This window comes from Haemaphysalis longicornis, unplaced genomic scaffold (assembly GCF_048455015.1).
Source record: "Haemaphysalis longicornis isolate Haplotype H1 unplaced genomic scaffold, Haemaphysalis longicornis Haplotype H1 scaffold_3, whole genome shotgun sequence".
NCBI classification, from domain to species: domain Eukaryota; kingdom Metazoa; phylum Arthropoda; class Arachnida; order Ixodida; family Ixodidae; genus Haemaphysalis; species Haemaphysalis longicornis.
Window position 1 is genome coordinate 18,562,984 of NW_027526335.1, and position 143,084 is coordinate 18,706,067.

The window sequence follows — 143,084 nt, forward strand, 5'->3', positions numbered from 1 at the left end:
AATTGACTGTCTATTTGAGCCATGCTTGACTGCTGTTTGCCAAGGTTGTTGGCACAAAATGTTTCTTGTGTGTGTTGAGATCTGGCAAAAGAAAAAAAGCTCTTGTAGTACTGTTGTTCTTCAGAAAATGCAGACCTAGCTACTCGGGCAGTTATTTTTTATGGATATCAAAGAAGAATTGCCTTCATGTAATTTAGCCTATTACCCACCTGATTTCTTTTCTATAATTATTTTCGTGGCAAATTATCCTCTGCTAAACAGTGCAACGTCTGACCTCGAACCGTATTCATCCCCACCGTAAAGGATGCTACAGTTAGGCCTATCATTAGTTCCACCTCTCCCGACATCAACCAAAAGTGTTATGGCTCCTGCTGCTGGTGGAGTGCTGAAGCCATCATGGAAATTTGCTATCAAAAATGTTCTCTCTGCAGCAAGCAGTGGTCTTGCTTGTTGGTGGGTTACGTTGCTGGCTCATGAAATTGCGCTCTTGGTCTTGCCATTTGTAATGCAGGGCCCACGCCGGGAAGCAAGCGACTCCGAAAGACTAGTGCGTGTGAAGATGAGGACAGCCGTTGTAAGTACTGGGGCAAGTCTAACCGAGTTATTGGAATGGTTAACGTGTGTTTCCAGGTGCATGATAAAGATGTGGCCATTTAGGGATTTCATAAACATCTGAGGTGTGGTGTATTGGAGTGATGCAGAATAACTTAGACCACCTGGGGTTCCTAATGTTTGTGTCTACGTTGGTGGGCTTGTGAAGTCTGGCATTGAACTAGTAGAGCAGTACACAGTCTTTTGCTGATATTGTTAAAGGAGTACTGACACAAAATTTTCGGGATGTGTTTTTTTCGCTGCTATGGGTGCCTACGAGCCCACTAATCATAGAATGGCACATTATGCAGTTGATCGCTGCGTAAACAATCATTTACGGCATCATTTATTTGTGTCAGTTTCGGTTTCGACAAAACGAACGCCGAGCGGCCGCCATGATAGGAGGGCGCCCGTGACATCACCATTCTTGTCACACCGCTGCTGGTCTGGATGTGCACCCAGACCGGCCGAAGTTTTCACCATGGCCACGCGCCCAGCCAGCGTGGCGCCAGTCCCAAAATCATGGCGTGTACACACGGCGTCGCAGTGCGCGCCAACCGCAGCCAGCACGTCAGCTGCGTCACAGGAGCCCCGACGTTGGCAGTTTGGGGCAAGGAGCAGATGATGTCATGCTGGCCCACTCTCAGCTTTTTCGTGTGGGGAAAGATTTAAATGGATTTAAAATATGTTATACTGAACGGTTACTGTTGAAACTTGCTGGGAGATATTTCCTGATTAAAAGGAAGCATTTTACATAGTTATCTAAGTTTTGAAATTTCGTGTCACTACTTTAAAATACATGCAGTCCCAAAATGCCTCGAATTGAAGTACCCTCACGAACAAAGTGGCATTTGCAGCCTCTGCGGAAGGCAAAGGTCCTTGTTCCCGCTGTATCTCCTATCAGCATGTGGGCGAATTGCTGCTGGAAAGTCACTGTGGTTGGCATTATAAATGCTCTAGTGCTTTAGTTCTCTAGACAATGGCTTGCTTGAACAGTATGTCGCCTTGAACAGGGACAGCTGAGTCTGGTGTGGTTTTGTTGTGTTTGTTTTTACTGTCACGTGTAGAGATGTCAGCTGTTGGTCGTCGTGTTACTTCTTTCAGTGTCGTCATCGAAGGCGGGGCTGCCCCTGTTGCCCCTGCCGCCCATGTCCAAGATCTACAACAGCTCTTACAAGAACAACAAGCCGGCTGAGGTGAGAAGGCAGCTTTGTCCGGCATGAGCCAGTCACTGCATTGGCGGCCAACACATTGGGAGGACATGTGAGGGGACCGTAAACTTGTGCCCCAAGGGAGAATAGAGAACGGCTGTTGCCATTTGGGTTTCAGTCTCAACTGCTGTGGGGCCAGGAAGAAAAAAGTACAGGCTTGGGAAAAGATATGTGGGGGCATCAGAGTTGTGGATAGGTATAAGCCACACAAAGGCTGTTTGCCGGATGGCCATTCGCTAGAACTATCGGTATTTCAGCTAACAAAAAATATGGTAGGTACTGAGCTTGGCAGTAATGCGCACAGAGGCTGCGTGTGGATAACGGGCTGTGCGAGCAGCACATCATCATGTCCTGCCATCTGAACTGGAGCAGTGCAATGGCTGGTGCCCTCCCACGGTTTTCTTGGATGAGCCGGATGCTGACAGCATTCACGTGCATTTGCATTGAGCCAACTGCTGCTAGCCATAGCTTCCTTTGGTATGTTCTGTCCCCTACGTTTCTGCTGTTGCTTGCAAGATGAGGCACGTAGCATAGATGCCAGGGGCACGGTGGAGGGATGTGGAGGAAGATCTCTCCCCCCTTTCTGGTGTGCCTTGCAGCTGTTCCGCAAGGACCTGATCAGCGCCATGAAGCTGGCAGACAGCGAGCCCCTGGAGCCGGACAACTACTGGCTCATCTCGGACGGCTGGAAACAGGAGTGGGAGCGCGGGGTGCAGGTGCCCGTCAACCCCGACCACCTGCCCCTGCCCCTGGCCAGGTGAGCCAGACAATTCGTGCATTAGGTGGTATCCGATCCAGGAATGGTGCTATCTCTTTGCCTTCCTCTCCACGGCAGGGCCAGGCTGGCGGTTTTAGTGCAGTTGTGGGACCTGTGCCATTTATGTGCAGCAAGCTGATAACAATTTCATTTGCTGTGCACCGTGAACATATAACAATCGAATGGGAAGAATTGGGTTCCGGCTAAGTAGTGTTACACACAGAAAAACAAAATGAATCGGGGCCTTTTGGGTTATAAACAGTTCCGTCTACTTCAACCCCACTGCTGGTTCCTGTAGTAAGCCAGCAGAACACTCGTGCAGGCTTTCAGTGAGCAGAATTGAAAAGTTTGGCTCAGAGATGGTGCATTTAACTCCAATGCATTCTGCAGGCTGGCTTGCTGGCCTTTGTGGTGAAAGGCCTTTTCTCACCAGATGCTGTGAGCAAGTCCAAAATGATTCATTGGGCAACACATTTCAAACGGAAAATCAAATTAATCCGGTCAGGATAGAGTAAAATGAAATGACAGGCTTTGTTGATACCCGCTCATTTCCTTGCCCTTCTAACAGCTGTGTTTTCTACCCCAGCTGTTTCTTGGTTTTACGTTATTGTAACATGACTGAAAAAGAGGAAAATGCTTAGTGTACTCTGGAGCATGGGCTCAGCAGGGTGACGAACTACTAATTATTGTGGCATAAAGTTTGACGATGGAAGCCTGAAAGTTTGCAAGTAGCTTGTAGTCTGTCAGCTGCAACTTTTGAACACTTATGGATGTGAAGTGTGGGGACAACAAAATTATTGTTTTCATACTTTCACATGTTTTGTGCAGAGCCATCAAGAAGAGGAGCAAATCAAATGACTTCAAACTGTGAGTTTCTCTTGCAGCAATCTTGACAGCTTTCGACGATTGCACTGAGAGCTGAGCTCGAGTGGTGACATGGTTTTAACTTCCTTGGCAGACCTCCGAACAAGTTCCTGCGGTGTTCACATGACGAGTTCTTCTCCAACGAACTCCACATCCTCACTAATGTGAGTGCCCTGTCTGAGAAGACCTGTCGCTATGACCTGGACTCCTTGGACCAGCACTGGCTCAAGGTCTTCAACGAGGACCGCAAGTCTTACGGTCAGTGCCCCTTCCACTGCTTAAGCAAATTGAATTAGTATGAGCAGCCAGTTGAATATCTTCCCACGCTTTATTTGGGTTCCTGCAGTTAGGTATTTGCCTATTGGAACATTAACTGTCAGACTAAATTCAGCTGAAGCCCAGCAGTGGTCTTTATATTATTTTTTATTTTGCCTAGGAGTAATGCTGGCATTGATTGCACAATATAATGAAGCATATTGGGGTGGGTGTAATGCCTTTGATGTTGTGTGTCGTATGCCTTTGTTGTTGTATCAGAGTCCGTCAATGCTTTTCTGGTCATGAAACTCCCGGCCGAGTTTTGTTTGAGGACAAAGGCTCCCGCGAGAGGCGCCGCCGCAGATCGGAGGGCTAGAGTACCTGCATCGACGCGCGTCCGCCGTACAGAGTGGAGACACGTATGCGTTGCGCCGCCATTTTGGTTCGCTCGTTCGCCACCGCAGCAAGTCATTGTAACAAAACCGCACCGTAATTATCTTCACAGCGCGGTTTACTGGTGAAGTTTGAACCATCGTATCTGTATCGCGTTGCTACGTCTTGTGGGAAACGAAAAGAACCGCGCGTTGAGCACTTCGACCCAATAGGGGCGGCACGGGATCGTTCAAAGGGTGTCTCCACCCTGTACAGCGGTCTGTTCTCGAGGTTACCTACGGAGGGCATCGGGCCGCTGCCACTGCAGCGCGAGTTCAGCCGTGCGCGGAAGAACTTGCGTACGTGTTTGGCGGCACTTTTGTGGAAAGAAACGGAATGTTGGTAGTTGTGCCTTCAATTGTGGCTACAAAACGAAGCCGTCAGGATTGCAGCCCTTGCAGGGAAGCCGTATGCGGCAGAACGCACGCTGAAAACTGCCGACTGCTATCTGTGCTTGATTTTTTAGAAGTCCCCACGAGCCCTGCTAACACCGCAAGTAGCGTCTGCTACGCGCCGCACTCCCCCCGACCGCTTCGCCGGCTGTCCTCCGATCAACGCCAGCACCGCGGCGCGGCCTCCCTGAGCAGCGTACGAAGCTCTCCCATAGCGTGACGGCGAAGTTTCACGACCAGAAAAGCACTGGCGGACTCTGGTTGTATGTTGTATGGATGTCCAAGTTTCCTTTCCACGTGCAGCTGTAACACGAGTGTCAGTTGCGTATTAGTGCTAAGACTATACTAGCCTAGCAAATTGAATTTCACAATTGTCTGTCAAGTCCAGGGTGTCAGAACGAGACGAAAAACCGGAAACAAAAAACTAAATGAACGATGTTTTTGGCCAAAACAAAAACGAAATGATATTTATTATTTTGTTTAAGTGCGAAACTGAAAAAATTTCGTTTCGGTTTTCAGTTTGAGTGGCTATTTCAGATATTTCATGATTCATTTTCATTTCCGCATAGCAAGGTGGGAGATTGCCGCAGATTTGGTGGTATGAAATTGTCTTTTGCCTTGTGGCACCCTCTCTTCTTCCGCAGGCTTGCTGCCTGCTTTTATACTCTCTCCGACTGGTTGTGTCGATAAGCATAGTGCTAAGCTGCCTGCGTCATTGCCACGTGCATCTGAGTGCGATGCAGACATTGCGGCTTTGTTTTTATTTATTTATTTTGTTTGTCTGTCTTTTTTATTTATTTTTGTTTAGCACAATATCCATTCTTCTAACAACGCTAAGACGATGGAGACTAGGAAAGACCGACAAACACAGGCGCTGTGTTGTTAGAAGAATGCAACCACACCAACTAGCTCGGCTTTCTCATTACTGGTACAATACCCACATTAGTGCTACAGCATTGTCTAGGAGGTGGGGTACATGAATAAATACGAATATTCTAAAATACGATATAAGACCAAGGAAGAGAAAATACCATCTTTAACAGCAGCATACTGACAGGGTGCGCACAGGTCCTTGAAAACCTTGAATACCCTTGAATTCCAGAAGTCTGTTTTCAAGGCCCTTGAAAACCTTGAATTTTTTACAAGTCCTTGAAAAGTCTTGAATTTCTTGAATTCTAGATTTAATTTAGTAATTGTCATCAAGAAAACGGACTTTGTTGCTGAACTTTTGTTCTTGTTTAATCATTCTGAACCGCAGTCAAGAAAACACCGGTTTTTATACCTCTGTAGCCGATTCTGTTAGGCAGCTGGCAACACTGAAGACAACGAGCCGTTTCCATCCCCATCGCTATCGCATCGCTACCTCGCCATCACTCGCTGAGTCATACGGCCGCGTCCGTGCGCTAGTATTCGTCTAATCGTGATTTCAGCGCTTTTTGAACGTGGCTTCTTCGGTTCAGTGAAAGTGATGTGTTGATATGTGAGACAATGCCCGGGAAAAGCAAGTTTCAGACTACGTGGCTCCACCATGACGACTACAAGCAGTGGATTGCACCGGACACAACAAGTCCGCATCGGGCTAAGTGCAAGCTTTGCTGCAAAACCTTTGATGTGACTGCCATGGGTGAATCGGCTTTGAAAAGCCACATGAAAAGTGCGAAGCATATTGCTGCAGTGAATATAACGCAAGGTCGCGTGTTGGACAGCCATCTCACTGCTGTCGCGAGAGAGACAGGGCAGTCCGCTACCACGGCTCCGTTGCCGTCACCAAGCCTAAACGACGCTTGCAAAACGCACGAGCTTGTTACTGACGCTGAAATTATTTGGACTCTGAAAGTCGTCACATCCCACATGTCGTACCGGATGTCATCGCAAGCAGGGGAGTTATTTCAGCGCATGTTCCCGGACAGTGAAGTGGCAAAGGCGTTTTCGTGTGGTGAAAAGAAATGCGCCTATGTGACATGTCATGGTCTGAGGCCTTTCTTTCTCTCAGCTTTGCAGCGAGAGATAGAACAGTGTGAAGTTTTTGTGGTACTTTTCGATGAGTCGGCAAATGACTGTCTCCAAAGCAAGCAAATGGATGTGCACGTGAGGTGTTGGGACTCCGCTCAGAAAGTGACGACGAGGTATTATACCTCCGTTTTTCTGGGGCATTCTACAGCTGATGACATCCAGGAGAAGTTGCTGAGTGCCCTTGAGCCATTGCCCCTTGCAAAAGTTCTTCAGATATCTATGGATGGTCCAAATGTTAATCTGAAGTTCTTTAGGCACATCCAAGTGCACTTGCAACAAAATTACCAGGTTCAATGTGTGGACTTAGGCACTTGCGGGCTTCACACAGTGCACAACGCTTACAGGGCAGGAGTTTCAGCAACTAAATGGGGACTTGATTGCCTGTTGTCTAGTCTGAATGCACTTTTTGAAGATGCCCCAGCACGGAGAGAGGACTTTTCTGCAGTCACCGGCCAGCACACTTTTCCTCTCAAGTTTGTCGCCCACTGGTGGTTAGAGAATGTCCCTGTAATTGAGCGAGCGTTGTTGGTGTGGTCTGACATCAACAAGTACATTGAGGCTGCTAGAAAAAAAGCTGTCAACCTGCCTAAATGTGCCTCGTTTAACAACTTGTTGGAGTTCAGCTGTGATGCTTTGCTCCCAGCAAAGTTGAATTTTGCATTGTGTGTGGCAAATGCACTGAAGCCTTTTTTGGTAGAGTACCAGACAGACAAAGCAATGGCCTTTTTCCTCGCAAGGGATTTAGAGACTGTTCTAAGGAAGCTGTTCACAAAGTTTCTGAAATGTTCAGTCCTGTCTGCCAAAGGAATCGTGGGCCTGCTGAAGGTCGACCTTGAGAATGCTGAGAACCATATTCCACTAGAAAAGGTGGATATAGGCTACAAGGCAGAGCAAATCATCAAGAATTCTCATGCAAGCGCAAAGGATGTGTTTCAGTTCCGGATGGAATGTAAACAGTTCTTGATCTATGCCACAAAGAAGGTTCTAGAGAGAAGCCCCCTGAAGTTTGCATTTGTTAGGGGCCTTTCTTCACTGGACCCAAGACAGATGTGTACAAAGCCAGACGAATGCCTTCCTCTTTTCAGAAAAGTGTTGGATACCCTCATCACTGTGGGTAGAATGGCTGACCACGTTCGAGACACAGTGTTGGCTGAGTACACGGAGCTCCTGCATGAGCAAAAACATAAACTTAGACAATTTGACCAGGGCACTGATAGGCTGGATGAATTCTATGCTGACCTCTTGAAGTTCAATTCAACCTACTCGGAGTTGTGGAGCATTGTGAAACTTCTGCTTGTCCTCAGTCACGGCCAAGCAACAGTTGAACGTGGATTCAGTGTGAACCGGCAGGTGTGCGTAGAGAACTTGAAGGAGCTTTCATACGTGTCGCAACGGGTTGTGTGTGATGCGGTTGAGAAGGCAGGTGGTGTCCTACAAATTCCAATCACTAAGGAACTGAGGATTGCTGTGTCGGCAGCTAGGCAGAGGTACGGAGCATACCTGGAAGCCCAGAAAAAGCAGGACCTTGATGCTTCAAAGCAGAGGAAAAAGCACTGCATAGAGGAAGAGCTTGACGCAATGAAAAGAAAGAAACAAAAGCTGGAAGCCACAATTGATGACCTCGTGGCTTCTGCAGATGCCTATGCGGAAAAAGCAGAGGCAGAAAATGATGTGACACACATTGTCAAGTCAAATAGCCTCAGGAAGACGGCAAAGGACAAGACAGCTGAGCTTCACTCGATCAAGGTCCAAATTCAGCAAAAGCGACTGGAGCTCCCCTGAAGAGGGTGGCTAGGAGGAGCTGCTTAATTTTTTTTTGCTTTGTGCAGTTAATGCTATTTGGGGCAATAGAACAATTTTCTATTGTGTGTGACATGAACAAATCTGCATTGTGATATATGATAAACCTATTCTTATTTTTTCTGTTCAGTGCAAGCAAATTTGCATTGTGAGATTTTTTTCTTTGTGCAATAAATATGTCGGGCCTTTTGAAAGCCTTGTCTGCAGATCTTTGATGTAAAAAAATCACAATAACCTCGCGCAGAGGGCCTTGAAAAATCCTCCCACAGGGGCTTGAAAGTCCTTGAAAACCCTTGAATTTTTCTCTTCGAAACCTGTACGAACCCTGCATACACGACTAGCAGCGCAAACACCAGACTACAGCCGCACACTCAACACAAACAGCTACAAGTCATGTTGCACTTGTACGCGAGTGCTGCCAGAGTGCAGCGGATGAGCAGAAGCAACAGTGTCGGGCAGGGCATTCCTGTCTACAATAGTTTTTAGAAAAAAGACGTTTCCGATGTGGATGTGCGCCATGAATGTTAACCAATCTTCATGCTGTTATCCCTTCATTTAGATTATACGCTGGGGGCTGAGGAGTTTTACAGTGTTTCATGAGACAGACCATTTTAAGATTTCAATGATAACATCACAACTAAACGAACTACACTAAACGAAATAAACGAAACTAGCCGACCGTCTTTTTTTGAACTCCAAAAATTCGGACTTGTGGGATATTTTGCACTTTCCCGAGGAACCGCCAGTTGTCCCATAGGAGTAATGAGTCACAAATTTTTTGGACTGCTCTTTTATTCGGACTATTTTTGTTCCCCTCCAGGTCTGAAAAATCGTTCAGGTACTGTATTAAAGGGGTACTGACATAACTTCGGAGATAGATTGGTGTGAACGCACATACATCATCTGCAAAATATCAGCAGCGAATACAGCCTAGAACATATTTAAAATAAATTTTAAGGTGTGCGAAACGCTACCGAGCAGCCAGCAGAGGACCACGCGCAATCGACATCCCGTGGATATTTTGTAAATAAACAACATCCAAACACGTCACTAGTTTGTGTTTGCCGCTTCCGCCCTGCTGGCGCTTTTCGCCGGCTCGCCCGGCTCGCCGCTCAAATCGGAGGGCCGGAGGGCGGAGCTTCTGCTCTCGAGAACGAACGACCCGATCGTTGGCGGCGGAGGCGCCGTGATTTCGTCAGCTCATCGGGCAGCTGGCCACGACCAAAGTTCTACAGCGATTCCAGGCACTCTGTTTTTATTACTTTTTATTTACATTGGATGCGAAAACGCGCCGGAGACACGAAAAGTGCACTGAGTGAGCCGCACGGTCGCTGTGCAGGCGGCGGCGGCGGCCGCCGCGAAGTGGCGCAGACCGGCGCAGGTAACTCGAGTGATAGCTTGTTACCGCTGCACAAAATTGTACCGGAGTCCCAACCATGGCAGCAAGGAGTTAATGATGCGATGGCGGGTTTCATTAAAAATTGTCATCCGCACCGCTTACGAGAGCGGCAATCGAATATCCGCCGCAGTGCTAAGCTGAACACATCTGTGGGCGGACCTGTAGGCAGACCGGCCGGCTGCTCCCAGCGCGCGTCTTGCCACCCACGGTCTCGAGCGTTGCGCGTCGTTCTTTAGCCGCGGTAGCATTTGCACTCGCAGTGCCTGCGTCACGTCCACGGTCGCCTTTTAATTAAGCGGCTCACGAGATCAGTGTGTGGGGGCATTCGCAGAAACTGCCGGCGATGCGGATTCGACAGTGCTACGGCAGCTCTGCTCTGTGATATCCCTCCGACGGTTACGTGGTCAGCTTTGTTCACACAAAATCCATCGTTTCGCGGCACCCACTGAGACCGAAACTGCGACTGGCCGCATTGAAAATGCCTCTAATTAAACAACCGTTGCACGCTGAAGCAAATGAGGTTTCTACAGGTGATAAGTAGGTCACTAGCTACTTATCGCAACAAAAAAAAAACAAGATGGAAAAGTTTTGTGTCAGTGCCCCTTTAAGCCCTGCCGGATTCTGAATTGCCTCAAAATTATTCAAAGAATTTTAGTTTTCAAGTTCCAGACCAAGGTGGCAAACTCAAGAATTGAGTGTACGCACGCAGCACGGTGCTTTTCTAGAAGCTTGTGGTGTTCACACCTAAAAATTGTATAATTCTCCCGGATGAGGCACCCCAAAACAAGAAGTGCTTGAGGATTTTTTATGACAGCCTTTCAATGAAACTTCGTGGCAGGTTGGGGACTGCCGGCATGTAGTTTTTGGGGGCCAGGGTGGAAAGTTGGAGCGTCATTAATAAGTATTCACTTCATCGTTTTTAACTAATAATATTTTTTAACAATTTCATAAATCTCAATTTTTCTTAAGTGCAAACGTGAACTGTAATGAATCGTTATGAACCATTTTTTTTTTTATTCCGGAGCTGAAACGGAACAGAACTTTTATTTCTGGAATGAAATAGAAACATTTCGTTCCGTCTCCCTGATCAAACCTACCATGCCTTCCAGTTTATGGGTCGCTTGCTGAAATGGGGTGCGCAGTCGAACTGCTGGCCCAGTACCAGGGACAAGGGATGTTATGCGACAGCCAGCCATTAGGGCTTTTAAATCAAATGTCATCAACTGGTGCAGTTAGCTTGATGTATTATGAGTTCAACGTTTCTTGGTATGTGCACAGTGGATGGATGCGACAGCCCGACACTAGGCGTCATGTCACGCTGTGAGGTGCAAGGTCAACCGGAGGCTGCAGTTTGACATTGCTTGGCATGTCACAAGGCTCAAGGTTTAGGCTGCCTTGCATAAGGCCTGAACATAGGCCTGCCAGACAGGGCTGATTGCCCAAGGCCACTAGTCATAGAAACAAAGAGGGGAAAGTAGAGACAGAAGGGTGATGAAAAGGGAGAAATACGCAGCGGCATAACTCGTTGAAAAGTGGTGCTTTTGCATTTTCACGAACACCTAGCATGTTACACACTGACAGAGTAGCACATACAGTAGCCGACCGATTTTTCGGACCTGGAGGGGAACGAAAAATAGTCCGAATAAAATAGCAGTCCAAAGAATCCGTGAGTCATTACTCCTCTAGGACAACTGGCGGTTCCTAGGGAAAGTCCGAAATATCCAGCAAGTATGAATTTACGGAGTCAAAAAAAAAAAAAACAACGGTCGGATACTATACCCGTAAAGGCGCATTGGACAACACTTCAGGACCAGGAACTTATGCTGCTTTTGCACGGTATTTCATAGTTGGAACAACCAAACTGTCCGTAATTTTTGAGTGAGTGCATACATAGAAAGGCGTGTGTCCCAGAGCAACAACAACTTTGGTTTGTGGTGTTACATCTCTGCTGCCTTTTCTCACTTGCATTTTTCCCAGGTCTGGAGCCCCTGCCGGAGTTAACCATGGAAATTATCCTGGAAGATTTTGAGAACCAGGTAGGGATCAGGGTTGGCCACTCCTGTAGGCACTTGCTTAGCAAATAATTGCTATTTTCTAAGCAGAATGAATGTGACTTGTCGCATGAAATCGCAGTGCTAGCCAAACGCATGTTTTATGGGTGCGTTACTTGGCAGTTCCCGCAAAAACACCTGACCTGTTCGAAACTGAAGAAAATTTAGATGTAATTATGGTGGCTTGCTCCATTGGGAGGCTCAGAGGTGCTTGTTACTGTAAGAAACACTCCTGCCTTCCTGCAGTGCTGTCTCACTGATGGTGTCTGGCATTCTTGTTTGCAGTGCTTCGAGAAGCTCCAGAGGGAAATCCAGGCTGAGCAGGGGCTGGGCATTGAGTACGATGAAGATGTGGTGTGCGACGTCTGCCGTTCGGTGGGTTGATCATCACTTCAATTCACATTAGGCTACTGCAAAGTAACATGGTTGGTGATATTTGTAGAGGCTGAACCTTTTTTCGATGATCGATTGCAGCGTGCTTGTGTATTGAAATATGTGGGTTCAGAAAGGAATACGAGGATGGAAATATACAAGTTTGAACAGTGGCCTTCTTTGCCACTGTGTTTTTTGTGATTGTCATCAAGCCCTGACCAAGCCTCTGGGGTGGCCTGTTTGATTCAAAACTTCATTTGTTGTAACTAGTGCGAGGAATCAACCCAAGAGATCTGTATTTATGCGTTAGACAGCGTACAGCAGTTCTGAATATCTTGTTAGGGAGTGCCACGGTGACCTGGTTTCTCAGTATGCTGCTTAACCTGACTTCTGCTGACATTTTGTTTATTATGACGCGGGCACTAGCTTAGTGCCCCTCTCCCAGGAAGTGTGAGTGATAACTAGAGTGCCTGGGAGCCATTTCTGGGGTGAAGGCGGGCGAACAAGCGTTGTTGCTGCTCGCTTCCTCTTCCCTTTCCAGCCGGACTCCGAGGAAGGCAACGAGATGGTGTTCTGTGACCAGTGCAACCTGTGCGTGCACCAGGCCTGCTACGGCATCCAGCGTATCCCCACGGGCTCGTGGGTGTGCCGCACCTGTGCCCTCGGCATCCGGCCCCCCTGCGTCCTCTGCCCCGCACGGGGGGGCGCCATGAAAAGCACTCGGTAAGCACGTCACGGGGGCCTTAGGGCAGGCTGGCAAGCACTGAAGCATGAATTGTCACTAAGCAAAAGATCAACTGCACATTTACCTGCCTGCTGCGGGGCCTGCGATTGGGACACTTGACTGAGTCAGATTAGGACTGTCATCATCATCACCACCAGCCTATCTACGCCCACTGCAGGGCAAAGGCGTCTCCCATTAATCTCCAATTACCCCGGTCCTGTGCTAACTGCGACCAATTTAGCCCCGCAAACTTCTTGATCTCATCTGCCCATCTAACTTTCTGCCGCCCCCTGCCACGCTTGCCTTCTCTAGGGATCCACTCTGTTACCCTTAGTGACCAACGGTTATCTTGCCTTCGCATTACATGCCCTGCCCGCATCCTTTTTCTTCTTCTTAATTTCTACTAATATGTCCTTAACACGCGTTTGTTCCCTGACCCACTCCGCCCTCTTCCTGTCCCTTAATGTTACGCCTATCATCTTCCGTTCCATTGCTCGCTGAGTCGTCCTCTTAGTGAGCCTCCGAATTTCTGCTCCGTAGGTGAGTACCGGTAAGATGCAGCTGTCGTACACTTTCTTCTTCAGGGACAATGGTAGGCTGCCATTCATTATCTGGGAATGCCTGCCGAATGCACTCCACCCCATTCTTATCCTTCTAGTTATCTCTGCCTCATGGTTGGGATCCGGGGTCACAACTTGGCCTAAGTAGGCATATTCACTTACCACTTCCACTGCCTCGCCACCTATCTCAAACTGCTGGGCTGTCCCGAGGTTATTGATCATTACTTTGTGGATTACTTAGGACTGTGGGTGGAAGCATATTACATCCAGAGACGGGGCAATGATTGTGTAAGCGATACGTCGGTGGCACCCATTCGGTTGATGACGTAAAGCATAGATTGTTTTACTTGTTACTGAGTATGCTTGGCTTTTGTTATACATTCAAAAATGCAGTACTGAAGTGAAGGCAATGGAAGTCATGCGAGTACCATCTGTCATCTTTGGCGTGTACTGTTTGCTTCGTGCTAACTCATTGTTTTATTAACAAACCAACAGGCCCAGCAGAAGTTTAGTTACACCGTCCTGATAACTGGCTTATGTGCTGCTGTTTTCCCTGTAGGAGCGGCCAAAAGTGGACCCATGTGAGTTGCGCCCTGTGGGTCCCCGAAGTGAGCATTGGCTGCGTCGAAAAAATGGAGCCCATCACCAAGATCTCCCAGATTCCGGTGGGTGCAAGTGCGCCGACTGGTTAAGTTTTTTTTTTTTTTAAGTGCTGCCAGTGTGTGACTGTGGCCGTTTTGTTTCCTCAGCCTAGTCGCTGGGCCCTGACCTGCTGCCTTTGTCGAGAGCGGATGGGCGCCTGCATTCAGTGTTCCGTAAGTACAGTTTCCCGGAGCTGCTCGCAGGTGGTGTACAAATGGGGGCCATTTGTACAGGGGTGAGACAGCTGCGCATATTGCGCAGATTTGATACAAATTTGTTTTCCTGCGCCAGGCTGCTCCAAAAGCTTGAAAATCGCAAAAATTGCGCCAAACTGCTCCAAAACAGTCTGAGAGCCAAGGATTTTAACGCTGCCGTCAGTTCCAGTGCAGAAAAATGCTTACTGACGGCATAATTTTCCAGGAACTCCAAGGTCATGCTGTTTGTAAAGGTTTAATTGATTGATCATTCCATAAAACAAACCTGCTTAAAATTGTCCCCGAGGTAGTTTTTTTCGAAAGTCACAATGTCGGGTTGCACATGTTTAATTCTGTGCGTTTTTTAAATTTTCCGATTAAAAACCATTGCAAAGTCCTGCAGAAAAAATGCTTAGGTGTACTGAGGCGTCAAACCGCTTGTGCAAGTTGATGAAAAAACGGCAATTTTTGAAGCGCCGTATCTCCGGAACGACATTACTGGGCATCGCCACCTTGGTGTGATGAAGATATGAAAACATGCCCGCCGGGCGAAGCAGTTCCTTGTGGTTCAGGCTAGAGCACTCTTCGCCAATTTCTACCTTGGTTTTAGTTACGGGGGTGGCTGGGTTTACATTTAGTCGTTTGATCGGGGCCTGGAAGGGGCGCGACTCAAAAGACGGGAGCTCATCAAAAACAACATGGCGCTCGCGAATTCGCCGTGTTTCGGCCTTGAGTATGAGGCCGGTACGTGCTTGAAGTGAAATTTCGGACTCATTGCGGTGTTATAAACACTGAGTTATTGATGCCTTTCCCAGCGGACTTGCGAGCGACGGGAATGGGACGATCGACGCTGCAGAAGTGGCGGCGCAGGCTACATCGCCGCGAAATGTTCAAGCAGTCTTCGATAGCGGGACGGGCTATTATTGCACGCTAGTAATAATTGTTCATTTATCTGAAGTGAAATTTATTGCCAAAAGAAGGGAGGTGGATAAACATACCAACGTTACACAGATTACGATCGTAGTGAACATGCACCTTGGGGATTGAAGTGGGAGGGCTGGTGGGGTGCGACGACTGTGACCTCGCTTTGGCCGTGCTCTACACTTGTGCGTAAAGACGAGTCTGCGTGGGATTGCAAAAATAACAATTTTGGCATTCACATGATAATAAAAATGCCTTACAGCCGCTTAGTTTTTCAATTCGATATTATCTATGGAACTCCACCCTATGCATAGAGCCTAAGAATTCAAAAATGGCTAGTAAAAAGGTAGTGCAGTTCGTACCTTGTGATACTCTGGTAGAAAAAAACTTTATTGAAAGGCTGTTTCAGTGTTATGTACGTTCAAAACCAATTAAATAGTGCACTTTTCACTCGTGAGTGGCCAAAATTTTGATTTTTTGGCTCCTAAGGTGATATAATAAATGTCGTTCTTCTGCTCCAAATCAAGGTTCTTCTGCTCCAAAATCGATATTTCGCTGCTCCGAAAACTGCTCCCAAATCTGATTCAGCTGTCTCACCCCTGTTTGTACAGCAGGGCTGCATTATGGCCACACTTTGGCTTTCTTTGCCGAAAGCTTTCCACTTGACAGGCTCTGTCTGACCTTTGCCGAGTATCTCGAGATCTGAAAGCCTGACTGCTTGCTGTGGATGATGCTCAGAGCTACAAGGTGGCTTTCGAAAGCAAGCGGGACTGTGTGAAAAACAACTGCTTGCTGTGGGTGACGTTTAGAGCTATGTGGTTACCTTCGAAGGCAAGTGTGACTAGACTACGCGTTAAAAACAAAGGGGTGAATTCCTCTCTCAGCAGTTGGCCATACCTGCTGATTTGCAGTCCTGTTCCAGGGTGCGAGTGGTAGTAATGTAAATAAACAACAAGTTCTCACTAAGCACAGTCTGTGTGCGGTCAGTCATAAATGCAATTAAACTCGAGTTGTAGTTCAGACGTCTTTCACTGAGTTTTCAGGCAAGGTTGGATTGCTATATTTTTGTAGATATTCTGCACCTAATATTATTATTATTATTATTATTATTATTATTATTATTATTATTATTATTATTATTATTATTATTAGAAGTGGGTTTATGTGAAAGTTCAGGTCTTTAGAGTGCAAACTTCGGTGACACCAGGTTTGTTGCGAGTGGGCAGTACACCCCCTCCCCCTCCCCCCGTTGCAGGTGAAGGCTTGCAAGCGGGCTTACCACGTGACCTGTGCGTTTGAGAACAGCCTCGAGATGAAGGCGATCATCGACGAGAGCCCCAAGGAGGAAGAGGTGAAGCTCAAGTCGTACTGCCCCAAGCACAGCAAGAAGCGAGAGGTGCACCGAAAGGAGGTGTCGTCGGACGACTCGGACAAGAAGGCCAGCTCGGTGGGCCCTTCCCGGGAGGGGGGGCCCCCCCACCACCAGCGCGAGGTGCAGATGACCAGCGAGGAGAGGGACGGCGCTCGGGCGGCCAAGTACGCTCCCTCCACTTCCTTGCCCTCCTCAGAGGAGGGCGTTTAGTGTCGGCACTGGCGAGTGTATGCGCTCGTGTCACCTGCCCGACACTGATGAGACTGCCACAGTGTGCAAGAGGGAATGGCAGAGAGCTGAATACGTGGGGCTTGCTGCCCAGTTCAGGAACCCTATACGCCTCGAGCTTCGCGATCGCTGCGCCGCCTGCCGCCGCTTCTCCGCGGCGTTGACGGGATTTGCGCTGCGTGGCTGATAGGGGCTCGTGCAGTGTGCTGGTTCTGTTTCGCTTCTTTTCGCCTTTCCGCGCCCTAAAAGAACTTGTGATGGTGACGTCTATAGGGAAAGAGTACGTTTAGGTCACTTAAAAATCAGCTGCGCCTTCGTAGAGTACGCGATCGCCTGCAAGAGCTACCCGGGGACGCGGTTCTGCGCGCATCGTCGCTGCTCTTCCGGGCGTCGGCGACGGCAGCAACATATCACCCATGTCACCTCCAAACATCAGGCACAAATGAATTCTACTGTCGCCTCGTTTAGACCTGATACTGGCACAATGAGAGGTTGGCTTCATTTTGCAGCGTGGACAACGAACGCGGCTTCGTTTCGAATATGTACGTCGCAGAAAAATGTGTTTCGGGGATGTGATTACCCAATCCCGGACAATAACTAATGCCTGTTATAATATAAACTGTGCGAAAATGTTAAGTAAATTCCAAGCCTGTGCGTCGTTAAATATGTGCCCACACACGCCATATAGCAAGAATCAAGGCAAGTTAATGAAACCACGGGAAAAAAATGCTGTGCAAGAAACATAATAGCTCTAACAGAAATAAAAAAAAACAGTGCAGCTTCTGACATGCTAAAGACGTTCGTCGAAACTTAAGCCAGGTAGGGTTCACTATAGACCAACATATATACGCGAAATGCACTGCTTTTTCTCGAGACATCGGTGGGGGGTAGGGGAGGGGGACGCTGTGTACAAATTCGGAGCGGAATCAAGCAATGAACGGTTTAGTAATCACGCACACAAATCTCGCTTTCACTTTCCTTTTGTTTTCCTACTTCAACGAAGAGCTGATCGTACTGCGGACGCATTTTTGGAAGTATACAGGGTAGGCTGTTCAACAATTAGAAGCGATGATACGAAAGGTGTCATTGGAAGAATGTGGTATGTGATAAGGCCCTCTGATTTCGGTTTCTGCTTTAGTGTGCAGGCTCCCTGTACCATATGACGATATTTCGAAGAAGCATTTAGTCGCGAACTCGGATTATATTCTAAGCCCGTCTCCGCGCTGCTCGCAGAGGATATATGTAGCAGATTAATGTTTGCGGGCGCTCACCTCACGACAAGCAGACTCTGTCGTGTGCTGATCCCCGAGTATAATTATGCATTGTCCGTCGTACTTTCGTTGAATATTCCCGAAATTAACACAGACTGGCTTGTAAATGGTGGTGATCAATATCTGAGGTATAATATTGGCAAACGTAACTGGCGTGCTGTCAGGTATGAGTGCTCCGCTGATTACGTAAGCGCACAAAACCGATTCAAATCGTAGTGTATAGCCGTAGCATGAACATCTGAGGAACCGGTGGTTACGGAGACACGGCTAGTAAATTCAGGCCAGTGTAACTACAATCCGCTCCATCATACGCCGGTTCCGCGACGCTGGCCTGTGGTACACACCTGGCGCTTATACAGACCGAATATACCACACTAAGATCGCGTCAGAAACATTTACACTCTCGTAAACACACCCAATTTGCGAACAGAGTGACTGCTCCACATAAACATGGATTTAAAACGCCTGCAAACGGTAAATCTCAGTCGTGAAGGGGCCGCAAAAGCAGCGGCGGCACTGGGAAGCGGGGCGCGGGCTCCCGCGGCTGCTTTCGAAACGGGCCGCTAGGGGGATTTCAGTGGCGCCCCTACAGGCCGCGCTCGAGGCGTATACTATACGGTCCATGTGATGCCTAAAGAGAGTGCATGGCGCAGCCAAGTCAGCGTTACCAAGTGCCGTCTTTTGGTGGCAGAGGTGTGCATTAGCCACCTAGAAGGCATGCTTTCGCCATGGCAAAACTTGTTGGATGGTTGGGATTTTTTATAGGGGAGGAAAGCCAGTAAACTACGCAGTGAGGCATGCAGCGACACACGGGACACTTGTGAAAGGTCAGTGCATCGTCAAGCCAGTGGAAGCGTGGTGTCATTTGCTTTTACAATTAAGGCATCCAGCCATATTTATTTCATTTCACGTGGCCATTCTGTCAGTGTTAGTACCACTGCTTGAAACAAGAACTGCCCGTCTGACCTTGGAAATTGGCCCTAAAGGGACCATTAACCCTTTGAGGGTCGAATTTTTTTTGCCAAATGCGACCCCCCAGGGTTTATTTTTTTTATTGCTGATTTAAATTCTTCCGATGAATCTATTTCGAGAAAAAATTATTGTAATTTTTTTAGGGTGACCATAAAGTGACAAAAAAATTGTTTTTGTTGTTACATATATTTGGTTTATTCATGAGTAACACAAGAAAAATTCTAATAAAAACAAGAGTAATAAGCCGGCACCTTTTCAGTGAATCAAAATCAGATAGACATCAGTTTAAAAAGCGGAAAGCGCCCGGAGGACGATTCCGAAACCAGCCACTACGCGTGCGCGGCCGAATGCGGGAGTGATAGACGGCACACCGCCAATAAATTACAAAAAAAAAAAGGAGAAAAGATCAGCCGGATGCAGGAGTGATAGACGGCACACCGCCAATAAAATACAAAAAAAAAAGGAGAAAAGAGCCTCATCAGTTTTGCAGGCAACCTTGGTCTGTGGCACGTGCAAGAATTGAGAGGCGTCCGGGCGCCCAGTGGGCGATACCCAGCGCACCCCCTCGTTAGCGGATGCGCAAGTGATAGCCGGCGCGCCGCTGAAGTAAATCATAAAAAATAAAGAGAAGAGCCATCGGCGCAAGAAAAAAATTTGATGTATTTCCGAAGTGTGGCAGCACAATCCAAGCAAGAGAAGTTGGTGAAAAAAGCGCGCTTTTTAAAAATACAAGCAATGCCGTACATGTACGTCATTGAACATTTTGAAAGTGTTTGTCGATGCCGTAACTGTGTGGCCGTGACCCTGTTGGTTTCTGCATCCCTCATACTTGTTAAACCAGCACTTGCTGACTATGTAAAGAAAGCATGCACTTGTGTTCTGCTGAAGCTGGCTAACAAATCATGAGTGCAAATAAACTCAATATATATTCACGAGGTAAAATGCTCTGTGCAGCATTACTTCTTAAAAGAAGTGGCTACTCTATGTTTCATGATACTGTAACTGCCACGTGTACAGTGCACGGAAAAGAAAATGGTAACAGCATTTGTTGGTGTTAGTTGCTGTATTTGTTCAGGCGCATGCACTGGAGCAGTGTTTGCTCCTCTGTTTAATGCCCTGCCCACTGGTAAAACAAAACACACCAGGACAGGTGACAAGTGCTGTGGTCAGGTGCTTTTTGCCTTTTAGAAAATAATTGGCGGTGTTGGCCTCTGTGGAGCTTGCTGTTACAATCCTACCAAATAAATAAATAAATACAGTGGCTGCTGCAAGCGATGAAAAAACACAATGAATTGGAAAAATTCATGGTGCTGATATAGTGAAGTTGAAGAGGATAAATCACAAAAAAGGTCCAGCGGGGTTAGAACAAGATTAGAGGTTAGCGCAGTAAGGTTCAGCATAGAAGCAATGGTTACAAAGGTTCCTTATTGTCCACAATCTCTGTGCACCCTAATGATAGACCTCAAGGCTCCTTTATTTGTTATTTTAATGCCATAAATGAATGCTTCACACCCTTAGGTTTCATGTGCCAAGTCCTGTCAGCATGATGATGCGTCCGAGCAATGCAATGCTTTTATGCCACGCTAGGCCCCGATGGTCTCTGTCCTATGTTCTCTTGTAATTTGTCAATAAGGATGGAAAGCAGCAAAGAAACTGTTGGGCTCTCGGGGCTTCCGGCACCATTGGAACAATCGCTGGAGCAGACGACATGGAGAGTAGAACTGATAGTCCATCGAGCAGCAAGAGCAGGCGCCGCTCACAAAGACATGTTGGCTCACTTCTCAATCTTCCTCCATGGTTGTAAGCAGTAACGTGGTCAGGCAGCATTGCAATAAGCCATGTAGTATTTTGCCGCAGGAGCATATGATAGAGCTGTGGTGCCAAGAATGTAAGGTGCTGTACCGAATGTTCTGTAACCATTGGTATGAGTGGATTTGGTGTGTTTCATGCTCCTGCTTTAGTTTGGCTGTGAAAGCATAACCGCCCGTGTGCACAAGATTTCGGAGCACGTTAAAGATCCCCAGGTGGTCAAAATTAATCTGGAGCCGTCCACTACAGCGCGCCTCATCGCCTACGTTGCATTGGCGCATTAAACCCTACAATCAATCAATCAACATTGCTTTTGTGGTTATGTTGAAAAATCAGTCAATCAACATTGCTTTTGTAGTTATGTTGAAAAAGTATTCTTTTCTTTTTTAACCCGTGTTTATGGGGATTTGCGGCATGTTCGTACTGATCACACCTAGTAGTTTGGATGACTATTTAGGAGATCTTTTCTCGAGTATAAAAGCTGTGCTGAATGTCACTTTGGAAGTAATGGGGCAGCACTTGCGTGTCACATTTTAGCTGCAGAGTCTTTTCTGGGCCCCTGGAGTCACAGCTTTGTTCTTGTTTCCAGAATCCAGGCCATTGAGTCCGAGTTCTACAAACACGTGAGCGTCAAGGAGACGGCAGAGGCGGTGCCGGCAGACCCAGTCATTGTGGACTTTGTCTTCAACTACTGGACGTTAAAGCGCAAGGTGCGTGTCCTTGGTGCTCCGCTTTCCTCCAAGGCCTAGTGATTGTTTGAGTTACCAGGGGCCATAGCATACAGCTCTGCTTCATTTGGCGGAGTGAGTCTGCATTGTCCCTTAACTGTCCACTTGCTATCGGGAAACAATGCTGCCACGGAAGAAAAATTTAGGCGTCGAGGGGCACATTTCAAACCACCAGCTCCCTTTTCCACAATTTGTGACGTACTCGGCATTGTCACCACATCGTTGCCTTTGCTCAAGTTTTACGAAGCAGCTTTTAATTGCCTTCTCGATGGCAAAAAATACCTATTTTGAATTTTGGCTACGGTTCATTCATTTTGAAAGCCCACAGTCCTTTAATTTAATTTGCAATTGCTTGTAATGGTGTCAGGCACTGTGTGCATTGCTATGGGAAGTGCCAGAAAGTACCCAGAACATTGCCATTCCATTTTCTGTTTTCCAAATTATTTTAATTCAGTTCAGTATGCACCGAAGTTTGCATTTTGTCATTCTGACGTGATGAGCTGTTAGTCCTATAAGAGCTTTGTTTTTGTCTTTATGGTCCATGTAAGTTTGCTGTGTTAGTCTTAAATAACGTCTGTGGGTTCAATTTATTCTAAATTAAAATTTGTATCTGCCTGTTAACAAAAAAAAGGGCACTTGGCTTACTAGGTCTTGTGCACAGACAAAGGGCTGTTAGATTAGAGTAGGTTTCGCACTCTCATGCTGTCCAAGATGCAAACAGATAGATCTTCCAGTAAAATGACCAGCACAAAAGGCAAGTACAACAGAGATGAGAGGGCACAACGTAGGTGCTGTCGTGTCTTGTCCGGTGCCCTCTCATGTCCTTGTCTTTTACGCTATGCATTTTAGTCAAAGATGAGTCACCAACAAGCCCAGTCTTCCACTGTATAAGTGCGTTTACATGAATGCGACAGCAGTGTCGGTTTGTCGAATCGGGCAAATGCGACGCGTTTGCGTTTACATGCATGCACATTGGAGACTAGCGCCGCCCTGTGTCATATGTGGGATTTGGGGGGGTCGCATTTCCGGCGTTACCAGTTTTCCGTAGCCGGCAAGTTGCTCGTGTTCGTTTTGGCGTCTATCACGGCTGAAGCGAAACTGCGGCGCGTTCCCCGATCCACCCGACCAATTACGACGAACGCTGAGCTAAATTTGTACATTCCGCGCGTTGTTCGCAAGAAATGGATACAGCAGAAAATCATGAAGCGTTTATTGCCCTCAGAAACGGTCCGCGCGCATGCCAGCCGCGACTGCCCGCACGGCCCACAAAGCCGCTCGAACTGGCGCAGAACACGACAGCAACAGCTAGTCGCCACTCTTCCAAATCAATCTGATCGCGAAAAAGAAGTTCTACATGCGAGAAAGTAGATGCTTGTGTGGTGAAAAAGTGTGCTATAGATTGTTATCAGCGCTGAATTTAAGGGGGGACGTGGCTTTCAAAATCAACTTTTTTATTTCTTAGTGGATTTTGATGAAAATTGGCCCAGCAACTGGAAATGCTTCCGTGATAGCACCACGAAAATTTCAAAGTAATATTTTGAAAACTTTTTTTTTATTAAATTTTCCTTCTGTTCCTCTTGTACCAAGCTTGAGCTGCTCATAAAACATGAAAGTGCTTTGCATTCCCAAATGAATGGACGAGGTCGTGACAGTTTTAGAATTTTTTTTACTACACAGTGTTCTTTTTTTAGTTTTCATTTTTTTAGAGGTTAATGTGCAACAGGCATGTTGACTGTGAGTTACTACAGTGTAGACCATTTATAACGTAACCGCTTATAGTGCGGGATTGGATATAACGCGGGTTTTTGTGACCACCGGTTTGCCTCCCATAGAACTCAATGCATAAGCGTACCACTTAAGGTGGGACGTGGCTTTCAAAATCAACTTTTTTATTTCTTTGTGGATTTTGATGAAAATTGGCACAGCAACTGGACATGCTTCTGTGATAACACAATAAAAATTTCAAGATAATATTTTGATAACTTTTTTATTTATTAAATTTTCTTTCTGTTCCGCTTGTACCGAGCTTGAGCGACTTATAAAACACGATAGAAAACTTGTTCGAAGTGCTTTACATTCCCAAATGAATGGGCGAGGTCGTGACAGTTTCAGAATTTTTTTTTTACAAAACAATATTTTTTAGTTTTCATTTTTTTAGAGGTTAATGTGCAACAGGCATGTCGACTGTGAACGACTATTTGAATAAAAAAGTCACAAAAAACAAATCTGGAAAACCAAAAGTGTCACGACCTGAACTGTTCATCAAGGAATGTAATGCAAGAAACGGAATCAAAATAGACCCAGTGGTCACGAAGAAATCCCTGGTACAAGCGACATAGGTGGCATAAAAAACTGTTTTGAGAAAACGGCTTCCGAAGTTGCAACTTAGGTTTCACTTATCAAAAGTCGCCACGGTTGCAGCCTTTCATGTCCTTTTGAACATGGGGCTTCTGGAAGGCCTTGCCTTGAAATTGGAGTGCCTTTTACAGCCTTTCTCTTTCCAGAAAACATCATTTTCAGCTCCTCCGTGAAGAGTACATACCCCCTTTGCAAACCAAACGGAGGGGAAGATGTGTTTCAATGGGCTTTCAATGCAAAGTAGGTTAGCTGGTTGGCTGTATCGCACTGGACAACCTCCTTTTGCAGTGTTGTCACCATGGCAACAAGTTAAGCATTTTTTTTTACTTAAATTTGAACATTTTTGGCTTTTTTTGTGTTTTATCTTGCCTGGCACAGCAACTTAGTACTCATACGTGCAGGTGTTCATTGCCAAAAGTTTGCATACCACAAGGATGAAAATGAGCTACTTTGAAGCTTGGTAGAGTATTCTGCATAACTCCCAACTTCAATGCAAGAGCATATTTTTTTACTACTTTTGACATTCAAGGCATCCAATATTTCTCGAAACACAGCCAGTATGCCCTAAGCAATGGTATCAATAATTTCCCTAAAAAAATCACTGTTAAATGCTGCCACAGTAACGTACATTTTTAACGCAGAGAGCATATTTTTATTCTTATATTACTAACTCAAACCTGTTTGCATGAAAATTACAAGTGCACGGGAAACGAAGCGCAAGAAAGGCGATACGGCTCGCGCGCATCGCAGCGCACGCTTACCGCGACATATCGAACTTTGATTATACCTGATATGGCTGGTCAGGTCGCTTTTAAGATTAAATCTAACGTCGCAGGCGTTAATTACAACTACTGGCGTTCAATCGTAACCGGTTGCCCAGTCATGTGATGCTCCAATGCACGTCGGCTATGCCGTGCGCGCCGCAGCGTTTGACGCGTCGACCGTTCCTTTCTCAAGGCTAGCGAGCCCACAGTCAAAACACAGCAATAACTAAGCGTGTAAACATCGCAAATCTGACTAAAAGTTCACTTCACGAACCGCTATCGCAAGCGCGCACACCGCGTCACCCTCCAAGGTCTGGCGACGGTAGAGTCACGCGCACCACGAAGCGTTCGATGACCTCCGCCTTTCGAGCCACACAACTTCCCGTAATCTGGCTCGTTATCTCTGGCATTCCCATCGCGATAACGTGCGTGTTGAATACCACAGATTGAACAGAAACTCGGCCGAGCGAAGCGGCGAAACTGAACTCAATCCGCTCGCTACGCAGCTCAGTCGGCCGCCATCTTGCGTTGCGCGCGCGACATCCAATCAGGAGGGTCGTTGTTCTGCGCCCGACCGGAGGACCAATAGCGCTTCAGCATCTATTTCTAGCTTCGTTTGTACGTCGTTTCTTTTCTGCCGTTTGTGCGTTTGTGAATGAACGAAGATACAAGAGACGAGCGGAACCGGAAAGACGATTGCTCGGCCGATCTAACCATATCAAAATGGCCGCGCCCGGTGGCACCGTTGCGGAGATAGAGCGCTCCGAAAATTGCCGTTTTTTCGCCCTTTTGCGCTGATAGTTTGTCACCGCGCCTGACAAAAGTATTTTTTTATGCCACTTTGCGACGCTTTTCAGCGTAAAAACTTTGTTGACGCACAGAATAGGAAACATAGAAGCCGAATATGTGGCTTTCAAAAAAACGATGTTTTGGTCATTTTTCCAAAGTTTAAAGCCGCGTCCCCCCTTAAAGGGACACTGAAGGGATTTGTAAACAATGCGGGATTACGAGCGCAAATTGTAGTCTGGAGTCCCTAGGCCCTGCTTCGACCACTCTGAGCGCGTTTACGCGAATTTATTTAGTAGAAAAATCAATTCGAAAATGCTGTCCTCCTCTCTGCACTCTCGCCCATTTTCTTTGGCGTTTTCGTGTGACGTCAGCAGGAGAGGAGCTGGAAAATTGGCTGCGCTACTGCACGGCTCGCCGACCTTCCGCGACTGAGGCCCAACGTTTAGTCCGCCGGCCGTCGACGGGTCATGCAATTCACTCGATCAGTTGAAACTAAGCCACAACACGTTTGTGAATGGAAGAATGTGCCTTTCTTTACTTCGTTAGTTTGTACTCTGTATCTAGCTCCAAGTCAAGGTCGCTTCCCACAAGCGCTGCACAAGCGCACATGCGACGCTTCGCTGACTGGTACGCCAGTAGGAAAATATAAGGCCTCTTGAAGGAGTAGAAGAGTCAGCGAAGTCAATATAGGTACTAAGGAAATACAATCAACTGATATTTTTACCGTAAAGCGTAAACTAGGGTGCGGGATGCACTTTTTTGCGCTGGGCGAACAAGCACAGCGGTCAGCAGCACGACTACGCATCTGCGAACGCTTTTCCGTCTAAGAAATGCAATTGCTAGACGTGAGCTATTGTGGAAACTCGGGGGACGCTTACTGCACGAGCGCAATACAAGAAATAGTCACCTAAGCTGCTTGAAATACTAAAACTAAATAAAAGTGTAAACTGGTCATACATTATATACCTTATATTTCCGGCGTCGGCAGCGCTCTCGTCCGTGGCCGTGTGGTGTGGAGCGCTAAGTATATCATCGCAAGTGTTTTGCCCGTCACAAGTTCGAATCCCCGAGCTTTTTATATATATATATATATATATATATATATTTATTTATATATATATATATTTATAAGGTAACTTTTTTGTTTTTCGCCGATGTTTTCGTTCACCTTTTTTCGGGCCGCAACGTTCACTGCTCCACGAACTAGTCCGCAGAACTCGCGCAGCCTGGCACTGGCGCGCTAGCGAGTTCTCGTTGGCGTGCTGTTGCCATAAGCACTGACTGCTTGCAGGCAGTGGGCACAGGCCAGAATCAACAGACCCTTGGCCTGGTGCGAACACGCTTTTTACGATACAGGCATGAGTGAGGCAAGCTCCAAATATGGGGAAAAAGCGCATGCATTTGTGCGTCTGCGGGGACGCGGAGGGCGTGCATGCACTGCGTAGGCCTCGGCTAGTGAATGCTACGATTCCAAGCTGCCTGGGAGGCTTATCTTATGCATCTTACAGCCGACAACATGGCAGAAGCGCGGTACCACGATTACTGGGATATTGAGAATGCCCATCCAACAACGCCATCGGATGTTGTGGGCTAACGTACGGGATAGCAGAGGACCCCGGCTAGCTGCGGAATCCGAAGACTCACGCACGGGTTCGAGTACTCATGCGGTAGACAGGCTCCGGCAATCCAAAACGAGGCTTTATTGCCTGGCAGATACAGTGCATACACCAGACAACACGACTATCGCTCGCGGGGAGACAGTGGCTCCTGTCGCTCGCTCAAGCCGCTGGGCTCAGACCTCGGTATCCGTCATCACGGCCGCGGGAGCAGGGAAGGCATCCCGAGGCGACCGATCAGGGCAGAATCTCTCGGCAGAGTCCCTGCGGCACGCTCTCGCGGGCCGCTCATCAGCTTGGGTGGAGGAGAGGAGGTCTCCTCCGGCGATCGAGAAGAGGGCAGTGAGGGAGAAGGCGACGAACCGGTCGTCCCTCCCCCTCGCCCCCCGCACACGTTCGCGGCGAGCCGGTTCGGCGCGTGGCGCGGAGTCGTGAAGAGAGCACGACCTACGTGACGCGCCGGCTACCCAAAATGGCGGCTACCAGCTCGCCCCAACACGTGTGCGGACAAGGCATGGGGGCACATGGATCCCCACAATGTCAAACATGTTGTTTTACAGAACCGAAACCGAAACTTGTTTGATTGCTAACCTTGGGCATCGTCCAATCACGGTGCCCCCTCCTCCCAACGTCACAGCTTAGTTGGTGCGGCCGCCACAAACCGTGCATGGTAGTTTTTCTTCTTTCGCGCTTTGTAAAATAATTACCCATTTGTCAACCGGATAAACGATGAAAGGTGTGCTAATTTGAGCCAGTCTACGCAGTGCAAGCAAAAACGGGAGCTTGACAAATTCACTTCAGTGTCCCTTTAAGTTGTGTGTTCAACCCCAAACTTGTAGGTCTGAATGACTTGGTGCTTTCTGGTGGGGAAAAAAGAAAACTCACCTGTGGTGGTGTGGTTTTTTTTTTGGGTGCTTGGCAGGCGAACCACGACAAGCCCCTGCTGACGCCCCTGAAGGAGGAGACTGATCGGCTGGACAAGCTGGAGGAGAACAGCCTGTACTCGCGCGTCAAGATGTTTGTGCACCTCAGGCAGGACCTGGAACGGGTACTGCGACCATTCTTTGTTTGCCCGCCCTCTTGGCATGGTTGCCTCGCACCTTGGCCTGCCCTGTCTCCCCTGTCACTTCCCTGCCCCGTGCTCGGTTCCAGGTGTAGGCAGGGCCCGTTGTAGTGGTTGTTTTCGCTTCTGCCTCCTTTTGGCTCTCTTGCTCTGCCACACGGTTGCTGCTGCTGCTGCAGTGGCTGCGCTCATGCTCCCCCCCGCACTCGCCTGGTAGGTGGCATGCGGCTTGGCTTCTTCTGCATGCCTTCTTTGGAATTGTTTCTGCCACATGCTCCGCTGTCTCTTCCTTGTTGGAACCATATGATTGGCCAGTGTACTGCCTTGTCCATTTGCAGACGGGGAAAGTGCTGCTGTAATCTGAGAGTTTTGCAGCTTAAGTGCCATCATTCTATAGCATAGCTACTTTTTCTTTGTTTGTCACACATGTAAATTTCTGTAGTTGTCACTTTGGCTGCTGGATTTAGACTTTGCTATAATAAGCAAGCATGTAAACAGTACTTGTTTTGAAAAAAGTGCTAAGTGTGACAAAAGCATGTTTTCAGCAGTCTAGGCGAGGCGAAGTGTTGGTGGTAAACTTGCCCCATCTGTTTCTCAGGTGCGCAACCTCTGCTACATGGTGTCACGGCGAGAGAAGATTGCCAAGTCCTTCATCAAGGTCAAGGAGGACATCTTCGAACACCAGGTGGCAATGCTGAAGCCCGGAGCTCCCCGCCTAAGTGACCGAGACCGGGAAGCGGTGATCCTTGCGGGCCAGAGCGAGCACATCTACGACCGGCTGGCCTCGCACGACCCCACGGGCCCCAAGCCCTGCCTGCGGCTGCTGCTGGAGGCACTCGAGGGCCGGGAAGTGGCCAACCTGTATGGCTTAATCAAGAAGCCACCCAGCACACCCACCAGGCTCCCAAACCCTTACGCCAAGCAGTACGTGAACGGGCTGCGCTCACGCAGGCTCTCCCTCATGGGCGGGGAGTCCGAGGGCTCGCTTGCGCCGGACGACGACAGCCAGGGCACTGCCGAGTCGACCAACGCTGTGCGTGGTACGCCGCTGGAGACGCTCTGCGAAGAGCCGGCCGAGGACGGGCCAGCGGTAGGACAGGCACCGTTGGGCAGTGGGCAGCCTGCACAGGAGGGCTCGTTGAGAGCAGGCCAGCAGTTCGAACCTGCGGAGAATGCCAGTTCACCCAAGCAGGAAGCCAGAAAGGATGACCACGGCAGTGGTGAGGGCAGGATATCCACTCGGAGTAGAAAGCACGAAGTTGCCACCGATGCGATCAAAGGTGCATCCAGTGAGGGTGCGAGACGACAGGGGCTGGATGACGCCGAACGTAAAGCACAGACCAGAAGTCGAAGGCTTGGATCAGTCGAGTCGTTGAAAGGCACCTGCAGAGGGGAGGCAAGAAAGGACGATGTGGGCGACGCAAGTAGCAGGACACCGACACGGAGCCGAAGGTCGGAAGCGGATGAATTCGTAAAAAGCCCATCACTGGGTGAGAGGAAAAGCGAACTTGTGGATGCTGGGAATGGCACGTCATTCGCCAGCCAGGGGCTGGACACTGCAGAGCCTATGCAAAACAGTGAAGCGAAGAAAAGTGAACAGAAGGAACCGGGGAGAGAGACTCCGACACGCAATCGGAAGTGCGATACAACCAATAGTCCCTGCGGGTCTAGGAAAGCTGAGCCTCAACGAGAGCAAGTCGAAAGAGAAAGCAAAGCCTTGTACAGAAGCCGAAGGCACGAGTGCAAAGTGGAGGATCCTGAAGAGCAAGTCAAAGCTGTGCTTAGGTGGGAAGCCAAGCGAGAAGCTTCTAGAGAGCCAGAGAGCAGGAGCTCCAGCAGGAGCCGGAGGTTGGACACAAAGTCTGAGCCACCGGGGGAAGCAGTGAAGACACCTAGGTCCAAAGCAGGGTCTGATGAGATTGTGGATATGGAATACAAGCCATTGTCTGCTAGAGGCCGGCAGATGGATCTTGGGGCAGAGGTGGCAGAGGAAGAAGTGAAAAGCCCTTCCAGGAATGACGCCCGAAAAGCTCAATCTCTGGAAACAGAGTGTAGGATGAGCAGTCGTAGTCGGCGGGCTGAAGCAAGGATGGACGGGAGCAACGATCGAAGTGGGAGCGAAACGAGCAAAGAAGTGAGAAAAAATTCGGAGCTGGAAAATCGGATTCGCACTACGCGCCAGTCCGAAGCAAGAAGCGATGTCCTGCAGGCAGTGAAAGAGGGCTCTGAGAATCGGAATGCAGCAGGCGAGGCTGAGGATGAGAGTGGCCGAAGTCGGCGGCTGCGCAATCGCAGGGCCGGTTCCATCGAGCGGAGGGAGGTTGTTGGGCAGTCGAACGCCTTGGCTGCCACCTGCGAGATTCCTGAAGAACTCAGTGATGTGGCCCGCTGCACGCGAAGCAGCACCATGCAGAGGCAGGAGGATGGCAGGGGCCTCGGGGACAGCGCGCCGCAGGGGCCCGCGGAAGGCTGGCCCGCGGGCGAGAGCAAGCGCTCGTCGGACGAGAACGTGCCCCACAGGTCGGAGCGGCGGGAGCGGCGCGACAGCGTCCCGTGCGTGGCCATGCTCCCCGAGGCCCTGTCGCCTCCGCGCGCCTCCTCGCTGAGTGGCTACAGGATTCCCAAGAGAGCCAAGGCGCCCAACGGGCTGCTGGATGACTGCCGGGGGAGCTCCCCAGTGTCGCCTCTGCACGAGGTGCCCAGCCACTGCTACTCGGACGGCTACACTAGGGGGCGCTCACACGTGGCCAACCTCCGCCGGTCCGCCAGTTACGTGGAGCGGTGGAAGCATGACCTGGACTTTGCCACTGCGGCCAGCTCGGAGGTCAAGGAGAACGGGAGCCGTTACTCGATGCGGTACAGGCCCAAGTGCGGCGTGGACAGTTAGCCGCTGCCACCAGTCACGGCTGCGTGTAGCCCTGTACGCGCTGCACATGTACGATAACATTTTCGTCTTGTGTACATACTCATTCCTCATACGTTGTGCACACACGCATTTTAGCCCCCGGTCTTCGTTTTGCATCAGGGAACTGTTAACCTCCGGGTTGGCCCTTGTTTTGGCTCCCTGCCATGTCCCCGGCTCCTACCCACTGAGGAGACAAGGATGTGGGGAGCCTATCTGGTTATTTTAACACAGACTTTTTCAAACATTTGGCACTTCAAGCAGTTTTGCCGTTCGAAATTTGGCAGCCACAGCTTTAAAGGAAACGGAAGGCTAAATGGTTGTACAGTTTTACCTCCCAGTGATGGATTTTAAGCATCTGTAAATATGCCAGTTGTACAGTGTTTTAGTGTTGTTTATAATAAATTGGCCATGTGCTGACAAGTAGCGTCTTGCGTTGTGAATCTTTTTACGCATGACTGGAACGCAGCATGGGCTGTCTCAAATGAGTTACCACAGATGGGGGTGGGGCTCGCAAAGCCTTTACAGTATCCACTAGTGACTTTGCGATAAGATAGTTGGCGATGGTAAGTGAAAGGAGGCACTCAGTGTCATCCTAGCGCTTTACATTCAACAACTGTGAATAGTTAGTTCAGTGTAAGGGGCCTGCCTGCAAAACAATTCAAGGCCATTCCACCTTGTAAAGGTGGAGGAGCAGCAAAAATAGCTCCTTGGGGGGGGGGGGGGTGTACATATCTATTTGTGCAGAGCAGTTTAGTTACGCATCCTGGAACATCCAGCACACTTTTAACATTACCACCACAGCATTTTCATAACAGGTAGACAGCAACACGTGTGTTGAGCATTCAAGCTTTGCGGCTTCTTGAACATTACTGATCACCATCAAATCGTTCTCAAACCAGTTTGTCGCACACTGCACAACTGAATCGGGAGTGGTCTGAAATTTCTTGTGCGCACCCCTGTGCACATCTAATACACTAGTGTAGTACGTGTGCTGCTTCGCCACATGATTCACTTTGTGGCACACGTCCTCCTGTCGAGCCTGCCACTTAACAGGCGGCCTCTCGGGCATCAACTTGGCCACTACCCGCTGTCCACTGATACCGATTGCATTCTCATTTACGGTTTTAGCTTCATAAGCGGCGTCTTTCTCTGAAGCAGCTGAAGGTATGATAGTACAAAGCACGGAACCCTACGCAATATGCGTGGTTTCCTAGCGTAACTCTAGCTATGCCATGAGTCAGCACAATGCCCTACTCGTTTGCTTTTCTGCCTCGTTGGGGGCGCTCGGAAGTTATTGGACACAGACGAAAACTTCACGGAAAGCTCCGGTGTATTATCGTCAATACAGAGCGTGTGCATGTTTCTGATGGTCATTGTTGCTGGTTGCACCGCGCGGCTGCAAGAGGTTCACCTAGGGAATACCAACATATGCATTTGGGGAGATAAGGGTTCCGTCTGGTTTACGTAAGGCGTGAGCATCGGCAAGATTTTGTCTTGAGGGGGGCAAACCCATATGCATCGTGGGGGGAGAGGGAGAGGCCGGGAGAAAAAGGGCAAGTGCTGGTTTGGCTTGCGGGTTTGCACCCACCTGCGGATGTCCCTGCCTATACAGGCATAACCAACCTAGTCTCCCATCTAGCTCTCATTCAGTGTGCGAACCCAAATTTAAAAGGCTTCGCTAAAAAACGTTTTGGGCCCTGAAAAGGCCCTGGATTTCTGAAAGTGGGTGTAAGGGACTCTCTTCCTAGCTTTTCCATTTCACCGGTATGGTGGTTACAGTGTGCTGCAAAAATTAATATTGCTGTTGCCCCTCTGCAATTTATCCGCTCCGACCTCTGCCAGAAGGTTCAAGCATATTTTGTGCATAAACGAGTGTGTTGCACAAAATAAGAAGCAGTAAAGGTGATCCATCTTCACTTGGTGAAGGTGAATGACAATCGAGCTGTATAAAGTACACGTAGCGCACGTGGCTAGAAAATGTACATGTATTTATTTTTCTGGTAGTGTAATAATGGCCATGCCAATGGCTTTGTGATTACTTAACAGAACTTGGAAGGGCTGGAGTTTTATCCTAGCAGATGAATGGGGGCTGTCCGTTCCCTCCCATACGAGTCACGATTGGCACCAGACAAGAATTCTGTAATATTTGCATTTTCACTGTGGTCTAATTGTGGCAAGGAAATAAAACTCAGCATAGCGAGAAGTCGTCCTAGCAGCCAACTGTCGTGTAATTGCTCAAAGAAAACTTCTGATGAAGCAATAGTTGGTTTTATTCTGCTGAGTGTTCACTATAACGTTGGCATGCTGCGGGGCATTCTCGCCTGCGCACAGGAAAATGCACGGAACCCTAGCCACATGGAGCTTCGCATGAAAAGAAAGCATCACCTGTTTTTCCCACAGGCACTGTGACGTCTTTGCAAATTCTAACTATAGCTACGACGGGAGGCATGCAAAGGCCAACTTCAGCAGTTAAATGCCTGGTGCTGCCTTTGTTGTGTAAAGTGGTAAATACTAATAGCAAGCATCTTTTTACACCTGCTCGCGACAGTGCTTGAGTGGCCATCAAAACATGGTACACCCGTGTTTTATTTGAAAGAACTAGCCTCACTCAATGCCACTTGGGCCTCGAAAGATGTTTTAAACAAAAATAATGACTAGATTTTAAATTCCCTGCTGCACATCAGCAGTTGCTACCGGTGCAGTATCGAAATGCTAGCAGTCAAGTGGCCTGATCATACGAAACATGAGGCGCTATTACAAATGCCCAATGTTTATTTATTTTCATTTGGAGCTGCTAACAGCACAAACTTCATTCCACAAGCTGCATGCAGACTGTAGATGCTGTACGGCTCTCAAAATTGTCCCCCTGACTGTGCTGGTGGAACTGCCACATACCTTCAGCCAATGCCTCCTAAAAGCCCTGTGGCACCACCTTGTGAAATAGACTATAGTTCTTGTGACATCACAGGAGCAGTACGACGAAGTGGCTGACGACTCGACTCTCCTCTCTCGGGCCTCATCCAAATATCTGCCTTGAATGCTTGAATTTCACATTGGGATTGGCACGACTTATTCTGATGTGGCAGTCATTGAAGGGAACCAAGGTTGTATTTTGTATGCATAGTCATTCTAACATGCTGAAATCGTGTCTATGCTCACATTTTACAGAAGGAAAACAGGACCTCTAAATGTGTGGAAGCAGAAGAAATAAATCCGAGTTCTCTAGATTTCAGGGGCACTGCTTCCTTGCATGAAAGCATTCAAGGGGACAGCTAAAAAAAAATAGATGGCTTGGCTGCACCATTCAGAGAATATCGTGCATAAAGAGTTTGCCATTCCGCCCATGCAGGTATGTGCTACTCGGTAATGTTCGCTTCGCTAGAGAGAGTGAGCGAGTGAGCACAATTTTTTTGTGCCCGAGGCGGGGGTGTGGAAAGGAGTGAGGTGGGAGTCCCCTTTCATTCTCCCCCCCCCCCCCCCCAGAAAAGCATTTATTGGGAATGAGTGGTTGAAATTTGGCTCCTGGTGGATCCCTCCGTACAGGGCCCCAGGCACTGCTCCTCTCTAGGCTCGAAGAACCAAGCTCCCCCTGACCCTTGGGGGGGGGGGGACCTGAGGTTCAGGGGGACTTGAAACCTCAGCTGGTCAGAGCTGTCTCCCATAGCTCGAGTGTTTGTGGTGTTGGGCGCTGACGGCCATTTGACGGGGCAGCCCCAGGTTGCTTGGAACAAGGTCAATGGTTTTCCGCACTTACTGCATTTCTTGTTGCATTTTCATGGAAATATCGGGGCCAGCCTAGTTTTGCTAGGGAAGGTATAACAGCTGTCTCTTTGGCTTCGAGCTCTTATGACATCAAGCGGTACCTGAAACTTGATGTACAATAAGTGTTCTTTTTAGTGAATGCTACAATGTTGGTGGTGGGTGCATTTCTCAAGTTGAGCCTGACAGCGTGCCAAACAATGTCATAGTCATTGTACAATGATCTGCTGTGGTGGTTGATGACTTTCATCAGGCTGTCGCATGCCTGCATGACTCTTTCCCTTTACTACACATTAAACTTGGCACAAGTGTAGAGTGACCATATTATTCCTCTGGCCCCAAAGCAAGGGGGGGGGGGTGTAAGGAAGAACGTGGCACATAGCTTGAACGGACACTAATGCGTTTGACAAGCAACAATTCGTTATTTGCTGAATAAGTAATTTAAGTACTGAAGCACGTCCACCCACCGTTCGTCAAATGCAGAAGGGTGTACTGAACGGCTTGTTGGTGCACTGCAACTTCAAGGAAACAGCTCAGACATTAGGACTAAGCAAGAAACGCACAACAGTTTCTTGCTTAGTACTGCAGTGTGCGCTCTCTTCTTGAAGTTCCTCAAACAGTTTCTTTTGGCTCTTTCATTCCTCCAGCTTTTCGTTAGTGACACTGGGCTTGATACCGGTTTTCCATATTTCCGGCCGAAGGCGGGACAAAACACTGTCCCACAAGCACGCTGTGGGACAGCAAGACCACAGCCGCAAAACCCACCTAAATCGGGATGTCTGGTCACTTTACATAATAGACTAGCAAAAAGCTTCATTGAAGAGGCTTCACGAATTTCCTGCAGAACTTGCCGAGATAGGATAATGGTGGTTTTGCACGATATCGGATTTAGTAAACAGCTTGGATTACAGTAGTGAGCTACTGATCCCCTCTCAAAATTGTATCAGCAGAGTTTGATGTCTTTGTTTGAGCAACCACGTCATCTGGAAAGCAGACAGACTTCCAGCATCCCGTCCAACATCCCTGGTGTGTGGAAATTTTAATGGGCTGGTGGGAGGTAGTGGGATGAACTCGGAGCCATGGGGCATTCTCGATGTGTGCGTGTTGTTCAGCAGCTGCTGCAGACTTGGCAGTGGGGTGTGGCTCCGAGGTTGCAGATGTAGTGGTTTATCACCTTACTAAGGGGCCTGCCTGATGAATGTGCAGCTTGCCTGGTGAAGCGTAAGGGAAGGACAGGAAGAAAAGTTGCATCAACATTGCCGCTTCCTTTGCAGCGACGTTCCACCAGGCGGCGAAATTGGCGACGTGGGAGGCTAACCAGGCTCGGCGGGCGGCAGCTGGCTTGGCTGAAGGGCTAGTGGCCCCACCTGCACTGGAGTGCAATACTTGCACTTGCAGCAAATGTGCGACACACTTCTGGATGTTACCTTGAAGTCTGTAAGAGCACCGACACCTCGTAGCCAGTGCAGCGTGGAGGAAATAAAGATTTAGGGGGCAGCGTTTGGCTCCATTTGGAACACTTGGTTCCATTTTGTTTGGTACTAAAGAACCGCACTTAGTTGTGGGGTGGAATTGTAGCTTACGCTCGTGGCACTAGTTGGCTGAAGATGGGTGACACGGTCTCCAAATGTGGTGTGTATAAAATGCATCGGAGGTGCCGCATCTAACCACCACGTCACAACTTTCAGTGGACGCTTTTGATACGCACACAACTTGGAATGCAACTTTTCTTGGAATGCAGCTCCTGGTGAACGCTGGACCTGAAAAAGCAATTGGGCTAAATCACGCTGAAAGGAAGACCAACCAGCAGTAAATGTCAGGCCCAATATGGCACCACAAGTGCTTTCGCTTCTTGGCCAAGGAGCCGTTTCATCTGCATCAGTAACCTGGAGGTCAAAGACAGAGAGAGAGGTCCGTACCACTGTCTATGAAAAGCAGTTGCAAACAATTTCATCATAAAGTGGACAGAGAAGTTTACGCTGTGAGTGGCGCAACACATTGACAGTTTAACAGCTGCCTCCTGCAGAGTGCGCTTAAGTTGAGGTTGAAACCTTGTCCGATTCTTTGCCTGTTTTTGTATGTTCTAGTAAAGCAGCAGCACTCACTGAAAGCTGACAACTTAAAATACACCGATTAATTTTTTATAGATGCGCAAGGAGCAGACGGGCACAGTATTCTGTAAAGATAAGGCAAGCCTCACTTTTATTTTGAAAATTGCATAATTGACTGTAAAGGCTACGCGCATGTCTTCAAGATTTGGCAACAACTTTTTTTCTTCCGATGTATAAAACAAAAACACAGGTATATAGATATATTGATATACACATTATATATATAAGTATACTACAATAAAACCCACTATTTACAGGCAGTTGTGCAGTGCTGAACAGAAGCACTGGTGGAATAAAACTCTGGGTGCAGCTCATCTGTCAGAGCCGTTCACCATTGCTCAATACAAGGCAAACCATGCCTTCCAGTAAAACACTGTGCGGTTACTTTTAGAAGGTTCAGAGTATGTGGAATGAGTAATTATTGGAGTTTTAAAAAAATCCAAAATGTGCAGTGTATAAAAATGTGAGGCAACGTTCATGAGACCGGCATGCACACTTCTCACTTCCCCCCCAGCACGTCGTCGAGTATTCCAAAGTTAGAGTTCACGGGGTCAAAGTTCAGCAGGTCGGAGTCGCTATTCTCGATGCTCTCCAGAAACTCTAGGTTAAAGTCCGAGATGCTCGATGTGAATGAAGGGGAGAAGGTGCTCGCTTGTGGAGCTGTGCTGCGTGCCGGAATCTGCAGCTGAGGCAGTGGTGGCAAGGTGGATGGCATGGGGGCTGGTTGCAAGCTCTGCTGCGGCAGCTGGAATGGTGGTGGCCGGGGTGTCGAGCCAGGCGGGTTGAAGTTCAACCGGCTCTGCAGTTGCGACGCCTGTGGCTGGAAGCAGACCTGCTGCTGCTGCTGCTGCTGCTGCTGCATGGCCTTTGCCTGGCCCATCGCACGCTGCCAGTCGCGCTGCTGCTGCGCCGCTGCAAAGTCGGCCGGGCGCTGCGGCCGCATGGTGGCGTTGGTGTACAGCAGCTTCTGCGGCGCCGTCCCCGATGCCACCGAGATGGCGTGCCTGATGGGCCCAGGCATCTGCTGCGAAGAGGTCACCCTGACGGGCATTCTCGAGGCACTTATGCCCAGCTGGCCAGCATTGGGGAACTGGGCAGGGCTGGCGCCGACCGGCTGCATGGGTGCCATGCGGTGCACGAATTGTGCCGTGTGAGGAGCCAGCTGACCAGCCACGGCTTGCATTGCCGGCCGAGTAGCCCTCGTTTGTCCTGGCGATGGCAGACCTTGCAAGGTCATTGGGCTCTGGGTGGTGTAATGCTGCAGGTGGCGCGTTGGCGCCACCGAGCTGTTGCTTTGACTGTAGTGAAGCTGGTGGCTCTTGACGTCCGATGGCGATGAAGACGGTGGCCGCGCCAGTGGTGAACTGGACTCCATGAACGGAGGGAAGCCGGCCTTGTTATCCCGGACCATCTGCGCCTGCTGCGCTTGAAAGTGGGCGGGCGGTCCTCCGACGTTGCTCCGGTTCATGCTCCGCATGTTCCCGCTTGAAAATGCCAGGGCTTCGGCATAGGATGGGTTCGATGATATGTTCAGTGGCGAGATTTCCTTGCCATCTTTCACGACCTGCTGCTGCTGCATGTGATTTGCCTGCAGGAAAAAACAACACATTAGCAAACCTTAGTTCGCAGCCATATTTCCAAAGCTGTGGTCGAACCACAAAAAGGAAACTTACCTGCGCTGTGCTGTGATTAGATGGTCCCATCATCATGGGCGTTTGAGAGTTCATGGGAGATGATATTCGCTTAGGGAACTGAGAAGGGCTTTTCACCAGAGGTGGAGATGGTGCACCACTCATTTCGTTGAACTGGGCCAGGCTTGCCTTGAAGTTATTCACAAATGCAGTTTTTTCATCCGTGCTCGCACTGGCATACTGCACACTTTTAGGTGTGCCCTTCTGCTGTTCTTGTAACCGCAGAGACATCTGGGACACGGCCTGACACCTGGCAACATCGACGGTATTGCTCTGGACCACGTAGGAGCCTGGGGCCCCATTAGGTTTGCCAAACTGAACTCCGGGCAAGGAATTCCCTGGCCGCGCAGCACCATCAGTTCGGAAATTGGACTGTATCGTTGTCGTCAGGGCTTGACCTCCAAACGTCACGCTGGGGTACATGGCTGATGTCTGCATCACCTTGGAAGGGTTGAGGGAGTTGTCCGCTGTGCTGAAAATGGCATTTCGAGAATGCCCCAGTGAGACATCGAAGTTGTCACTGGAAGGGAATCCAGCCCGGGCCACACCCAACCCCATGGAGTGCTTGTCGTGGCCCTGCTTGTGCTGTTGGTGCTGCTCGGCCATCTGCTTCAGCGTCTGGGCAGCAGGACTTGGCTCAGAGAGCTTGAAGTCCAGGTTGCCAATGTTTGATGCCGGAAACTGGCCAGAACGGGGGTTGCTTGGGGAGAAGCCCTGCCGCGTTAGGCACTGTGTATTTGCGGTCAGGCTGTCCATGGGAACCGCAGGTCGCTGTTCGAATGCGGACACAAGCATCTGCTGCTGAGATGCTTGACTCGTAACCACAAAAGGCTCGTTTCCACCAAAAGCTGCCTGTTGCCTGTTTTTCCTTTCGTTCAGGGAAAGGCCTTCATTTTTCTGTGCTTCCAAGCTGTCAGTGTCCTTCAAATTTTCCATGCCATAACTAAAGTTGAAGTCTGTCATTAGGTCAGACGGGTTGGTTATGTCATCGATGAGATGGCGCAAAATCTCGGGATTGTCCACCCACACCTCGGAGGAATCCTCTGGCAGGCCCAGGTTTGGAAACACGTCGAGGAACTTCTCTCCCAGGTCGGCGTTCTCATTCTGAGACACTGCAGCCGTACTGATGCCTTCCTGGGAGCGAGCACAGTCGTTGCTTGCTTGGCTGCAAAACCCGAGGCCATCGTTCTCTTTTTTTACAATGCATAGCAAAGTTGGGACTTGGTTATGGCTAGCACCGGATGATGCTGGAGACTTGGGAGTCATGTTGGAACTGGCTGAGGACTGTTTGATGCACTCAAAGCCAGGGATGTTTTGAATTTGCTGCGCCTCGAGGCCCATCTGTTGCTGACGTGTCTGGTTATCTGGCGCAGTGCTGCTGTTGCGGGGCACCTTGCACGGCCGGTGGTCCTTGTCGTCCGACTGCCCAGCATCCGCACTGGGGTCATGGGATGCATCGATATTTCCTGCCGTCCTTTTGTTCGCCTTCTGGAAAGCATGAAATGGAAACTGCATTATTTAGCATACTAAACGGAGCGTGCGCGAATTCACACCTTCGTGTTAATAAACGAACTTCTCTTATTACTACGCGTTAATAAGCGAACTTCGCTTATAACTACTGCGCTCGGAGGACCACTGATTGAGGGTGAAGTGCCCCGTGTTTCGGTGGTGTGGCCGCAAACCATAGTGGTTTTATCTGCCGCGGTAAAGGGTACGGTTTACGCACTGTTAACATTTAATGAAAACTGCATCTACCAAAAGAGTTTACCTGGAGAAGATTCTTGTGCGTTTCCGCAGACGATGTGGCTGCCCCACCGGATGTGTCCTTCAGCGTCTTGTGTTCGCTTCTTTTGGCTTTCTTCGCCTTTGATTCCAGGTATCGCTGTTTAAGCAACAGCGTTTCTTGTCGCTGGTTCTCGCACACGGCGCTGGCGGTTTGTTCGTAGCGCGGGAGTGTGGCGTTGTGATGTCGGCGGTAGAGTTCGATTCGCCTCCGCAAACGGTCGACCACAGCTTGCCGCTTGGGCGGCAGCACATCGCCCCTCATGTTCGCTTCGCACCCGCTGAGCACACTCACACAAGGCTGTCGTCTGAGCACATCGGCAGCAAGGCTGCCATCGTCTGCTAACCACCTCACACCACGCTGCTCCACACTGAGAATGCTGGCGAGTCACGCACCGGATGTTCTCCACAAGCGCAGCCTGTTCACCGCTTCCCTCACTGTAAAAGGCTCGGAAACAAAGCTTTCGCTCCAGAGGCTTCCAAAGCGGAAATCGCCGCCCCACTTGGTCCCGCACACAAGTTGAACAAGGAGGGACGGCACCCGTTGCGAACGTTGGTCTGCCTCAGCTTGCGTTCCTCACTACGGCGGCTCTGTTTTTGCAGCATTCTTGCACATATTCGACCGCAACGGTTCGCATCACCAAAAAGACCGCCAAGATCGAAACCCTGGCTCATTCCGCGGCCAGAGCTTGTTCAAGTCAGTCCGCGTCGGCCCAGATCACAAAGGAACATCTTCGCTCTGACCTCCTCGGCACCTCCGCCAACGGGACGGCACGGCCATCTTTTACTTGCTTTTGTTTTTGACGGCGCACAGACAAACGCGCACTGAGCTGCTGCGCTGATGCTCTCTGTCACGCCGCCGGATAGTAGAACGGACAGCGCGAGCGACTCGACCGCTGCTGATATGTCGTCGCCTTCTCACAGAGCGCGAACCTTTCGACGAGGAACTTTGCGGAAATGATGGCCCCGTTCGTGTTTCGCAAACAGGCTGGACCTACAGAGCAAAACTTGAAATCCGCCCGTCGGAACGAAAAGAAAACGAGTTCAAATGCTTCGTCACGCACCTACCAGAGGGCAGGCTCGTAATGGCGTTTCTTTTTACGAGCGTACGGCAGATGGCAGGACACACCATTTAGTGGATTCGGAACATGCACTCGTTGCACTCATTCAGATAGTGCAGCGCCCGCCTTGGCACCCGCCTTCGATTTTCGAGTGCAGCGCGCAGCGCCTGAACATTTACCGACGGTTCAGAGAGTGCAGGATGAATTCACGGCTTTCCCTGCAGTTCCCAAGGAGGAGGTGCTGAAGCAGACGACAAAAGTGCAGCACCGGTTGTGCAGTGGCGGCGCCTGCGCTGAATGGCTGAACTAATTCCGAACTGTACGGCTCGGAACCCGCACCCGGCGCTGGTCCTGGGGATCGTCTGCTGCTACTCCGTGTTGAATAGCGCACACGAGCCAGTTTTGCGAGTGCGAAGCCCTTAAAGCAGATTCACAAGAGGTAGTTGGATACTAACAACTAGTAAAAACAAAAGCCGTCATAGTGCCTGCGAATTGAGAATTTGTTTGCATCCAGTAGGGCTCATTACTCGGTTAATCGCACAGATTTCGAGACGAGGTGCGTGTTTTGTGTTTAGGTCAGGTCACAAATTACGTTAGAAGTGCAATGTGAATTATGAAGGGCGCAAAGACGCCTTGCTTTCACGTACGTAAGAAGCTTTTTTACTGCTCGGGTAACTCTACCTACGTATTTACTCGAAGGGCCTTCATAACGATCCCTAGAGAAGGCCTCCCTAGAGAAGGCAGCGTGGCAGGGGGCGGCAGAAAGTTAGATGGGCAGATGAGATCAAGAAGTTTGCTGGGATAAATTGGTCGCAGTTAGCACAGGACCGGGGTAATTGGAGATTAATGGGGGAGGCCTTTGCCCTGGTTGGTGATGATGACTCAAAGGATGCCTCGCATATGCAGTTAAATTTGCTTGGCTTTGAAATAAAATGTTCTCAATAAGTGCAGCAAAATGACGTAAGATAGGCAAGGCATTAATCGTTATGTTTTTTTCATTGAAGTCACTTCACAACTATACATTAAATTCGCCTCGATGACGGCCATTTGATGCAACACCTCACTCTTCGAAGACATATATAAGCAGCCTCGAGAACTTTTGTTCGCATTCATGGGAAACGTACACAACCCTAGCCATATAGGTGGTATTCACTGAAAAGTTTAGCTTTCAATTTCTTCGCTTGGCAACACTGAAACGGCGTGCACCAGCATGCCGAAAAATAATAAAAAAGCACCGGCGTGTGTCGCCTGCTTCGTTTCAACTCTATTCTCAAGGGTGGTGTAAACGGAAATGTTATTTATCGCACTGACATTGGAGTTGAGGCATTACTTTGCGTTCGGTGGGGCAGAGTTTGGAATGTCGAACAAAGATCATGTGCTTAGAATGGACAAGTACCAACATCCCGCGGATCCCGACCTAACCAGTAACGGCACACTCACATGGTTGCCTGCATGCGTGCCTCACCTGTGAATACACTACAAGCGCTGCATGAAAATTTGGGGCACTATCCTTGCAGAAACTGAATGGTGCTTCCATCAGGACGTGCTCGTGGCAAGTGACGAGGTCCACCTATTCATGGTGTAAACCTACCTCTAGTGCATGGGATGCAAGCAGGAGGTTGCGTGTCACAATTGGTTTGCCTGCACTCAACCCTGAAACAGTGTTTACACGCCACTCGTTTGACAGCGTGGCACATGTCCCTGTTAGAACTTGTTCCAAGACAGGACAGCTCAGAATAGTGTCTCCAGAAATTTGAACTAAGGTGTCAATTTGCAGGTGTAGCCACATGTAGTTCGCCCATGCAGTTAAAGAAACAAGCAGTCCAAATTCGAACAAAAAAAAATCTTTATTCATAAAAAAGGGAAAAAAAATAGAACAAGTATGTATATGACACATATATACATACGTACACATACACCACTACTATTTTACAGGGAATCGAACCCATTTCTTCATACCACTTGCCAAAAGAAAACTGCGTTTTGGAGGAAAAATGACTCAACTTCCAAAACAGCTGCATCAACAGATGCATTTGCTAATGCAGGACAATACATTCCTCTATGACGTTTCCACTTACAGCTGGGTTAAACATACATGCGCTCACCAGATCACAGTACTACAGATGTATTTACACAGAAAACCGGTTACAGTCAAAATGTAGACATCTATTTCCGTAAGCATGTGTGCGACTGGTGCCACACTTTAGTTTGGTGCAACACGGTGGCACGTATTCTCGGCACTGTCGCAGCACCCATGACGGCAGATAGCGCGGGGTGGGTGGGGGCCACCAGGTCGATTACACAGCAGACATAAGTAGAGGCCCCTCGCTCGCTAACAGGTTTTTTTTTAGCGCACAACAATTTCGCTGCGATCCACAGTGCGAGAAGGTGGCAGTTGGCGTCGAGAAAACCCTATACATGCAAATGGGAATGCCCACAGTGACCAAGCACACATCGAGAATCTGCAAGACCTGTAATTCAAGTGTCATTGTAGGGCTTATTATGGCATGCAGGCAACGAGGCAACACCCAGCAGGCTTCTTGGCCTTTTGCCCACACAAGCACGTTTTTACAGTCCCTGTGCTTAGCTAGGCCTGCTGTTGGGAGTTCATGGATGAATAGAAGAGCCTGCAATTTGCTCACATGCAACGTGTATTCACAAAAGCACTGCTGCCGTTTTGTTTTAATTTAACACACCTTCAGCTATTTGTGCCTGCTGCAGCCAAAAATTTGTGCAAATTGAAGACCTGGGTTTGGAATTCTCGAATTGCAGGCTGTTCTGGCAAATCCATTTTGGCAAGCCGGATTGCCTAAGCATGCCATGGCTTTTTTTTACTAAGGTCGCCCAACAAAGGCTGAGCTATCTACAACATTTAGTGAAACAGGGCCACCCAAGGTAAGGCTGCTGGGTACTGTCGCTGCCAGCGTGTGGAGATTGTTCCGTAAAATAGCAATAAAAGAGTCAACAACAAAGCCAACTACAAGCAACATTGGTAACTCTTGCAGAAAGAAAAGAATTTGCAGATCAAGATAGCCGGGATAGCCCTCTTTGGAATGTCCACACCTCGCAGCTGGCTACAGCCGATGATTGCCACAAGAAAAAAGCAGCTACAACGCAGATAAGCCTGCAGAAAATGACTGGCCAGTGCAATCTTCGAAGTTTATTTCGATTTGCCACAACCGTACAGCCAGTGCAAGCCAAGAGGCCTAGCAGAACAGCACTGACAGATGAAATAGGCTTCGCGCCGTGGGAAATTTTTAGGAACAGAACGAACGGTACCATGCACGTGCAGGAAGCATTCGATATATAAAAACGGGTGCCTGTAAAGGACTAAACAAGATAGACATCTGTAAACTTCAATAAATATAGCAACGAGCGCAACCTGCAGTACACCGCGAGGGGCAAAGGTGTGGAAGAAGAAACATGGTGGGGACATTCAAACAGTGGCTCGTGGGTCGCTAGAAGGCGGTCGGAAGAAAACAATCGGGGGCCCTTTTCCTCAGCCAAGGGGCGGGGGCATCCTTCACGATGTGGGGGTGGGGACAGAGGAGCGGGATCGGGGGAGGAGGAACAATGGGGTGGAGTGGGTAGGAGCGGCAGCGCTCAACCGCGGGAGTACATGATGAGAGCCACAATGAGACCATACAACCCAAGCACTTCGGCAAAAATGAGGATCAGGATCATGCCGACAAAAAGTCGCGGTTGCTGCGCCGTACCACGAACGCCGGCGTCCCCCACGATGCCGATGGCAAAGCCGGCGGCCAATCCACTCAGTCCTACGCTCAGCCCAGCTCCCAGGTGCAGGAATGCCCTGCAGCAAGACAGTTGCAGCAGTCACTACAGTATTCGCAGTGGTAAGCACGTGAGCAGAATCAGTGGTTAGCCAACATCTGCAAGTCGACCTCCAAAACAATTTTCGTCCACTGGAAGCAGCAATAGAAAAATTATATTTACTGAGCTGGCATGATTCCTTAGCACACATGTAAAACAAATACAGTTGCCACCTGCACTGTTTTTGATCAGCCCCAACAGGTGTATTAGACAGCAGGCCGGTTGCCAGTCCGTACCTGAAACCGGCCATCACTGGCCGGTTTTTTGGACATTGTGCCACGATTATTATTTTTTTTTTTGCGCTTTATAAGCATCAATTCAGCAAACAAGACTATAAATATATGTCGACAAGCTGCGCGAAAACATACGAGTAGAGAAAATACGTGGGCGAGCCACTCTCCCCCGTGATGGAGGGGAACCAAGGGGAGGAACAAAACAAAATGCCGCCGCCAAGGTCAGCTAGTGCCACCACCGCAGCCAGGTGGCACCATGTGTTCACTCAGAAAATACTGATATCCCTGTTTGAAATGCCAGTGCACAAGGTTTGGTCTCGAAAGGCAGCACCATGCAGAGCGATGCTAGGCTTTGTACAGATGCGTTCCCGGCGTAAATCACCAAATCTTTTGCGGTATTTGTCAAGCACTATCTTGTGCCCAATAAAATGCTGCAGAAATGAGCTGCAACCTGCGAGAATCGATGCCAGGACACATTCACCAACGAGCTGCCACGCAACAAAAATGCCTCCGTATAAAAAACGGTGGCATTATGAACAGATTTGAAGCGCTCACATAGTCTGCATGGATGTCAGAGTAAGTGATTTTTTGACATGCACCTGGAGGTCTCATCACAAATCAGGTGCGGACATCGGGTAATCATGAGCGGCATGCTTTTTTTTTTTTTTTGCGCGTGTGACAAAGGCACTGAATATAAACCGTGCAGTGCATAAACAAAAAGGAAACTAGTAAACGCTTTGCAAAAGGCCTTTATAGAATTTAGGACTGCAATGGGACCTCCAAAAACTCAATCACAATAATACTAAATTAGTCTGCAGCATCCCTGCATAAGGTCCATTTTTTCTTCTGGTGAGAGACACGGTTACTAGGTGAATTATTTGGCTGCTTAACCGCAGAGAAAAGAGAACAGCCACCCTGGATAGGCATACCTGCCAACCTGGTGACATAGCAATTCGGAATATCTGCGGACTGGGGGAAGTGGCGCGCAGCACACTAATTTTTAAGTCTAAAAGGATTCATGTTTTCTGACACGCGTTCTCACGTTTTTCGACCCATTTGTGAAAACCGTCAGGGTTGAAGAGTAATGAGCAGCAACTCCATTGGGAAGGGCAGAAAATTCAAATATGTACGATTTCGAGAACACTTGGTAGTGCTTTTGCGGCTTCGAGCCCGCCATTGCACAGCAAAGCAACTACCGTGGTCGTACCACGGGTCTTACTGCACATGACGCAGCAGTCATACAAAGAGCGCCATGAACACTGAATTCGTAACCGACCCATGAACAACATGCTAGAAGCAGGCTTGCAAAGGCAGCAGCGAGTTCTGGATATGGATGCGTAGCCCACCCCGAGAAGACAGAAATCGCAGCTTCGCAGATGGTGATAACAACACTACATATTGCTTTCTCGTGGCGGCGCAGGTACCACAGTGTCGTTTAAATAGATGGTCCCATTTTTTTTCAAAAATTCGTATAATTTCAGGCACGATTCGTAAAATCGTCAGTAGTGTCAAAATTCGTACATTTTACGGAAAATTCGGAAGAGTTGGTAGGTATGGGATAGGCAACAAAAACTGAACTAATCCACTATCACCTTCAGACGAATTTGGCAACCTTCATGGCTGCCAGTGCGAAAACTTTACAGATATTGGAGACAAGCTAATGAAGTAAGCCACCAAGCCTTAGTTAAACATACGGCTGAAGGTAGTTTGTGCAGAACAGTTACAAGTGCTTATAAAAACATGGGTTGGACAGCACTAATGTGAAAATCTAGCCTGGCGCAAGTCCACTCACTTTTGCCTTGCAAGGGTTGAAATGCTGACAATGTGCTGTAATGCAATACGGCTGCCTCTGCAGTGCAAAATTTGGGCGACAAGTAACTGCCACACCAGCCCTTTTCTCTGAAGAGGTGCAGGCGCAATTGCGAGAGAAAGCAAATGCGGGGTGTAACACGAACTGAGCTAAGCTGCCCTTGCCATGGGACAAAGCATATAGCAGCGGGCTGTGAATATCACGCCGTTTGGGGTCTGTTTGAAGCCCTGCGAAACCTTGCACAGGTGGTGGATTTTCCTTTTCATCAGATAAACAGCTGCTGTTGCCAGTAACCAGGGCTGCAATATCCAGTGCAGGAACAATGTCTCAGCCACTCCGCCATTGTTGGGGGCGCTATCGAGCGAGAGTTTTGAAGTTGTACAAAAGCACGATCCTGTTGCAAAACAGCTAACGAGCGACTGATTGTAGGGTTTAGCGCGCCAACGCAACGCAGTTGATGAGGCGCACCGTAGCGGAGGGCTCCGGATTAATTTTGACCACCTGGAGATGTTTAACGTGCGCAAAAATCTCGAACACACTGTATTTTTTGCTTTTCGCCTCCATCAGAAAAGCTGCCGCCGCGGCCAGGAATCGAACCCAGGACCTCGTGGCCAGCAGCACGCCTTAGCCACCGAGCCACTGTGGTGGGTAACAGCTAACGAGTGAGAGTGGTGTGCAACATCAGTGTTCCACGGCACAAGCAAACAACATAGTGCACAGTGTAGGCAGGATGGTTCCCTTGCACAAAGACACGAATTTAGTAAGGTAATATATTTTTTCTTTTTTACAAAGTGGTTCAAAGAAGCCTCAACAAAATGTAAGAACGGTCCATAACTATTACTGCTGGCAAAGTTTCTCAGCTGCTACAAACATGGATATTCCACAGCCATTGCCTTTTTACTGCTTCTGCTGGAAAGTTTTTAGAGCAATTTTAGGAGCTGATTAAGGATTTGGATAGATGTGTGCACTTTAACCCTTTCACTAGATTTTTTTTCCTGACTGTTGCTCACTCCCTGCGAAGGTTTTATTTGTTCATATTTTGTGGACCGTGAAAATTCTAGGCTACTAATGCACTGCAATATTCTCAAGGACATCTGAACATTTTTATACAGGAATATCTCACTCAGTAAAGAAGCTGTATTGATGAATTAGCAGCTAATTAGGAGGTCCAGGGGGGGGGGGGGGGGATTCTACTGGGGGCTGGAAAACTTCCGGTGCATTCGATTTCTTGTGCGGTCTCGGGTGACTGGCAGCCCAGGTTTTTCCCGACGCTTTTGGGCTCGCAGCCAATCATGCAAGACCGCACGAGAAACCGAACGCACCGCAAGTTTTCCAGCACCCAGTAGAATTTGTCCCAGGTGTTTTAAAGACATTTTAGCAAGTTTCCTTCTCAATAAAACTGTACAAAGAGTGGCAGGTGGCTGCTCAAACACAGATAGCGAAATTTCTTTCACTGATAGCATCTGACTCAGCACTGTTGCACTGCTGAAGTGAACACAAAATACCACGAAAGAAGAAACTTGCGTCCCCATCTCTAGTCCAAAATTTTAGCCTACAAGTTCTACGTGTTCATGCGGCTTCTCCACAAATGGCGCAAAATGCCCACAATATTTTTTTACACGAGTAGTCTCACGAGTGAAATAAGAAAGCAACACTAGTACACTTGGAAGTGGCAGGGTGTGCATGCATTCTCCTAACTTACCTCGGGAGTGGCAGTGAAAGGGTTACGCGTGAAGTTTATAAAAATGGCATCGTAGAGCAACATTAAAAATTCTTTGCACGGTAATGCTGGAATGCAAACAATGAGAAGCACCTTACCAGCTTTAAGCCACTAATAAGCTGAGACAACTTGTTTTAGTAACTCTGACATACTTAACAGCCTCGAGATTGCCAAGTAAACAAACTTATTCGGGGCAGTGCTGGATTGGAGTGCTCATGCCCACCAAAAAAAAAAAAAGCTGATGTGCACTACTCTACTTTTTGGCATCTGGCTTTGTAGTGTGAAATACTCAAACTGCACAACACACAATACAAGAAAATAAGAGGGGAGGGTGTTACCAATGGCCCCCAAGAAAGTGCTGCTTGCATTTTACAAAAAAAAGAAATAGAATGCAGCAAACTTTTTGTGGCCAGCAGCAGCAGCAAGGAACTCACGTGAATAGTTTGTAGTCTGGCTTGATGGTGCTGGAGATAAGTACTGCCACGACAAGACCATAGATGGCAATGATACCCGCCATGACCACGGGAATGATGGACTTCATGATAAGCTCCGGCCGCATCACCGACATGGCCGCGATTCCTGTGCCGGACTTGGCTGTGCCATAGGCCGCTCCCAGCGCTGCAAGTGGCAAAGTCCCATATCAGGCACAGCACACAGCTTTGACATTAGCACCTTTAGGCAACACCAATAAGCTGACAGGTTTCTAAGAATCTGATAACAAAAGTTTGCAATTGTGAATTATGACCGCAACTAAGCACTCTACTTACCCAATGTGTTCTGAGGGCTGACCTAGTTACTCAGCACCCAAAAGTGCATCAATACAAGGTCACAGAGCCGAACTTAAGGTTAGAAGTGAATGAGACGCTGTGAGAGGTAGCATAACTAAACCTAAAAATGCCAAACAGTTTAGTGTCAAAGTCACACTTTCTGTAGTTCTGTACGCCGTAGAACAAGGCCAGTCAAAACTTTCCAATTAAGTGCAACTCAAGACACTATGAATAAGGTTGTGGTCTATGCGATTGTCATTGTGGACAACTGCTCTGGAGCAGATCAGTGTTATATATATATATTACAATTCCTATCACGAGAGCAGTGAGGACTGTCCACAAACTGCTCAGAACTTTTCTGGTCAGGCAAATATAATGGGCCATCACATGGTCGCTGCAAAGGGGCCTTAATAATAATGAAAATTTATTCACTTGGAAAAACTCAGCCCTGGAGATTCAGTACGACTTTGATTTTTGTGTTTATATTGGTATTAATAGTCGTACAGTAGGTTCATGCACCATCAAACCAAACACCACGGACATACGAAGATCCACACAGGCAACAAAACGCAGGGTTAGTAAAAAGGCGGCAAACTAAACTACCCTTGAAGCGCCTACCACACTTAACGATGCACGTGTACTGGGTGCCTTTTCTTCGCTTTCTTAATGCAATCTGTACGCAAGGTGATTCATCAGCCAAAATTCCCGACTGAACTCGAACGTAACCCTAGACACCTGAACTTTCGCAGGCGATATTTCCAGTTATCCGGAATTCACGCAGAAAACCACTCAAGATAAGCGGGTAACAATACATAGGCGATCGGTTTGGCACTTCAAAGAGTGCACAAAGTTCGGGTAAACGAAGCTGCAGTTTTCAGGCAATAGCTGGAACTTCCAAAGCGACGCAGAGGGGATGGGTTGTGCCGGTGCCTGCTCCTCACGTGACTGACTGACTGAACGAGTAACTCGGGCTCGGAGCGGGCAGCCCGTTTCCAGGCCACGTTTCATACGCAGCTGCACCGATACCTGCCGCACGGCAGCTAAGCACTGCATCACAATCTGCCGGTTACTATTATCCGACAGGAAACGCCGGCCAAGCGTGAAGCATCGACGCACAACGCAGCTTTCCATGGGCAAGCGCGTGACTTCAAAATCGGTTACGCCCCCCTTCCCAGTTGAACAACGGCGTTTAGAGCTCACGGGGCTGACACTGCGGCACGAAACGACGACCCCAAGCATCCTGTTAATACTATCACTCGTCCCATCAAGCGAGCCAAGACGCCGGATCCAAGTACAGTTACATGGTTTTACGGCGCCCCGTTATCGGCTCGCCACGGAATCACGGCATGCGCAGTCACATGACTGCTGCCGAGAACCGCTCCTGGCCGTCGCCCCCACCGCGGTCGGCGACGGGAAGCGAGAAAAATACAGTTCACCACCAATTTTAGGTGCCGCGCAGAGCAGCCACTTCACACGGATGACGGGGCTACACTCCAGTTCCGAAAAAGCCACTCCCTCAAAACGATTAGTTCGGGGAACGGGCCAGTCATTCAGACCGTTGCTGCCGTGAAGCGCCCATCACTGCCGACTGGATGTAAGCGCGAGCTCCGCATCGGTGAAACTTGGCTCGTTTCGCAGATAAGTGTACAAAGGCTGAGAGTACTCCACGTCTTAAAGCTAAAAAAATCGGGAAAGGATTATTAAAGCTCGGCTGCTCTTTTCATCCCCGCAACAATACGAGCAACGTCAAATGCCACAGCGGAGGGTCGTTCTCAACCGGCGGAGACTATCGGCGAGAGAAAATAAGGGCCATATGGGGGCATCGGCCACCCCGAAACTGAAACAAGGGTGATAAAAGGCGTTCGGGAAATGCGGCAAGTGCTTCCCGGCCGGCAAAAGAGCCGCACTTCATTGACTTAGGCCTAGGGGCACTGGCCGCGGCTGCGAATCGACTGCAGCGGGAGCAGCTAGAAATGCAAGGCTGTGCTCACCGCTAAACGCCATGGCTGCAACGGCTCCCATGACGCCGAAGAAGGGGGTGTACAGAGGTTCCTTGTCGGCCATTGTGATCTTCCTGAAAAATTTTTGAGCGAGAGCCCGCTAGCTGTACAAATCTTGATCGTTCACCGACAACTGCCAGCTGCGAGTTTACGTCTCGCCGAAATATGGCCGATAGCGCTCCCTTGTGTCACGTGACCAAGGGCCCCTTGCCGGAACAGGAAGTGGGTGCCGGCTCCGGCTCCCTGGTTCGTGGCTGTGCGCTTGACGCGTCGGTGACGTAATGATAATGGTACGCGCGATCGTGCCACACAGCACAGCAGCTCAAAAACGAAACTGGAACTTCGACCGCATACCCGCGAAAGTTTGGATGCCAAGCAGGGCGAGAATAAACACTTTTCGCTTAAAACGGGTAAGTTTTCACCATTATTTCTCGCCCTACAGTGCGCCACCACGTGCCAATTTGTTTTGTGTGTAAATAAATCAATGGGCTCACATAATTATAGGAACAAGCTTTTTCGGCAAACGCGTTGCGTCTTCGGCAATTTACACGGCCAAGTCGCTAGCTATGAAACTACCTTGTACCGGAGTTTGGCGCCCCAACTTTTGACTGCCCTATGTGGCAAGTAATTGCCGGAGCAGTGAATGAGCATTTAAAATTATCGACTCCTTATCTTCACCGGCGGATCCGTTTTCCGAGATTACGGATCGACGGCAATGGAGCACTCTGCGTGCCGGATGGCGCTTCTAAACGCGTCCCCGGGGTGAGCTCCGTAGGTGCAATTTCGTCCAACTGTAGCGCATTATGTGTCACGTAAGATTTTAGAGAACTGAAGCTGTCGACTGCGCCTGTTCAAAGCTCTTTTAGATGAAGAGCAGCTGACTCACTCGCCTTGTCCCTCCGGCGTCGTCGTCGTCGGCGGCGGCGGCGTTGTCCACCCCTTCCCCATTCTCGCCGCGCCAGCTGCGCTCTCCGCCGCTCACCCCCTCTCCTCTCCGATAGCGAACACTCTCTCGCGAGGAGCATGGGATTGCATTCGATTAGATTGGCTTGGATTGGATTGGATTGGCTTGGATTTGATTAAAGTGGATTGTGTTGGATTGTGTTGCGTCATAGCCGTGGCACGTTGCGTCATAGCCGCGGCAGACGCGCTGGGGCCGGCGCATATGCAGTACTCTCTCTTCCGCGGTTTCCTCTCCTTCGGGCGCGCTGCGCATATAACCGGTGTGCCGTTCTCCGGCGAAGCAACATCCACGCTTGGCTCAAACACCTAGAGTCCACGCCGCTTTACAAGTACGCCAACGTCGTCATCGACTGGGACCGGCTTACGCAGTCCCCTCAACGTTAACGCGGTCCCTTCGCCGCTCCGCCTATGCGTCGCATCTACGCAGGGGTTCCCGCGAGGGGAGGTGGGAGTTTTTTGTTTTCTAAAAATATGATTTTAAAAAATTACTTCTATGGTCGTAATTACTAAGGCATTCTTTTAGATAAAAATGAGCTTTTCACTGAGTCAGTGTAACAGCAGGAATTTCTATGAGTAAGACCACGCTATGGTAAAACGATGCGGGACGTTTAGAGAAGCATAATTGTCTCTGCGAAAATTCATCTTATGCAGGACATTTCCCACGCTTTGAATAAAATGTGGCAAATTCAAATAACCAGCCGGATCATTCAAGCATTGCGCGCACGCCCATTACCCATGGGCAGTCACAGTTAACCTTTAGAAGTGTACAAACTAGCGGCTCCAGTTTCACGCGTATTCGACCCGTATTCGCAAATTTCCTTTCTAGAAAAATTCAAGGCATCTTTCCAGAGTTATTACTGTTTTCCGCCTTTCTCGGCACTCTGCAAGTTCGTAATTAGATGGAAAGCACCATCTAACATCTTTTTGTAAAATGATTTATTTGACGCCATAAACAGGCTGTAATATAAAATACGCAATGTGCTACAAATCACCATAAACGGACGTAAATATCTTTGAGCAAATGAAAATTCTAGATTTCTGAAGTTTGGTTCTGCTTAGTTGAGACACACTGTACACGTACTAAGTAAAATAATGTCGCTTTAAAGCTAGAGACCGTTCCCCCAATGGTTCAACGGGGGGATCGGGGTTGTCCGCTGGGGCTTAAATTTCTAGTAAATATACTGGCCGGCGGAGTGCTCGCACGTGGAAAAGCAGATTTCTTGTGATACGCAGTCACGTATGTTTTGTTTCTTCTGTAAAGAGTAAACAACAAATCTTTACGTTCTTTTAAGGCGAAAGTTTGGTGATGTTTCACTGCTGCATCACATTTGAGTCCCTTTCTTCGCTTTCGTTTCTTTGTCTTCAAGCTCGAATTATTTCAACCGGCTATCTTTTCTGCTACACCGTGTTTGCGTCCCTTTCTGGCAGGCTGGCACACGCCACAACTTCCCTAGTGTCATGGATTAGTGCAGGAATGTGGTGGGGCTAGTCATCGGGACTCGCGTTGCAGTAACAAGAGACAGGCGCTTGAGGAGTACGTACACATGCATTGTTTGGCGAGTGAGGAGGAGGAGGAGAAATAAACGTTTATTTATTCCTATAAAAGGAAAATTGAGCGCTGGATGATCTTCAGTGTAGTAGAGTTGACCATCCAGGGTGGGTGGCGTCCTTAGTCCAGGATGCCATCGCCCTCAGCTGCTTGTCTGGCCCGAATCACCAGACCGCGCTGGTCATCCAGGACCTCGCTGGACAGCAGGGCCTCCCACCACTCCCACTGCTCCGTCGATGGCGCAAGGACTTCTGGGAGTTCCTTCACACCCTTGCACTCCCACACCATGTGGTAGAGAGTGTTGGGGGTGCCGCAGAACTGGCAGTCATAACTGTACAGACTGGACGAAAAAAACAGTCCTCAAGCCACTGCAGGCTGATAGGTGCGAGTTTCGAATAAGACGTCTCACGTGCTACAGCTGTAGTCGACGCGCAGGTGTTGGTCAGGCTTGTAGTCGGTGGTTTGCAGCTTGCTCGGCATGTAGAGCACCACGTCGACCAGTCGAGGTCGGCGATGCAATGGACGACCACTGAGCAGCGAGCTGGTGGACACGGCTGGCACTGCAGCCTGGCCAGGCTTCTGGGCGTCCTCACGACAGCCACGGGAGACCGCGGATATATACGCCATAGCGGGTGCCCTGCAGGCAGCCTTCAGAATCCTGTTTCTTTCGTCTCGTCCCTGCTTCTGGTTGGTTTGTTGTTGGTGGTGGTCGTGACCCGAAAAATGGCGCATACCCACTTAGGGGGATTGGCCAAGAAGAGTTCTTTTTCCATTGCAATCAATCATGCGATGCAAAATAATGGAGCAGAAGAAAGAATTAGTCTAAGTTCAAGAGAGAGAGAGAAAAAGCACGAACAAACAACAGAGCGAAGTGTAGGAAAACTAGGTAAAAGTCAGCCTAATCGGAATATTTCTAACACTACAAACGAGCTGTCTCCGAAATAAAGGAGTGGATGGCGTTGCACACATCCCTATGGCACCGGCCCAGCCTAGTGCTCCCAAACGACAAAAGCCCCGGTATAGTCGAAGGCAGTCCAAGACGTCGCAGGGGAATCCCCAGCAGCCTTCTCCGATGGTTCGAAAATCGGCGGCAAAAAATGAAGAAATGTTCTTCGGATTCGATTTCTTGGCAAAAGTGGCACAAGGGGGGGGGGGGGGTGGGGGTCAGATTTGCCCTATATGGATACCGATTAAGTGGAGGCATATCACAGCGAAAAGAAGTCAGCGATAGTTCGCACAAGCGAGTTTGGCAGATACTTCTTTTCCAGCGGAATTTGAGATGTTCAAGTTCAGGAGAAGTGTTCAGACCGTGATCAGAGGCATCTTGATTCAACAGGTATTGGCGATAACGTGCCAGAAACACGCAAGAAAACGGCGGAAGGACCTTTACAATCGGTAAAGCCAAAGCTGTTTTAGCTAATATGTCAGCGGTTTCATTGAGGGTTAACCCACAGTGGCCGGGCAGCCAAAGTTGGTTGCCTCAGACTATGGCCCATACCCACGCGGGGGATTGGCCAAGAAGCTTTGTACCTAATCAGGATGTAACCTATATAACTTTAGATCTCAAAATTTATAAAAGGAAATACAGAACAGATTTTTTTATATATATGTATAATATGAAAGTAGAGTCAGGAAGAAAAATTAAATAAATGTGAATGCCTAGCTCGCTAGCAGGAATGCAGGCCTGTCGCCGTAACATAAGAGTGAAGGGCGGATACAACATCCCTGTGGCAGACTCCTAGGGTGGAATCGCGTAGTGACAGAGCCTCGGAAATACAGAGCGGAAGGTACAGGCGCCTAAAGATTGACTGCAGATGCGTGCGTCGCATTGGGGAGAAGCTATTTTCCAGTTCGTCACAGAAAGGGCATTGCGGAGGTGGAGCCAGACCAGATTTATAAATATAAAAATTTAATGGGGGAATTTTGCACAGAAGTTAAGTGATTGCGACGTCGCATACCCTTGATTCACAGAACATCGGCTTCCATGCATGACGAAGGTGGCTGTAACCTCTAGAAGAGAGAAGGGCGTCTTGCCGAAAAGCCTGGAGTAATTGTAAACGTCTAAATCTCGCCCCCAATAGAAAGCTATCATTTGGACATTGCACTACCACAGGGCCACCAAGAGACATACTGGCTAATTGATCAGCCACTTCATTGTATGAGATTCATGCATGTCCTGGAACCCACACTAGCCTAACCTCACAAAGCTCATGAGGAACAAATGACCGGAATGTGCGGATAATTGAAGAATCTTTTACGGATGTTAATGCGGAACACACAGAAAGGGAGTCAGAAAGAATAACAACATGCGAAAACCTATGCTGAAGTTTTTGAAGAGCCAAAATCATTGCCAATAATTCCGCCTGGAAAATAGGAGTGTAATCAGGTAATTTAATTGAAAAGGACCAATCGAGGGACTGGGAGAATATCCCAACTCTAGCCTTCTCATCACTTTGCGAGGCATCGGTAGCAATGACGATATGGGAATGAAGGGTTGACAAATGATCCTCCAGCAATCCATTGAGGATTCCGGCCGGTCCGGCCGGGAAAATCTTTGCATTCGGGGGGAAGATATTGTTAAAGTTTATTTCCACAGATGACAAACTAGTACAAGAAGGGTGAGTCGAGAAAGGTCTGAGTGAAGTGGCTGAAGCCATTACTGTACTAGATCCATCTGAGGGCTCTGGAACCATGGCCACTGAATGCCTTGAAAAATATCATGCCTCAGACGGTAAATGAACTGTGCGTCGTGCAGGGGGGAGTCAAACAATTTAGTAAAGGTTAATACGGTCAATAATTGAAATCTGTAGTTCAATGGAGGAAATCGTGCTTCGAAGTGTAAAATAGGGTTAGCGACATATTTTGACAATCCCAAGCATAGTCGCAAAGCCTTTCTCTCAACGATAAATAGGGGATGTAATTTATACGCCGTACAACCGCAAAATAGAACGCAGCCAAACTTTAATACCGGGCGAACTTAACTCCTATATATCATTAACAGTGTGTCTCTACGCAACCCGAATTTGTAGTTACGTAGCCTGCCGAGTACGCCTGCAGCCCTTTCTCCTTTAGCAGTAACATGTTTAATATGAGGACGGCTTGTAAGCTTGGCATCATATAATATACCGATATACTTCATTTCTGTAACTTGAGGGATGGATTGCTGTCGGTACAATAGGCATAATGATATCAAGATGGTAACCAGAAATACTAAAACAGCACATTTTTTCACATCAAGCGATAAATGTAGCCTGATATATGAGCCAATTATCTAGGGCGACCAGATAGCTTTGTAATCGTTGACACAAGTCATGAATGTCTCTGCCCGATGAGTAAAAAGCAATATCATCGGCATGAGCGTAAGTTGATATACCATCCATAATCGGAATTGATCTGAGAAGAATATCAAAAAGAACCGGAAAAAGGACTAAACCCTCAGGAACCCCACGAAACTGCTGATATTGCGAAGATGATATGTCATCTTTGGAACAAAAGAATGTCCTTCCAGTTAAAAACGCACCAATCCAGGACCGAATGTATAGTGGAATTTCGCTACTCTCTAGATGTGAAATTAATGTAGTATATTCTACACTGTCGTAGGCCTTTGTTATATCCAGAGTAACAAGTGCGCCTACGTGTTTTAGGCTAATGGATAGTTTAACGCGGCTCTCAATGTCAACATAAGCGTTCCAAATAGGATTTTCGGGTTTGAAGCCAATTTAGGTGGGGCTTAAGATCCTTTTGCTTTCGAGAAACCGCATAAGGCGACCATGTAGCATCCTCTCGACGAGCTTCACCAAGTTGCTAGTTAAGGAAATCGGCCTGATGTTATCTGGGACATTAACGAAACATTCGTGTTTTAGCAATGGCACTATCTAACAGAGTTTCCATTCTGGAGGTATCCAGCTACTTTTCAGTGACGTACTATGTTCAGTAAATCCTTAGGGGAATAAAAACTGTAACATTGGCACAGTAATGCCATCTGGCTCCGGAGCAGCCATCCACAGACAGCTGTGAAACAACTTCAGCCAATTCCGACATTGTCACAGGGTTGAAACCAACATTAGAAAGTTGACTGATGAAAGGAACGGAAAAAATAGAAGAAAAACGGGATTGACGTTCTTGTGCAATTTGTTCGAGGGCTTCAATGGACTCCTGTGTTGACAGAACCACTGAATTTTCATTGTAATGCTCTTGTAGCACCTTTCTCAAGCGAAGACACTTATATAGCAATCGCCTATTCTTTGCCTTTGAGAAAGCGGCAAACTTCTGAGTTTTATGGACTTCTTTCGCTTTAGACACTGTCCGTTTGAATATGGCAGCCGCAAGTTTGTAGTTTGTCCAGTTAGACGGGCATTGGTTCCAAAGAACTACCTTCCAAGCCGCCTGCCTTTGAATATACGCCAGCGCGCAATCTTCATTCCACCACGGGCTTCTGCCATCTTTTTTGGAAGAGATAATGAATTGAGAAGTCTTAAAGCACCCGAAATGATGGATGTAACTTGAACTGCTTTGCGTTCCTCGTTACAGGGTGGAATACATTGAACTGCTACCTTTACTTTGTTTTGCATACGGTGCAAATCGGTATGCCGAATCATACGAGTACGTGGGGACCTATAAGGGCACACTATCTCTAATACAATAAAAACGTGGTCACTACCTCACGTTCCGATCCACTTATTCTTCTGGCGTCATTTTAATGCTTCGGACTATTTTGCCGGTTCTCATGTGGTATATTTTATTTTCATTTCATTTTTATTTTAGCATTTTTTAACAAAGAACACGAATGCGAGGGCAAGAACAAAAGGCTGCCCTGTCGCAGCTTGACAAAGGTCCCTGCCCCTGAGTTTGGCAACGGTCACACACACAAGAAAAGAATCCGGAAATTTCTAATTACACAACTAGCAACTAAATACACAGGAATACAAATTTCTACGTAAACAATGGTGCCAGGAAATACAAGCATAAGATAAATTTCACATCAAATTTAACAAACAGAAGTACACAAACTCTAACGATTGGTAGCAAACAAAATTAATGTTTTAACATCACTTAGAACGCAATGTGCAATAAATTAGAGGATCGTTAGCCAAATACTGTCGAAAAGTGGTTATACCTTACAAAAATATTTTCTCAACTCTTTAAGGTTGTAATTTGTTACATGTTTATATTCATTAAGAATGTATAGCAAGTTGTGCTGCAGTGACTGTAACTTATAATTATTGCAAAATTTAGGTACGGGCAAGATATCACTATTTCGCGTGCACAACGTGTTTGTTCTATGCTTAAGGGAACCCGTGGCCGTCGAAAAATGTTTAACAAAATTTGAACTAAAATAAAATGCACTGATGAATATATTATATAATAATGATAAAATAAAATATACTGATAATGACTCTTCTTGAGGGTCCATCTTCAGACATTTCGTCACACTAGAATCGCGGTTTTCCGCGACAGATGTGCACCATTTCCACTCACGTGCAGGTGTCACGCGGCACGCACTATTCTGCAACGTTTACGTTTCCCACTCATAGTTTAGTGAATTTTGTGAAGCGGGCCCGTTAGCCTCTTTAAGCCCCGACTCTTGGCCAATCACCCAAGTGCGCATGTTCACGAACAAAGGAGCAACAATAACAACTTTTGTTGTGCCGTTTCCAACGTGTTGAGATAGCGCCGTGGTAGCTGAATGGGATGCTACTTCAGAGACCCGGGTTCAAATCTCTTCACATCAAATGTATTTTTATTTGCACCAGACAGTGGCGGCCATTTTCTCGACCGCACAACAACAATTGCTTCCACTAGAACAAAAACTAAGTATTATTGAAGGATTTAAGACCTTCGCCTTAAAAGTATTTTAGTTAACGTTAAAATTGAACCCGGTATCCAGAGTAGCAGCCGAGTGCGTTAACCACAGAGGTATCTCAGCAGGTGCAGCAGTGCAAAAAGGGTTCGCCATGCGTCGCTGACGTCTCATCTCTTAAACGGAAAACGTAAGTGCACGTGACGAAAACAGGTCGAAATAAGCTGCGGAGATTCTGAGTTTGAATAAGCTGCGGCGGGAAGTGTCGCCACTACGTCTTTCGAAATTTATTCGCACTATGGGGAACTTACAGCTTTTGACATACTCCACAACCATGCAAGTTAGATCGGCAGTGAAAACAAACGTATATCGCATGGACATTGGGATACTCCACCACTCTGCAAGCGAGCTCGGAAGTGAAAACAAGGGTATATCGCGGGGACATTGTGATACTCCACCACAGCAAAAGCAAGCTCGGCGGTGAAAACAAATGGATACCACGCGTAACTATAATACATCACCACAGTGCAAGCAAGCTCGGCAGTGAAAACAAACGTATATTGCGCAGTGATTATGGTATTTCACCATTGTGCAAGCGAGTTCGGCAGTGAAACAAGCATGTATCGCGCGGAGATTTAGATAATTACTGTGCAAGCGAATTCGGCACCGAAAAGAAGCGTATATCGCGCTCAGAGTATGACACTCCGTCATTGTTCAAGTGAGCTCGGAAGTGAAAACAAGCGTACAGCCCTCGCGCGGACATTTTGATACTCAATTACTGGTCGAGCGAGTTCGGCACTAAGAGCAAGCGTATATAGCGCGCAGAGCATCAGACTTCACCACCGTGCAAGCGAGTTCGGCAATGAAAACAAACGTTATATCGCGGGAATGTTATGGTACTTCACCACTGTGCAAGCAAGGCCGGCAGTGAAAACAAACGTATATCGCGAGGAGATTTTGATCCTACTTTACCACATAGCAGGCAAGCTCGGCAGGGAAAACAAACGCATATCGCGCGGTGACTATGATATTCCACCATTGTTCAAGCGAGTTCGACAGTGCGAACAAGCGTGTATCGCGCGGAGATTTTGATACACAATTACATGGCGAGCGAATTCGGCAGTAAAAGCAAGAGTATATCGCGCGCAGAGTATTATGCTCCACCACTGTGTATATCGCGGTAATATTATGATACTTCACCACTGTGCAAGCAAGCTCGGCAGTAACAACAAGCGTATATCGCGCGGGGTTTTTGATACTCCACCATACAACAAGAAAGCTCGGCAGTGCAACAACAAGCGTATATCACACGGAGTGTTTGATACTCCAGCACACAGCAAGCAAGTTCGGCAGTAACAACAAGCGTATATCGCGCGGGGTTTTTTATACTCCACCACACAGCAAGAAAGCTCGGCAGTGCAACAAAAAGCGTATATCACACGGAGTGTTTGATACTCTAGCACACAGCAAGCAAGCTCGGCAGTGAAACAATAAGCGTATATGGCACGGAGGTTGATACTCCATGACACAGCAAACAAGATCGGCAGTGAAACAACAAGCGTGTATGACACGCAGTGTTTGATACTCTAGCACACAGCAAGCAAACTCGGCAGTGAAACAACAAGCGTATATGGCACGGAGTTTGGTACTCCACTACACAGCAAGCAAGCTCGGCAGTGAAACAACAAGCGTATATGACACGGAGGTTGATACTCCACGACCACTACAGAACAAGCGTATATCGCCCGGAGTTGTTGATACTCCACCACACAGCAAGCAAGCTCGGCAGTGATAACAAACGTATATTGTCCGGTGATTGTGATACCCCACCATTGCGCAAGAGAGTTTGTCAGTGAGAACAAGGGTGTACCGCGCGGATATTTTTATACTCAATAGCTGTGCAAGCGGGTTCGTCACTAAAAACAGGCGTACATCGCGCGCATAGTATGAGACCCCACACTGTGCGAGCGAGTTCGGCAATGAAAACAAACATATATCGCGGGAATGTTGTGATACTTTACCACTGTGCGAGCAAGCTCGGCAGTAACAATAAACTGATATCGCGCAGAGATGATGATAGTTTGCCACGCAGCAACCAAGCTCGGCAGTGAAAACAAATGCATATCGCGCGGTAATTATGTTACTCCACCATTGTTGGAGTTCGGCGGGAAGAACAAGCGTGTATCGCGCAGAGATTTTGATGCTCAATTACTGTGCAAGTGAGCTGGGCTGTGAAAACAAGCGCATATCTAGCGTAAGTATTATATTCCGCCACTGTGCAAGCGAGCTTGGCAGTGGACACGAGCGTTATCGAGCGTATAGTACACCACCACTCAGAAAGCGCGTTCAGCAGTGAAAACAAGTGTATATCGCGGGAAGATGTGGATACTCCACCATAGCACAAGCAAGCTCGAGAGTGGAAACAAATGTATATCGCGCGTAAGTATTGCACTCCACTACTGTGCAAGCGAGTTCGACAGTGAGAACAAGCGTGTATCGTGCGGAGATTTTTATTCTCAATTTCTGTGTTAACGAGTTCGGCACCGAAAGCAAGCGTATATCGCGCACAGGGTACGAGACTCCTCCATTGTGCCACTAATCTCGGCAGTGAAAATAAGCGCATATCACGCGGAATATTACTATACTCCGTTGGCTTATATTGGGCGGAGATTACAACAATCCACAACTGTACAAGTAATTTTCTGTCGTGAGAAAAAGTGTAGAAAGCGTGCACGGTATTGCGCTCCATGACTGTGCAGGCGAGTTCGGCAGCGCACATTGGAAATGAGGCACTAGAGAAAGTTTACCAGGCTAGGTGGTCGCCCAGCTGAGTAAGCATGGCTGGACCCAGCGGGATGCGAACTTTGTAAGGGGGCTAGTCGGGGATTCGGTGTAATGGCCGGAAATTTCCACAGGATATGAATGTCGTTCGGGTACCCAGCAAGTGGAAGGAGGCTATGATGAGTTCGAATTGAGGACATGAGCTTTTGCAGGTATCAACAAGGTATTTGTCTGCGGTTGGCGAGTAGCTTGTTCTCTCTTAAGAGCGGTATTTGGAGAGAGATTTCCTGGCGGTTCAGCCGCAGCTGTGTCAGATGTTTGGTAACAGGGGAGCCATCGTACTAGGAGTATGTGTTACTCGGAGTCGTACCGCATGAGCAAGCGTATTCGCTCCCACATTCCCAGACATTCCGACGTGCCAGATGGGGTTCAAAAAACGTAGTAGTGCTGGCTATGTCAACTGAGTACATCAGCTGTCATTGCATAGGTTGCTGACGAGAATTTGGCCAGAGGCCTCTTGAGAATCGGGGAATTCGAGAGCATGGGGCAGGGGACCTGTAGGGAACCTTAGTCTTGATAATGTATTGCATTATCTATTACCTGGACGTGTGCGGCGTTGCTGCTTTTGTATCCACCAATGCTCGCATTCACATAAAAATTGCCTCTTAGGAGGAGCCTTGGGGATCGGTTCGTAAAGGAAGTTTGCGCATTGACGTCTGCCAACGTCCTTACCCGGGCCCGTGGGGCGGGCAACGAAGCTATTCGAAGGTGTTCCTGGGATGCAGCGGCGAGATGTGATACTACGGTGACAGTAAAATCCGGCGGTGAATGCGTTGGAAGCCGGGCCTTTCAGCGTATGGCGAGAAGTAAAAGGCGCAAAGGAAAAATGATGTGGCGATGAAAATTTAAGGACACGTAATTTCAGCATTCTCCACACCAAGGATAAAACTTTCGCCGCTGCCTCACCTATCGGCGCAACAATCACAAGCGAACCAAAGCTCTCTGCGTAGCGCACCGCAGCACTCTCTGCCCACGCTGCGGCCACTTCTGCTTCTCTGCGCGTCGATAAACGTGGCGGCGCCCATAACGCCGGCATATCCCTAAGGGTATACGCAGAAATATTTCTGCATCTTCTGCTTGACCGATAAAAATTTCAGAGAGGCACTTCTACTTACCCGTGGGAATGCGAAAACATTTTGTTTTATTTCAAGCTATGTCAGCGTCTATGTCGAAGGTTATAAGTGTGTCGTGATTGTGGCTTCTTTTGTTGTGGCAATGTCTTCGTCGTAATCAGCACGCCATGTGTCTCTTGTGTAATCACCACGTCGTTACGGTTGCGGTGGTCGACTGGTGGTGGTTTCGGCTGTAGCAAGCGCCCGCCTCTTTGCTCGCCGTCCGGGTTCCCTTGCATTTACTTCTGAGGCGTACTTTCTTTGGCTGCCACGTTGCACAGTTGGGTAGACTCTTTAGAGTCTCAGTAAGTTGAAACTTGGGTTGGTTGTTATATAATTTTGAAAACAAAAATCAGCGACAGCGCATCAGACGGGGTGGGAAGACAAGGAAAAGTGCGCGTGTTTGTCCACTTCTCTTCCCTCACAGTCTGACGCGCTGTCGCTTTCATTCAATAGCTGCAGAGAGAGCATCGACAGCAGGAAATCATTCAGTGTTGCTATTGTGTCCCTATATTACCATGGTCAAGATCATTTTCACTTTGCCTCGTGTTGTCCTTCTCCTCGTTACTGCGACTGAGAGGCTCGGGCAATCGCCCTTAACTTGTTAGCCGTATACACACACGCGCTTTGCTGCGTCTGCAATTAGCACATCCATGCCGCTCCTCTGGGTCTAGGTACGTGTCTAGAAACACGCGTCTAGAAACACGCGTCTAGAAACACACGTATGTTTCTAAGTCGAAGGCCATAACGCAACCACTGCGTCCACCTTCAGACAGCTGGAGCCAACTATAGGCCGTGTTGTATAAACAGGCTTTTTGTTGAGCGCGCAGACTCAGCATGACGGCCAATCATTCCAGCTCGCCATAGACTGCGATGGCCAATTAAAAAAAAGAGACCATAGGGAACACTTGCCACTGTGAGAAATCGAATGCTCACAGAATGAAGGCCAAATTTTTTTCACTGTGTACTTTGCAACACATCCCAGAAAAACACAGCATCCCAGCAATAAATAAAGCAGTGCTCTATTGTTTTAGGCTTCTTGCATGTACTGCAGTTAGTGTCCCAAGGTGCGAAAATGCCCTTTTCTTTTTGCCATATTGTCACAAGAAGAGTTCAAGTAGGCAGTTTAAAGAAAAAAAAAATTTGTGGAGGAGATTGTCCAAGCACGCAGCGTCTCTGAACATTCAAGCGATGCTTCGGATTGGTTTCAGTCTTTTGGTCGCTGTTTGTCACTGCCTAACTTTTAATGTGAGGTACTGTGATGTTACGACTTTTGTTGTACCTGCAAGGGGTTTTGTTGTAATATGTTTGTTTTTTTTTTCTTGTCGCGTTTAACGTGCGACTATAGTTCGGCTCTCTTTTGCTTGGGTTTCTCGAGTGGCACTTGCTTCCACGAAATAAAAAAAAAATCACGCATTTTCATGAAGGGAATCATGACGAGTGGGCGAAGCACTGGGAATCGTTCTTACCGTAAATCACCCGTGGCGTTTCCCACTCGCGCATGTAAATGAGTAACAACGGGTGTGTACAGTATATACAATTCCAATCCGATCAAATCTGATACAATTCAATTTAATCCAATCCAATGCAATCCAATCCAATCCCATGCTCCTCGCGCATGCGCAACATTATGTACACGGACGCCAAGAGACAAGCCACGGACAAAGCGAAGTCCTAAGGTGCTTCTCCCCTAAGAAAGACCGGCCCTGGTGTAGCGGATGCGTGCTATAGCCCCGCAATCCGTAAGCCACATGTAAGCCACATGTCAATCCGTAAGCCAAATGTAAGCCACATGTAATCCGCAAACCCAAGCTTATTCAATTTTATTTATTTCTATTCTCTTTGCGCCGTCGGGCATTTTTAGAGCCACCGCTCGGCCAAGCCCCCGCCGCTCGATTGATTTCCGCGTGAAGGTGCGCTTGATGCTTTCCCATTAAATTCTCGCTGTTACCAGTACTCAGGGTACCGGTTTGCCGCTGAAACCTGCCTGCGCTGTTCCATTTCTCGGAACTGCAGAAATATTCGTGCCATTCAACGGGTGCATTTTGAATTTTAATAAACACAAGCCAAAACAACTCGGGAAAGGTTTCCGTTTAAGAGTACACCGAGTTTCGTTGCGGGTACGTGCGTTTTTATCTGCACAGGTATCGCTTGCCTTGATAAGTTGGTGTGATTTCCATTTTTTCCATCAGCCAGAGAAGAGGCAAAATCACACCGATCAGCAACTGTCACGTTCTAACTCGTGTCAGCGAGGGGACTTGAGATGCCATAGTCACCGCCAGCATAAACATCGCGTGATTCCACGGTCCAAACGCAGCTATAGCTCTAAGCAAAGCCGCGCGTCAAGGGTTCGAAGATAGACGGAGAGTTGAAAACAGAAGCATTTATTGTTTCTACAATCCAGAAATAGTTACGCGGTCACATTTAACAAATTTAACAAAATGGCGGTAAAGAATGTGCTTTCATCATATATGAGCCGCCGAAGCTAGGTAGACTCGCGTTCGCAGTGCACACGCCATTGGTCAACAAGCACCATTCACAGAGTTGTCACTGTCTAGACTCCTTCGGCGTCTTGAAGGCGCAATAGAAGACGATAAGTGAATCCTGAAAAACTTATTGTCAACAACACCTTGAAAAAACGTGGCGGTCGGAGTGAGGTAACGCTTATTTACCTGTGTAACTGTTTACACTCCATTGTGTTTGTCTTAAGCTCCACCTTGACGGACACTACTACAAATTTATACTGAGCAGGTGACAAGACAAACAGGAAATAAATGTACGCAACACGAAATGAACATTGTCGCCAGCGCTGTATAGCCAACTATAAACGATGGGCTGATCTTAAAAAAAAACAACGCGCCAAGCCTGTAGATGCAATGCCGAAGCTGTATTTTCGCACTAGGGCACCCATGCTTTCTGAGAAAAAAGAAGAAAGAGAAAAGGGACGTTTTAATAGAAGTGCAAATGTAGAGTTCCACACAACAGCTGGTGTTGCCCCTTCCAGCTTTGATACCGAGACATTCGAGATATTGTTGTCTCCATACATAAGCAGACATGGTTTTTTTAAAGGATCGGAATGAACATCCCCGGTAACATTACTGGCTCTTATTCTTTGCTTTTGTCAATACAACTCGCATGCTGTTTGCTTTTGCTCTGAAACACTATTTAAATGTCTTCGATCTCTAAATTTTCGCCCAGAAATGCCAGAAGACAAGTATAAGCTTTGTTAAGTTACAGTCGATAAGAATGATTTATTGCTTTAATAACTCTCCTTCTCATTCTCTGAGCTTGTCGAGAAATCACTGAGTATGATTTTCTCCCCTCGGTACGGGAGAAAACTTAAATCCCTTTCTCATTTTCTGAGTTGAATACCCACTCGGGGGAAGGGGTAGTTGACGTAGAACGGGGGCACGTAATCAGCGTGGGAAATTTGACGAAATGGGGGAAGGCATTTGTTAATAGGGTCCCAACATGAACGGAAGAAATCAGCCCGGCTTTTGAACCAGGCCGCCGCAGTGGTGCGCAATCCTGGTCCGTACAGTCGAGAGACAGGCGGCGCGCCCTTCTCTGTTCCTCCCGGGGTGCTCTTTCTTCCTAGAGGAACTTCTCGCTTAAGTGCGGGTCGCCGATGGCCTCGTCGTCAGCTCGCTCGGAGTCGCGTATGCTCAGATGGCGGCTCATGCTGCTCGTCAGCTTGGGGATGCACGATCGGGGAATGAGGAACGTGGACATGTTGAACAGGTCCAGGAACACCTTGTACCGGTCACTGCGTCGTTCGCGCAAAGGGAAACGAAAACGACATGTTTTAAGCGAAACTTCCTAACGGGCTCGAACTGTTACCGTAAATCACTGGGAACTTTAGCGGGACTTTTTTTTCCTCGCAGTTACACGCACTAAGGTCTTTGAGCTGTTCACAAAGATTGCGCCTTTTGCTGCGCTTTACGCGTTGCTCCCGAGCCATGAAACCACCAGAACACGGGGAGGTATACGGGTCTCGCAATTCGCTATACGGCAGGTCGGTTCGCTATTCGCCATACCGTTACTGTCTTTTTCCTTGCTCGAACCCTTGCGAATTTTCAGGATCGTGACTAGACATTAAGTTGCGTGTCACTAAACCAGTGCAAAGGTAAGAACGGGAAAGAATTGTCCACAAAACTTCACAACTAGACGACTGTCTATGGTCATTGCTTTTCGTTTGTCACACAATGGAACCTGCACCAGGCTGCAGCGAAGTCTCCCACCTCAACTTTGTTTCCCTTGGTGGCACGGCACAGACGACGCCAAAAAGCATGACAGTCTGTTTCTCTAAATTTCACTCGCGCGCACGTTCACTATGAATTTCGCTGATTCGGCTTGAACACCGTTGTTGTTGAGGGGTATATTTATCATATATTGTTTACTTCAATCCCGTAAAAAGAAAAAGATGCCATATGTACGTACATTACGAATCCCCCGCCTCCAGTTTTCACCCGCTTTATGCGTAGCGGCCACGCCGTTTATTTTGTTGCCGTCTTTTTTTTCTTTTCGCGCACCTAAGTTTCAAGACTTGAAACGTCATGAATACCTCAGGGTAGAGCGAAGGTACTGGTAGCCTGATGAGCCACCGGTCCCGATCTGCTGCGAGCCGATCATTCGCTGAACCATTTGCACGTGGTTGTCTGAAAGGGGAAACAAAATGAGCAATCTTCGCGACAGCGCCCTACTGAACTCCAAGTTAGAGCAGTGACCGCTACAACTCACATAATGGAGTTGCGTTTTTGATAGGAAGCGGTGCGGCAGTGCGTTCGAAGTTACTAAAATAGGGGCAGTGTGTCGCTCAGTCGATGGAATAAGGTTTTATCAGTCACGTAATCGGAACAAGTGTAAGCAGTCTATTCATTAGGATATGGGATATAGTTTGAACACAGTGCGACTAAAAAAATATGTCCACACGCGTGCGCGCACACACGCACACACACGCACACACACGTACGCACACTCACAAAGCGTGCGTGCGAATATATATTATTCTATTTATGTTGTTAGTATGTGCGCCTAAGAAGAAAGTCACTATCCACAAGTATGTATATAGCTTAATGTAGATCTGACATTTTCAACGCATTCACATCAAACTGGACAAGGAGACAGACTGAGTGCACGGGGGAATGCTGGCACGGGAACGAACACGTTCGCCACTACCACTTCTTTCCGTCTATGTACTCTGCTGCCGACGAGGACGACAACAGTTACGGTTTTCGCACTTGGTCAACAAGAAGTGCCTGACTAGACAAGTTTTTGCGCGTGCGTTCGTATCCGACCCACGAGAAAAAGCACCCCGGGCGCAAAGGCGCAGCAGTTTAGAAGTACGGTCGACGCAGTACGCACAGCGCCACTTGGTGAGCAGCGAGTCGACGTCCATGAGCAGCGTAAGCAGGTAGTAGGGCTGGTGGAAGCGCGGCTGGTCCCGGTACAGGTAGATCATCATGGCGCCCTTCATGGCCTGGTGGCTCAGCCGGCGCTCCCCTGCGACAGAGTACGTCAGTCAGCCGCATTCACCTGAAATTTTGTTTCGCAGACATCACAGCTGCGCAGTGGAAATCTGCTGGCGTTTCAAAAGACTGCTTCGACAGCACCGCGAACACGCGTACGCGTATAACCTATAGCTACTTCAGACGGGTGGCAAACAGGGTTGTTGCGGCATCGTTGCCTCGCAGGTTTAATTCACGAGCAAGTAGGCGCCAAGCAAATAGCGTGACTACCTTTCGAAGCAGTTCTGCGTATGCGTAGTAATGTCAACATCGTGAAACTACGGTCCCGTCAAGGTAAAGCACCATAGTGCGCGGAACACACCTGAGACGCGGATATTACGTATGGAGCGTATATCCAGTGTAGTATACGCCCTCGTATACCGTTGATCAAGTTCGCATACTCTGCGGCCGCGGTATTTTAATTTCTTTTCACCCGGTCTGCCCGTGTTGACACCGTCCGCAGATACGTCGATCTGAAAGTCAAAGGTTCTGGCCGATTACCTCTCGATAGCAGGGCATTGTGCTTGTTGACGTCGAAGAGGCTGTCGAAGGTTTCCTGCAGAAAGGCGAATGAAAGAGGCGTCCCGGCATTAGATCGAACTTGAAAGGAAGACAAGTCATCGCTCTGTCTACATTGGGAATACTTTCAGCGATGTAAAATATTTTAGGTGCGGGAAAATCGAGCCTTCTTTTGATTCCAAATAGGGCGGTTTTAAGTCTTGAACGGTGTCAGGTGGATTAAACGGGAATGTAATGACAAAAGTCCGGCAGTTGGCACGCCCCATAGTACGTATAAATTTTACATTATTCGGCGTTGTACAATTTTTATGATTGCGGGGTCTGCTGCTGAATATTGTGGCGTAGACGCATTAAAACCTGTTCACGCTGATGAAAGTGCGTAGTTTTGACGCTATCGAGCAACATTCACCGCTTAAAGGGGACATGAAGACAATATACAACTTTTTGTCATTTGAAAGAACGAGGCCTGAGTTCGTTCCTCCGCTCCATTCCAGTAATAAACGTCGCGTTTTAATAAAAAAACAAAAAAAAAACGCAAGGGCTATTGAAAAGCTTTCAAGTTTCGCGCTACAGTGACGTGTTATAGACAGTGGTGACGTCATATGGGCCAGCAATAAAAACATTTTTCAGGGTGTTGACTGCACATCAGCATTCAAGTGATGCGATGAAACGGAGCTATAGAGGCCCCACTAAAATCATCTAATCACGTGTGTTAGCAAGGGTTTAGGTTGGAGGAGGCCGCCAGTGGCACAAACAAGAAAGTGTGACGTCATATAAAAGTTGCCGAAAAGGGGCTATGGAGTCGCCACTGCTTCACGTGTTTTCTTTAACCCTTTCAGCCCGGATTTTTTTTATTTCAAGCAAAACAATGTTTTTTGTGTGTTTTCCTCAATTTAGGGTCCCATAAGCCCACAAACAAAAAATGGAGCTGGAAGTGAAAATATTACCAGATTTATTAAGGAGGCAAGGAATTAGGACAACTGGCAATTAAAAGATTTATGCTGAACAGAGGCATCACTTTTGCGTATTTTTCTAAACGTTATAACTACATGAACCTACAAACAAAAAATGAGCTTAGTGCACGTATTTATAGATTTACAAGCTTGGGAATAAAACTCAGACCGCCATTTTTTTTTCAGCTTCAATGTCGCAATTTCTTCTTCACCGGAGCTTCTTCTTTGTAGCGTCCAGCTCCACTGAAATAAAACAGTAATATCTATCGCAATAGGCATCATTGAAGAACAATTCCCAGTTTTGGTTTCGTTCTCTTTGCGCTAGAGAAACGTTTAGGCAATGGTGTCATTGACACCACCAGAGACGAAAGGGTTAATATCGCCATTATTGTTTCGACATTTGCGATAGAATTTGTATCATTGTTATTGGGAGAAAGGGGTCTTTCCAATGAACCAAACTTGTGTATTTTGTCTTGATGGCCCCTTCAAGCATTGGCAACCTTTTCACCTTACCCGTTTTTTGGCCACACTGCTGAGAACAGCCTCGTTGTTTTCAGCCTGGAAAAGGGGAAAATGATAAAAAAGGACAAGTAACGCAGAACTGGAGCCCAAACAAACTGGCTAAAAGCAAAAAAAAAAAAAAAAACACACACACACACTTGGGTGGAGTACCGGATGAAAATTTAATACTTGTTTTGAGTTGAGGCAACTGGTGGTGGTTTGTTCGAGCTGTGTATGACCTGCAGCGTGCACACAATCTCTCCATTAATGTTTCTTGTGGTTAAAATTTCCGTTAAATGTTACAATGATAGAAGGGCTGTATACTACTCGAAGGGAGAGTTACGCAAACAACTTAAATTGCAAAGAATTTTGTCTTAGCTCCTAAAACTAGCGAATATCGCGGTATAGGGAAGCGCCAGCAATTATTCGGGCCAACCACCTGCCGTTCATTAGCGTGCGCCATACGCTGAAGCGCGGGCCTATTATACAAATGCTATGGTGCCGGCCAGGAATTAAACACCACTAGTTTCTAATTTCGGTTCATAAAGACAAATTACTTGTCTTTTAGAACACTCATAGTACATGATCGCAACTGACTTGTCATTACTGATGAGCCATCTCACAATTTACTGTTCTGGAACATAAATTTTGAGTATATGAATTAGATTAACACTGTGTTATTTGTGTTTGTTTCTATATGTCATGATTCGAATTGGACATCAGGGAAGGCTTTTGGAACGTTCGCTACTGCCCTTCAGAGTTTCGCCGCATGGGCGACCTTCGATGTTGTGCGCGTTTTAGCGACATGTGTGTACCGAGGGAAGCGGTAAACGAAAAACAGAGACCAAGGATGCCGGGCCGCGGCAATATTACGTGCAGTCTCCAATATCGCAGCGTGAAGAGCGTTTCTCTGCGGACGCAATATCAATTTAATGGGGGACCGTATTCCGCCGGGAGCTCGCTCGCTAGATTAACTGGCCGAAGAAGATTGCGTTTTGGCGGCGAAGCTAGCCGCGGTTGCTTCAAGTCGCCCTCTTGATGAACGACCAGCCTTTCTCGCGCTTTTTAGGTTCGAGGTCATGCGGGTACAGTTTTTAACTATACATCTCAATTTCTAGCTGTAGCATTATTAATCAGAAGCAGAAAAGACATTAGCGTTAACTACACATTTGTAAGCCCCCCCCCCCCCCGTCCACTTCCGTCCCTTTCCGCAACCTGGTTGAGTGGCCATCCTTCGACTTATATTTTATATTTTCTATTCATTCATCCGTGTCACAGGTCACCATAGCAGGTATTTACGTATAGCGCACTCTCTCACTGGCGTCTAACTTTTACGTCTGTAATGGTACCGTACCTACGTGCTGTACTGGTGGACAACGAAACCTTTGTCCAATCGTTGTCGTCACGCCTGCAACGCGTGTCGTGCGTGCAAATTCACTTGACGACTTGGTAAAGGGCGCAGTATAATTAAATTATGCTGTCGACTAAGTTGCGCCATTGGCTCAAACGAGTAAACGGTGTCTTACGGGAGGCCGCTGCAAGATATACGACAGTGGGCATCGAAAATTTTTTTGTCACGGTATGCGATGTATCCTCTGCTTCAGGCGAGAAAGTGTCCGCGCATCACGACAAATGGGTATACTAGTACGCGTGCGTGCGCACGCGTGTGGGTTAATCATGCACTTTCACATTCTGTCAAATGCCTGCGAGCAGGAATTAACCCTAGAGTTCGGTCATTGTTTGCCGCAGCCGTCTGCAGTGTTCTACAACGCCAACTCCCTTGTCATACGGCCTAGATCTTCGCTATGCTCACTCAATGTGATTGAAATTTCGACGTCGCATTGCAGCCTCGAGAGCTGCGGAGCCTCGGCGTTCACCTATCGGCTACAGAGAGGGCCGAGCTACTGGGGAGGGGCGATGCTAGCCGATTAAAGGAGCGCGCAGAGCACCGGTGACCTTGCGGGCGTCACCACCGGGTTGAAAGTAGGCCTTAGGTCGGCGCCATCCACCGAAAGCACGATGGCGGCCTTTCCAGTGACCAAATATAAGTAGTGGTAGCAGAGGAACTGAGCACTGCCAATTCGCTTCACGAGGAAAACACGGCGGAGTAGGGCCTCTGGCATGCAGCCACGTTTTCCAGCGGTGACGGCGTGAGCGACATATCGCCGTCGTTCATCGCGGACACGTTCTCCAGTTTCGCAAGAGGCGATGCCGGGTGATGTCCAGTTTATTTTTCCTCGTAGATGCGCTCGCTCGATCGCTCATACAAGCTTAGGCGCCGGCACTGCACCCCGGGCACTTTTCCCGTGCCCTCGAGGGACGGGATGCAAGAGGTTGCTACCGCTTTTGAGATGCCCGATAGCGCATTCCGGCTGGTGACGATATGCCCCTGCTTGCCGCAGCGGTGGCTGGGTGGCGGCTAAGGTGCTGGACACGAGGGTGCGGGTTCGACGCCGACCGCAAAAGGCCAAGTTTCTGATGAAAGCGAGGAAGGAAAACGCCGCTGCGTCGACATTTCGGCGCACGCCAAAGACGTCCACATAGTCTAAATTAGTCTAAACTATTACGCAGCCATTCACATACGGCGCAACTCATAGCCCAGGTGTAGTTTGTGCGCGAAAAACCCAATTTGAGCTTTGATGTTCCACCGCTAACGGGTTTCCCGCAGCCGGCCATCATGCAACATGAAGGTCTACGAAACCACGTTTATGCTCACAAGTTCTTGCATAGAGTGCAGGACTGTGTCGTGCCTCGTTGTGTATGCCGCCACACTTCACGAGATGGGAGCCTCGCAACGGCAGATTTCTTCGTAAGCTTTGCGTACGCTTGAACCGAATAGGCCACAGTCTGTGTGATTTGCTATGGCATATCGTCCTAGAACCCTGTTGTAGCCTAGGAATTATGACAATTTTTTAGGGGCGAAGCCCCTTAGGGGCTGCGGTTGTTTGCGTCTCCTGTCGTCGTCGTAATCGTCGTCTTATAGAGTCACGGTACTAAAACACCGAAAAACTTGTTTACGCCTCGCGCTATAACGTAACGCGTACTAAAAAACACCGGGACACTCGTTTACGCCTCGTGCTAGAGAGCTTCGTGCTTCAAAGACAAGAGACTTTTACAGCAAAGCTGTATACCTCTACCTCCCAATAGTTTCATATCCGTTGACAAAAACGCCAGAGCGCCAAGAATACACTTATACAGTGCATGCTTCGCCCCTCCCCAGGTCTCACGTTAGTGGAGATGGCCCGGGATATTTTTGTACAACTTTTTAGTGCTGCCATGACAAAAAGTAAAAAGGAAACGCTACAATCGTAAAGGAACAAGTTTAACTGCCACAAAAGCATTAAAATTTGATAGCTTTCCGGGTAGCAAAAGAGTTCAGCGTGTCGCAGTATATGGCACGTGCGTCAGGGCGTACTAAAAAAAAGGTTCGGAAATGAGCAGATAATGTGGTTAGTGCCCATACGAAAACATATTTACCGCTGCCTGATAAGCTTTTTCACCTCGGAAATGAACGGCAGGGTTGACCCTGAAAAGTGTAGGATCGATTACCTGCTCATAAGTGCACTATTAATTGGGGCTGCAGGTGTTTCTTACAGCAGCGTGACTTCATTCTAGCCTTCAGCCTTATCCGATCCACGTGCGACCGCCGATACTTTGTCGGCGGTGATAACAGGGTGATGCCACATAGCGCTCATAACGTTCTGCTCTTATCACATACGCATCTGGTACATAGTAAGCTCTTAAGAGATAAGGCCTCATAGGAATTCGCCTGTGATGTGCCGTGGACTCTGTATTCAGTAGCGCAAGAGCGGGTGCCGCAGAAATGTGCAAGATAATATTATTAACAATCGCCTGATTAAGCGCAGACTACGGGATTCATAGAAACGCAGTTCATTGGAAGCGCCTGAATGGATGGCAATTCTAAGGTTTTCAATTATGTATCAGTTTTTCGGTGCCCTTGCAAACACGATGACCGGTGCTTGGAGAGGTATCCACCTTAAAAGGACCTGCAACACTTTTCACCTTTTTAATTTGAAATCTTAAATGCTTGCAGAAGTTAGTCACCCAACACACCCAGTACTTAGATTAGGGGGTTGCAAAATACCTCAGCAAAAAATTTCTGCTCTATGCCCGTTAGATAACTTGTAAACTCGCTTAAAAGATTTTTCTCTCTTTCCCGGTCTCTTCGACGGCTCGAATTACGTCACTGAGGTCATGTAGCGGCTGTTGGCCGGTTTTCCTTGAGTTGCAGCAATGAACGCTTTTCGACAGCAACTTTAAAAAACGCCACAAAAACAAAGCAGAAATGGAAGGCGTATCTGGCGCGACGAGCAAATCACGCAGCCGCTCTGTGCTGGCGATAGCTATAGCTTTCGTAGTGGTTCCAAATGCGAAGGAAAGAGTGAAAGCGCATATCGAAAGTGTTGCAGGGTCCCTTTAACTAGAAATTGGTGGCGTATAATTACGGATAATAATAAATCATTGGTATCAAGTGATGTGAGTGGAAACTTTAGTCACGATTGAAGGGTATACGCATACAACTAAGACCAACGAATTTACGTATCACTTCTACTCGGAATAAATTTTTCGCTGCTTCTGTTATCAGTAGATTACCTTAGCGTCGGCTTCCATCTGGTCGAGCATCCTTTGCACGACGTCTTGGTACTTGTTCCAAAAGTCAAAGCCGTCTGGTTCCAGGCCCGGTGTCCTCTCGAGCCACCTCTGTGATTTCAAGCGTTATAGATAAAGCGTGATTAAGGCGCCACGTTGTTGCATTCATGTCTGGGCTATCATTAAAGTTAGGCGGCCTTAGATAACGCTTTTTTATATATCTTGAAATACCTTCGAAAGACCTTCGGTGCTTCCGAAATTCCAAGGGAGCGTTGTCTGTGCCCTGTAATATAATACTGACCAAAGCTGCGAAGCTTCCTTTCCTGCCACCACGATTGCACTGTGCTGAGGCGGATATATTGAAGCTCTCGCGTTTTAAGGCATCGTCTGCAGAGGTACAGTTGAAAACGCCACCTCGTTCTAGTTAGATTAATCACGTATGCCTACTGAATAGCTGTTTTCTTGCTTGTTGACTGTGGCGCCTTGTGAAGATGTAAGCAAGACAGGAAGAGAAGAGCGCCAACCTCGACGAGTTGCAGCAGCGTGAGCTCCTTTTCGGACTCCTGTATCAAATGGATGGCGCTGGGGTCTTCGAAAACCTTCTGGTAGTGCTGCTTGCCGTAGTTGACCCGAAGTTCCTGCGCGTGAAATTGATTCAGCTCTTTTCTGCGGTGCTCGCGTATAGTGTTCAATGTTTAACAGTAACAAAAGGTTCGAGTAGATGATGCGAGCAGTGGAACGCGGCAAGATCGAACTGACTTCAGCAAACCTCCACCAGGCTGGAGGGGAAAAGTGTGAGAGGTGGGCGGGGGGAGAGAAGAGAGACATTCACGTGGCAGAAGCGGCGGAAGACCATCGTCTTTCAACGACATTTGCAGCGAAGTGAGCAGATATACGCGACCCATGTTTTTTTCACAGTAAGCACCGGAGTAGCAGCATTCTACCCCTGAGTAGAAAAAACTGTGGTTTATTACTCTGTCATAGGAATCGGTAAAACACGAAAGCGAAATGTGCAGTGAAATCTGCAGTGAAATAAGCATGATTTGAGGGTCGGCTGCTGTCTTGTTGGTGTGCTTGGAGAGCGACGTCGTGTTGGCGGGTCGCTTCGGCAAAGGTGTACTGGCATCATTTCCGTGACGGATATGCCGTCAGTGAAATCTTGGTGTATCCCAGCATAAAACACTTTCGTGTAAAATATAAAACCCGAAAACGAACAACCCTAAGTATGACGTACTCTTCAGTACTAAAGGTTGCTTCCCCGCAAGAAGACCCTGTGTGCAGGAGTGCACCCTTTACAGGCCGCTTGCTTCTTTGAACTAGCGTCACTTCCGTGACGGATATGACGTCAGCGAAATCTTAGTGTATGCAAGCATAAAACACTTTCATGTGAAAATGTCGATGACATATTCATCCCGAAGCCGGGAACACCACTGTCACTCAACAAACTGAGGCCCACATCCCTTACCCGGTGTGTACAAAAACCTTTTCTGGCTCGGGCGCTCCCTTCGCTCTAGATTGTCCCCTCCCTTGAGGATATCATTTTTTATGGACACCCATTTTATGTGCAGACCATACCTGTCCACGCAGGACGTGTTGCTCTAGTTAAAAGAGGATGTTGGTAATGACCACAGTGCAGCCAAAAGACCAGAGCTGTTCTCGTATGTCCGTGGACCTCAAGTGGGCCTTTGGGAATGTCAGAGCGTCTCCCACGACCTTATATTTGGTAACTTCTCCTTATAGCGGTACCGAACTCGCATATATCATTACTAAAGGGCCTTCCTGTCGGACTGCGTGGCCGCCATTGGCCTGGGCAAGCTCCGGTCGTATACGCCCTGCACCTCACGAGCAGGGGCACGCCTCAGGAGTTCGTAATCTTCCCCACCCTTTTTAACACAGCCATGGCCAAAGTACGCCACTGCGCCCCGATCAGATTTCCGACACAGGGCATGCTCTTTATGCAGACTACGTTACCATGGGTTACTAGGAGTAGGAAAGAGAAATACAAACCGCCCTGGGGGTTGTCGTGATCCCGGGTCTCATCATTCACCTCCTACATCAGCAAGCATCCCAGTTCGCGCGCATTATCCATCGCGCCACTAAACGTCACAGCGGCCCTGATAAAAAAAATGCGTTCGGCGCTATGTTCCGGCCCTTATTATCAGTCGCCTCACCTGCCGTCTGTACCTTACCACAACCTCTACGTTTCCTTCACCACCCAGATGGATACCCTGCTAAGGATGGCGGTCATGGCGGCCTTTGGGCTCTCACAACATGCATGCATCACGCATCCACCCAGAGTCTACTTCAGTTAGGCGAGGCCGAGCCCGTGTTTGTGATTTCTGTTAACAATAAACCAACCCAACGTTAACTTTCAGCTAAAATAACGCTGTTATCATCATCTATGCACATATATTCTGTCTGAAATATGAACAAGATTACTTTCGCTTAACCATCTTATGAGGCATGCCGCCAGTTTTCGCCGTTTGGAAAGATGTTGCCCATGGGTAGTAATTTCTGCTCAAGCTGTTTATAACGGCTTTTGGTACTGACATTGAAAACGGCTTTGAAGAAAAACGATGACGCTAAAAAAGGTTAGGCTGAAAAGGGCACCAGCGAAAGAGCGAGACAGAAAGATTGCCGGGATTAACCGAGATCAGGTTTGCAGGGATAAAAAAGACGGAAATGTGCGCGAATAGATGACCCTTACGTTCTTCACTCCGAGTTTGTTCTCGATAAGGCGAAACTGCAGGCTCTGGAATCCAGATGCAGGCGCCAGGTATCCCCTGCACACAGGGAACGACACGGAGCGGTCATATATTCAAAGGCCTAGTCCTTGGAGGGTTGGCCCCACTAACTGAGTTTGGCTGGCTGCTACTATACGGATCTTGGATGAAAAGAAATCTGGAGAAATTCAGAGAATTGTCAACTAATGCGTAGTTGCTTAGTTTGTCTTGCGTGTGGATTCCTTGCGGCCAAATATGGCTATGAGTAGCGAGAAATGTTGATTTATTTTATTCTCTTCAAGTTTTTATTTGTGTCTTTCCGTCAACGATATAGATTTATACCATTATAGCGATGAAGGGCCTTTACTTCACTAATAATGTTTTTTTTTTCCAGAAGATGCAAGGGGCAGTGCAGGGTTGGTACGTTTTCTCTATTTCTTATTCGTATTTTCAACGTTCCTTTGCGGACTTTTTTGTTTATTGTTCGGTTTTTTTGGTGAGATGTATAAGATGCATATTTTAGATTTTGTCAGATGATTTTTGTGAACTTTTTTTCTATTCTTTATTTTTTGGTTTTTAAAAATCGGTCCGACCAATTATCTCTATTCACGCAACTTTGACGATTAAAGGTGTTGCCTCCACCAAATCTGCATTTTTGTGGAAATGCAGGGCGTTACACGGTTCGCTCATTTTCACTATTTTTTATTGGTATTTCGAATGTTGCTCAGCGAACTTTTTTCGTTTATTGTTAGGTTTGGGGGGAGATGTGCATACGACACATATTTTTGATTTTGTCGGGTAAGTTTTGGTAATTTTTTTCTCATTTTCTGGTTTTTCAGATTTCTGTCGGACCAATTATCTTCATCTACGCTATCACAACGACTAAAGGTGCTGCATTTTTGTGGGACTGCAGGGCGTTACATGGTCCCGGGCGTTACACGGTGGGAGGGGGAAAAGAACGGCAATACGAGCACTGGACTCGCCGATCTTTCTACTCGTGTCCCAAGTTGCGCTGTTTTGTCGATCAAGAAGGCTGGCACATTGCTCGTAGCACAAGTTTCCTAACCACCGTATGTTCAAGTAACCAGAAAGGTTATTGGTAACTTCCGCCAGTTAAACGCCGAGTTCTTACTTATCTTTGGACATTGTCCGTTTGTTTCTGAAGAAAAAATAGGGGCTATGGCTGCGGCGCCTTGAAACAAGGCGTCACGTGCAGTACTGTTACGATTTATGCACGGCTTAACGCACTTGATTTGTGTAGGTCTCTTTATCACTCTTTTACAGCTTTTGTTCACTGTGTCTGCTCCACTATCACAAGGCTTGCCTTTGAAGGTTGCTGCGGAGCAAGCGCGCCGGTGAAATACACACCTCTGGGCTCTAAATTCTCCGGTATAAGTTTTGTTTAGCGCATGCTGCCAGAGGGCTTACCTGAATTCCATGAAGTCCAGGGGCGTCATGGTCTCAAGGATCTCAACTTGTTCTTGGAGCAGCTATCAGAAACGAAAGCATGTGTCCTCAAATAAAGTATTGCACTGGACGAGGTTTTAAATAAGAACGCCGGTGCGTAATTGGTGCATGCACGACAACCTCAGTACTGCGAGCCAACGAGAATAAACGCTTTGGACGTACGCCTGCTCTTACGCGTACTTGCTCACTATCGCTGTAGCATTGCGCCAAATGGCTGCAGAAAGTCTGCTGTGCGTTCTATCGTTGCACTACCTATACGGACGACGCATACTGTGCTACCGCCGCTTTTGCTACGAGAGGGCAGCAGGGCTGGGCGGTTTCTTTAGGTCGAATTTCCGGCCGTGTTGAAGCTAAAACAGCTGGAATCTCATATTTGCTCCTGCCCTGGTGGCGTGCTCTGTACGCCTGGGGAAGACCCTTGGGATGAGGAGGCACGCCACTGCAACACGTCTCCCTTCTGTCTCCCTAATCCTCTGCCTCAACTGGTCACGACCATGCTTTGAGGACTTTGTGGCTTACCTTGAGGATGAGGACAACTCGGTTCATTCGCGACGTGATTTGGAACATGTTGGACTCGTCCATTTCCTGCGAGGGTGGAAGATGGGGAAAGTGGGCTCATTTCACGCGAGAAGCGAGCTTTCCTCAACACAAGTGAACTCATTAAAAAAAAATCAGCTAATAGTTCATGGGTTCCTCCTCTACCGCATGATGAAAGTATTTTTGTTAGAATGTAAGAAAACATTTGTCGCCTGCATGTGCGCCTCCGTCCCACATTACTGGCTGAATCTGAATACCGAAACTGACGTCAACGCTAATGCACGTGTGAACTGAGATGAAATTCTCTCTCTCTCTCTCTCTCTCTCTCTCTCTCTCTCTCTCTCTCTCTCTCTCTCTCTCTCTCTTCTCTCTCTCGCGCGCGCGCGCCACCAGAACACCTTGTCATGTTCCCAGAATTACGCAGCCGTGTGGGTCAGAGGAATGCAAAAACCTCAATTGCTCTTTTTAAAACAATGATTGGCGTGCAGCGAATAACAGCCAAACACTTTCAGAACACCTAGAACTTCGTTACCGATACCGCTTTGATGCTGGCCTCGTGTTTCCCCTGAACAGCTCTCCGTAGTCAACTAGTATAACTAAAATGACATCTCGCCTCTGTCGAGTGGCACTCGAGTTCCAAAGTGGTTGTCATCCGCGAGAGCAATGCACAAGGAATTTACACCTTGATAGCGTACCCGAAGAGGACGATTCAGGGCGTAAGCTTTGGGCTTTTTAAAAGTACACCTGTAGAACATTTCAAGTCGCTGAAAAACCGTTTTCCGTATATGCCCCAAGGAGTGCATCTAAAATTTTGATCGGTGGACTTTCGACGCTCAAAATATAAAGCAAATGCCAAATGTATAATCTAAAAATTGTACCTTTCCTAATAAATATACTAAGCTTGGTTGCTGTTTTTTTTTTCTTTTTTGCAGGAGGCGTTGTAGGAACTGCCTGTTATTCTTTGGCAATGCATCCGTGCATTGCAGACGATACCTTAAATTTCCTATGTTCTCGAACACCTTTGGTAGCAATGTACACTCGTTTGCTGCCAACAACACAACTTCACTGTAAAAATACACTGAAAAGAAGTTTCCATAGCTACAATCTTTTGGACACGTATACGCTACACTTTCCCGGTGAGCCGAAGCTCCTGGTCACAAAAAACGTTCTTACCCCTTTGAACTGAGTGTTGTAACCAAAACAATACTACACTAGAAAAATGGCACTGAAAGTGAGAATGTAAGCTGGCGTAGAATAACTTACCTTTGAATCCAGTAGAGGCTTTATAGAGTCGAGCTCAAAGATGATCTGTTTGAACCACAGTTCATACGCTGCACGGAAAAAAAAAGGAGGGGGGGGGGATTGCAAGATTTTAAATAGAGAAAGAAACAACCTGTGCACATGAGATGCTCAAGCGTAGCAGCTTCGAGGGGACTCACTTTGGTGCGTGATGATGAAGAGGTGCTCGTCGTGGACCCTCTCCGTACAGTGGTGTTCCGTGACCATTTCCTGGCAGTCCAGAAGCTTGTCTAGCTACCAAGAACAAAACAGCATGTCAACGTCTAACTTATAAAGTATGCGTGGATTAGTCGCAGCCTTGATGAAACACGTGTCGGTTTAATCAAGGATACACCAAGTGAAGACCTGAGTGTCAATTTTGCTTTTATTGAAATTTTTATTCATTCTCTGAAAAGTATGTGGGACTGTTGTCTGTTTCCTGCAGTAGCTGACCTATTTTAGTCAAAGCCGGAGGCCAAGTAGGAGCCCTACTGGACTTATCTGTGAAGTCGGAGCTCAGCACAAAGTCGTCGGTGATTTTTGTTTAGCCCGGTAATTTGGCCTTGGCTCTAATACCCTGCTGGAGAGTTGAAAAATACGGAGGACAGCGGCTGATGGGCTACTAAGGTTTGAGCTGATCGGAGCAACTTCCTCCCTTCCCGCTTCACGGCTGCTGCTTTTTGTCGTGGATACACTACACTCGTACTCAGCGCAAAAAAATTATCACATTGATTCAATGACTGCCACATAACAAGAATTTTCCACGCTTGGGGAAGTTGCGGTTGGCGCTTCGCCAATTAACACGAGATTCGGCGTCGTGCGACATGAAATTTCCTTGTTTACGTTTATACACACACGTCTGCTTTGCTCTTCACGGGTATCTAAAGCGGATAGCCGATGCACGACCGCTCTTCTCAAACGTGAAATCACCAGTATTTGCGTGCTAAACAACCACAGTAGTAAATACAGAAAGATAAATTCGTAAAAAATAAAAGCAAAGCACACGATGTGAATACTGGGCACTACAAAAGCATAAGCGAGAAAACCAAAAGCGCGAACGCGCGCTTTGGCGACCGAGCTGCCATAGTTTAGTACAGGACTAAAAATGAATTTTATCTAAAGCAAGAAAAAATGGTGATTGGGGGGTGGGGGCACACGGAGATAACAACACGCAAGTGGAGAGCTTGTATGTACGTGTTCTCTCTCGTGCCTCCTCTCTCTTTACATTTGCCGCTCACTGTTTAGTACGAAGTACAATGCTTGTCTAGAGCTAACTGATTTGACGTGAACCTTAACCTAGAGTGCTTGATTTAAGCCTTTTTTCTGTCTATGCTTCTTTTCGTTGCCTCAGGAAAAAAAATGCACACCACGCACAACTAATATCATAACGGGAGTGTTAACACAGCCCTAAGAATAAGAGTGAACGGATTTGGAAGTACACTGAGAGCCCGAGCTATACCCACCTTCAGGTAGTCCCCGTACAGCAACTTCTCACATTCAGGTGCACCGTGCTTTGTGGCGCCATTGCTGGTACTGAAAAAGAAACAAGCAAACAAATAAAAACAGAGTAGCACATTCAGACGACGGGAGTGACGACCGCACGTTAGGTACCCAAAAGATACGTATTTTACGAACACTGTTTAGCGTAAGTTCGGCTTCACTGCGGGCGAGTGGGAGGAAGGAGGCGGGAGGGGGACGGGAAGGAAAGTGAATGCTTATTTCAGACAACCGACAAAAAAGAATTAAAAGGTGATGTTACTGAAGTATATATAGTAATCAACACAGATAACAAAGATCACAGAAGCGGTTGTTTTCGGGGGATGTCGAAAAGGCAAACGAATTATCTGAAAAAGCGACATCCCCCATCCCCCTGTTTTTAACACCCAACTCAGCCGCAACGTGACAAAGTACAAAAATTTTATGCGCCGAAAACAGTACAGAAAACATAAATTCTATTTGATACAAACTTTAGGTAACACAAGTATAGATGGAATTTGTATTACTTAAGAATTTACACTGCAAGTATACACAGGAACACGAAGTGGAAACACAGAGCGATATTCAACAGTAATATTGGAGCATATATGCACCTTAAACAGCTTGTTCATTGTAGCTCCAGCGAATACACATCAGTTGTCTTTTTGAAAGATTGTACATAAAGAGAAGACTGCATCAATGTAACAATAACAGGGTGTTTGTTAAAAAAGTCGGGAATTATGTAGGTTGTCTTTTGCGACCCATAGTTTGTGCGGATTATTTCTTTGTTGTAGCTCGCATGTCGCAGATTGTATTTGTGGTTCCCAGATGCGTACTGGGCCATGAAGGCATCAGAATTATTCTTGAACTGTTGATAAATGAGCAAAGCCATCTTTTGTTTATGTTGTTTTGAAAAGTCAGTATGCTATACTTCCGAAAGCGTGACTCGTGAGGCAGCATGGATTACAGGTGATACATTTTATACCAAGCGTATTACTTTCTTTTGAAGTACTAGTAGATTATCTAGATTGACTTTGCCAGTTTTTCCCCGTATACAAGAGAACAATAACTGAGGCGAGAGGGTATTAACGCGTAATCCTTTTTCAACCACGCCGGCAGAAGGTGCTTCAGTTTATAGACGACTCCAGTAAACCGTGATACATCGGTTCGAATTCTATTTATATAAGGTGACCAACTGAAATTTTTGTTGAGCGTGACACCAGGAAATCGGTGTGAAGTGACTTGCTTGATGGTCGCGCCACGAAATGTGATAGAAATGTGTTGGCTTAAATCCTTATTCTTAGGGCGAAAAACGAAAAACATAGTTTTATTTGTGTTCAATGAAAGCTGGTTCGCTTCTAGCCATATCGATTATTTTTCAAGCCAGACATTTGTTAGCGTCTCGAGTGGAGCAAGATCACTGCCGGAAAGAAAATATGTTTGTGTCGTCGGCGTATAAGATTAAACCTGCATGGTGTGGAGGGAATATGTGCGATCTCGTTTATGTATAACAAGAATAAGAGCGCGCCGAGTATGGATCCCTGTGGTACTGAAACGTTGAGGTTTCTAGTTTTGATCTTGCGTGCTCGATTTCTGTGTATTGAGAACGATTACATAGGTAACTTTTTTTACTAGATCCGAGCAAATACCCATAATTCCAACCCTACTTATTTTTACAGTTAAATGTAGTCCTTTGTGGAGTCAAGCGCTTTCTTAAAATCAATGAAGACACCTATTGTATATTGTTTCTGTTCAATGTGGTCAAATATTTCATCTTTAATATTCAACAGTGCTAACAAAGTTGACTTTCCTTTTTGGAAACCGTACTGTTGCTCTGGTATGACATTGTTTGTCTTACAAAAATTATAACGAATAAAGACGCAAGATGAGTTATTTGCCTGCCTAATATGTGTGCGTAAAGGCAGTAATGGGGCACATAGACGTTTGGAACTGTAACAAGATGGCCGAAGTCGCGACACAAACACTGCCTGAAAACAATGGCGGTACTTTTGAAAAAAAAAAAAAAGTGTTTTTACGGTTTGCAACTGAGACAGAAAGCTAGATGGAGAGAGCGGAAGACATTGAGACAGATATGGTGATAAATTTGTTTCAACGGACGACGGTTTACGCGGTAATGATCAGTAAACAAGTTTTGCGAGAAAAGTACAGTACGAAAACGCAGGAAGAAAGTGCAAGAGTTATATTATAAAAGTGCAAATGTGGCTGCACCGCCTCGAGGCCATTGAATGCAAGGCTTAAGATAGCAGTTAACACAATAAAATTTTAATGATTTTACGCGAAGTTAAATGAAAAAAAAAAAAAAAAACTGGCGAAGTTTGCACTAGGTCACGCAAGGCTTCAACCGTAGCGAAGCTGCAGGATATCCTTCAACGTGAGCACTGAAGGACACATCACCATGCATTTGTACAAGCTTGGAATAGTTTATTTACGTTCCGTCGCCGCTTTACACTGTGCTAGTAGCAGTCACCGCCATATGCATCGATATGCCATATGCATCTTTACTCATGCCAAGCATTGCATGCGTGGTAGCACTTGACAACAGGTGGGGCGCAGCGGCGGCGCGTACGTGCACAACGCATGTGCGGCGTTCCTGCAGTGTCAAGGTTCCATGGAGCAGTTGTTGCGCCACCTGTGGCGTTGTTGGTTGCTAGGCAACGCGAGGTGCTGCTCAGCGTTTTCGCTTTTTTTTTTTTTTTTGCTACAGCCACTGCGCGAGCGGGGGACGCTCGGCGGTCGCCGCAAGGCACGCGCACACGAGCGCTCGGCATTTTTTTGCTCATCGGGGTTTTTGCCTGTTTTCTTTTCTTTTTTTGCTAAAGCCACTGCGTGTGCAGGGGGCGCTCGCCGGTGGCCGCGACGCACGCGCTCACGAACGCTCGGCATTTTGTTGGTATTTTTAACGCGTTACACTCCATACATTACGGACAGCCACGACAGCTCCGGTGTTAATATTTGGTTACAATGGTACGGCAAGCTTCTGTTACGTCTTACCCTGGGCTGGTCACATGAACACGCTCCCCACCGGAGCCCGAAGGCTCCGATCTTTCCGTTAAGGGGGACTCGCCTGATCACATTCCTACGAGACTCACTGATTCATGACCCGTGGGCTTCAAAGGCATCGTTCGCCCACAAAAAAAAGTTTTATAAATCCATTAAAATGCTCCCAACAGCCTAGTTTACTTCTTTTAGAAATATTGCACATATATGCTGCAATAAAAAATAAACAAGAAATGCATTTTAGTTTATCTAGTCTTCGTTAGATGACGCTAGCGGTCTTCCATGCGAGAGTTTTATTTTTTTTTTATTTCAGCACAGAAGTGACGTATTTCTGAAATAAGGAAATCAAGCCGTTTGGAGCATTTTCATGGACCTGCAAAACTTTTCGTGTTGGTGCACGATTGTTTTTAGTGCAGAACACTTTAGGGGCTCGCCTTGTCGCCGTAGCTCGCTCGCTGGACCCAGTAGAGCCACACGGCGTTCCGTCGTAGCGACTGTCGTCACGGCGTAACCCGTAGGCTCATAGGCGTGCGCAGGGTTCTCGATTAGGGGGGGGGGGCGAAGGCTTAACTGAGCGCCCCCCCCCCCCCCCCCCCCCCCATGGAACTCCCGACCTTCTACCACTGAAGGCCTAATGGCCAGAACGCAGTGGAAAGACGAAGAATTGTTATAAAATTTGTATTTCAATGAAATGGTATTGCAACACCTACAAAATATTTCCGGGCAGAAGTTTTTACTTTCATGTGTAACATCGGCAAAGGGAGCAGGTCCCAGGGCGGATGCGGCATCAATTTCACAACGCGCTGCCGGAAGAACTTCCATTCTCCCTAAAGCGCAGAAACATATGGCATGTGCACATCTGTCTTTTGCAAACTGCAACGTGGTTCCCGTGGGTACCGCTCAAACGCTAGCTTTTGAAATTCGTAAGAATTTAAGAAGGTAATATTGTCTGCTCTGAAACTCTTTTTACGCGGCTATTTTGCTCAGTACTAGGCACATCATTTGCGAGGAAAAGTAGGAGGAGGACAAGCTCCGCAGTAGCTGCACATATGAAAATTAGGTTTTAACGTGTTTCTCACAGCGACCTGCATTTGGTACCCGCACTTCCGGGGCCGAAAGCAAACAGCCTTTGGAAGGCAACATGAGGCTTCATCGGCTGCCATGATCGTGAAAACACACGCGTGGTCGTAACCCTACGGGACATGTTCGATTGAGTTAAGGCGTGGGGAAAATTTGGCGCCCCCCTCCATATTATTAGAAGGGGGTTGCGGCCCCCCCTTCCCCCCCTGTCCGCCCGCCTATGCGTAGGCTTCGAAAGCCGAGCGGTTTATATCTCGCGAACCGCTGGTGCTAATCCCCGTTGTTTAGCGCAAAGTAAACTGTGTGTACATTTGAGGCAAAATGTACGTAATTAACCGGCAGCGCCCGCGTTCATTTAGTTAGGAATGCTCGTTGGGTTGGTTTTTACTATAGTAAGCGAAAAAAAAAAGTGTCAGTGCAACGCCGGCACGTGCAAAAGCAAGCACAAAAAGAACAGAACTCCCGCTGGCGCAGTTTCAGGCAGGAGGCGCGCGAGCACTGCGAGGGCGGGAAATTGGAATTATATTGGGTGGTAGCCGTGAGCGGATAGCGGCGCTGCAGCCCATTATGGCGAATCACTGCTTTGCACTTCCGACAGCTTTCACATTGAGTGGAACGGCTGTAATTTTTTATTAAGCCCGCGCGTCATGAAGTAGTCAGTCCCAAAAGAATGTTAACAGGTGAGTCCCCCTTAAGCAAACAAAGCTGGATTAATATACTCGCCATTCACTTCCGCGAATTCTCCGGTAGAGGAACGTCTTCATTTTAGTGCAGTCAAGGAGCTGCTCATTGGGGAATAATTGTGCAGGAGGATGCGGAGGAGCGGGTACCATGACGGCGACCCACTGACGTCGATTCGGTTAGATTTAAAACAACATAGGGCAAACGGGATCAGAGTGGATTTGAGGACGCCGCACTGCGCTAAGCAACAGGTACGTGGCAGGGCACAGATGATCCGAATCAGCGACCCGGTTACACGGGGGATTTGTGTCTGCCGTGTTTTACTTGTCACTCGGAACAAAGCTTGTATCCTATGAAGGTTATTTGCCGGGTACTTCCGTACAGGGTTGAGACAGCATATTTGTTAGGTTGCACGCGCTCGTGGCACATGTTCCCACGAAAAGTAAAGCGATAAAATAGAGTACACGGCGAAACAAAAGGACAAAAAAAGTGAGGCAATACAGATGGTAAAAAATTCGAAAGTGTTTTTTTTTTTAAGGCATCCTGGTAGTATCTGATCGTTGTCAAAGCTTTTCGTGTTTTGTTCATAGGTGAAAGCCCGGGAAGCTACGGTCTCGCTAACGCGTAGCTGCGTTCTTTTTTAACCTTTATTTTGCTTTCGCGGTGTTCCTCTTTGCACTGCTGGTTGAAACAAATACCTGCACCGGAAAAGGAGCCTGCTAATAACAGCTGTTTCCCTTGCGCCGCAGATATCGCACAGCAAGACCGTAAAGGTGGCGGTGTAAAGTAGAGGCAACAAGCGAAAAAAAGCTATCCTTTGAGCCGGCCTACAAGTTGTCAGCGTATATAGAAGCGGTAATATTTGCAGGATGGTTTGTAACTGCGCAAATTGGTTTATTGCATGGATTGAACAGCGCTGAGACGGAACAAAATGAAGAGCAACGAACAAGTTACTCTTCACTTTCTGTTCAATCCATGTGAGGTAATGTTTCTCTCTGGTGGTTGCGATGATGCAGCCTAATTGCTGGCCACACGTATTTCCCATACTGAGAGGACTGCACGCGTTGAGCTACCCTAAGCTAAGCAGAGCGTACCGGAGGCGTACAGCTTCTGCTCCTCAATTTGCGGCGCCAAGGAACATGATAGTGAGCTCATAATTAAGGCATTTGCGGCCACGAGCTGCGGCCACGAGCTGCACATGTCAAATTCCGCAACTTTCTATTGTAGATTATCCTCTGTTACGGCTTCCTGCTTTTCGCTGATTGCCTCCTGGTCATCGCGAACAGCGCCTCGTGGCCCGCACCTTATCAAGAATATTGGCGACAGCAAAGAAGTTCCTGACGTCTGCCTGACGTCAGACCCAACCCTAGCGCCACCAAAACCAACTTAAAGCTTGGACATCCTCGGACATCTGGGATTTGCGGCCACGAGCTGCACATGCTAAATTCCGAAACTTTCTGTTGTAGGTAGGTCTTGTGCTTTTTATCTGCTTTGTGCTTTGTGCTTTTTATATGTGCTTTGTGCTTTTTATCGTCACTTGCCAGCAAGTCCCCACGTTGGTCTTTCGAGTTTTAGTCTTTTTGTCATGGGTATAGACGTGTGCTTGTACCGTGCGCGTAGATTTGCAGCGTAAACCTCAGAGCCGCCATAAAGAGAGATTTAGCGCAGGATCAACGCTCATCTGTGTGATTTCTAGCAGGCCCTCAGTTTTGGTACTGTCAACATGTCTTGCGTTGCTCCTGCTCTGCGCGGTCGATGTGCTAAATCCCGGAGCGAAGATTGACGACGTCCTCTCACTGATGAAAGAGTTTCACGAGCAAACAACTAGTTCGCTCAACGAGATAAAACAGGACATTGCGAACTTAAAAGAACAAATGAGTTCAATTGGTCTGAGCATCGGCGGCGTACCCCTTATCAAAGACAAATTTGACGCTGCCAACGAATCTGTGAAAGAAGTGAAAATGAGTATTGTCAAAACCACCGAGGACCTTGCAGACGTCGTTGACGACATGAATAATTGCATGCGACGAAATAACGTGATTGTAAAAGGCCTCCCCGAAAGGTCGAAAGAGGACTATGCCAAATCAGAAAAAAATTGTAAAGGAATTCTTGTCTCACCATCTCAAGATCAAAGTAGGAAACATAGAGCGAGCCCATCGCTTGGGGAAAAAAAAAAAAACGGCCTAGGTTCGAACGACCGATAATCGTGAAGTTTCAAGACTTCAAATCCAAGACCGAAGCTTTATCAAACGCTTACAAGTTAAAAGATCTTGAGACACCAAAAGTGTGGTTGGGGGAGGATTTCTCCCCAAAAATACAGTTGGCACGCCGCAAGCTGCGTGAGTTTTCCATTAATACCCGTGATGTAGGCGAGCTCTACAAGATTCGTGTTGGAACCCTTGAACTCAAGGGCTGTGTTTACCGCTACGATTCCCACAAAGGCATTATAATCCAGGTATCTGTAAGTAACCCGCAAGAAATAGCAGAAAGCCCAGAAACAGCGAAATGACCCCTTGAAAAAAAAAATGGCCGCAAGAAAACACGACTAGAAACTATTTCAATAATAACTGCGAACTTTCGCAGTATGCTGGACAAAATTGATGCACTAAAAACATTAATCCACACATGATCCGCAGATATAATAATTGGTACTGAAACCTGGCTTTCCCCAGACATAGCTGAGAGCGAACTCGCGCTCTCGACTTCGTTTGCCACTTTTTCGTAAAGATAGGATCAGCACACAAGGGGGAGGTGTACTTATTGCAATAAAGCACGAATTCCAACCTTCTGCCATATCAATCGATTCGCCCCTTGAACTCGTCTGGGTAAGCGCTTGTCTCGGTAATGTAACGACCTTATCAGTAAAATCTGCCTAAAATAGAACAGAAAGCGTTAATTTCGCCAATTTTACACGTTATTTTCAGTTAACCCAACTTGTGCTAGAACCAGCAATCACATTTTAGACCTAATCTTTACCAACCACCCAGATCAGGCCATCAGTCAAGTTTGGGAAGAAATTAGTGACCATAAGCTGATTCACTGCGCATTTTCTTTGCCGCGCGCATATAGAAGGGAATTACGAAACAAATTCGGAATTTTGCACGCGCAGACACAGAAAAGATAAGCCGTATGATGACGAGCTTTGCGAGCAACTTTGACGTCAACTTCAATAATCGAAATGCGGACGAAAACTGGATGGCGCTACGCGATAGGCTCAAAGAAATTGCAAGCGCATGTTTACCTCTAACGAAAATCAAGACAGGGATAAACGACCCATGGTTTACCCGTGAAGTAAAGACATGTTTAAACAAAAAAGCAAAGAGCGTTCAGGAAGGCAGCAAGGACGAAGGCCGCGGAAGATTGGTTAAGCTACAAAAAAAGTCAGTAGTAAGGCAAAAATTGAAATTCAAAAAGCTAAAGATAAATACTGTAATAATACTCTCCCTGATACCTTTAGAAGGGACCCCAAAAAAAATTGGCGTGTGCTGAACCCTAAGCATAACGAAGCAGTTCCACGGTTAAAAGATGATAACGGTATCACGCTTCCTTCAGATGAATGCGCAGAATCTTTCAGCAAACATTTCCAAGATAATTTCACGCGCGAACTCCCTCTCCACTCCCTGACGTCACCGCACAGCCCCATAACACACCAGTTTGAGGCTATTACTACCACAGTAAATGGTGTCACCCGTGCAATTGAAATACTTTCAACGACTACAAGCCCCGGCCCTGACGGCATAAGTACCAAGATTCTTAAGATTACTTTCCCTACTTCAGCCCACTTACTAACCCTCATATTCCACCAATCACTAGAAACTGGGTACGTGCCAAGAGACTGGAAAGCTGCGCACATCAAGCCTTAGCTCAAACCTGGGGACAAAACGCACCATACGAATTATCGACCTATATCTCTGACATCTATTTGCAGCAAATTATAGGAGCCCATATTGTATAGCCATATAATGACCTATCTAAACCAAAACAATCTTCTGCTTCAAAACCAACACGGATTTCGACAAAACATATCATGTCAAACACAGATTTATGAATTATTGACTGACCTTCGCAAATCCCTTCACTCGTTCCTTGGTACCGACGCTGTTTTTATAGATTTTTCTAAGGCCTTCGACCGTGTGCCTCACAAACGCTTACTTCTAAAAATTAATAGCCTAAACCTTAATTACAATACAACGAGGTGGGTTGGTGAATTCATAACGAACCGTGCACAGTCTGTTAATTTAAATAACTACATTTCCCGTCCTATTCCCGTCACATCAGGCATCCCGCAGGGCTCTGTCCTCGGGCCCCTTTTGTTTTTGATTGATATCAATGAGATCGAAACTGGCATAACCTCTTCCATTCACCTTTACGCAGATGACTGAGTAATATACCGGCAAATAACTCACTCCACTGACGTATCTGCTCTTCAGTCTGGCCTAACGTAACTATCGAAATGGTGTGACACATGGCAAATGGGCAGAAAAAATCAAACACGCAAGGTTTTCTTGTGCGCTTGACCGGCCCTTAAATCGCTACACAATAAATGACAGAGACGTACAGTCTGCGTCATCGTATGAATATCTTGGAACTCATATAACCTCTGATTTGAGCTGGAACTCACACAGAGTACGTAACCAAAAAAACTGGGCCTCTTAAAACGTCGCTTACATGCTGCGAACTTGAGCACTAAGCTTTTCGCATACACCTCGCTTATTAGACCATCGTTAGAATATGCGTCAATTATCGGGAACCCACATTACCATTACCTAATAAATTTACTTGAATCTGTGCAAAGCCGGGCGGCAAGGTTTATCTCGTCATCTTACTCACGTTATAAGAGCGTATCTGCCCTAAAGCATTCCTTAAACCTCACGCCACTCGCCATGCGCAGAAAATATAATCGACTTGTTTTTTTTTTTTTTCTACTCCGTATATCGCCGCGCTTCTCCCTTTTCTTAGCTCAACCTTTGAACTGCCAGTTACGCTTCCTCTAGACTAGACCGCTCCCGTAAAATCGAACCAATTTTTGCGAGCACAAATATATACCAGAATTCCCCTCTTGTCCTGAGCATTACAGAGTGGAACACGTTGCTCGAAAACGTAGTATCTTCAACAAATTTACCATCTCTTCAAACAGCGCTATTATCACATCTACTAAATGAGTACCTCGCGGAAATAGATGGAACTTGACTTTTTCAATTTCAAGCCCAGTGTTTTTATGTTCATTTATAGCTTCGTCTATGTTATGACTTTGTAAATTGTCAAAACAAGGGTTAAATGCCCAAGTGTTGCCTTAACTCTGTAAAAACACATTTTGAGTCCATTGTTAGGCGGATGGCAACTCTAACGCAGAAATTGTAATGCTTGCTTTGTATAGGTAAACATTCTATGTTTTTTTTCTTGTATACTGATCGTACGTAAATTATCCGTTCAAGTTTTGCTTTTATGATCCCCCCCCCCCTCTATTTAATGCCCTTTGGGGCCTTCAGGGTATCTAAATAAATAAATATCCATTAGGAAATTGGACGCCATTGCTATCGCCTTTATTGCGTCATAACGAGAGTTCAGATTCCCTCGAATTCTTTACAGTAACATTACTCTCTCTCTCTCTCTCTCTCTCTCTCTCTCTCTCTCTCTCTCTCTCTCTCTCTCTCTCTCTATCTCCCTCTGTTTTCCTTTCACTTTTTTTATTCATTATTTGTGCAGTGATAGTGCTGATGACGCCAGTCTAAATAAGCAGCGATTAAGGAAAAGAAGAAAGCAAGCAGCTTGAGTGATATCAGGAGAAAGGGTTCGGGAAGCAGAACGCCGCGCTTTACAAGCGAGAAATCACAGATCACCGCCTCAATAACTCCGGTTTAACAACGAGGGATAGGAGAGATAACGCAGCGTTTGGGCGCCAACTATAAGCGCGCGGGCTCGAAGACGTCGCCTTGGGTTATCTATACAGCATGCAACAAAAGCAGCATTCCACGCCAAGCGAGCAGACTGGCCCGGAGGTTGTATCCCGAAGACCGTAAAGCAATCGCTTGCTCTCCTCTGCGCCAAGCGCTAAGCCAGGTGAGTTCAGGGTGCCGCGTCAACTGAGGCGGCCTTTCTGTCTCCAAATGAATCTCGCCTCGAATGGTGCGTACGACCACCGCCACAGCACAAGTGCCGCCCGGCGGGCCGATGGATACGCGGGCAGGAGGACAGCCCACGTCTAGATGTTGTCACACAGACAGCTTCGAAATACAGATAGAGGGTACGAGAGAGAGATCAAAAAAAAAAAAAAAGAAAGAAAACAAATTCGGGACAAATAACCTACCTGGAACAAACAATAATATTCATGGTACGTCAATACTATTGCCCCTTTTATTCCAAATCTTCGAAAGTTCCTTCTTTTCTTTCCTTTTGTCTCTGAGAACGTTAACGCGCTCCTTTGTCTCACAGAAACTTGACGCGAGCTCTGTCATTTACCCTTTCTTTTTCAGCGCGCGGCATTCACTTTCAGAGAATGAATGCCGGTTTTTGCGTGTGTGTGGGTGTGCGTACACGCACGCTCACACACACGCAGCTGATTCGTATCATAATAGCGGAATCGCCCAGAAGGGAACGAGCCGATTTAGCGGCTGGTTTTCAGGAAAGTGCTTATGTCAGTGCAAGAATCAATGCTTTGCGAGCAGATACTTTCTCTTTTAAGCGATTCTTGGAGTTAAGTGCGTAATATACGCCGTTTTGCCCGGATAAAAACGCCGAACCAATACAGAGCTGTCAAAAAAAGCGTATATTCTTAATGCATATCCCAGCGGTAACCATTGCTAAGTGCATTAAGACACGAAAAATGCGGGAGTCGTGTTCACATCGCTCTTCATTGCGCGCCTGTAAAATGTTTGGCTATGCGCGCCAATCGCGTCGCGGCCATCTGAGAAGGACATTGCGTGTCGCTATAGCCCTCATTATCATCCAATCACCAGTGAAAGACGACGAAGGCCGCTATCAATGGCTTTAATCATACAGGTACCGCACTTGGGCGCAATTAGTTAGTCGCCTTCGAATCTCGTTTTCACATTTCTGCATCTAGCGCAGTATACACATAGCCCAGACAAGGAGAAACTTGGTGCGTTCAGCTCGTGCAGTAAAATGATACAAATGTTGCCGCACGAAGTTTACGTGGGCGAGCAGAGAGATGTTTAGGCGCATGCATACGCACAGTTGGTGTCCGTTGGACTGAGACTAATATCTGTGAGGTTGTTTAAGCTTAGGAATTCATGCTAATTGGGAGTACATGTCACCACAGACTCGTTTTGCGAGTGGAAAGAACCCTTTCGTTGATTGCTAAAGGAAACTTGGTTGGCGGTGAGTTTTAGTCTCCCGTGCTTACTCAGAATACAAGCGTACTTTTTGCCATGGCAGAGTCAAGGCTAGCCGTACCCCTTGCACACTTTTAGGAGTGACGGCACAGAGAGAGAGAGAGAGAGAGAGAGAGAGAGAGAGAGAGAGAGAGAGAGAGAGAGAGAGAGACCCGCGTGTGTGTGTCACCGGGAGGGGGCATCGAGTTGTGGAATCAGCGGGATGGCTTACAAATCACGCTAAAAAACTGAGTAACGCTGCCTGAAGACAATAGCGGCATTGTGCTGGTTAGATATGGCTCATTTTACACACACACACACACACACACACACACACACACACACACACACACACACACGCACGCACGCACACACACACTCACACACCGCAAACGCCTTGACCTTTTATCTGCGTTTTTACATTTATCTACGTTTTCTGCGAACAGCTTGCATCGGTAGGAGGAAAATATATACTTGGCAGCAAACAAAGTCGGGAGGTAAAAACCCGCCGCACTTGTCGTGTTCGGAGCGCTTATCCCCGCGCTGAAGAGACAAGCGGCCGGCAAGTGTCCAAAACTGGTTCTTAATATTTTCCCTATCAATGCATCGTGACAAATGGTCGCTCCATCTGCCCCTTTCTCGACCGCTTTGACCGCGTATGCGACCAAGAGCAGAGAAAGCACGGCACTGCCCTGCGAGATAGCATCTCCCTTTTACTGCTCTGCCTTTTTAACAGCGCGGATAGCGTCTCACCAGCGAGAAATGTATTGCACCTCGCTGAGTATAAGTAAGAGCACCTTGAGGTGGTGAAGGCTTTACGTTCGCGCTTGAGTTCTTTTGAAGGATAAGTCAGGGAGGCATGATTATTTACCCAAGGCACACCTCGCAGCGATCAACTATCATCTATTCCGATATTGATTGGTTCTAATGACTGCATACGGGTGTTTGTCCGAGCAGCCGTTTTGAAGGGCCGCAAAAAGTTGGGGATAATATATTCGCTTCCTGTCCGCTCGATGACCGTGACATAGCTATATAGTAACTTTGTATCACCATTTTGACTGGACTTATCACCTCTTAGTAAACGGGGAATTTCGCTAAAAACATACCTCACGGTCTTTTTCGAAACGCGTGCCGGTATTTGCCTCCAATTCCGTTCTAGCTAGTTCTTTCATGGACTGGACTGGGAAGGTTTTTATTGAAACCAAGTGTTTTGCTTTGGGTAACCCCGCAGCTTTCGTGAGTTTTTTATAAAACTCCCTAGCGTGTGAAGTTATTCGATTGATTTATTTCAATACAAGCAACTAGTTTACCCTAAAAAAACTATCGTTGTGTGTTGCCAACATTCAGTCGTTTGAAAAAAAAAAAAAACGTCTTAAAATGTCGCTCTCTCTTTTTTGCTCCGTTTTGTTTATTTAAAGGAGATGAAACAAACTGCAGGGCTGATTAAAATGTTATGGTAACAGCTATAGCTGTATTTAGGCTACGTTCATAATTAATCTTAATACAACAAAAGTCAAATTTACTTCCCATTGAAAAAATACGATAGCCGTTCTCGACTTTTGCCAAGTAAATGCCCCCCTTCGCTTTCCCGCTAGCGCACCTCTCATGTTGTTCCTCTTGCGCCGCGCTCCTTGCGCCGCGCTCCTTGCGCCGCGCTCCTTGCGCCGCGCTCCTTGCGCCGCGCTCCTCCCAAGGTAAAGACGCCAGAGGTTTGCTTAAATCATTTTAAATTTATCGCGTTCCACTGCTCCAGGCCGGGTGTCTCGATGCCAACGCTGCCTTACGGCGGAAACGCACGTGAATCGAGACGCTCTACTTCAACGTTGATAGAACCACGTTGCCCTACTCCACGTGCGTTCCAAGCAGAACGTGGAACCCATCTTGTGGAACCTTTCGTAATTGTTGCCGGTTGATTTCTTAAAATGGCGCCAGAAGTATAGTGGCGCGGGCGACAGCAGGCGACGGCAGAGTGATTTTTTTTCTGCAGTTGATGAAGTAGTTATTTCGCAAAAATCAAGCATGTATGATTTTTTTTATAAAGGAACACTGCAAATATCACTTCTGTTTTAATTTGTTGTCTTATACTTGCGTATTGTCTTGTTCTTCTTCAACAATGTTGACAAGTATGAACATTACAACGGGCTTAGACGGGTAGATTTAGCTGTGACTATATAAGACTATTGCACAGGCCTTGTTTTACTTTGGCCGGGTGGCTGAATCGAGTCACAGACAGACAGACAGACCAAAATTTCTGGGTTTAAGTAGCCCAAGAAAGACTATCTTCTTTAAAAGCCGGTGCCGTCTGTGCATTAGCCCCCGATAGCGTCCTCCCCACACCCCTTGTTTTTCTCGCTTCGTCAGACGCGTGGCGGAAGCGGGAATTACCTGCGCCGTTTCTTCGCTGACGAAATGCCGCCTTTTTCCTTTTTATTTCCGCGTTCCAGGTCTCGGTCGTTCGAAACAGCGCACCATCGAGTTGAAATATAGTTGAACGAAAGAAAACGTGTTTGTGAAGTTGGGGAATGCCAGAAATCCGGTTTTACTATATAACCACAAGCTTGTGGGCGCGTGACGACATCCTTCGCTGTGCACATGTACCTGGCGTCGAGAGCAATGACACTGCAATGACGCTTTTTCTGAGATAATGTTTCCTTATGTATTGTTTTAGCTGTGCTTTACGCCATAAAATTTAGTACGATTCCGAGATTGAGCTTGTTGGACGCTCGGCGTAGGGGTTTGTTGTGACGTATACTCGAGCGTACTCTCGTACCGGATGTGCTTTGGTCGCACGTGTTGATGAACATCCTGTAGGTGTTTTGTGCAGTTGTCACGCCGGGGTCTGGCTTGTCTGTTTTTTTTTTCTCGCGCCTTAGGCACACGGGTGAGCAAAGATAGCGTGCGGCCCCTCCCCCAGGTTCAATCTCTGCCTTTTCAGGAAGCCTTTCATTCATTCGCATTTACGAAACCACAACAACCGACCGCCCAGCCACATTACGCTGCTAAAAAACAGAAGCTCGCGCTTAGCTCCCAGGGATGAGATAGCATGCCCGCTTCGTCCCAGGCGTAATTGTGTGCTGGCATTTCTGCAATACATTTTACTGTTATTGTTTTTTCATTAGCACCGATAATAAAAAACTGAGGAACCGGGAGGAAATAGTAAACTTAGCATTTCCCTGACTGCAACACAACAATTAAGGGACGCGCGAGAAGAGCTGAACGAGTGGTTGTTGCTCCAAACTCATCAGTGGCAGCGGTTGAGCTACTCGTACATGGCGAGCACGACATTTTCCTTCGAATTAGCAACCGCTTTGCTCACTCTAACCTGTTTCACTACATCTTCCCGTGCGCGCTTGTGTGTACATTTATAAACGATCCACCAAAATTACGCTAATATACCCGTCTGCATGCCACGTACCCCGCAATATATTCTGCCAAGGCACCTTGTACCTATTTACCAATAACCCCAACCCTTATTCATATGAGCAGTGGATGAGCAGCCCGACTTGATTTGATTGATTGTGGGGGTTTAACGCGCCGACGCAACGCAGGCGATGAGGCGCGCCGTAGTGGAGGGCTCCGGATTAATTTTGACCACCTGGGGATCTTTAACGTGCGCCGAAATCTCGTACACACGGGCGTTTTTGCTTTTCGTCTCCATCAGAAAAGCGGCCGCCGCGGCCGGGAATCGAACCCGTGACCTCGTGCAGCAGCCCGACTTCTTGGACCAATGACGACTGGGGAGGCACGGATGACCATCAAGATGCGATGCATCCGGAACGAGGATGCCTCGCTTTAGGCTGGTGCCCCAACATTAGCACCTCGACTCAAAACAACGAATTTTATTCGCAATCGTAGCAGTCCGTTCTAAGGGAGGCATTAGCCCTCTTATTACATCGTAACTTAGGCGACGTAAAACACCGGATGGCCTGTACGTTCACCCTGTCTATATCGTGTGTGTAGCTCTTCAGCGAATTACAAGTTTGAATGAATCAGCTTCTGAGCCTGCGAAAGTGCGGTGCTAGCGCGCAGGTTTTCAGCTCATTTGACGGAATCTAGTCACATCCTTGCTGTTAGCAGAGGCATGGAAGGCCCTGTGCCGTCGGTCTTGGTCCTCTGAAGTATCTCGGTGCATCTTATCCTCGCTTTGATGTTGATAAAAAATAAGGCTTAGGTCGTCGTTAAATAATATTCGTGGGGGAAAGGAGCTAGAACGCACCAATGTGCCACAATGATAATTAGCTTATTTTGCGTTTCCTCGAAGTTATTCGCTTAGTATCTATTCATGAATCATAGTAAGCAATACCTACGCTAGGGCGATACCTTCCATAGATTTTTCTACGTATAGTGCTCGCAGTCACACTGTTATTACATTCTATACGTCTTCGTCTGCAAAGTTAATGCCTTTCCTGCTTTTAACGTGCTTAAATAAACCACGCTTGCCCTGCCGTCGGTGACACATTTAACTGTAGCCAATAAACACTTTTCCTCGAGTTCATTGGACATGGAGACCTGCAAAGCGCGGGGTGGGGATGCCATTGGCTGCAATTAATCACGGCTTGTCCTCGCCGCGAGCGGAAACGAACCCGTTTATGTGGCTCAGCTCCAACCAAAAAAATGTCCGATTTCCCCGCGAACACAGGAAAAACGCACGATGTCTCAGAGCCTGAGTTCTAAATGCCACCCGTGCTTCCACAATATACCGTTCGCATTGTTACAAATTGTAACGAGACGGGAGCGTCAACTTTTGGGGCATGCCTCACAATCGTCGTCGTTTGCTTGATGTTCCAATCTCTCCTTGAATGTGGGGTCCTGCTCTGGTCATCGCCGCAGTACGCCTAACGGGGCATGAGAGGGCCCAACCAAACTGAATTACTCTCATTTGCCGCAATATTCTGGAAATGAGATTTAGCGCTGCGAAAGACACGGACGGAGAAAAGGACGGGACGGGCGCTCCGTGTCTTCCGCTTCGTCCGTGTCTTTCGCTGCGCTCAATCTTATTTCTGTAATATGAGCCAACTCGCCCAACAACACGTCTTACGCAATATTCTGTTGATACGAGGTAACTTTAGCAGTATTTTCTCCGCGGGCTTTAACGCAAAATCTCCTGCTGAATGAATGCACATTGCGAGCAGCATGGTCATTCAGGATGCGCGTACTCGTAAGCTCTGCCCTAGCTCGACCTAAGAAGATGCAGGGCCACTTTAAGCGGAGACGGCAGCTTGCAGCCAGAGACGAAGCGGCGACAGCAAGCGGTAGTTCGAGTGCAGTGTTCGAAAGACGGGCTTACCCGGCGGCGGGTCCGTTGACGTCCATGGCTGGTGGCGCAGCTGGAAACTGCTGCTCGCTGAGGCGCGTGCGCTCACTGTCGGTGGGAGCACAGGTCTGGGTGAGGGACAGCCAGCTGTCGAGAGGGGGCCTCCAAGGACCTCCACCGCGTAGCCGCCGGGGCAACGGCGAGGAGGCAGGTCGTCCTCGCGATGTTCACTCTTCACCTCCTCCTCCGTTTACCCGGACAGCTGTCTCTCTCAACCGGTGGCTGCCAGCGAAGCAGTGAGATAGAGGCGCGATACAACGTTATTAAGTGTCGTAAAAGAAGAGCTATTGCGTCATCTGCAGTCGCCGAGATAGAGACGTCATAGGAGTACAACAAGACTAAGATAACCAATGGTTTGACGAGAAATAGGTTGTGACGGCACCACATTGCCTGTATTAACAAGTAGAAAGACTCGCGACAGCCGGCGCAGCTAGCCTACGGGCTGATCACTTAAGTCCTCCTATTAGCTGACAACGAATAACTGCCAGTGTGCAGAGCCCATTGAGCCATTCATTTTCCTAAAAAAAAAAGCATGGAGGAAGAGGACAACTAAAGCGCGAAGTTGGGCAAGTTGGTTACTAACTAAGGAATTCATCGTGCTAGCGAACATTAAGACAGGGACAAAGCTAAAGACGCGATGAGACACACGCTAGGATGAGGAAGTTTTCAAGTACTCGTTTGTAAAGCGTTGGCTCTGGGGCACGACCTTGCTACGTCGTCAGTAACGCGTCCCGCTTCCTTTGGGCGTGTCGAAAGAGCCAGGAGTGATGAAGGTTGCATCAACCACGCCTTCCGGTTAGCTTGCTTTCGCTACGTGTCGTCGCGGTTGCTTTCAATGAAACGCGTAAGTTGCACGTGCTAGAGCAGTGCATGAGATAGTTTAGGAGTGCGAGAACCTTAAGGCGATCCACGACAATCCCACGGTTGTGGTGACCAACAAAGACGCGATACGGCAGCGAACCAACGCCAAAGGGACGCTTAGCTCACCTTGAAAACTAGCCCGCGATGCTTCCATAGTGAGACACGCTACACCACTCTCAACCTTCATTTTCCCAACATAGGTCTCACGCCATCTCATTCAGTAAATTATATTCTACTGATACTACTTGCAGCTTCGTTTCTTTGTTATTTAGAATTCTCTTTTCTGTTATCGTTTTTTCCGGTTGACAGCTTTTTGATGCGAAAACTTTACCATCGGGACTGGAAGCGACGCGCAGCAGGGAACAGGTGCGCACTCCAGCTAACAGGCAACTGCTAATGCTGCACTTGTCACGTCTTTCGGGACAAGTCGCAATACGGGAAAGCGACCAGGAAGCAGTGCACTCCGACACGACCGCACAGGTATATATTGCTGAACGGATGTATTCGCAATCACGCCGCAATCAGCCACGTCAAGCGACGCTAGCCGCAAGAGGTCTCAGATCCGTCGATGCTCTTGCAGTCGTGTCTTCACGCATCGGCCAGTTTGGCCTTCATGCCGTCACGGCGCCACATGACAGCGGTCACAGGCGAACAATTTATGTAGAGGACCGTTCAAAGGCGACCTGTGTTTGACATCGCACCCTTGTTTTCTTGAGCGCTTTGCGCTATAGCTGATAACTTACTGTCAGTTTCGACCCCAACAAACGCTCAGTTTGATGGGGGTCGAAAAAACAAGCGTGCAATACCAATCTCTGTTCGCTTTTTTTTTTTTTTTTTTCTGAGGTGCAACATGTGTTGTTTACCTATTCGCGTTGTCGCGGGGCCGCATATACGCTGGCTAAAATGACCGATGCGTAAATGAATGACTGCAAGCGCATAGGCCTACAGGGTCTGAGAAACTGCTCGGCGTGGGGCTGCTTTTCCATTTTTGGTGGTGCGTAAGTTTCATCAATTCGTCGGTAGTGGTGAGGGTAAAGTACGTTTGTTTTAGGGTTGGACACCATGTCGTGTCCTGACATATTTTGGTGTCAGGGAGTATGCGGAAAGGAAGGCTGGGAAGGGAAAGGAAAGGGGAAAGGAAAGATGGGGGATCAGAGGTGCAAGGGTCACAGAAAGTTATGGAGGCCAGACAACTTGAACAATCTTTTCAGGTCAGAGAATAGGAGCCGCTCATAGGGCTGCTTGCTCGGCTTTTCACAGTACCCAGTAAAAAACACTGTGTGAAGGAGGAATCGAGAAAAAAAACACTTGGGGTTGACTGTGGCCTTTCACATTAGGAGGTGCGGCGATCGATGTGTAAGCGGATGCCCTAATACTTATAAAAGTGATAAAAGGAGCGACCGATAAAAGCGGGGGGCCTAACAACATAAAACCTCGACTCAAACCAATGAAGTGTGTTCATCATAATCATCCTGCCATATTACGCTCATCACATTTGTATGCTGCATATGCATCTGTCAGGGTTTCACTTCTGAAAGTCCTCGCATGTTTGTTTATTTTTTTCTTACCGGAGATGAACCATAACACGTGCATTTTAAACACATATTTGTAAGTTTTTTTTTTTTGACAAACCTGTAATTGCAAGTTAGCGCCGTGTTGTCTTGTTCTCCCATAGTACCTGTTTGAGCGGCTTTTCCACCAATATAAATACATACAACGAAAGCGCACGCTCTGCTGCATCCACAAACCTTGTCACGCGTAAGAGCGGGCATTTCCAGCGCAGGTGTTACAACACAACCCATGAGTTGTCAATACTGGTGTTCAAACCCTGGTCCCACAGTTTCCCAAGCGGCAACCATAACCACTGCTCTACTTCTTTTGATTCGCAGGAGTGATTATGTGCGTTTTATATGCAAGCTTTGAAAGCTGTTCAGAAGACCAAGAGGAAGAGTAGTATGTTACCTCGGTTGGTTGTTTTTTGCTGATTTGGAAACGACGCTTTTCCATTATTCATAACGACAAAACTTGGCCTCGTGTCTGCTTGCTTCACTTCAAATGTCGTCGAAAGTCGACAGCATTCTGTTGCCGGCCCAACTCCTTCCCCGCTCGCATTCCTCACGCTCTTGCCTTCCCCTCTCCAGGTGGATTGAACGGAGGTTCGTTCATCAATCTTCCCGCCTACGCTCTGCTTGCTCGCCATCTGTTGGGACAGCGCGCATCCGTTTATTTATCCCTTGTTTCGCGTTCTGCATGGAACAGCACGTGCTGCAGCTCTGTTTTAGGGGCGAAGCACCCTAGTGACTCGGGCTGTCGCCGTCTCCTGTCGTCGTCGTCTCATGTCGTCACCGTAAATCAAGTTGTCAAACGATGGTCAAAAACAAGCGTATAATGGATAAAACCGGTTCATAATAAACTAGCGTGGTTTAAGCTAATTTAAAATACAGCAATAATCAGGATTTAATTGCATTAATAACAGAAATTTGTTCGATCCAGTCTCAAAATCCGATTTCAAACGCCAGGTTTTCTCCTGTAAAGCACATTTCTTAGCATGCTGCAACGTGTGACACGAAGACAACTTACGGAGCCTGTCTCTCATTTAATTGCTTAAATTCGGCTCAACGCAAGAGAGGGCACGGCCGCCTCTGAAAACGCGCGATTTCTGCTCCGACCGGCGCTTCTCCAGCGCCCAAACAGCGCGCACCATGTGGCAAAAGAGAGACTTAGAATTTTTGAATACACTTATGCACTGCATGCTTCGCCCCTGCCCAGGTTTGACGTTAGCGGAGATGGCCCGGGATTTTTTTGTGCTTGTATTTGCCTCGCACGAGCAGGACCCTTTTAGCGCCGTTTTGAAGGCGTTGTTTTTTTTTTTGTATCTTGATGCTGTAAAAACCCACCTAACGTGTGTTCTTAACTAAAACAACACGGGTACCCCCCGTTACGTATATATATTTTGCCTCAAATGTGCCTGAGGTTCCCTTTGCGCTATATATTGCGGACATGTACGACTCAGGCCAGCAGTATCAGTAATTTGTAGCGGCTCTACCTATATATACTACTTTTTGATTAATTGTTTCAACTTTTAGCCGAAAGGCTGAATCGAGAGACAGAAAAAACGAAAATTATCGCGTGTAGGTAGCCCAAGAAAGACTATGGTCTTTAAAGGGACCCGGCAACACTTTTTTCAACTTTTTTTGAAATTTCATCCAACATACCCAGTACTTAGATTAGGGGGTCGCACAGTACCTTAGCCAAAAATTACTCCTCTATGCTCATCAGATAACTTGGAAACTCGATCAAAAGATATTTCTCTCTTTCCCGGTCTTGACGTTCTTCGACGGCCCGTATTACGTCACTGAGGCCATGTAGCGACTGTTGGCTGGTTTTCCTTCAGTTGCAGCAATGAACGCTTTTCGATAGCAACTTTAAAAATAAAGCCACAAAAACAAAGCAGAAACGGAAGGGGTATCTGGTGCGACGAGCAAATAACGCAGTGCCGCTCCGTGCTGGCGATAACTAGCTTTCGCAGTGCTTCCAGACGCGAAAGAAAGAGTGAAAGCGTTTATCGAAAGTTTTGCAGGGTCCCTTTAGGACAAAAGATGGTGAGAGGCAATTTTCGGGGTATCTTGATAGCATTGGACTTGTATTGCGCTGCTTTGCGTCGGCATGGACCCGCTTCATGACACTTGGCGTAGTTCAGTTGGGCCGCTCACATGGTCAATGTTCATGGCCCCGTGGAATCAATGCCTGACGTAGCTGATGTACGTCGCCTCTTGGCGTGGCGAGTTCACTCAACGTGGAGTCAGACGTCCTTATGTTGGGAGTGCCGTGTCATGGTACTATACTCCACTATATCGACGTCCACTGGCGTTTTGGCGTTTTGTAAAAAAAAAAAAAATGCCGCGATTGGCACTACATCGCTCTTCCTAACGTAAAGTAAGGTAACCTACCCTAAACTAACGTAATATGAGCTAACGAACACTAACCCATCATTTAAAACACCAAACACTGCCCTAAGACATGTAAATTATAATTCAATTTAAGGGTGAAAAAAAAAACGATTCTCCAACCGAGTCTCCAACCAGAACGAGTCTCCAACCAGAACGAGTCTCCAACCAGCGGCCTTTTTTTTTTTATTTATTACCTGCTTGGTAAAACAGAACAAAAGAAAGGGATTCATACATACAAACACTTCAAGGTAAAAAAAAATCAACCAATACACTTTGGTCGGTGCGGTTATGTTAAAAGCGTCTCATTAAAACCGTCAGTTACAACCCAGCTGGGTTGCTCTTCCTCGATTTCGAATACATCTCAGATGTCGGCAGCACTCTCAGTGAAATAATCCTTAGCAGGCCGTCCATTTGGATTCGCATGCCTGACTTCCATACGGGGTTTCCATAGGCTATGCAGGCTCAGGAGCATGAACATGTCCAAAGGAACACCCTCTTCATTGTCGGTAGGCAAGAAACGTATGCCATCCGGTGTGACCGGTAATTCCTTCTTAAGTGCTCGCTGGAGAATGTCGCAGTGAAACACAGCATCGGAAAAATCCAAGAAAAAGTGTTCGAATGTTTCCTGCTTGTGACCAAAAGTACAGTTGATGCCCCAGATCACAAGCATTCCCTTTTCCTGCAGCGGTGGTTCCACCGGCACTGTCCCAGTGTGCAGTTGGAAGAAGCAACTTTTAGCGGATGGCTTAACCCGCATCTTTTTAACCTGCGTTAGGACATTTGTTGCCCAGCCCGCAATATATGTGGATCAGTAGACTGGGACCGACAGCGAAATTTCGATGACGTCTTTAAACAATTTTCTATGTGGTACACTGCTGAGGTACTCAAGTGAACACCGTGCCTTTAGAAAATTGTATGACCACACCACCTCGCGCCGGAACCCCCGTAAACCACCCCTTCGTACACCACTTAAAAAAACAATGAAATCGGGCAATGGGTCTCGCATTCTCACTTGAATCATTGTTCGTATAAAATCGTCTCTCTGGTCCCCCAGCAACGGGGACCGGGAAACGGCTTGTTTCAGAAATAAATGCACTAAGCCCAGCTTACCAGACTTTACTGAAAGAAACAAGTTGAAGCGACTCATGCGCTCCCACGTGAAGCCCCAGACAAAAACTGCAAACGCTCTGTGGAGCCTTTGAATGTTGGCACGTGTAATGCACATAACCTGACGCACGTGCCAAACCTTGGCAGCCAAGAACACGTTGCACACAGTAGCTCGGGTGAACATGGCCAACTCGCGTCCATCCCACTTCGTTGTCTTTCCCCGGACGTGGTAGATTTCCGCAGCCCAATAACTATTTGTGTCCCAGCACTGATATAGTGGCACACCAAGGTATTTAGAGGGCGTGCTGGTCCAGTGTACGTTTTCAGGTGTTTCTTCCGGTTCCCCCCAATCGCCATGCCGAAATCCAAAGCATTTGCCCATATTTCTTACGCTATCTGTATGCTTGCCAAACATTTCAGACTTTTTTGCACTGCCGCGCTGATGTTTTGTTTGTCTTGACAGATAACCGATAGCTATCACCAGAGTACCTCAATGCTTCCGGTTATACAGGTTATACTGGACCACGGTAAAATCGACTTCATAAAACATCCTAAAAAATTGGGGGTTCTCTCAAATTTTTCCGTTCATAAAGTAAATAATGGGGGAAGCAAAAGGGGGATAATGAACGAGAATGAAGGACAGCTGACTTTTGATCATAATAATAAATTTCTCGCAAAATTCGATGCGGGCACTGTCGCAGGATGAGTAAGCAATCTTTCCCGCCTCTCTGCTCTACCTTCAGACCATTCGGGGTTCCTATTCACTACTTCACACAGATGCGCTGCTGGAGAGACACTTCTGAGGAGGTAAAATATGCTCTTCAATATCAGAGAGAGTATGAAGGCACTGGGGCCTTGTGTCTAAAAAAAGGGGGAGTCTGAAGGCACCTGAGCACCCATTAAGGGTTCTGAAAGCGAAAGCAATAATTTTCATTTAACCACACGCTTTGATTTTGCCTGACGTTCTCAAAGTGCTTCGTCATCTTGTCCCTTGAGGCAACTTGCTTCGCGGTCCACTTCCGCCTTGCACTTTCGAATGGCTTCGATCTGACTCTTGCGCTTCACTCCACCACTCGTTCCTACCGCCATATATTGGGAGAGTTGACGACGGCGGTGAATTTCGCTGCCTGTCCGTTCGATCGCTTGGCTGCGTTCTCGCGCTCCCTTACTTTATCTGCGGGGAACTGGCGTTGACGGCCACCTGTTGCTACTGCCGAGCTTAGGCGTGTGCTGTGGAACGACTCGCGCTATGGAACACTTCAAAGACGCCTGATCTCCGAACCATTCCGCTGTTTTGGCAACGCCGACACCAACACCGGATTTTCGGCCCTATGGGCTGTTTAATGCTTTCGCTTTGCTACCTAATGCACATGGAGGCCCTGTAAAGTCGGCTTCTGTACAGCAAAAGCGAATTGCTAGAAAGACATCTTTCCGGAGTAAATATAACCGATTTTTACCAAATGCGGCGTTTGCCGTTTACTGTTTGAAGTCCCCGCAAGGCTTCTTCCCCACAGTTCACCATAATGACCAATCAAAGGGGCTGCGTGTGCAAATTCTGCGAATGACCAAGTTCAGTATACTATTTGAGTAAAAAAAAAAACATGTGAGCACGGTCAACACGCAAGGCGTGAATGGCGTTTTGCATTGCACCATGTTCGTGCGCAGGTGCCCTTTTTCAGTCAAATGGAATGCTTCTGGGTGTGGTCATTTGGAGAATTCGCTCACTTGCTCACGTCTATTGGTTGTTCTGGAGCGTCGGAAAATACGCCCTACGGGACTATCCGGCGTTTATGACCGTCTGATATGTTCATATACAGCACCAGAGCAGCGGATGCTTCAAATCTCTGAAAGGGGTTATGGTCTCACAGAGGGAAGATTGGGCGGCTGCTAGCCCTATCCGCTATCCGGCGTTTATGACCGTCTGATATGTTCATATACAGCACCAGAGCAGCGGATGCTTCAAATCTCTGAAAGGGGTTATGGTCTCACAGAGGGAAGATTGGGCGGCTGCTAGCCCTATCCGCTATCGCAGTATCTGGCGCTCGTAAGGGCTGCCAGGAGAGAGAGAGAGAGAGAGAGAGAGAGAGAGAGAGAGAGAGAGAGAGAGAGAGAGAGAGAAAGGAAGGACGGAAAGGCCGGGAGGTTAACCAGGTGTAGAGCCCGGATTGCTACCCTGCACTGGGGGAATGGGGTTCAGGGGATAAAAAAGAGGGCGGGAAAAGAGGAAGAGTGGGAAGGCGCGCACTCAAGTCCCGCTTCGGGCACTATAGTCTTTCGTGCAAGTTCGCTTCGCTCAGGAAACGTAAAAGGGCTTTCGCCGTCTTCTGTGAACTCGATGGTGGAGACCGATGACCTAGGATAGTCTCTACTGTAAGTGGTCGACTGTCCAATCTTCTGAGCGCGGTGGAAAGCAAGCTTCCCTCCGACGAGTATTCGGGGCAGAGACACAGCACATGCTCTATCGTCTCTTCCGCCCCACAGGCGTCACATTGGGCGCTGGTGGCCATTCCGATGAGGAAGGAGTGGGCTTTCGTGAAGGCCACTCTCAACCACAGTCTACAAAGTAAAGACGGCTGGGGTCGAGACAACCCATACGGAAGACAGCGCTGAAGAAGGGGGTCTTGATCATAGAGACGGTCATTCGAAAAGTCCGGTGTGTTCCATTGCTTCATGGTGATTCTGCGAGCAAAGGAGCGAAGCGACCTCGCGGCGTCGGTCCTTGAAAGCGGAAGCAGGCTGGTGCGTTCGCTGTCGTGGCCTGTTCGAGCAGCTTCATCCGCCAAGACGTTGCCGATGATTCCGCAGTGACCTGGAAGCCACTGGAATATTATGCCATGGCCGTTTGTGATGGCTTGATGCTATTTTTCTCTAATCTCTGTCACCAATTGGTGGAGGGGGCCATAGCGCAGGGCTGCGCGTAAGCTTTGTAAATCAGCCTTAGAGTACGAGAAAATAGCCCAGTTTTGAGGAGTAGCTCTGATAACGTGATGAAGAGCCTCACGAATGGCTGCAAGTTCTGCGGCTGTCGAGGTCGTAATATGGGCCACACGGAACCGAGTTGTGGCACAATCTGCTGGAACAACCACAGCACCTGCCGAACTGGATGACGTTACTGACCCATCCGTGTATACATGTTTCCGGTCGTTGTACCGCTCATGCAGCAACAGCATTGTAAGCTGTTGAAGGGCCAAGGATGGCAAGGCGGCCTTTTTGCCGATTCCCGGAATGCTGAGACGGATCTCAGGCTGTGCCAGACACCAAAACGGGGAGGACGCTGTAACCGCAGGGGCGTACCTCGGCGGGACTTCAGCCCTGTGCATTGTAACAATGGCTGAAAACGTAGATCGTGGTCGGTTATAAGGGAGCTGCGCCAGATGGTGAGATGGCAGCCTCGTGAGAAGCCTGATGTACAGGCGTAGCGTCTCAGTCTAAACTAAGCAGTCTAAAAACTATGGGGACACCTAAGCCATTATTATGATGAGCAAATGCGACAGCATTACTTGTCTCCGTCGCCGAGTTATGTAGCCGAATTCGGAGTTGCGGCAAAATGTTGCTGAGTCTACATGGCGGCTTCCGCTCCTGCTTTTCCTCTACTTCGTAGCTATTAAGGTTCAGTTACAGTGGATTACGGTGGGACTAAGGTGAATTAAGATGAAGAATTAATGTGGGTTGGATGGGTTAAGGTGGATTAAGGTAAATTAAGGACGGTAAAATAGCGTTGCCGCTGGGTCGTCGTGTGGACGTGTATATAAAAGGTACCCTTTACAATATCACGCCAGAATTTCACGTTCAAAGCACGCAAGAAGGCTCAGCGGCCCGAGAAACTCTTTATCAATCGTGCCAGCTCATGAACCTCGGGACCTCTCATGATTGTAGTGCATCATTATCACTTCAGGTATCACAAATTACCGTCATCGTTGTGCACAGATCTTCCGTACAGCAGCAGCCAACGGTGAGAAGACTGCTCCCAGCAAGCGGTCGCCGATGTGGAGCACTATGTAAACGTCTTCGCGAGTGATCCTGTTAACGCGGTGGGAATCAACGCGGTATCGAGTGGCACGCTTCTTTTTCTCGAGGACAGTGATAGGCGCCCATGGGCTGTTGTGAAGGTGAACGACACCTTGTTGGAACATGTCGTCGATTCGAGTGTCTGTGACGCGACGTTCGGTGGCTGATATGCGGTGCGGCTTCTGCAGTACGGAGCATGAGCCGCCGTTTTGACGAGGTGACTGACGCTCGAAGAGCGCCACAAGGAAGTCTGACAGGGACTTAAAAGTTGCGAAGTTCGTTGGTACAGACTCACAGGCTGGGGATGCAATCGTATTGCGTAACTGAGGCTGATCAAAGCAAAAGGGTGCGGATGTGGAAGTTGAGAGTGCACTCACTGCGGTGTAGACGAGAGCATCGGCAGCCTTAACACATCCTACGCACTCTCCATGAATCAAAGGGCAGCAAAGTCGACGCGTTATACAAGTGCAGAGTGGGGACGCGATGCTCAATAGGAAGCAGTGAGAACGGAAGGGGGAATTTTTTGCCGCAGGAAACAGTTTTAGTGGAAAGGTAAGGTAACAGTCGCATCTCAACAGAAGCGTAGGACTCGTGCAACAATTATATTCTAAAATACAAAAATTCCTTTAAAAAATATTTCTTAGTTCTCATTGACTAGCTCGCCAGACCGCAGCTGTTAAGACTCGGTACACATGGGTCTTCCCCTCTGCGAAGTCAATCATGGCACGGTTAATTGCTGTTCTCATGCATAGTGCTGTCAGTTGAGAATTAACAATAACAGCTTCAGATAACGCACGGCGGACTTGATGAAGGAACAATGAATTTTAGAGGCGTGGCTGTAAATTAACGGCCCGATTGCGTGTGCGAGCGGGATATTGTCTGCCACATTCGTGCCGCATCGTGCGCCCAAATGCGCGCGGAGTATCGGGACCTTTTAGGGTCCGCGTTCACCCATTAATTACTTCACAGCAGAAGAGAACCGAAATGAGCACTGTTAAGGCCCGTTCACACTTACGACGAAAGCGAGCGAAAGCGACGGGAATTCTGTCGCTTTGTCGCGCGACGATCGTTTTTGTCGAATGGTCGAGACCAATTTCTGTCGACGCTTGACAAAGCGACAGAATTCCAGTCGTTTTCTCTCGCTTTCGTCGCAAGTATGAACGGGCCTTTACTCCAACATTTGGGCTGAAATGTCGTCTCAGGTGGCATTTCAGCCCGAACGTGGGAGTAGCAGTTCATTACGAACACACAATGGTTGTGTGTTCGTAACGAACTCCACATTATTACCGCACTTCGGGGCACCAGCTCCCTTTCTTGAAAGTATTACATCTGCATTTAAGAGTCGTGCATTCAATCGTCAGCGGGAATTGGACTGTGATTTGTCGTTACGAGTATTGCGGCTTTAAAATAGCAGGCACTAGCTTGAGTGTTACGTGCTCGCAGGCCACAGTTGTGATGGAGAGCGAAGAGCAAAACGCTCGTGCGTCCAAGATTTTAGCGCAGCTATGAAGATCCCCGTGTGGTATAAATTTATCAGTAACCCACCACTGCACTATGGCCCGCAAGTTTATCGCTTCGGAAAGTTAGACTTCAAGTCTAAATTTCAACGGGAAACAAATGAGGACCTAATTTTGGCCATTCATTTTAGCGACCATCTACATGATGAAACCCGCAACAGCATCAGCACAGCCTCTGGCCAAGCTGACTAGAGTGACTCGGCTTTCAAACTACGACGAGACAAGACTTAACACGTAAGCTGCATGTTATCCTAAATAACGTCATAAATTTTTTGACGAATTGAACATAATTGTAATAATCGAATACGCTCTCTCTTCCAAATAAATTTCAGCTGTCCTGGCGACGCATGTCACATTATCGCTGTCATTTTATTGCATTTGCAGTGTTCATATAGCACAATCACAGGAACCCAATTTCGGCGGATGGTAGGGTCACCAATCGCGGAGGGCACTGCACTCTGACACCTGCATGCAGCCAGCGCAAAACGGAATAATTTCAAAAGGTATACGCGCGCGGAGTCCACACGCACGAGCTTACAAAAGGAATGATAGTAAGCAGCACAAGCCCCCGTAATTTCATCGACGCCAACGCGTTGGCTGTGCCTATATGATGGCACCAGCGCTACATACGTACCAAAAAAGATGGAGGAGATCTGCGGGCGTCCTTCGCCCGACCAACCTGGCCGCAGATAAGGCGATCCGAAAGCGGCGTTCACGAGCTTGTCGACTCCACGAAGCGAAGCCAGGCGCGGCCACAGTCAGCGTCCGACGTCAGTAACTCCTTTCCCGGTCGTAACACAGGACATGCGCGTGACGCGCAGAGTATCTCGGAGGTGGATCTGGATCGAGCGACTGCCTCGACTGGCCGATGTCTCCTCGGGCAGCTCCCGCGGCTTATTTCGACGGGAGGCAACTGAAAATAAGAGTTACAACACGGGCTGGAGAAAACAGGGGAGGGGGCGGTTATCGGCGAGCGGAGATACGATTAAAGGCGAAAAACGCTACTCGGGGAATCCGGGGGGGAGTGTGGTGCAATCGCGGTTCGCGCGCACATGGCTGCTGCTGCTGCTGCAGCGGCCCACTTTCTGCGATCAGCAGTGAGGCGAGGGCACGCTCGCTGCTGCTGCACTCTCTGTGCAACGCAACTGTGCGCTCTCGCGAGACACGTCACCCGCCACTGATTTTCAGTTTTTTGCCCCACGAGCGCCGCGTGCCGTCGTCAAAAAGCAACTTTGCGTAGCGGCCGGATGGTGCCTTAGCACCTGTTGCGTAAGGCTGGCGTGCAATTTCCATCCAAGCTCTCTCTCTACGGGGAGCAGCTTTGCGGCGCTTGCAGCAACGCGAGGAGTCCTCACTGATCTCGCTGAACAGAGAGGAACACGTTGCAATAAGAAAGAAACCGGCCGTGTACAGCGGAAGCTATTTGTCACCGCTCTCATAGACAAAGTTGGCGGGACACACTAAAACAAGTAGAAGTATAAACGTATAAAACTGGCCACACTTGGGCGAAAATAAAATGAATTTAACAGACATAAAAGAAAATTCTGATGCGTCAATGAAGCGGATAGGACGCACGACGTGAAGCTAAATCGTGCACGAAGATTCCGCCGCGCCGAAGAAGTCAGAAAAACAGTGTTTGGGCTTGAAAACTGATCAACGAAACCTCATCCTCTCAAAACAAAGTTTCAGGTACACTCACATACAGTTCACCTGTTACTTGCTTGCTATCTTTATTGGTATAGCTTACAAAACGAGTTATTGCAACACTTCATCTGGCTGTTCTCTTATGACCGGCATCCTTTTCCACTTCCTATGCGGCCCACCTCACAACAGTGTCATCTGCCCGACTAGTGGCTGCAACTTCGCACGTATCAAGTTGCTGTTCACGTGGATCACGCCTTCTCGCTCTTTATACGACAGTGATCCCCACGACGAGGGTATCCTCGGAAGGGGTGGCGGGGAACACGATGGCACGGTAGCTTGGCGGCGTCGACGTAGCGGATTTCCTGAAGATCTACTTAAAATGATCTCTACGAACATATGTGTCCAGTCGATATGGAAGGTGTGCTTCTGAGCGCTGCGGGGTTTATAAGCGGTAATGGTGGTGCAGTGTTGATGTGAGTACGTGCGACCAATGTAGGTTGTTTTCGAGAGGTACGCTACGCATTACTGTCTCCTCTATAGTCTATAACATCGGGGAGTGAAGCTGGCTAAGATGAGTGAGGGCTCTACGAACATATGTGTCCAGTCGATATGGAAGGTGTGCTTCTGAGCGCTGCGGGGTTTATAAGCGGTAATGGTGGTGCAGTGTTGATGTGAGTACGTGCGACCAATGTAGGTTGTTTTCGAGAGGTACGCTACGCATTACTGTCTCCTCTATAGTCTATAACATCGGGGAGTGAAGCTGGCTAAGATGAGTGAGGGCGAACTGTTGGTCGTTGAAAGTACAACAGTTCCACTGCCAAATTGTTACTCGATATAAGTGAGGGGGGCGTGCGGGGGCGATAGGGACCTATGAGTCATGTTTGGGGCGGAACACAAGGCATGCCCACATGTTTAGCAGCATGCTCGCGCCCCAATGTTAATGTCACTTGGTTAAAGTCACTAAACATATCGAAGTGCAATGTTGTCTCCTTTACCCGTAAGCGTGAAAAATATATTTTCGACTATCACATTAATAACACCCAGCTTAATCGCGTTTCATCCTGCAAATTCTTAGGCGTTACGCTCACAGAAGGCCTTTCCTGGACTAACCACATCGACATCATCTGCGCCAAGGCTTCTCAGTCATTAGGTTTCTTCCGTCGAAATTTGCGTCATTCTCCATCTTACATTCGCAAACTGGCTTACACAACATACGTTCGACCACAGCTCGAGTTTGCGTCACCCATCTGGTCCCCATACCATCAATATTTGATAAACAAGATTGAATCAATCCAGAATAGAGCTGCAAGGTTTATCTCAGGCAATTACAAGAACCCCCTCAAGTGTATCAGAGATTAAACTAAATCTTGCATATCACCCGCTATATCTTCGCCGCAACATTTCTCTTTTATGCCTTTTTCACAAATGTTTACAGTTCAGCACAATCAACGCTACATCTTAAAGTTCCTACTAACATTTCCCGTAGGGTAAATAATCAACATAGTTTTTTCCCGCCGGTACGGCAAAACAGACGCATTTAACTTATCCGCTCTCCCTCTGGCCATCAGGCTTTGGAACGGTCTTCCTGATACCATTGCCGCCGAATCTAAGCACGACGCATTCCGTAACCATCATCAAGCTCACTTTTTCTCTTAAGATGTTTCTAAACTTTTATTCATTGTTTTATGTAAATTTTGTGTAACAGATTTTTGCGTTTGAAGTGTCTATTTGCTATTGCCTGTATTGGGTTGAATTTGAGGGATGTTGCTCTCTGTTAGCGCAAGATATAGATCTTGTTACTCTTGTACTTTACGTTCTTCCAGATAAGCATTTGCGGCTGATTTCTTGTCTCGTTTTTTTTAACTGTCTTTTTGCGTGCCTTGTACAATTCTTGTTAATTTTGCACTCTTTTACTTGTAACCCCTCTACTCAATGCCCTCTTATGACCTGTAAGGTATTTTAAATAAAATTTAGGCCTGCACAGCGGCCGAGCTGGTAGTCCTACACTTGGCCGCGGACATGCTGCAAGAAGATCCACCACCAGCGGCCATCATCTTCTGCGACTCCAGGCCGGCGCTCCTCCGCCCGAGGGAGGCATCTGTGCCACGGGGCGAGGCGGCCTCCTCGAGCTGTCTCTTGTTGCCAAGATGCGCCACCTGCTGAAAGAAGGCTGCATCCTCCGACTGCAGTGGCCTCCTGCCGACGTTGGCATACCAGGAAACGAGACTGCAGATGAACTGGCCAAAGGAGCCCACGTCTCCCCCATGGCCCCAGTCTGCACGTCCCTGGCGCGCTCTGACGTGGCTAGGGATGCCATCAGGCGAGAGGTGGCCACACGCCACCCCTGCAGACGAGCAGCCTCCGGTGAGACCCCGCGGTTCCTCCCGACTCGTGAAATAGCACAAACCGAGCGGTAGCTTCTCTTCCGATTTCGCACCGGCTGCTTCAACAAGCCAGCACACCTTTGCAAGTAGGGTCGCAAGGCCTCAGCTACCTGTGGACACTGCCCGGACCCTGAGACCCTAGAGCACATCCTCTGCACCTGCTCTACGTATGCTGGTGCCCGGCACTAACTCGTGTCTGGTTACCGGCGGCTACGGCTACCTTCGAGCACCGCAGTGGACTTCCTGCGTCCTTGGGGGCCCCTCATGCTGCCCCGAGAGGCCTTCAGGCTCCTCATTACGTACCTTGATGAGTCGGGCCTCAACACCCGCATCTGAACTGTCAAAGCCTAAACCCGCCCACCACCCACCATCCTGTTTCCCTTCTTCCTCTTGTGTGTAAATAGTCTGTATATAGTCTGTGTGTGTACGTATATAGTCTGTACACAGCCTGTTCATCGCCTGTTATTTCATATCCCTTCCTATTATTCCATTGCCCTTTCAATGCCCTTCCTTCATTGCTCTTCCCTACACCGGCGAGACCTGTGTCCTCTGTTGAGAGGCAAAACTTCGCCATGTAAATATCATCCGTTCAACACACACACACACACACACACACACACACACACACACACACACACACACACACACACACACACACACACACACACACACACACACACACACACACACACACACGCACACGCACACGCACACGCACACGCACACGCACACGCACACGCACACACACACGCACACACACACACACACACACACACACACGCACACGCACACGCACACGCGCACGCGCACGCGCACGCGCACACACACACACACACACACACACACACACACACACACACACACACACACACACACACACACACACACACACACACACACACACACACGCGCGCACGCGCACGCGCACGCGCACGCGCACGCGCACGCGCACGCGCACGCACACGCGCACGCGCACGCGCACGCGCACGCACGCACGCACGCACGCACGCACGCACGCACGCACGGGCGGTCGTTGTTGGAGGAGGAGGTTTGGGATGTGACCGGTTTGGCTTTCTTTTGCGACGCGGCCATATTCCTTCCAAGTTGGCAACGCGTGGGCTTGTTCTCGTGCCACGGGAGCACGGTGTAAGAACATTTCACGGAAGCCAGCTGGGCTATGACTTGTTCGAGAATATTGATCCGTGCGGTCGGAGGGCTTAGGTGGCAGGTAATGGCTTCTGTAATGATGGTTTCAACGGTTGATTGGACTGGAGCCTGGGGCTGGGCCTGCCGTTCCTCCGAGTGTTCGAATCTTTCGTCACGGATGGAGATGAAGGAGTTGGGCGCGGCAGGGACTAAGTCGGATTACTGGGCAGCTGTAAACGGTGTGGAGGGAGGGTGCGGGGGCGGGTAAAGGGTGCGTGATGGCCCAAGAGTTTCTGGACAGTGTAGTTTCAAAGGTAAGGATGCGTTATTTGAGCTGTGCATTCTCCTCGCGCAGGGCGATTTTGGCGGGTGTTCGAGATGTAGGGGCCATGGGTAGGGTACAAAAGAAGTCAAGCGCAGTGAATTAACGTCGGGCAATGCTAACTCACCTCAGCTGGCTGGCGGTTGGTCGAATGTCAGGAGATGGGCTAGCTGGATAATGGTCTTGTGGGAGGCGAGTGTGCTGCGACGATGGTACCGGGAAAATCTGGCACTTGCAGTCTACTCGCGGCGGGGTGTGGTAGGCCAGACATTTCACACCGGGTACTGCATGCGTGGTTGGTCGATTTCTTTTTGGGGCAGGCGGCCCAGATTTTGATGTCGAGATCGGGGCACACGTCACGGCGTTGTCTGAAATGTCCCATAAAAAAACAGATTTGGACATTTTTGTGAGCGGCAGCGTATGAAGTTCGGTATGCAAGGTTGTAAAACGGCACGCGCTGTGCGCTCAAGGTGCACCGGTGGATGTGGTAGCTCCGAGAAGTCGGGCTTCGAGTATTGTTGGTTGGTGGGTGGTCGTGTAGGTCTTGGTTTGTAGTAGTGGGAGCGAGACCCTGTACAGAGAGTGGTTTGAAGGGTGGTTGCAGCTTGTAGGGTTTAGGTAAGTTTGAATAATTGCGCCGGGTATGATATCGTGTGCGTCATCTGCTGCGGTTCCGATCATAGGTTCGGCCGGGCTTGCCCAGAACAAGCGAACTAATGCCGACTAGTTGGTGCAAGCCCGCTAACTAGAAAAAACAGCACTACAAAACGATACAAAAAGCGCAGTGTGTGCATGTTCTTCTTTTCGTCTCGTCTTGTAGCGCTGTTTTTTTCTCAAGGGATAAAGAATTGTCAGAATTTTCACGCGAGGATAGCACTGCCTGTGAGAGTAGTCGGTTTGAGAATCTTTGTATGGGTTGACCGTCCAGCCATTTCGAAAGCTTCAGGCCTGGGCGTGGGCGGTAGACTTTTTTTTTTTTTTAATTATTCTCCGCTAGTCTGGGTTATGATTGAGGAGGCTTTGACGTGCATAGACGCGTAGTGGAGGTCATGGGTTGCAAAGCGAGAGAAGCATTTTGTCTAGATTCTGCGAGCGGCGGAAGTTTGCTGCCACGAGCCGATAGTACGGCAGCTGTTGTATTCTATTACCACGGTATTCTCGGAAAGGTCAGAGGTTTGATCCACGTCCTTCCAACTCTAATCAAGCTAATTAATTCAGAGCCATGCTGAATTGCGAATCAGAAATATATTTATTTTGTGTCTCGCACTCCTTGGTGTTGGGCCCAGGTCGATACGCTCGTAAATAATAAAGCTCGTAAATAATAAAGATAATAAAGCTCCGCTGTCCAATCATGTGAGTGCGGCAGAGGGGGTCAATCACTTTTTTTAGTAATTGCCATAGATTACGAAATATTTTTAGCGCCAGGCTGGATTAGCTATTCGATTAGTATGAATTTAACGAATTCTGCGTGTCGGCAAGCGACCAAAAGAGGGTTTTAAATTAAATGAAGAAATTTGATAAATTTTACTGGAGCTTTTTTTATTTTATTCAAGGTAAGAACATTTCGTAGAACATCCCCTACTGCTCATATAGGTTCGCTTATAAAACTTCACGCGCACCGCGACATTAGCAGGAGCCTTTGGAAACGAGATTTTGTAACTGCTTCTCCTTATTCCTTGTGTTTGGCTAGCTTGGCGTGGGCCGTGATAAGACCCTTATCCCACGTGGCTGCTGACAGCGTTGCACAAAAAATACACGCAATAAAAAAGCGCTAGCTGTGCGTGCTAGTTCATTTTCCGTTTCTTTTCTTCTTTCTGATAACGCAGGAGCAGTCCCCTCAGTGTCGAGCAGCTGGCGCGACGCACTATCGTGTGATAAGCGCTACGGTAACATGCGCGGAGGGGCAGAGCACGGAAAGTAGAAGGAAGGGAACGTCCTGATGCGGGGATGGCGTTCGGGCTAGTTGTTATTCCGTAACGTTCATCTTAAGCGCACAAAAAAACACTGACGCAGGAGTCAAGGACAAGCGCTACTTCCAACTGAATTTTAATGAATCAGGGTGAAATATATAGCAGCAAAAAGACAAGAGATACAGAAAAGGTTACGATTATACAGAGATTAGAATAACGGAACCACTTGGCACTGTTCCATACGTTTCAGTCATTACCACGACCAGTTCTTTTAAATGCGAATGCATTTCTTAGTCGGGGGTTGTCGTGCTCCGTCGGCGTGCGCCTAGCAACAGCTGTGGAGACAACACGAGATGCCGCGAGCAAGCTCGCCTTCTTCTTCTTCTTCTTCTCTACTTCCTCCTCGTTCAAAGCGCGTGCAAGTTCCTCTTTCTCCTCCTCTGCTTTTAAATGAGAATGCATTTCTTAGTCGGGGGTTTTTATTTATTTATTTATTTATTACAAGTACCTACATCGCCCATTGGGCATTGTTGTAGGGGGGTTACAGTAGAAAATAGAATACAAACAGCAAAATTATATGTGAAATAAATCGTGCATTACATTATACATGAGAAATCTAAACACTTGCAGTACAGCATTATAACAAAAGTACAAAACACAGGATTATACAACGAAAGCAGTAATTATACATATAAAAAATCAACAATCAAGACAAATACAAAGCCAACGTTAATATATGGGTAATTTCAGCAACTCAAAATGCTGCTTCAATGGCTGTTAGGAAATTAGAATCAGAGAATATTGGTATTTTTAGCGCATTCCAGTCACTAATAGAGTTTGGAAAGAAAGAGTATTTAAGGACATTCAATCGACAGGTATATTCTCTAATTTTATATAAGTGATCTTTCCGTTCGGACATGTAACTAGGCGTCTTTAAATACCGCTCTTTATTTATTCCAGTCTTACCGTGATATATATTATAAAGAAATTTAAGTCTTTGAACTTTCCGTCGTCCACAAAGGGGTTCCCATCCCAAGGCCTGAAGAATTCCAGAAGTCCTTATTTTAAAATCGTAATTTCCTGTAACAAACCTAGCAGCCCTTTTTTGCACCCTCTCTAACTTTTCTTTCAGTACATTCGTGAAAGGGTCCCAAGAAACACAAGCATACTCTAAAATTGGGCGCACGTTTGTAATATACAGGGTTTCCTTGAGTGTTTGCGGCGCGTCGCTGAAATTTCTTTGGAAAAAATGAATTAAGCGCGAAGCCTTGGCTGTGATTAGATCTACGTGTCTGGTCCAATCTAGTGTTGCCGTGAATGTTACGCCGAGATACTTAACTTGATCTACCTGTTGTACTGCGCAGGAATTTAAGTAATAAGACCTGGATACTACCTTTTTTTTGTTAGTAAATTGCACATGAAAACATTTAGTTAAGTTTAAACTCATTTGCCACTGAGCACACCAAGACACAATCTTATCGAGGTCAGACTGAAGTACTGTGGTGTCATCAAAACACTTGACTGGGCAATACAAAACACAATCATCAGCATAAAGCCTCACTGGTGATTTCAAATCCACTGGAAAATCATTGATAAAAATCAAAAAAAGAAGCGGCCCCAGAACCGACCCCTGTGGCACCCCGGACAGTACATCAGCTGTTGATGAAGACACACCATCAGCTGTTGATGAAGACACACACGGAGCACGCCGTGCTCCGTCGGCGTGCGCCCGCAGGTGTTATATCTCCGCGCTCCTCCTCGCCCCTAGCAACAGCTGTGGCGCGCCTAGCAACCGGAGCAGGTCGTAGCTCGGGCGGGAGTAGCGGAGGGAAAGGGAGAGGAGGAGCGCGCTCGGGCGTGTGAGGGCGCTCGCATCGCGGAGCTCGGGCGGAGTAGCGGAGAGTGAGTGGAGAGGAGGAGCGCGCTCGGGCGTGTGAGGGCGCTCGCATCGCGGAGCTCGGCTGCTCTCTCTCCTCTCCGCGTACCCTCTCTCCGCTCGCTGCGCTCGGAATCTATATAATGCAGTGGAGCGCGCGCCTGGCGCCTTGATAGCGATTCTTCATTAAGTACGCCATTAATAATAATTACTCGCACCGCACTCATCGGTGCACCCAATGCATTCGCATTTCCGCACGATCCCCTTCGGGGAGGTGGGGGGATTTTTTTAAGAACGCTGCCTCCCTAGGCCAGCGATGTCGTACTGACACTTCGTAAATCGCCTAGTTGCATTTCGACAGGAAGAAGGGCATTGGCACCGCTGCCCCCTGCACATGTACAGTGGGGTCCACTGTTAAAGGGAAACGGCGAGCGCGTGGCCACTGCGCTCCGCGAAGCGCCGGCGCCGAGAAGTGGCGAGAATCGGAGACAGCCGGCACATGCGCACTGACCGCACGATGCGGGAGGAGCCGCTGTGTCGTCTGCTACGGCGCTCCGCCCGGCCGCTGACATCCTTCGAATGCGAAATTCCCCTGCTATCGAAAGCTGAGCGGCTCAGTGGAGCGCCGTAGCAGACGACAGAGCGGCTTCTCCCGCCTTGTGCGGTCAGTGCGCATGTGCCATCTGTTTCCGATTCTCGCCACTTCTCGGCGCCGGCGCTTCGCGGAGCGCAGTGGCCACGCGCTCGCCGTTTCCCTTTAACAGTGGACCCCACTGTACAGGGTGTTGCGGCGATAACTGGAACACTTTAAAAAAATTTCCTGAGCGATCCGCCTTTCTGTTCGCGCTCAAACTTCACACAAAGGTCGCATTTTGTGGTCTATTTTGTTTGACACCGGGAACAACAACGGTACTTACCTGTTTATTCTGAAAATAAATAAAAACGATTTTCGCCTATGGGAAAATGGCCGCTGATTTGGACGTGCGAGCCAGCGCAAGTTGATGTTGGAACGACGGAACCACCTGCAGAGTGAAACGCATGTTTGGGATTCACGTACGGAGCCAAATGGTGCAGCAGACGATCAGAAAATGCACCTAGAAATGAGCTAACAGACGATCAGAAAACCCGGTTTTCGGGCTCGCACGTCCAAATCGCCGCCATTTTCCCATAGGCGAAAATCGTTTTTATTTATTTTCAGAATAAACAGGTAACTACCGTTGTTGTTCCCGGTGTCAAACAAAATAGACCACAAAATGCGACCTTTGTGTGAAGTTTGAGCGCGAGCAGAGCGGCCGATCGCTCAGGAAAATTTTTTAAAGTGTTCCAGTTATCGTCGCAACACACTGTACATTTTGTCACACTGTGTGTGAAGCAAACATGGACCATCTTGTGCTGCACTGCTCCGCTTTTGATATTCATAGACTGGACCATAATGTTTTTCAAAATTCAGATATAGAATCATTACATAGGGACATTCTCGAAAATCCTCAACACCTGGTGACCTTAGCCCAGTTTGGCGTTGCCAGTGGCCTGGCGAGCATGATTTAGTGGGCGTCTACCTCCCTCCCTATTCCCCCTCTTCCCCCTCCAGCGACCTTCGGTCCTCCCCTTCCTAATAAAATAATTTATCATCATCATCATTTCAGCTGCCTCCACTATCTCACGCGTGCGCTTATCAGAGTCGTGAAACAATATCACCGAGTTTCGAAAGTACGGCTCACACTGGGGACATTCACCGCAGTGAGTTGACAGGTTCCCATCCTTTCTTTTGTGTACGTCATTTTGATGTTCGCGCAACCTGGAGTTGACACAGTCCAGGTTGCTGGAGTTGGAAGTAGTGCTTGTCCTTGTCTTCTGTGTCCGTGCATTTTTGTGCGCTCAAGATGAACATCCTGATGCGGCGGCGGCGTTACAACTACGGCAGAAGGAGGAGGAGGAGGAAAAACTTTTAATGCAGAGTATGTCAGCGCTAAACGCGCTGGATGAGAGTGTCTCCCTCTTCACGGGATTCCGTACGCTGCCTTCGCCACCTGGCCCCTGGTAACCAGCCGTAGCTGATCCTCCAAGGCGGGGCTGGACATCAAGATCTCCCATCGCTCGCTATGGGTGAGGGTGGGGCTCTTAGTGGAGGAAGTGCGGATGGAGGAACGATCGCCGGAGCTACACCAGGGCCATGGTGTGGCTGTAGTGGATTGCTTAATTAGGATTAGGTAACTGTTGGGACTTCCTCGCTGCTTGCAGACGACACTGATCATCATCATTCATGCTGCTTTTCACGAGCTGTCGCATGCTCGCGTGGCTGCGCCGGCTCGCGCTCTTCTTCTTCTGTTTCCATTAAAGCCTCATCCTCACGACGTGTCGCTCCCCTTCCTGAGCATCGCGCCGCAGCTGGAGGACCCAGAGGTCCAACACATGGTGCCGAGAACCCGGGACTTCTAGACGACGCCAAGCCCATCGACGCACGGAGCCGCGAAAGCCCAGAAAAAGACGCGGCGCCTGCGATCTTGGCGAGTTCCCAGCTGCGTGCGACCGAATGGAGCGGCAACTTCGACGACGCCTCAGACTACGGGCGCAACTGGATGGCCTTCTAGCGGAAGCGGAAGGCCACTTAAGAGGAAATCTAGAGGCGACACCATTGGCAGTATGTGTACTGCTCGACCGAATCGGCGCATTTTATGCACAGATTGAGAACGTGGATGACGCGATTTTTGAGGAGACACCAGACGACTTGCTAGAAAGTGAGACGTTAGACGCCGGAAAGTACCGCGACAAGGTTGTCACCTTGACGGCTAGTCTGCGTTTCAAGATTCAGGAATGCCGGTCTTCGACGCTACGCCCGGCGACCGTTCATTCACAAACACAGGGCAAGTGCACATCCTCACAAACAGACCATCCACTACAGGACTTGGACGCATGGAAATTACCTCGGGTACCCTTTGGAGATAGTTCGAGTCCTGTCATTTTAACGGCTACTTTGAACCACCAGCTTCAATCCGTGGAAAAGTGGCACACAACGACAGCCCCACTACCACAAGACTCCACTGTGAACTATCCCCTCGTGGAAGCGGAGTCCAAGTGTATGAACTATCCCCTTGTTGAAGTGGAGTCCACTACTGAAGAAGCCATCGAGATGCTCAATAATGAGATGATCTTCCGAGAAGCTTCAATGACTACATGTATATTGGCCAGCAACGATCCTGTTGTATCTAACGCCTCAGAAGAAGTACTGACTTCACCGGAAAAATCAATTTGCTCGCCTTCTGGAACCTCAAAAGTGGTAGGACTTCATTGCAACAAAGAGTCGGACATCTTTCCCTTCACGCCCCAGATAATCCAGTACTACCGGGAACAGGCTTCAAAGGATGCAGGACACCTTCTTCAGCCAACGTCTGTAAAGCAGACCGAGTCAAAAGGACACGAGCGCCAAAACAAGGCACGAGCCAGAAGACGCCATTCCGAGCCAAAAGTGAGGCATCAAGCGAAAATTGTGGCGCTGCAGACACGGAACAAAACAGAAGAACAAAACAGAACAAGAACAGAAGCGCCAAGACGTCCGCGGAGGAAAGCACAGAGAAAAGGCAGCAAAATCACGCCCTCCCCGAAGGTCCGACACCTGCAAGAGAAGTTTTCCGTTTGCAGCAACTTTCCCTTGTTTAGGTTTAGAAAACTTTCCTGCTCCTACCTTCATGAATCGACTCTGGCTTCCAAAACACTGTGGACAAATTGCAAGAAGCGACAGGTTAGGCAGTGGAAACACCGATGGCGGAGGAAGCGCTCTCTTGACGGCGGACGACTGATACACGGGAATCTCAAATCCAGCCAAGAAAAAGACACTTATGGAAGGACAGAGTCGTTCTACTCGGCGAAAAACGTTGTCATAGAAAACTGTGGACCTTGATGCAGCGATTAGAAGAGTCGATCGATCGACGGGACGAAGTATCAGGACTTGTTCTCTACGTTTGCCCAGCAGCACTTCAGTCCAGCATGCCGTACTCCACCCTTCGGAAGCCATGGACCTAACGTCATCTGTCGGCGGGGGAGACTGTTGGGACTTCCTCGCTGCTTGCAGACGACACTGATCATCATCATTCATGCTGCTTTTCACGAGCTGTCGCATGCTCGCGTGGCTGCGCCGGCTCGCGCTCTTCTTCTTCTGTTTCCATTAAAGCCTCATCCTCACGACGTGTCGCTCCCCTTCCTGAGCATCGCGCCGCAGCTGGAGGACCCAGAGGTCCAACAGTAACGACCTCGTGATTAACGTACGGCGAATGTTCGTGTGCATGGGCGTTGCTGTACTTGGCATCCATCAGAAAGAACGACTCAAACCTGCGACCCTGCGCTGGGTGGCGAGCGCGCACGTCTGAGCCAGCAATACCTCGCGGCGGAAAATAAATATGCAGACAGAGCAGCGCTGAGGCCACAGCAGGATTATATGAGACGACGCACGTAGTACGTAAATACTAATGGTGTAGTAAGTAGCGTAGTGTGAACGATGTAGTGCATAAATGTTGAGGACCCTTACCCGTGATTGAAAATCGTGGGTTCGGGCCGATGGACCGGAGGTTGTGGTTGATGCCCTAATCGCGGAGCGAACGTATACGTCAACTTGTCGGTGCTGCGTTTTTCTATAATCGGTCATCATCGGAAATTGCGAGGCCTTTTCCGTGTTAGCTATAAGGCTACACGTTTCCTTGTAGGAGATTAGCGAAGGCGGCTGTATGTTGGCTTTGGGTCTTCTCCTCTACGACAACCATGACGTTGTGCAGTTAATCCCGGATATAAAGAAGTTGACAAAAATTCGCTTTTTGTTACATGCAGGTTTTTGTAACATGCCTGTTCCGAGTAGAGGCTCGCGTGAATGAAGAAGAAACAAAACCGAAATGCCAGACACCAGTGAAGGGGAACTCAGCCTTCAAGGATTTATTTCACAGTGAACGAGTGCGTGATTTGCGCCCGCTGCTTTCCCACGAACTGAGGCATTACACGGCACCCAAAGAGGCAAGGCCACTCACCCACGTATTCGCTAACGTAACTTATGTATCACTTTTGCCTTTTGACGTTTTTCGGTACCTTAATGCGTTCCAAGAAAAAAAAACGTATGCTGAAATGGCTCCTTTAAAGGAGCCATGAAGAGAAAACACAAGTTTGGTTCATTCGAAAGATTGCCTCGTTAGAACCATAACGACACCACTTATAACGCAAACTTCGCTCAAATAAGCTACATAATTAGGAAAAACGGGAATGGTCATGCGACCCACCAGCTCATTTCCCGCAACAGAACCTATGCCGTCACATGGGCTAAGCTCTGCGATTGGCGGAGGCCGGCAAAAGCAAACGCATGTTAGGCAGGGCTTACAGTTTGCATAGCGAGCTAAATGCCAGTGAAACATACTGCACATTCTTTTTATGACAAAGAACGGTGGAGTAAACGGTTGAAGTTCCGAACGAACACGCAAGCGTGTGCGCCAATGCGTACGAAACAACCGCCTGGCCGAGCTCGACATCTCGCCGTCGCGCAGACGAATTTTCGGGTTCGAGGCGCTCTGACCTTGGAGGAAAAATGCCGTAAACACCGCGCATTGACGCTCGTATCTTTCTGGTCGAAGCAGAGAGCTCGCGCGAACGGCTTTCCATACACGACACCGGCCAACTGGCATAAGCGATACTGCTACTGAAGTTGAACTATTATTAACCGTAATAAAAATACGGCACATACGTACCAGTCTGTATTCGTCCGTGGCGACGGCGCTGACGAGGCAGCGGTGCCGACGGCAGGGCGTTCGTCTGTTGTGGCTATCGCGGAATGGTCGCTTTCCCGTCCACCGCGTTTCCCACAACTCTTGCCGCTCGTGCACTTAAAAGCGTTGAGCGTTCAAGTGGTGTGAGGTTGTTAAATGCAAGCCCGAGCTCCTCGGCGAGAGTTTTGTTCTCCGGATCAGGCGATTCCATGACTAGGGCTGCGGGTGCGCTAGGTTTTACTAGCATTTTTAAAATGGCCGCCGTCTCGGTCGACTCCCGCGTGTGGGTGCTATATGGAGTCGACATACTAAGTATCTGTTTCATGGACCGGCCCGTGTGACACCATTGCTCACGTCACCAAATGTGCAATTTTAGCGGGAGATTTAAAATTTTGGCTTAAATTGCCTTATTTCTCAGTGAATAAAGCATCATTTGCTTCCGGGAAAGCGCTTGGGGTACTATGAAACACCTAATCTTTCGAATAAAACAAACTTTTGTTTTCTCTTCATGGCTCCTTTAAGCGAAGTTGATGCTCTTTTCCGCTTTCAAAACACTTCAAAGGGTGCTAGCTGAGGTACTTACTGTACCGAGCAGCGACGTTCTGCTTTCTCGTTAACAGAGGCGGGATTTAAAATTTCGAAGTCGTCTCGAAAAAAAAAAACTTTTTTTATTTTCTGGCAGCAGAACTCATCACCGACGAACCGACACCAGAGATGGCAGTTGAGACGCCCGACTACACGCCGAACGGCAGGCCTAGCCCCTAACCGACACCGCACCCACACGTGTAAACGCGCAATTCTTTGCTGTATGGGCGAAATTCGCTAAATTAGTGCATTTTTCCATCCCATTTTTCAAAAACACTGCAAAAAACAGTGACTCATTGCGGTAGCGAATTTGTTACATGAAGGTTAACCGACGCAACGCCTTCGTTACATAGGGGTAGCAAACACATGGGCTTCAATAGGGTTGACTATGGGGAATCGAAAAACTTAGTTTAATATAGGAAATTGCTACATAGAGGTTCGTTGCCTCCAGATTTGGCTATAGATTCACGTTAAACACGTACGACAAAACATTCACGCTGTGATCAACCCCACTGATGCAATTCCTTTGATGCTACGATCTGCGTGTCAATCAGCTGGCGGTTGACCCCGGTGCAATAGTTTTCTCGTACGGGTGTAACTTTTTGCGGATTGTTTTCATCATTTATTCTTTTGGTATTATGGTGAAACGAATAACATGTTTTTGAGGAGCATTTCGAAAGTTCCATTTAGTTCTATAGTAACGGCTGGCTTGGCCCGCTGAGTCACAGACAAACCAAAGGAAATAACCTCCTTAAAAAAAAATTCCCCCGCACCTCCCCGAGGGGGATTGTGAGGATGCAGAAATGCGAACGTCGAACGTCGTCCTTGGGTACCATGCGAGGAAGGGACCGCACAACCTTCGATACGTCGATGGGCACGTTCACCGCCTGTCCCTTGATTCCAAACTGCCCGTTGCCTCGAGTCAGCCGCCTGATGCTCATGAAGGGGAGTCGAGGCGCGATGAGCCGCTCTTCGACCGGGTTCAGATCGGGAAGATGCGCCGGCCGAGGAGGATAACGGTAGCCAAAACTCACGCAGCCCTCCTCTTCGCAGCTTTGTCTTCTTCTCCTTCTCCTTCTTCAGCGGTTCCCCTATATACGGGAAGATGACGATGGTGGTTGAACGCGAAGCTATCTCGTGATGGATTGTTTGGTTGGCCAATCCCTAGGGGCATCATGCCACAATCATCATCAGACGCGCTGTGGACCCCGGCCAAGGGACGCACGACAACCCGCGACTATAATGCATTTCTGCATAAAACAGAAGGAAGGAAGGAAGAATGTAGAAGAAAGGCAGGAAAGTTAGCCTGGCTAGAGCCTAGTTTGCCATCCTGCACGTGGGAAAAATGAAAGAATTCCTAGCGCCTGCAAGGTTAAAGGATTCAGTTTCTTGCAAAGGGATAAAGTGCGTGCCATATGCTAACATTTTTCTGCGCTATATCTATTATAATTATTTGGATATGTCAGAACTTCGAAATTCCCCGCTGTACGCGTCCTGAAAAATCGGCCGCGTACCTGCTTCATTCGCTGCAAATTTCGTCTAAAGACGATTGTCTTCTGCCGCTGCTGCCTCGTAACCTCCTATTTCCTCTCCCTCCCTCCTATATCGCTGTTCCTTTCCCGTCTCGGTCCTCCCGTGATAAGCACAAGGACGGTCTGCTGAATTCAGTTCAAATTCCCCGCTCTCGCACTGCTGCCGGGCCATCTGCAGTTGGGACCTTTAGGTATTGTTGCGAGTCATAAACCCAAGGCTCCAGCGCGAGCCTTTTTTAAAGCGAAAGCTTTCTGAATGGGACCGATAGCGTCCTGTCAAAAAACTAACGCATTTCTCCATAGACCAGTTGGTCGACCGAAAAGCTATGATACGGTCTCTGGACACACGGCGCATGCGTGAAACCGGGCGTCCGTTGTTACTTAAAAATCGCGAGAAATGAACGGTTCTAGATAAGACAATACAGGCATCGATCGTAGAAAAGGAGTGCAATAGTATACCTTTACCTCATAAACCACGTATCGGTGTACATTTAGATCGTTCGTAAATGCGAGCACGCGGGTTCGATTCCCGGCAGCGGCGGCCGCTTTTCCGATGCAGGCGAAAGCAAAAACGCCCGTGTGTACGAGATTTTGGCGGCGCACTTTAAAGATTCCCAGTTGGTCAAAATTAATCCGGAGCCCTCCACCACGGCGCGCTTCATCGCCTGCGTTGCGTCGGCGCGTTAAAGGGAAGGTGAAGAGGTTCTAGAATTTAAAAAAAAAATTCACCATCTTCCGGCAGGGGAACCCTGAGTAGTATGCGAAGAAGCCATGAGGTCGACTCAAGTTCCCATTAGTTCAGCTGCGCGAGCCCTCGTTGCATCAGCAGCAGCTTCTTGGCGGCGTTGACGTTTCCTTTCATCTTCGCGAGCCGGAAGTTCGGGAGGCAGTTTCTCCCCTTTCGTTCTCTCCACTTTCTTTCTTTCCAAATCCTTTATCGGTTTCAATGACCTACCACATCCTCCCCTTTGCTTTCCGAGGTTTTCTTGACTGCGACTGCCAAACCTTATTCCCATTATTCTCCAATTACCTCGGTCCTGTGCCAAATGTGACCAATTTATCCCCGCAAACTTCTTAATCTCATCTGCCCATCTAACTTTCTGCCGCCCCCTGCAACGCTTGCCTTCTCTAGGGATCCACTCTGTTACCCTTAATGACCAGCGGTTATCCTGCCTTCGCATTACATGCCCTGCCCACGTCCATTTCTTCTTCTTAATCTCTACTAATATGACCTTAACACGTGTTTGTTCCCTGACCCACTCCGCTCCCTTCTTGTCCCTTAATGTTACGCCTATCATTTTACGCTCCAAATTTAAGTTGAACCCTCTTGGTAAGCCTCCAAGTTTCTGCCCCGTAGGTGAGTACCGGTAAGATGCAGCTGTCATACACTTTCTTCTTCAGCGACAATGGTAGGCTGCTATTCATTATCTGAGAATGCCTGCCGAATGCACCCCACCCCATTCTGATCCTTCTAATTATCTCTGCCTCATGGTTGGGATCTGGGGTCACAACTTGGCCTAAGTAGATATATTCGCTTACCACTTCCACTGCCTCGCCACCTATCTCAAACCGCTGTGCTGTCCCGAGGTTATTGATCATTACTTTAGTTTTCTGCATATTAATTTTCAGGCCCACGGTTCTACTCTGTTCGTCCAGTGCGGAAAGCATGCTTTGCAATTCGTCCCCCGAGTTACTTAGCAAAGCAATGTCATCAGCAAATCTGAGGTTACTTAGGTATTCTCCATCAACCCTTACTCCCACCTGTTCCCAATCCAATGTTCTGAATGCTTCTTGTAAACATGCTGTGAATAAAATTGGAGAGATTGTGTCTCCTTGTCTGACACCATTCCTTATAGGTATTTTACTGCTCTCCTTATGGAGGATGGTGGTAGCTGTGGACCCATTGTAGATATCCTCTATTATTCTTACATAATGCTCATCTACCCCCTGGTTCCGTAATGCCTGAATGACTGCTAGGGTTTCGACCGAGTCAAATTCTTTCTCAAAATCTATGGAGGCTATATATAGTGGTTCAGTATACTCAGCGCACTTCTCTATCACCTGATTGATCGTGTGAATATGGTCCATTGTTGAATAACCTTTGCGGAACCCTGCTTGTTCTTTAGGTTGACTGAAATCTAAGGTTGCAGAAATTCTGTTAGCGATTACCTCGGTAAGTACCTTGTAGACGACTGACAGTAAGCTGATCGGTCTGTAATTTTTCAAGTGCTTCATGTCGCCTTTCTTATGGATTAGGATGATGTTCGCGTTCTTCCAAGATTCCGGTACCATTGCGGTCATTAGGCATTGCGTATACAGGTTTGCCAGTTTTTTAAGTACAATTTCTCCGCCATCCTTCAAGAGGTCTGCTGTTATCTGATCCTCACCAGGTGCTTTGCCCCCTTTCATTTCTTTCAAAGCCTTCCTTACTTCTTCGGTCGTTACTGGTGGGATGTCTATCTCCTCTAAACTACTGTTTCGTTCGGCATTATCCTGGATGTCCCGGCTACTGTATATATATATATATATATATATATATATATATATATATATATATATATATATATATATATATATATATATATATATATATCTTGTGAGGCCGTAGATAGAAGGTGACGGGACCGTTGCTTCCGCAGCTCTTTTATTCCGAAGCGTCAGGCGGGGACGAAGCAAGATGGCGACCCAGCGTCCCTGCTGATGATGATTAGCCGAAGACGAGGTTGTGCCGGTGATGATGAGTATGTACAGCAGATGATGCGGTAGCCGCAAGCTACTGGTGATGATGATTAATACCAATTGGGACAAATATCTCCTAGCAGGCAGCAAGACACAAACTCAGCTCACACTATTATCCCCCTCGTTGAAAGAAGCGGCCACCTGGCCGCGTTTCAGAGTTCGTCGCGGCGGTTGAAAACCTTGAGCCGGGAAACGTGAACTATCTCGGTGCCACGATGGCGGCGGTCGGAACTTGGGCAAACCGGTGTGACGCGAAAGTTTACAGGAGAGGTCGCCTCGAGAACCTTGTACGGACCAAGGAAACGGTGCAAGAACTTCTCGCATAGGCCCGGAACACGAATAGGCGTCCACACCAAGACTTCATCACCGGGTCGGAATTGAGGAGAGCGATGCACAGCGTCGTAGCGTTGCTTTCGATCCTGTTGGCTCGCTTCAGTGCGCATGCGGGCAAGTTGGCGGCAGTGTTCAACGCGAGCAACAAATTGTTCAGGAGACGTCGCAGAAGGTGACACGGGAGCGGCGAAGAAGCAGGTATCCAGAGTGTGCGAAGGGTGGCGGCCGTATACAAGGTAGTACGGGGAGTATCCGGTTGTGGTCTGAATTGCGGTATTGTAAGCATAGGTAACAGGAGGTAAGATGGCGTCCCAGTTGCGATGGTCAGGTTGGATATACATAGAGATCATATCAGAGAGAGTTCGATGGAAGCGTTCTGTGAGGCCGTTTGTTTGGGGATGATAGCTGGACGTCATCTTGTGACAGGTGTTGGAAGCTCGAAGCAAGTCGGCGAGAATTTGAGACAGAAATGTCTTGCCTCGATCGCTTAGCAAAACGCGGGGCGCTCCATGGCGTAGCAAAATGTTGTTTAAGAAGAAGTGAGCGATCTCGGTGGCGCTAGCTGAAGGAAGCGGAGCGGTTTCAGCGTAGCGAGTCAGGTGGTCCACTGCCGTAACTATCCAGCGATGACCGGCCGCTGTCGGCGGCAAGGGACCGTAAAGGTCAATACCGACCACTTCAAACGGGCTTGCTGGACACGGAAGGGGCTGGAGTAGACCGGCAGGGGGTGACGTGGAGCGTTTCCGGTGCTGACAAGGCGCACAAGAGGCGACGTATTTGGCGACACTCGTAGAAAGCCCTGGCCAAAAGAAGCGCCCTCGGACACGGTCGTAGGTCTTCTGGAATCCGAGGTGGCCTGCAGTTGGGTCGTCGTGCAACGCTTCCAAAATGCGTGGACGGAGGGAACGGGGCACAACCGGAACCCATCTGGCTCCATCGGTGTGGTGGTTGATGCGGTACAGTGCGCCATCAAGAAGCTGGAACTGGTGCAGCTGACGACGTAGGCGGCTATTCGGTGGTTGTGTGGAGCCGGTGAGCCGATCGATTATTGTCCGACAATAACTGTCGGCGTGTTGAAGGGCAACCAAGTCGGGGATATCGTTAATAGGAATATCGATGGGTGCAATGGGCAAAGGCGGCACATTAGAATGTCGGGCAACGTCGTCTGAAGACTTCACCAGCGGACACCGGGAAAGCGCGTCCGCGTCGAGATGCTTGCGACCAGACTTATAGATCACCGTGAAGTCATATTCTTGCAAGCGGAGAATCCAGCGCCCAAGTCGTCCTGACAGATTTTTCAAAGAAGACAGCCAACACAGGGCATGGTGATCTGTAACGACTGTGAAATGTCGGCCGTAAAGGTATGGACGGAACTTTTGAACAGACCACACAACAGCCAGACATTCTTGCTCTGTGATGGGGTAATTTTTTTCTGCGGACGTCAGAGAGCGGCTTGCGTAGGCAACCACTCGTTCACGCGAGTGAGCATCGCGCTGTAGCAAGACGGCGCCAATTCCATGCCCGCTAGCGTCAGTATGAAGAAGGACTGGCTTTGTGTCATCGAAGTGGCGAAGTACAGGCCCGGAAGTAAGTGCTTGCTTTAGGTTTTGAAAAGCCTTCTCGCAGTCGTCACTCCAGACAAAGGGGTTACCGGAATGCAGCAGCTGATTGAGGGGCGAGGCCAGGGTGGCGAAATTGCGAACGAAACGACGGAAATATGATGCCAAGCCAAGGAAACTGCGAAGGGATTTTTGTTCTTGAGGTCGAGGGAAATTAGCCACAGCGGAAATTTTGTCTGGGTCGGGCCGTATACCATCTTTGCTGACAATGTGACCGAGAACTTTGATGGATCTGCGGGCGAAGTGACACTTCTTGGTGTTCAAAGTCAGGCCGGCTTTGGCCAGATTGGTCAGAACTTCATCGAGACGCCGGAGATGTTCAGGAAAATTCGACGAGAAAATAACAATGTCATCCAGGTAACACAAGCACGTCTTCCATTTAAGGCCACGAAGGACTGTGTCTATCATGCGCTCAAACGTGGCTGGGGCGTTGCATAAACCAAACGGCATTACGTTAAACTCGTATAAGCCGTCTGGAGTAGCAAACGCTGTCTTTTCTTTGTCAGGCTCGTGCATGGGTATTTGCCGCCGGTAGCCGTAGTAGTTCGGGGGTACGCTCTCGCGCTCATAGGCAGCATAGCCACGTCGTTCATCCCGTTGGCGGCGTCGACAAAAGCGGGAGATGTGACCTCGAATGCCGCAATAGTAGCACACGGGCCGGTTGGAGAAGGCATCCTGACTTGGTGGAAAGTAGGGCTTTGAGCTCGGCGCGTGGGGCATGGCCGCAACATAGCCAGACGAAGGGTGGCTCATGATCGGGGACAACGGCAGAGGTGTCCGGCCAGCGACGTCCGAGTAGGACGGTGTTGATGGGGCAACTGAATGGACAGGCGGCACTAGCACAGGCATAGCCGCAAGCTCCTCTTTTACCATCTCGCGAAGGCCAGGAGCCGTAGCGGCTTGGCGAACACCATGCGGAAAATGAGAGGTGTTGCCGTACACTTCTTCGCGAACTATAGCTCGAATCATCGCACGAAGGTCTTCGTTCCCAAGATGAGGAGTAGACGCCGTGTCCCGTGGGAGGCGGATGGATTGAAGTTCGTCGATACGCTGACAGGAGGCTCTTACGTCTGCTACGGTGGAAAGGTTCTGCAGGACAAGTGCGTTGAAAGCGAACTCGCCGATCCCTTTGAGAATGTGACGAACACGGTCAGACTCCGGCATATCTTTGTCGACGCGGCGACACAGCGCTATAACATCCTCGATGTATGAGGTGTATGTCTCATTAGCTTGCTGCACGCGGACCTCCAGCTCCCTCCTCGCGTTGTCACTCCGCGCTTTAGGGGAGCCAAAAATCTTTTGCACCTCCGTGGTGAAGCCAGCCCAGTCGGTAAATTCATGTTTGTGGTTTAAATACCACGTCTCGGCAATCTTCTTCAGAGAGAAGCGAACGTTGAACAATTTGAGGCGATCATCCCACCTATTGAACTCGCTGACGCGTGTGAAGCTGTCCAGCCACTCCTCCACGTCTTCGCCCCGAAGACCAGTGAACTCGGGCGGGTCGCGCTGGGGAGTGGTGACGATGCATTGCAGAGGCGCAGAGGCTGCGCTACTCGGAGTGTCTTGCGACATGGACATTGGTCTTGAGGGCAAGCGGCGACCTGAACGGAGCTCCAGGGGTGTCGAAGGAGAGGTACAGCTCGGGATCGAGTTGCAACTCCACCACTTGTGAGGCCGTAGATAGAAGGTGACGGGACCGTTGCTTCCGCAGCTCTTTTATTCCGAAGCGTCAGGCGGGGACGAAGCAAGATGGCGACCCAGCGTCCCTGCTGATGATGATTAGCCGAAGACGAGGTTGTGCCGGTGATGATGAGTATGTACAGCAGATGATGCGGTAGCCGCAAGCTACTGGTGATGATGATTAATACCAATTGGGACAAATATCTCCTAGCAGGCAGCAAGACACAAACTCAGCTCACAATATATATATATATATATATATATATATATATATATATATATATATATATATATATATATATATATATATATATATATATATATATATATATATATATATATATATATATATATATATATATATATATATATATATATATATATATATATATATGTAGGAACGATAGGCGATAAAGGCTCTTTGTAAATCTCTCAGCGCTAGAGACATGGCACGTGTAGAATGCCGCAGACTCGGTTCTCCGGCCGTGTTAGAGTGATGGTGGTGACACCCTTTGGAAATAGAGCCGCTGATAAGCCCCTTGAGCATCCTTCTTCACTAAATGGCCCATGCATAAATAGAACTGTTGTGTCGACATGCATTAGATACCGATGACAGGGGCCGAGGCACGTGCAGAACGCCGCACGCCCGACTCCCCCGTCGCCCGACGGGCGGTGTCGTCCAGGTTCAGGTCCTCCCACACACGCGTGCATGCACGAGCACCAAAGCAACCCGATAAACACGTCCAACTCTGCGGCATACACGAGAGCCGTCTGCGGCGCCTCGTGTGCTGGCGTACTGAAGAAAGCCGCAGCAAGAAACACGAACAGCGGAAAGCGTGATCAATGCCGCGTTCATACAAATCGATCGTCGCATTTTGTAGGAGGTGGGCCTAGAGCTCGAAGAGCCAGTACTGCAGTAGCCATAGGCAGCTGACCTTTATGGGTCGTCATTGCTGATTTTTCTCTCCTTACTGCCCCCCCCCCCCCCCCAACATCAATAAAACATTTTCCTCCTCTCTAGGTGAGCAAGCGTCCGTTTAAAGCGAAGCTTCACGTAGCCAGGCTTCCGTTTTTTTTTTTAATGCAGAGCATTTCTTTAACTCACGATGTCACCCGGCGTTGTCGGCGTTGGCGTGCCTCGGTGTCCGCAACAGCTGTTCCAGGTGCGTCCTCTCCCCCACTCCTCCTCTCCCGCATCACGCTACCCTCCTCGCTCTCAACAACAGGTCCGCACCCCTCCCCCTACACTATATAAAAAAATAGTACTTACCGGCGCCTGGTTTCAATCCCACGACCCTGCGGGCGGAACGCACGGTACATGGTGCTCTACCCACTGCGCCACACAGCCGACACAGAATGGAAGGCTACGAACGCGCCTTATATCCTTGACTCATTCAAACTACGTCAAGAAGCTGCTGATACAACGCATTCACTACCTGTGGGCGGAACGCGAGGTACATGGTGCTCTTCCCACTGCGCCACAAAACCGACACAGAATGAAAGGCTACGAACGCGCCTTATATCCTTGACTCATTCAAACTACGTCAAGAAGCTGCTGATACAACGCATTCACTACCACCAACTCCCCAAACACTAAACGTTAACGCAATACACCCACCCCCTATGCGACGCATTTACTCGAGTCCCCCTGGCGGGGAGATGGGCCATTTTGTGTGTGTGTGCGTGTGCTTTTAAAAACGCCTTACGGCAGAGCTAACTTTATCGCAAATGTTGAGCAAGAACGGCTATAGCTTTTATTCTGTTAGAACTTTACCGAAACGATCATACGACCATTTACCGCTAAAAAGACTCTATTGTTGCTTAGAGTTTCAGTTACTTGTCAGAAATATTTTACAGTTAAGTTACAAACGGTGCCGAATCCTCGTCTTCTGTCAATGCATGGGCATTTACGGTGGGAAAGCAGGCAGCCCAATGCTTGTCTTCTACGATAAAACTGTAGTTCTTCCAAGTTTAATTATCATCATCATCATCGCCGTCATCATTTATTGCTTCCTTAAGGGCACCTTACGGGGTACGTTTTACATAAAGGGGGAGAGGGGGGCAAAACAATACTACAGACACGGCAAACAATGTTCATGTAAAAAAAGCAACTAAAAGTAACAACAAGTGAAAAAGACACTAAAAGTGCGCGTAGTCTGAAGAAACAAGAAACAGTAACTCGCGCAATTTCGAAGGGCTTCGCTTTGCCATGATGGATTCTTGGAGGGAATTTTATTGTTCTATTGGTACGGGAAGAAAAGATTTGTTGAAAGTGTTAGTGGAACCGTGAAGTCATTGGATGCTGAAGAAACTGAATAGTCGATGCGATGAGCGCACGGATGGTAGTAAAAGCGAAAAACGAAGGTCAGAAAAGTTATAGGACAATTTATGAAATATGCAAAGTTGTTAAATTTTGCCTCTATTCTAAAATGCGCAGATCAATAGATAATTTTAACTTAGTAACACTGCTAGTGTTGTCATATTTCCGTAAAATAGAACTGCAAGATAGAGCGGTTTTGAACAGTTCCTATTTTACACAGCTTTGGTGGCCATCTACCTTCACAAACTGGAGTAGCTCTTTACTTTAACAGTATAGCAATGGACAGGCGTCCACCCTTTGCGACCTAAGAACCACTCAACTAAAGAATTGCCGTCGTTATCGGTTACGTACACTAACATTCGAAGCTTACTTCCTAAACGCGACCAGTTATGCTCTTACTTGGACGACAGTAATAGCGACATCTTGGTGCTAACTGAAACTTGGTTACATTCTGACAACAGTGATAGCGAACTTTTTGACGAAAAGAGGAACTACAGCGTTTACAGATACGATAGAACACAGAGGAGGGGTAGTGGTGTTCTGCTCGCAGTTAGAAACGGGATAACGTCGGTTTCCGTTGAAACGAATGCTTCGGTTGAAATAACTTGGGCTGCATGCGTGACGGCATCCGCTAAGGTCTTAATAGGCGCCTGCTACCGTCCACCTGACTCCGATCCATCCTTCTTGAAGGAACTGCGTGAAAGTATATCTTGTGCCTTGAAACAATGCCCTGCTGATATAGTCTACCTTTTCGGGGACTTTAATTTCCCTCTCATTGATTGGTCGCTCCTCTCAGCCCCCTGTAGCACTTCAACCGAATTCAATAACTTAACCCTAGACTTCAACCTTGTTCAAGTTATAGACGAACACACTCGAGGGTCTAACATCTTAGATCTTGTATTAACCACTGCACCGGAAAGCATAGGATCCGTATCATACATCGATGGGTTCAGCGATCATAAGCTCCTTCAGTTTACATTTCACACTCCTTTAAAACTTCCCGGTGCCATCATTAAAAAAATACGCAATTATAACAAAGGTAATTACAGGGAAATGAACGCAGAATTGTAGGAATTCTTCAATGAATCCTTCCTACCCTCATTCAGTTCCCAGTCTGTGGATGACAGCTGGGTGCTCTTCAAGAACTAGATTGCCGAACTGGTCGACAAACACGTGTCTTTAATAACATTAAAAAATGATCAATCTAATCCGTGGTTCAACAGACAACTCAGAAACATGCGAAACAAAAAGAAACGATTGTATAAGAGTGCTAAATCGACTTCCAGTGCGTCGTCATGGGCCAAATATAAGGAATTTCTGAAAACTTTTAACTCTGCAGTACACAGTGCCAAACAAAAATACTTTTCTGAGGATTTACCTTCGCTGTTAAAAAATAACCCCAGAAAGTTTTGGAAGACAATTTCAAACAATCGTTCTAATAATGACATTGTATTACATGGTGACAACGGCGTTCCCCTTGAGGAACATGCGTGTACGCATGCATTCAACCATTTCTTGTCGTCGGTATTCACTCAGGAAGATCATTCCACCTTACCCATGGTTCCCGAATCCGATTACAGATATATGCAGCCAATTAATATTACTCCTGAAGGCATCGCTTCACTAATTGGCAGTCTTTAGCACCCGAAAATTATCGCCCGATTTCTTTGACGTGCATATGCTGTAAATTACTGGAGCACATTATTGCATCTAACGTGTATAAACACCTCGAATCCAACAACTTTTTTTTCGTCCATCAGCATGGTTTCAGAAAAGGCCTGTCATGTGATACACAACTGCTAGAATTTACAACCGACCTACACTCTAACATGAACGCTAACCAACAAAAAGACTGCATTTTCCTTGATTTTTCAAAAGCGTTCGACCGTGTTGCTCATTCCCGCCTCATTACAATGTTATCAGCCCTTTGCCTGGATTCTTTAACTTTATCATGGATTCGGAACTTTCTGTCTATGCGCCAAGAATTTACCGTGGTCAACAACTTTTCTTCACACATCGCTGATGTTACTTCTGGAGTTCCGCAGGGGAGCGTCCTGGGCCCGTTACTGTTCCTGATCTACATAAATGACCTGCCCCTCAACATCTCATCACGGATACGACTGTTTGCTGACGATTGTATTATATATCGTACGATTACTAGCCTTAACGACCACCTTTCCTTACAAAATGACTTAAACATAATCTACAATTGGTGTAATACATGGCAAATGTCACTTAATTTGAGTAAATGCAAAGTAATGTCTTTTAGTCGGAAACACGTTAATTCAGATTTTCTTTATTCCATCAACCACAGTGCAGTTTCGCAAGCCGCTTCCTATAAATATCTTGGTGTTCATCTAACACCTAATCTCTCTTGGAGTACCCACATTTCCGCCATCTGCGCAAAGGCTTCTAAATCGCTCGGTTATCTGCGACGAAATTTACGATGCGCACCAGCCCTTGTCCGCAAACATGCGTATCTAACCTTCATTCGTTCACAGCTAGAATTCGCGTCGGCAATCTGGTCCCCTCACCAAAACTACCTAATCGTCCAGCTGGAATCTATTCAAAACAGAGCCGCCAGATTTATTACACGCAAGTACCACCGTCATCTTAGCGTTACCCAAATCAAACAAGAGTTATCACTTCAGCCGCTAGGTACCCGTCGCACTATCGCGCTATTGTGCCTTTTTCATAAATACATAGTTCGCGTTAGACCTAACCCGCTTCCTCTTAACGCCCCAGTACGCACGTCACGACGCCTTCATAATAGTCATAGTTTCACGCGAATTTTTGGCAAGACGCTTGCTTTCAATTCATCGGCATTGCCTCGAGCAATCATGCACTGGAATGATCTTCCTGACCAAATTGCATCCATACTTAGTCAAGATAGCTTTAGCGAAAATCTGCACCGACATTTTTCTTAGCAATTGTGTAATGATGAATTGCTAGAATAATATTGTTACTGTTTATGGGTGTTTCCCCCTTGTATTTGTGTCTTTGTGATGTTTTTTATTCCACAAAAACCCTGTGCGTTTGTGATCATTGTCTGTTAGAAACGTGTATGACGTGTTTCATTTACGTCTGTAAGCCGATTACCCAAACTCTATATTGTGTACTTGTCTTTTCTTCTTTTTCTCCACTATTTTTTTATGTTCTTTCAAAAATGTAACCCTCCTTACTCAATGCTCTTCAATGGGCCTGTAAGGTATAATAAATAAATAAATAAATAAATAAATAAAATTTTCGTTCCGCCGTCCAGCGTTATCAGAAAAAAAAGCCCACAAGAAGAATACTGAGCGCACGCGACCAAGTGCCTCGTGAGGAGCGCCCGGCGTCGGCCAGTTCTACCTTCGAGAGCACTCTGCCCAGTGTTCGTGGTGGGATCTCTCGAGTGCTGTTCTTCTCACCAGTTCACGTGCCTTCGCGCTTGAAGGCGGGAGCGCAGATGCCGAGTTCGCGCTGAGACTCTGAGTTCGCGAAGCCGGTTGTCGTGAGTTCTAGCGCGTGCAAACGCGGTCCACTTTGGGGGAGACGTGAAAGGCTGCGGACAGAGTGATCCGGGTCTGCCAGTCAGGGAGAACTTTCAGAGGCAAGTCCGGAAATCCATTCGAGGTGCAACAGCCGGGTCTCCGACGAAGGGAAGAGGTGCAACAGCCACATCTGCTGTTTCTCCTCCCTCGCACCACTAGCGCAAGCTGCGCCAATTATTTCAGTTGTAATTCCCCGTTCAACTTTTAATGAGATCAATCGTTTGCGTACTCATCTCGCTTTTAAAGGTGGGGCTGGCTGGCTGGCCCCCTGCCACAAATGCGCTCTAATACGCCACAAACGGTACAATTATGTTCTTCCTCTAAGATGTATAACAATTCCAAGTAATTCTAAGTATAATGCTAAGAAATTTAAGGAATATCAAGTAATCCTGATAGTAATTCTTCAAAGCAAAAAAAAAAATCTTCCCATTTAAAAGCATCCATCGGAGTTGAGGTGTGCGCGCAAATTTTTCTGCGTTTTTTCTTATCTACAACTTATCATTTTTATCTCACAAAAATTAATGACGAACCACCTCACTTAAGCTTTTCTTACATTTCTTGACTGTTAACAAGAGGTGTGTGAATATTTTAAACTTCAAATGTTTTGCTATTCGCAACGCAGTCTTCGCGTTCGAAGAAGTCGATTTCTTTCAAATATTCTAAACTCATAAAATGTGCAAATTGAGGATGTTTCATTTGCATGCGTATACCGAACAGCGTGCAATACCGAGGTGTGCAAGAAACAAAACTAGCTTGTTTCTAATTTTTACTAGCTTTCTTCAAAATGCTTTATCCGAATGGGCTTCGAAGGTGTACAGTTCTATTCTAGCAGACAAACAAGGGCTGTACGTTCCACGGTAGCTATGTGATGCGGTCGAATTACTTAGGAGTGGCGGCTTCGTGTACACTAAAACTGCGACTGATAGTTATTCCTGATACCTGCTAGGACAAATCTTTTCGCGGTTACGTAGTCATTTGAGCAGTCTAGCATCGTATAGTTTGTTTCGGGATAGCTTTAATGAAACACGAGTTACAGCTCTTTTTCTGCAGCCGTACTCCTCCCGTAAAAAGCCCATGTATTGATAGCAGACAGCAATTCCAAATGCTTTAGAACTTCACTGCGAACTAACAAATTATGACTGGTGCATAAAACTCGGCGTGATATGAGAACCGTTTTAGTGCCCAATCTCAGTGTTATTTT

General features: G+C 47.9%; 5 protein-coding genes across 7 annotated transcripts in view; 2 read left to right on the forward strand and 3 right to left on the reverse strand.

Moving 5' to 3' along the window:
• The window catches only part of LOC144174059 (uncharacterized), a 41,938-nt gene extending 10,461 nt beyond the window's left edge, over positions 1-31,477 (forward strand). Inside the window, exons 3-16 of the mRNA XM_077702478.1 lie at positions 512-574; positions 1,696-1,787; positions 2,402-2,559; positions 3,388-3,426; positions 3,518-3,681; positions 11,692-11,750; positions 12,051-12,140; positions 12,679-12,860; positions 13,981-14,086; positions 14,171-14,236; positions 16,434-16,714; positions 21,420-21,540; positions 28,008-28,133; positions 28,747-31,477. Of these exons, the coding sequence (XP_077558604.1) occupies positions 512-574; positions 1,696-1,787; positions 2,402-2,559; positions 3,388-3,426; positions 3,518-3,681; positions 11,692-11,750; positions 12,051-12,140; positions 12,679-12,860; positions 13,981-14,086; positions 14,171-14,236; positions 16,434-16,714; positions 21,420-21,540; positions 28,008-28,133; positions 28,747-31,035 (3,836 nt within the window). The 3' untranslated portion in view covers positions 31,036-31,477. The remainder of the gene's footprint in view (positions 1-511; positions 575-1,695; positions 1,788-2,401; positions 2,560-3,387; positions 3,427-3,517; positions 3,682-11,691; positions 11,751-12,050; positions 12,141-12,678; positions 12,861-13,980; positions 14,087-14,170; positions 14,237-16,433; positions 16,715-21,419; positions 21,541-28,007; positions 28,134-28,746) is intronic.
• LOC144174061 (uncharacterized) lies at positions 6,171-8,509 on the forward strand. The gene has a single exon (XM_077702480.1). The coding sequence runs from the start codon at positions 6,354-6,356 to the stop codon at positions 8,295-8,297; it is 1,944 nt and encodes a 647-aa protein (XP_077558606.1). The 5' UTR covers positions 6,171-6,353; the 3' UTR covers positions 8,298-8,509.
• Positions 31,478-36,986: 5,509 nt separating the features above from the next.
• On the reverse strand, positions 36,987-41,454 carry LOC144174060 (uncharacterized). The gene is made up of 3 exons (XM_077702479.1): positions 40,383-41,454; positions 38,597-40,102; positions 36,987-38,511 (listed from the first exon to the last, which is right to left on the reverse strand). The coding sequence occupies exons 1-3, from the start codon at positions 40,659-40,661 to the stop codon at positions 37,423-37,425; spliced, it is 2,874 nt and encodes a 957-aa protein (XP_077558605.1). The 5' UTR covers positions 40,662-41,454; the 3' UTR covers positions 36,987-37,422.
• Positions 41,455-43,285: 1,831 nt separating this feature from the next.
• Positions 43,286-52,007, reverse strand: LOC144174065 (V-type proton ATPase 16 kDa proteolipid subunit c-like). Its single transcript, XM_077702487.1, has 3 exons — positions 51,810-52,007; positions 49,486-49,669; positions 43,286-45,268 (listed from the first exon to the last, which is right to left on the reverse strand). The coding sequence occupies exons 1-3, from the start codon at positions 51,880-51,882 to the stop codon at positions 45,061-45,063; spliced, it is 465 nt and encodes a 154-aa protein (XP_077558613.1). The 5' UTR covers positions 51,883-52,007; the 3' UTR covers positions 43,286-45,060.
• Positions 52,008-66,451: 14,444 nt separating this feature from the next.
• Positions 66,452-113,564, reverse strand: V (Tryptophan 2,3-dioxygenase vermilion). Of its 3 annotated transcripts, none has more exons than XM_077702490.1 (15): positions 113,157-113,554; positions 101,053-101,301; positions 83,643-83,712; positions 82,341-82,430; positions 82,165-82,232; positions 80,884-80,949; positions 80,326-80,387; positions 78,882-78,957; positions 76,699-76,812; positions 76,178-76,285; positions 71,576-71,620; positions 70,092-70,146; positions 69,448-69,585; positions 68,648-68,741; positions 66,452-67,849 (listed from the first exon to the last, which is right to left on the reverse strand). In XM_077702490.1, the coding sequence occupies exons 4-15, from the start codon at positions 82,405-82,407 to the stop codon at positions 67,678-67,680; spliced, it is 1,065 nt and encodes a 354-aa protein (XP_077558616.1). In that variant the 5' UTR covers positions 82,408-82,430; positions 83,643-83,712; positions 101,053-101,301; positions 113,157-113,554; the 3' UTR covers positions 66,452-67,677. The 3 variants fall into 3 exon arrangements, with proteins under 3 accessions (XP_077558616.1, XP_077558614.1, XP_077558615.1); XM_077702488.1 differs by having other exon boundaries at positions 82,341-82,434; XM_077702489.1 differs by lacking the exon at positions 71,576-71,620 and having other exon boundaries at positions 82,341-82,434; positions 113,157-113,564.
• Between the last annotated feature and the right edge of the window lie 29,520 nt (positions 113,565-143,084).

Coding starts and splice junctions, on each gene's coding strand:
- V (XM_077702488.1), bottom strand. CDS start 101,078: ATGGACGTCAACGGACCCGCCGCCGG. Junction 69,586..70,091: donor CAATGCCCTGCTATCGAGAG/GTAATCGGCCAG, acceptor ACTCTGTCGCAG/GGGAGCGCCGGCTGAGCCAC. Junction 68,742..69,447: donor GCTGCTCACCAAGTGGCGCT/GTGCGTACTGCG, acceptor TTCCCCTTTCAG/ACAACCACGTGCAAATGGTT.
- LOC144174065 (XM_077702487.1), bottom strand. CDS start 51,882: ATGGCCGACAAGGAACCTCTGTACACCCCCTTCTTCGGCGTCATGGGA. Junction 49,670..51,809: donor TGCAGCCATGGCGTTTAGCG/GTGAGCACAGCC, acceptor TGCCACTTGCAG/CGCTGGGAGCGGCCTATGGC. Junction 45,269..49,485: donor CCAGACTACAAACTATTCAC/GTGAGTTCCTTG, acceptor GTCTTGCTGCAG/GGCATTCCTGCACCTGGGAG.
- LOC144174061 (XM_077702480.1), top strand. CDS start 6,354: ATGTCGTACCGGATGTCATCGCAAGCAGGGGAGTTATTTCAGCGCATG.
- LOC144174060 (XM_077702479.1), bottom strand. CDS start 40,661: ATGAGGGGCGATGTGCTGCCGCCCAAGCGGCAAGCTGTGGTCGACCGT. Junction 40,103..40,382: donor CGCACAAGAATCTTCTCCAG/GTAAACTCTTTT, acceptor CATGCTTTCCAG/AAGGCGAACAAAAGGACGGC. Junction 38,512..38,596: donor CTAATCACAGCACAGCGCAG/GTAAGTTTCCTT, acceptor TTTTTCCTGCAG/GCAAATCACATGCAGCAGCA.